The sequence below is a fragment of the Notamacropus eugenii genome, chromosome 1, assembly GCF_028372415.1.
Source record: "Notamacropus eugenii isolate mMacEug1 chromosome 1, mMacEug1.pri_v2, whole genome shotgun sequence".
Classification (NCBI taxonomy): Eukaryota; Metazoa; Chordata; class Mammalia; order Diprotodontia; family Macropodidae; genus Notamacropus; species Notamacropus eugenii.
In genome coordinates this window covers 741,597,192-741,717,191 of record NC_092872.1, presented here as the reverse complement: position 1 = coordinate 741,717,191, position 120,000 = coordinate 741,597,192, and the positions used below count along the sequence as shown (strand labels likewise).

The following is a 120,000-nucleotide window of genomic DNA, read 5'->3' as shown; positions in this document are numbered from 1 at the left end:
TGCATATGTGTGTAATATAACCTTCAAAGATTCCATGTATCCCAAACCCATACCTCTCGAATTAAGAAAAACTAAGTTCTTCTGCCAGAGAGCTTCTACTGTAGTTGTGGCACTGTATTTCCAACGTTCCTCTTAAATGTTCAATTCCTATCACCCAGTCTGTTATCAGATGATACTGCGGGCAAGAATAATGCATAGCTACACCTTTGTGGTTTTATGCTTGCTTTGGAACTATCACGGATGATTTCCAAGAAGAACTCAATCACCTTGTGTATACAATTCTTGCCCCAAAGATATAGAATTTCAGAATGCCAGCTCTGGAAGTGGACTCAGAGGTTATCTATTTCAACGAAGTCCTGACCAAGATGCTTTCTCCAACATCTACCAGAGACGCAGTCATCCAACTTTTCCTTGTAGAGCTTGGGTGAGGCTGAAACTTCTGTCTCCCAAGACAGCCTGTTATGATTGTTTGAGAAATTTTGCTCTCATTTGTCCCAAATCTTCCTCTCTGCCTTGCACCCAGTGTTCCTATTTTTGCCATCACCACCACCACCATCATCTTCATTGTGAATGAACGTTAAGTGCCAGCTATATTCTAGGCAATGCTTATAGTCTTTACCCTCAAAAGCTCATAATCTAACAAGAAAGAAAACATGCCAGTCAATCAACAAGCATTTACTAAGTGCCTATGACAGTTAACACTTCCATAGATGAGGGGCTAAGGGTACAACACAATCTGGAAAAACCCCATAAAATTTTGGCCCTTTTTTCATTTCAGAGAAGGTCTGAATTATTATGGTATTAAAAGATAAAATATATTGATATTATGAAATACTATACATATATTTTATGGATTTTTAAGTTTCTGCACTTTTTCTGTCATCTGATAGCCTTCATGCATCATTTGAGGCTTCCACAAAACTCCCTCAAAATACAAGTTTTCATGCTGACCCACAGTATATCAAAAATATGATGAGGAATGTCATGATGTTGAAGGGATACTATATATGTCGAGCACTGTGCTGAGCTTAACGATACAAGGAAAATCATGGACCCTACGCTTGAAGAGCTCACATCTGATGGATTACTTGCAATAGTCTCAAATAACTAGGAACATAGAAGATTTGTACAATATAAATTTGAGGCAAGCTGAGGGAATGGAGTGGGGAGAGCGCCAGGTAAAATATATGATCCTGAACAGTCCAAATGCACAGGCAAGAGGGAAACATTTGAAGTCTCTTAAGGACAATGACATGGTCACATCTGGATACCAAGAAAGGGTTTGCAAAGCAATTTAGTTTACAAAGAGTTTTACCCTCAATAATTCTCCAAGTGTTACTGTAAGTCCTGCTTTCTTTCCCTTTCAAAGAGAAAAAAACCTGCAAAAAAGGAAAATTAGAGTTGATTTGTTGTAATTGGAGGGGGAGGTCTTATGTCTCTGATGATGGCTTCTGTAACTTGGGAGAATATGTCCCCTGAAATTGGCCATCTTCCCATTTATGTTTTACAATGGTAGGTTACGGGCTTTATAACTGTAAGTAATAACAGTGGAAACAAAGTTAAGGACCTTTTATGTGCCTGTAGAGTTGGAATGAAAAGCACTAGTTATGTCATTTCTTAAGCTACTTTTTAAATTAAAGACTGTTCTATTAAACAGCTAAATCATGCCTTCAGTGCAAACTTATAAAACCACTTGATGATTCAAACCCAAGTATCTTGACTATGATTCTGGCCTCAAATGAGGGGCTGGGGCTAACAATTCTCTTCTGTTTATATGATCCAATGTCTCAGAGCCCAAATGTCTGCTCTCTGAAAGACCTTTCCCTTGCCCCCAAACAAAACCACATACCATTCCATCTTGCAGCCTTAGGGCGGCCCTCCTTCTAGAACTTCTTGACAAATAGGGTCTGGCTGTCATTCTTAACCCAGTCAGTGAAAGACATTCACCTCCAGAGAGGAATATGCACATTTCAATAACCTTTGTGCTTAGGAGCCCGAGATACTTCCTACCTACTTCTCCTTGGTAGAATGGAAACTCCTTGGCACAGGGACTATGTGTCCCCTGTGCATACAGGGGACTGTGTATATACATATACCTGCAGTTCATGCCACAGAGTAGGTGACTTCATAAATCCTTGCTGAATTAAATTGCTTTTTAGTGAAAATAGAAATTGTACAACATCATCATGAGGAACAATTCTCAGTGAGCAAAAGATGGAAGGAACAGAAGAGGAAGTGGTCTCAAGGAAAGGGAAGTCTGTTCATTATAGAGAAGTCTGGCACAGATGGTATAATGGAAGAGGAAGGAAAATCTGCAGTGGGTCTTTTTGAGAAGGATTAAGTGGATGGGAATGAGAGCATGGGCAGCAAATTTTTGAGAGTAAAAGGGAGTTGGAGTGTACTAACCTTTGGGGAATGAATCCAGGCACAGGAGGTCAACGGGGCAAAGAATGTGAGTCAAATATTCAAAAGACTTACCTGGGAGTGTTCCGTGGTGGTTTTGCCTCAGAGTTTCCATCAACCATTCAATCACCAAGTACATAAGTGCCTATTAGGTGCCAAGTACTGGAGACACAAATATAACAAATGAAACCATTCCTCCATGCCAGTACACTGCATTCTAAGGATTTATATTCCATTGTGAACTGTGAGGCAGGCAGAGACAAAGGAGAAAACTGAGGCTCCGGAAGGAAAAGTGACTTTCCTATATTCAAACAGCTAGTAACTACTAAAAAGAAAGCTATCTAGGGACTGTAATAACCCTGAGAATTGTGTTAAGATTAGTAGCAATTGGAACTTTTGGACTTTTTGTGGTAATAAATAACCAGAGACAAAGTAGGAACCTATTGATTGGCGAATGCTTAAACATATTTGTGGTATATCAATATATTGGAACATTATTATCATAATAAATAATTTACAAGGAATATAGAAAATTATGAGAAGACTTCCATGAATTGATGCAATGTGAAGCAACCTGAATCAGGAAAACGGGATGGACAATGACGACAAGACAAGTTACAAAGCCTTTAATACGAGTTTATTGTGTTCCAGGCATTATAAAAAGGTAAGATCAAAAACAAAGTGAATACTGGGTCATTATTATAATCAGGTGTGTCCCCAAATAAGCAATGCGTAAATAGACTAAGTTTGTGCATTGCTGGGGAGGAGGGCTTTGGGTGTGAAACATACCATATTCTACCAGACTCAGTTCATTTGTTAATTGATTTTGTTGAACTGCCATTTTCTTCCCCTTTATGACAAATGATGGCTTTGGGAGAAGGATATTAGGAAATGAAGATATTGAAAAAATTTATCAGTCTTGATCTTTAAAACATAGATATGAATAGTAGATTACTACAGGGAACCCAATGATCTCTGACATTAACAACTGGCTCTACAAGCATGTGCATTCTCCCACAGTTATTGTGAGAATCCAGTAAGACCCTGTATGCCAAGTAATTCTCTATCCTAAGGTAATCTATTATAACTGTGAGCTTTTACTCCCTGTGGTTCTGACCTAATTTTCCATTCAATTTTCAAGCTGAAAAGGACTTCAGAGGTCCTTCCATAACTCCACATACAATTAGAGGAACTAGCAATTGTCTGGTGGAATTTCATAGATGAGGAAATTAGGGCCCAGAGAGTGGCTGGTTCCTCTGTCAGTACTGCCTTTTATTGCAGAACAATAGACCAAGCCAGCTCATTTTCACCCTTAGGAGGAAGTATTAGGGACCTTAGAAGTAACCCAACCACCACGTTGCCCAAGCTTCGGTTACGTTCCCGTCTGACCACTTTGAAATCGTGATCTGAATCCCATGGGGAAGGTTCTCTCCATGTGTCTGAGTCAAGCTCAGAGGTACAGACAGCAGTTCATTCTGAAAAATTTGCTGTGAGAGTGAGATGCGAGGCAGCTCCCAGGAGGGAAAGACATTTGGCAGGGTGAAGGAATGGAAAAGCCAAATTTAGCCTATCTCCTTGTATCTGAAAAGACAAAGGAACAGCAAAGTATGAGAGGTGGGAAATGAATGACCACAGAGCCCAATCAAAATGCAGGATACAAAAAGACACGAAGTATCAAGTGTCAGCCTGAAAGAAAACTTTGAGCTGCATGTTTGGAGACTGAGTGCAGAGGGATTTGGAAAGCTTCCAAAGGGCTTGGATTTCTCACTGGAGCAGTGTGTCTCTGAATTATCTACAAGATGGAGTCCAAATTCCTTAGGGAGCATAGATGGGCAGAGCAATCAAAGTGCCGAACCTGGAATTGGGATGATAGATTTAGAATCCAGCAGTACTTTAGAGAGTTTCTGGTGCACTGATCTTGTTTTACAGAAAAGGAAACCAAGGCTTAGAGAAAAATGACTTGTCTAAAGTCAGCAAAAAATATGGCCCAGATTTGAATCATGATCTTCTGACTCCAAAATCAACATTCTTGTCATTTTATCACGCTGCTTTCAAACCGGGTTCCAATTCTGCCTCTTTCACATGCTACCTATGTGACTTTGGGTAAGTCACCTTATCTCTATGGCCTCCAATTCCATCTGGAAAATGAAAGGGTTGGACCAAAAAGCCTCTGAAGTTTTTTTTTTCTGTGTCCAGTTCTGTGAGACGGGATCATCTCTGAGTCTGTTTTCTGATCTATAAAATGAAAAGAGTGATATTTGCAGCAATTAGTTCTCAAAGCTGTGAGACTCTGACAACATGATCCATCTAAAGTGCTTTACAAATCATAGGGCTCAATAGAAATGCCACCTAATACTAATCTGGCATAGAGGTAGTTTAGTGTAAAAAAGAAAGATCTAATATGAGTTAGAAAGACAAAGGTTTGACTCCTGCCCCTGTGGGAAACAAGGACATTCTGTTTTATACAGTTCTAGGAGATAAGGATTGCAAACTAGCATGGACAGGTTAGAGGTCAGAAACTAATGTGCGGGCTCAAGGAGCTGTGTGAGAGGAGAGGAGAACATGGAGTTACGTGGTCAGGGAATGGTATCCAGGGAGATCCAAAGTTTGGAAAACAGAATAAGAAGCCTAATCTTTCTGAACGTGTTCTGTTCTGCAACCTTACTGGGGAGGTTACCTGTCCATTCAGAGGGATTGGACATAAAGATTAATAGAAAGCTTTCCTGATTTCACAACAGGCATTGTTCTTTGTTTAAGGTGAGCACTGTTAGCGGCTTGTTAGATGGGCTCACTTCTAACACCCCTGACACACACTGGCTGGGAGACCCACTGGAAACTACTATTCCTCTCAGAGACCCTAGACAAATAATTAAGAATGATTCAGGGGCTCACCTGCATTTGAGGGGGTAGTCTCTCCATCAGATGTTCCCTGGCCTGTACTAACGCCAATGGGCAGCTAGGTGGCCCCTAGTGCTGAGTCTAGAGTCAGGAAGACTTATTTTCCTGAGTTCACACTTCCTATCTGTGTCATTTTGGGCAAGTCATTCAATGCTGTTTGCCTCAGTTTCCTCATCTGTAAAACAGACTGGAGAAGGAAATGGCATTCCAGTGTCTTTGCCAAGAAATCACCCTCACCCCAAAATATTCAGTCCTGAAGAGTTGGACATGACTGAAGAACAACAAATACCAGTGACATTACGGCACAGTCTGGAGATAAATAAGTAAAACTAGAATGACTTTAGAAGCACTCCATAATCTGGTGTCCACCCACTGCTCCACCTAGCAAGTAGTTTCCTCACTGAAACCCTGCATGTGCTGTGAATTCCTGCCTCAAGCTGGGTGTTGTGGGAAAAACTCTGGATTTAGTGTCTGAGAACCTGGGTTCAAATCCAGCCTCTTCTACTCACTACCTGTGTGATCCAGAGCAACTCACTTCTTCACCGTGGGCCTCATTTGTAAAATGAAGGGATTGGTCAAGATGTTCCTTAAGATGACTTCTAATGCTAGATATAGGGTCTGATCCCATGAGCCTTGCCTACTTACTGCCCTCACCTGGAATGTTCTCTTTCATCCTCTCCACCTTTTCCAAAACTGCTCTTTAAGTCCCCATTTAAGTCCTATTTCTATCAGGAAGGCTTAGATCCCACCAGTGTACTCAGAAGAAACCCCATTCACTGATGTTATTCATGGAATCTGTTGGGAACAAAGAACATTCTCCCTAAAGGCTCTCAGCCCAGAGCTGGGGGGAATTCCAGCTGACTCTGTGGTGGTAGCAGTCACAGAGGAAGCCCATGTATTATCTCAGTTCTGGGTCCCCAAGGTCCATGCCCTGTTGGCTGATCTGGGTACCTGGAAAGATGGGTGGCCCTGTTCGTGCCTATGGGCTACTGAATGGGATGCTTTGCATCCCTGGGAGGCATCACTCTGAAAATCCTGACCCCCTCTGCGGAAGGGGAGAGGGCTGACAAGAGAAGTCATGAGAAAGGAGTGAAATGGACAGGATTGGACAGGGAGATCCCCAAGGAGATGAAGTGACTAGCCTTAACATTATACAGGTTGCAAAGTGCATGTTTGTGTAAGGAAATTGATACCTAGAGAGGCAAAACTGCCTTACCAAAGTCACATTGACTAAGCATCAAAGGCGGGATTTGAACCCTAGTTCTTGGAGTTCAGAGCCCTGGGCTCTTTTCACTCTTCCCAGTTGCCTTCCTAGTTTCCTGCTTTCTAAAACAGATAGCAACTAAGTACTGACATTATATTAGATGATTTCCTAAATGCTGGGACTAGGAAAATAAAATGAAATAAGCTTTGCCCTCAAGGAGCATCTATTCGGAGATGCAACAAGCTCACTGACAAGCAAATGAAACAGTGATAGGAGGGAGGCTGGAGCCACATTGTGAAGTATTCTGAATGCCATGGAGAATGAATCTCTGTTCTCTCTCTGAAGAAAGAGGGAGCTACAGAGGCTTCTAGAGCAGGGGAGTGTCATGATGAACACATAATGTACCATTTAGGTCTTCACACCATTTCTTGCTTTGTGCTGTTGTAGAGTTGTTTCAGTCATGTCCGATTCTCTGTGATGCCATTTGAGGTTTTCTTGGCAAAGATTACTGGAGTGATTTACCATGTCCTTCTGCAGCTTATTTTACAGATGAGGAAACTGAGGCAAAGAGGGCTAAGTGACAAGCCCAGGGTCACACAGCTAGAAAGTGTCCGAGGCTAAATTTGAACTCAAGCCTTCCTGACTCCACAACCAGAGCTCTATCCACTGCACCACCTTGCTGAATTTAAAATATCTCTTCTGCAGGCAAAGACAGACCAGTTCGTGCAAATGGTCCATATAGCACCTAGTAGAGCACTAGGCTGCCTAGGATAGCATAGCTTCATATAGAAGTAGAAGAGTTTACTTCATCTGAGGGCTGCAGAGGAGGCTTTGAAGAGTGAGTATTGTATTTAGAAGAGTATTATAGTTAGAATCAGGAAGATCTGGCCTCCCTTGAATTCCACCTTCTGCACTTATTAGCTGTGTGAACATGGACAAGTGATTTCATCCCTCTAGGACTCATTTTCCTAATCTGTAAAATAGAGACAAACTAGTCACTACTTTGAAGGACTATGCTCAGGAACAGTAATATAAGTGAAGTTCTTTGCCAATCTTAACATATCATTGAACTTACAGTATGACTTTGGTCAGTCACCTCGTCTCTCTAGGACTCAGTTTCCCTTAAATGGGAAGAATCTTAGTACATGGCAGGACTATTGTGAGGAACAAGAGGGATAATGAATGTCATAATGTGCTTCACAAACCTCACAACACTATGTAAATACTTGCACTTATTATCTACAAAATCCCAGCAGCCCTACCCCTACAAAAGACTTTAGAGACCAATGAGAGAAAGAACATCCCAGCCCTTGGTGAACTCCTGAGACCTTACTATTATTAGAGTCTCAGGTTGTTGTTCAAGACTGACAAAGGACTTCTGTTTTTATCATGGAGGGGGATTTCACCTCTTCCAAGAACACTCAGGATATGAGCTGTGACTAGCCGCATGGCCCTCCCATAAGTACATCAAACAAGGCAATAAGCTAAAGAAAACAGCCCCAGTCCTCGGGGCTGTGGCAAGTGAAGGCAATATCCTGTGAGCACTGATGATGCCACACTTTGGATGGCACCTTCAAGCCAATAAGGATGACTTCCTCCAGCTGGCAGGTGGGTCAGAGAGAGGAAGAAAGGGGGCCAGATGGAAGAACTCACCACCAGCAGGCCCCTCACTCCATTCCCACCCTCCCTTCCTGTTCTGGATACTTCCAACAGAAACCAAAGTAAGACCAGTGTCTGTCCCTTCACCCCCAGAGTGACACAGATGGTGTCAGCCACCCTTCATGTGGTCTGGCCCACATGTATGGAGGGAGAATTATAAAACAACAACAGCCTAATCTCAGCTTTTGCCACATCCTTGGACATGGTGGGAAGTCCATCCACCGCCCCACCCCCCAGGTGCCCCTCACCCTCAAGCCTCCTTAGTCAATTTCACCCAGGTGGCAACTTCAGAAATGAAGTCTTTTGAAAACCCAGCCAAGCAATCTCAGAGCTAGATCCGGGACCTCTGAGCCAAAGTCAAGTCAAGAAACTTAGCTCTATTAATGCTCTGAGCCAGCTTCTTCTACTCCCCCCGCTTGTGATCGCCGTGGGTGACTCATTGGGCCTCTATCAATGCTGGGCAAATACAAGAACACTGATTACTGAAAATCCCTTCATACAGTTGTGAAGGTAGGACGACTGATCTTTTGTATTCCTCTACCTCTTGAGTCTGCCAAACATTCAAATTCTGCTTCAGATAGTACCACTCGGATGGGCTGGCCATGTTGTTCAAATACAAAATGTATGCTTGCCAAAGAGATTGCTTTATGGAGAACTCACACAGGGCAAACGTTCACATGGTAGTCAGAAAAAATGATGCAAGGACACTTTCAAGGCATCTCTTAAGAACTTTGAATTGATTATGTGACATGGGAGACACTGTCACAGGACCACTCAGTTTAGAGTGTCTTCATCAGAGAAGATGCTGTGATCCATGAGCAAAGTTGAATTGAAACAGCTCAAAGAAAATACAGGATGCACAGGTTTAGAGTATCCACCCCAAACGTTTACAAGGACTATTTGTGCCCGACCTGTTGTAGAACATTCTGAACTCCTATTGGTCTGATCAGCCACAGTCAGACACATTGAAACTTGACTATAGCACAGTGATGTCATTTTGGTTCTCTTTCAGAACTGAGGACAAAAACCAACCAACCTCTTGAGTAAGAGTCTCTTTGCTCCTTCTCAGCTTCTTCCCATCTAGAACCTAATTTACCATCAAATTCCACTGGTCCACCCTGAACTCAATCTCAATCACCATCCTAAACTTCCTAACCTTGTCCCTACACAGTCCAATATGGCCCCTTCTCTCAAGATACAGCTGGGAGATGCTTAAGATTATAAATTTCTTGAGTGCAGGGAGTGGCATTATTAGTATTATTATATCCCCAGTCCTTAGCACAACATCCTGCACATAGGAGATATAACCAAACATTAACACACAACTAATGGATTAGGTTTATTGGATTATCCAAAACTGTACTAATACTTCGTATTTACACAGTGCTATAGAGGAACCATGGAACTGTGGGAAAGTACTGCGTATGACATCAGTAAAATCTGTGTTCAAATCCCCCATCTGATCCTGATATCATGTGTACTCTTAGAAAAGCCCCAGGAAGCTCCCTGAGGCTCAATGTCCTCTCAGGAAAGTGAGGGGGGTTGCACTCGATGGCCTCTAAGGTTTCTTCCAGCTCTAATTCTGCAATCATTTGCTCCCATGTGCCTGAGACAACTTCCTAGGACATATTATTTAAGTCAGGGTGGGTTTGAGATCTTCTCCAACACAAAGAATTCCCATGATGAATGAGTTCTACTCAGGACTGGTGAAACTTGTTATATGCACATATGAGTTTTAAAAGTTTCCAAAGTAATTTCTTTACAAAAACTCTCTGGCAAAGGGTGGTACAAGGACAAATATCACCCACATTTTACAGCAGAAGAAAAGGACCCTCAAAGAGATGAAGGGATGTGACAGAGGTCACACTTGTAGTGTGAAAGCTTCATTCAATCTGATGGATCTGGTATTTCCAATCTAATGTCCTTACTCCATGCTAGCTCTCAAGCCACCATGAAACTAGGAGATTTCAGAACCAACAGAGCACTGGGATGGGGTGGCCTTAGAATTTGGAGAAAGGAAGTGATGTGACCAATAGAGGGACAAATGGAAGGTTTGATTTCCACTTTCTGTGGTGATTAAGGTTGAGGGAGTGACAGTAAAAAGACAGAGGTAGGGAAAAAAAAAGGAAGAGTGATTTGAAATAATACCACTTACCTGGCCTTAAGGATTGATCACTTTGTTGTCTAAATTCCTTGAAATCTGCCATGATTTCTGAGTCTATTAATGAATTCTTGTGAAGGTGATCTATATCCCAAGGAGGATCTCAGAAGCAGGTTGTTAACAGCAATAACTAGCATTTATATGGCATTTTAAGTTCTACAAAGCATTAACTCACACAATTATCCTTCAAGATAGGTGCTATTGTTATTCCCATTTTACAGATAAGGAAATGAGTCTGGAAAAGATGAAGTGATTTTCCCAGGCTCACACAGCTGATATCTGAGACTGAATTTGAACTCAGGTTCCTGATTCTCAGCCCACCATTCCATATACTGCACTACCTAAATGCCTATTAGAATTAAATAGATCCATTTTTTTAAAGTAAGATAGAGTTTTGAATTTAGAACCAGGAAGAACTGGATGGGAATGTTCCCATGCATAATTACTGGCCATGTCACCCTGAAAAGACTTAACTTTTCCGGCCCTCAGTTTCTTCTACTTTAAAATGAGGGGGTTAGCCTCAGTGACTTCTGTGGTTCCCCTCAACTCTTAATCTATGATCTTCTGACCCCCAAGGCCTTTAGGGCAATGAGAGCTCACCCAAGATGGAATGGGGTGCCTCAGGAGGGGAGTTCTATCTCTGTGAGGGGTTTCAGGTAAAAGCAAGCTGACCTACTTGTTGGAGAAGATATTCTTCTTCAGGCATGAGGTGGCTTAGTAGCCTCTGACTCTCCTACCAAGGGGGAGACTTGGGTGTTCTCTATTCCCCAAAATCACCTTCTTGGATTGTGTCATAGCATAGTCCCTCCAGGACTCTTCTTTTGCACTTTTCAGATTCTCTCTCTTACCATGGATTTTCCATGCTTGCCCTTTTCCTAGGAGGCTGTGAGTTTCTGGAGAACAGGCAGTGGTTTCCTTGCATTTATTATATTCATAGCCTAGCACAGGCCTTTGAACACAGCAGATTTTTAATTCAGTAAATATTTATTTATGGCATATGCTGTTAGACTAGATTGACATGTTGGCTCATTTTGTTGTTTCTCTACTATTAATGATAATGGTGATGCCTATTGATGATAATGATGATAGCAGCTAAGTAGTTTAGCAGCTGGAGTGTTGGACCTGAGATCCAGAAGATCCAAGTTCAAATCCTGCCTTAGATATTTACCAAGGGTCATCAAGAGTCATACATGACTGATAAATGACTAAACAACAAACAACAAAAGATATATCTGTATACAAGTCACTTAAGCTTTTGCTCTCTGTTTTCTCTTCAGTAAAATTGAGATAATAATAGCTAGGCAAGTCAAAAATAGTGAATAAGTGTTAATTGTGTCTTTAGCACTATGTGAAGCACTGGGGATGTAAAAGTAAGCAAAAAGAAAACCGGTTTCTTCCCTTAAGAGGTAAACACCTGGAATGTCAGCCATCTAAACACAGAAAATGACACACAGAATGGAGCTGCAACGCAAAAGAGGCAGAGATGAAGGTACCTCCATGGGGGTATGGTACTGAAGGATTGCTGATCTGAGCTCCCCTAAAAAGTGGAGTCCCCAGAAGAAAGTCACCAATATGAAAAGAGAAAAGAGGGTTACCTTAACAGAGGGATGTTCCAGGGTGAGAAGACTGCAGAGACTGATGGATGGATGTCCCAGGCTAAAGAGGCCCCAAGAGCTAAGAGAAGGTTCAGCATGAGACTGTGGCAGAGACATGGTACTGAAGTCTAGAAAGTCTGGGTAATATAAAAACAACAAAAAAAGCGATATATATATTTTAACTGTATGTTAAATTGAATTGGCCTATGACCTTGCCTACAAACTTGGGTTACCTCTAATTAAATATCCATGATTCAAAGCTCATCAGATGACCAGATCTTCCTGTTTGATAGATTCCAGCCACTTTCTCTGAGTATCTTGACACAAACATATGCAGAAACTGTCCCATTTACGTTCAATTCACTGATTTTCTGCCTGCTACTGAACCCTCTCTAAACTTAGACCTCCAAAGACCATGTCTGGGAGAATCTAGATCCCTTAGCTCTTGGGCCTTGCTTCTCCATTTTTTCTCATCCTTGTCTTCCCCCTCCCCCCACCCTCTACGTGTGTGTGTGTGTGTGTGTGTGCATGTATGTGTGTGTGTGTGTATGTGTGTAGTTTCTGGAAAGGATGTGTCATTGGATTGCCCTATTATTTTTCCTTGTGATTTCCCAAACAGTAAGTCCCTTTCCTGAACACTTCCAATAATCTCTCCATATGTTATCTTTCCTTATTAGATTCTAACTTCCTTGAGTCCAGGATTCTCTTGGTTTTTTTTTTTTTTCATGCATATCCTTTATAACTAGAACAATGTCTGATTGTAGGCACTTAGTAAAATGATTTTTCATTCAATCAATCAATTAAATAATTCTTTGGAAGGGGCAAACCCATTACAGTCCTATCCCTGGTATCCATATACATCATCCATATCTCATTTAAACATATAAAACAGAGACCTCAAGAGACAGAATTTGTCTAACAAATCACCAATTTTAGCAAAGTCATAGCCATAACTACTATATTTTTTAATCAGGGAAATCAATTGAGGGGGTGGAGAATCACAAAGACCCTGAAAACCATAAGCATGCTGCCAGAAATGTCATAGATCAAGGAAAGGAAAAACCTATCGGGAAGTTTGATATACAAAGTGTTTCCTATGGGAACTTCCTGTTTGAATTAATTATTGCTGTAGGTGCTAGACTACTATTTTTACATGACAGGGGATGTGCAAGTATAGTCAGCATCATCTCTCTAAATGTTGCCATCCTAGGCCAAAGTTCCTATCACCCCACCCTGGTTCTGTATCTGCTTTCAGGCATCTCTGGGGGTGAGAGACAGCACTGGGAAACGAGATTCTTTTCACTGTTTTTATTAATCTGTTTCATTTTTGCCTTTGTATTCCCAGCAGTTGGCACAAGGTATGGCATATAGTAGGAGCTTCGTCAAAATGCTCAATTGATTAAACTAGAATAATAAGCTAACTTTATAAAATCAATCAGAAAAATCAGAGGGTTGGTGGCTTTACTTTGCATTAGCAACTCGACTTCCAAGATAAAACCAAACTGTTGGAACTTTCCACTGAAACTTCAAAAAGAAAATTTGAAACTTTATTTTGTTTTATTTTATTATTTTTTGGGCAAGTTTACAAAGCTGGAAGGAACTTTTGTGAAGGATCATGTTTCTCTCATTCTTGGCCCTGGGTCCTAGAGGAAGTGCCCAGATGCTCTGCTAAACGGCTATGTTCTCCCAGTGGTTCCAACCTCGTTACAGAGAGGGAGTGATTTCCTAGAACACCCTCGGTCATGAGTAAATGTTTCTTTTGATTAACTTTTTTATTAATACTACTAATAGCCATGTAATGAAATTACCCGGATCTCAGGAGTGAGCCTTACCTCATAAGATCTCTGGCCAAGGTCCCAGAGCTGCACTGTGGGCCTAAATATAGAATGCTTCACCCGCACACAACACACACACACACACACACACACACACACACACACACACGGAATATAAGAAACATATGATAGCAATAATGGTTAGAACTGATTTTTGTCCTGGATGGTTATACAATTAGGCAGATTACACAATTCCTCACTTATGTAGCGCCCTTCCTGACCTCCTTCTCCATTTGTACTTACATTCTACCAGGCTCCTGTCTCCTCCATCTGTCCAATCCACCCCAATCTCCCAAATGGCCACGTCTTCATCACCCCACAGAAATAATCATAAAAATAACTAACATTCATATAGTATTTCAAGGCTTCCAAAGTACTTTACAAACATCTCATTTGATCCTTACAACAACCCAGTGTGGCACGTGCTATTATCATCCACATTTTATAGATGGGGCAAATGAGATAGAAAAAAATTAAGTGATTTTCCCAGAGTCATAGAACTAGTAAGGGTCTGAGTTTAGTTTTGAACTTGGCCAGGTTTAGGGCTTTATCCATTGCGCCACTTGGCACGTAGTAGGTACTTAAATAAAAGCTTGTTGATTTCTTAGTCAATCTCAAATCTCCTTGTGTTAAAGGACCTCAGGGGTCATCTCATCTTCCAAAACATAAGCAAAAGTGGTCATCTAAACTTATCTTGAAGACTTCCAAAAGAAGGAAATCATAAATCCTGGTCTTCCTACCACTCAAAGCAGCCCCTCACTTAATGAAAGCTTAAATTGTTAAGATGCAGCCTTATAACCAGATAAAAAGTAGTATTCCTTTTCATCTCTTCTCACTCCCTCATTCCTGGTCCTACTCTCTAGGACCAAGTGACTTCCTCTGATTGCCTTCAAAAACCTGAAGACAATGAAGATGTCCTCTCCCACCCCACAAATCTCTTTCTAGGCTAATGATGTCTAGTTCCTAGGACAGATCATTCCCCCCCCCCCAACAAGAAGGTAATAGCCAGAACTTGAACTCAGATCCTCTGACCAATGCTCTTTCAGTTACTGTACCAAGTTACTTTTTGTTGATGGTCAACTAAAGGATGTGGTCAAGCCACTTCATACCCCAGTGATTTCTAGGAGTTGGCAAATGTGATTTGTCAAGGAAATTCTCCATTTCGGTCCTGTCCAACTCTTTGTGACCCCAGCTGGTTTTGTTTTGGCAGAGATGATGGAGCGGTTTGCTATTTCCTTCTCTAGATTATTTTACAAATGAAGAACTGAGGCAAATAGGGTTGACTTGCCCAGGCTCACAGGGCTACTAAGTATCTGAGACTAAATTTGAACTCATGAAGATGGATTTTCCTGATTCCAAGCCTAGTGCTCTAAACCACTGAGCCACCTAGCACCCAGGTCTCTCACAGGGAGCCACCTCCCATCCCCACCATGAGGAAGTGAATGTTCAGAAGTTTGGCATACCACTTTGAAGAAACCGCCAACCCCCTGTGTATGATTTCTGTTCATGTGAGTCAGGGCAGACTAATATTTAATCTCAGAAGAACAAACTGCAATCTAGGCTATCACCATCATTCACAAACCCACAGTTATTAGCGTTTGGAGTCCTCAGGCAAAACCTCTCCAAAGTCTGGTTAATGAATAAATCCAGACTCCTAAAACTATCTAGCAGTAAGGAATCTTAGTGAACACTGAACCCAAACCCTTCATTTTTTGCAGGTGTTGAAACTGAGGCTCAGACGTGGGAACTTACTTAAGAATGGACAGCTAGCAGCTTTTCTTGTTCTCGGTTTGTTTTTAGCAACTTTCCATCTCCATCTTGAAAGATGTAGTGTAGTGAACAGAGTAGACTTTGATCAAGAAGATGTGGGTTTGGGTCCCATTTCAGACACATCCTGGCTGAGTCACCCTAGACAAGCCTCTTAACCTCTCAGTGCTATAGGCCAGATGTGTCAAATATACTGTGGGGCCAGATGCATGTCGCCCCCAATATTTCCAAGTGAGGCTGAGTCAGATTAAACTGTAGCTGGGAAATATTTACTAAAATAAATTAATAAAAATAAATATATAAATACATGTGGTTTTCTGAGTCAGTACACGGCCCACACTGATTTTTTATATAAGTGTGGAGCTTCCTGTTTCTACTAGAAATGAATACTACTGCTTGAGATAGCTCTAAAACTCTAAGCGAACCAGCGTAGGGAGAGGGCCCTATGCTAGTGGAATCAGAGCAAAAACAAAGCAAAATAAGCCATGTGACTTTTGTCTATTATGTAAATCTACCCAAAGGATAGTTGAGGATATCCTTCAAGTCATCCAGGGCTCTTTTCACATGTGGGCAAATATCCAGAAAATAAGGAGTAAGGAAGGACTTTGTTGATCTGGTTAGGATAAATGCCTCACCCTACTGTTTCCTTCACTTGGCAGGCAGTAGTCATCCTTCCTGAAGCAATTTTCCTGTTTCTACACTTTGCCTCATTCTGTAGTGAGTTGCTTAATCATCTTTAGAAAGAAAATGACTAACTTCTGATAAATACTGTAATAAAGCTTTAAGCTTTTACAGGAAAGTAACCCACTGGAAATGGATAACTGAGTCTTAAAGACATCCATTCTTTAGTGAAGAAATGCTTGTAGTCTGGGTGGGAATTTAATTAAATACTAAATAGCTACACCATTCTTAATTTCTCCCCCCATTAAAATGAAGATTCTTTGTTCCCCAGGTTCTGTCTTAAGTACCTTTCTCGTACCTTTTCATTCTTTTAGTCTCCTAGTCTTTCTTTCAAATGAGATAATTTTGTAAAGGGCTTAGCACATTGCCTGGCACAATAGTGTTGAATAAAATGCTCCTTCCCTTCCCACTTCTGTGTGTCTACCTGCTTTGAGTAGGGGCACTTGGGCCATGACTTGTGTCAAGCAGCCAAGGCTTGTATTTCTGTCCCAGCTGAGGGGCTGTTAGCTGACTTCCAAGTGCAGACTGCTCTGGCTCCTGGGCTGGTAGTGCAGGGGCTGAGAGAATGTCTCTTCACATCCCAGGCTGCTGGGGATAAAGAAGAGCTCCTGAAGGAAACTGAAGGGAGCCTCCAGTGGGGAGTAAAGGAGACGCTCAATGATCACCAGTAAAGTAAAGAACAGAATGTTAAATGGAGGGAAAGAGGAAGGCAAAATAGACAGTAATAAATGAAATAAAAACAGAAGTTTGAAGTTCTTCCTGACTTGGAGAAAGCAGGGAAGGAGAGGGAAGTATACAGAGAAATAAAGTGAGGAACAGAGACAGGAAAAAAAGAGAGAGATGCAGAGACTCAGAGACAATGAGGCAGAGAGTCACAGAGATAGACATGAAGGTGTGGATCTTCTCCAGAAGGTGCAGCAGCTTGTCCTCCAAAGAACAAGACAGGTGGTCTCAGAAGGTGAGAGGTGACACGTGGAAGAAGGGGCGGAGGAAGAAGGGCAGGGCAGCCTCAGTTAGTGATCTTTAGCTAAGGGATACGGAGGCAGCTGTCTGTTGCCTTGATGACAATAACCAAGAATCTAGTATTATCTCAGATGAATCTAAGACACAACAAAGAACACACTTGACAACTAAGACAAACCTTCTTGAGGATGTGCCCTCATCGCACATGCCTGTCAAGCTCCATTCAGGCTCTGCCCCAGGGTCATGTCTAGTGCCTAATGTCATGGCAGACTTCTCCATTGGGACCTTGCCAAAGGCTAGGACCACCCTTCAAGGATAAGACTTCTCCCACCTCCCGCCACCCACTCCCAGCATCTTCACCAAGTCCGGCAAGGTACTCATGCCTCCTGACTGGGCTACATACCCGTGCCTGCTTCAACCTTCTGTGAGGTGGGCCTCCTAGGGCCTCACAGGACACATCACTAACTGTCATGAGGTTTTAACTTGGGGAAGGCATAGAACATTGGAAATACATGCCTCTGTCCAAGGATTCCCTTCCAACCACTTATACTCATGTTGGATCGCTTCTCATTGGTTAGTATTCTCCTGCCTCCATCCTCTGGCTATCCTATTGATTCTGACTCTCTGAACCTCCGGCTGAAGATACACAAACTGCATTCTTTTTATAACCATGCACCTCAGTCCTACTCCTCCAGTGCCTAACTCAAGATCTTCTTAATCGATGTGCCCTCTGGAATGCCTATTATACAATTAACACAACACCTTTCATCTAACATTTCTTCCTTCCACACTCATTTCATTTTGTGGTTCTCAATGAGACTTGGCTTCCTTCCTGGTGACACCCTTCCCATTACCACCATTTCCATCACTGTCCACACATTCTCTCCTATACCAGTGGTCATGGGATGGGACTCGGGATGCTCTGTGCTTTCCATTGCCACTTCCACATTTTCTTTCTACTATCTTCACTAAACAAACTCCCCTCTTGGGTTAGGGCAAGCTATCCACATTTATCACTCAATCCGGATCCTGGTGGTTGTTATTTGTCTATCTATAGGACATTTTCCTTCCTTCCTCAATAAATTCAGTGTCTGGTCCAGGAACCTGTGGCCTTGAGGCCACATGTGACCCTCATGGTCCTCAAGTGAGACCCTTTGACTGAATCCAAACTTCACAGAACAAATCCCCTCAATAAAAGGATTTGTTCTGTAAAACTTGGACTCAGAAGGCCACACTTGAGGACCTAGAAGGCCACATGTGACCTCTAGGCTGCAGGTTGCCCACCTTTGCCTCTGGCTTATAATCTTTTTCTATTCCCCATCTCTTTACTCAATGTGAAGGTTTCAAAATATCCATGTTCTCACACATGACCTAGCTTCCTTTATCATCTCAATTCCCATGACCTGCTCTTCCATTTCATCTCAGCTACATCTAGGTAAGTCATAACCTGGATTTTGCCATCACACACAAGGCTTCCATTTCCTTGTTCCCAAACTCTGAAATTTCTTTATTTGATTATTATTTATCATTCCATAATTCCTTATGCCTGGTGATATCTAATCCTGCTCTGTGTCCTGAATATAGCTGCCACTTCCTCCACCCCTCCATTTTGTCGTGGTCATCAGCCCTCCACCACTATACTATCCTCCTTTCTGTTTCTAAACCTCTTGGTAAACCAGCTCAATTCTGTTATATCTTACTATTATTCTAGAATCTCTTTTTCTCCTTATTCAATTTATCTCACCTTGTCCAACTCCAACTCTAGACTACTGTGACCATTTATGTTCTTCATTCTTGTTCAAATGCTTCTGAAGGAAGCTAAATATATGTGTGTGCGTGTGTGTGTGTGAGAGCGTGCACATGTGTGTGTGAGTGTGTGTGTGTATCATGAAATCATGCTGATTAGGTCCACTAAAAATTTATGTCAAATAACTCTTTAATGGGGTATCACTGCAACAAATAAAATATTCCTTTCCTTTTTAAACACTCACTCAAATCTGTGTCATCTGTGACCTCTCTCAACATCTCCATGTTCAATCAGTTGTCAAGTTCTGTCAAATTTAGCTTTTTAAAGCTCTCATATGTACTTCCTTTTCTCTTCTGGTACTACCCAAAGCCAGGCTTTCCCCTCACACTTGTACTATTGACACAGTCTTCTGATTGGTTTCCTCTGCCTCCAATCTCACCCCCTTCTAGTTCCTTATTCTCTACTCAGTTATCAAATTGATTTTTCTTAAGCACAGGTCCTCCCATGTCATACCACCATTCAGGGAACTCCAGTGGTTTCCTATTCTCCCCAAGATCAAATATAAATCTCCTCTGTTCAGCCTTGTATAATGGTAATTAGGAGAGTTAAAGATCTTCCCCACCCATTAATGGGCCTGCCCATTAAGGGAAGTTTGATTATGGGAGATTTATTTTGTAGGAAGGCCCACTTCTTTTGTTAATTTTTAATGAGGTACTGGTTCTCAAGGGATATGATGCCCTCTGGCTCTAAAAAGTGTGTACATACTCTGAGGTGAGTTTTTACTTTGATGTTTACTCATTGGAAGTGCTTGTTTGGCCAGATGAGACTCTGGGCAGATGCTAAGGAACCCCCCAGCTTTGAAAACCCAGATGTTGGTGCTTCTCTCTCTGGTAACTATGCATGTGTGGAATGGTTGGACAATTAGATCTAACAATTAAATCTATCTGTTGATCTGTGATGTATGTATTGCTTATGGTCACACAGTTGGAAGCCCTGACTATTGATTCATATTTCTCTACATTTTTTCTGAAGTTCAAGGAGCTGACTTTTTCCCCTGAACTAAGTGAATGATAAGTGTCCTTGATCAAACTGATTGTTGACCCCTCAAATGTTGCTTTCCTTTTAGAAAAGCACATCTAAGAACCTGTACTGCAGGCCCTCCTGTGTATGCTGGGGTCCTTGTTGTTACATCTTCTTAGACCTTAATCACCCCATGTACTCTCTGATTGAGGGACACTGGACAGCTAAGCATGTTCACTGGCTCTTCCCCATACTTGGTTCTCTCTCTCTCTCTCTCTCTCTCTCTCTCTCTCTCTCTCTCTCTCTCTCTCTCTCTCTCTCTCTTTCTCTCTCTCTCTCTCTTTCTATCTTTCTCTCTCTCTCTCTCTCTGTCTCTCTCTCTCCCCACATCTCTACTTCTTGCCTTCCCTGGCTTCCTTAAAGTCTCAGTCAAAGTCCCATGTTCTATAAGAAGCCTTTACCTGTGCTACCTTAATTTTTGACTTCCTTCTAAGATTTTCCCCAATTTATCATGTATTTATCTTGTATTTGCATAATTGTTTACATATTATCTCCCTAATTAGACTATGAATTCTTTGAAAGCAAGGACTGTTTTCTTCTTCCTTCATAGGCCCACAGTTTATAGTACCTGGCATACAGTAGGTGCTTAATAAATGCTTATTCACTGACATTCTAGTCTTAACTTTCTTGCTTCCTCTCAATCATCCCACAGCAGCACTTTCCCCACTCTCTCTGCTGAGCACTTTGTCTTTACTGGAAAAAAAATGAGGACATTTCCCAAGCATTTCCTCCTTCTTCCCTTCTCCTCATATCATACCATTTAAATATCTTCCCCCAAAGCCACATTCTTCATTACAGAAGAGGTGGCCATTCTCTTTGCCAAGGTCAACCATCAACATGCATTTATAACCGCATTTCATCCCATATACTCCAGCTGATTACACCCTCTTATCATCCATACTCTCTAGCTCCAATCTTTCATTATCTACAGACTCTTTCACTGCTACCCACAAGCATGTCTATCCTCTATCCTAATAAACAAACAACCAAACCAAAGCGAATTTGATCCAATACTCCCATCCCTTCTCCCAATTATCATCTCATGTCTCCTTTCCATCCTAAACTCCTTGAGAAAGCCATTTCATTTTGTGTCTTTGCTTTTCCCTCCTCTCACTTGATTCTAAAATCTTTGCAATCTTTCTTCCTCCCTCATCATTTTACCAAATCTGCTCTCTGCAAAGTTACTGGAGATCACCTGATTGCCAAGTCTAATGCTCTTTGCTCAGTCCTCGTTCCTCTTGACTTCGTGGCTCTTTTTGACACTGATGGTCACCATATCCTACATATTTTCTTCTCTCTAGATTTTTATGACTTTATTCTTTCCTACTCCTTCTCCCTATCTGATCATTCCTTCTCAGACTTTTAGGGGGATCTTCATTCACATTTTGCCCACTACTTGTGAGTATCCACCAAGGGTCTGTCTTGGATCACCCTTTTCTTCTTCTAGTCTGCACTGCCTCACTTGGTGATTTCATTAGCTTCTATGGGTCTGGTTATTATCTCAATGCAAAGGACTCCCAGATCTACATATCCAGCCCTAGTCTCTCTTCTGAGCTATCATCATGAATCACCAACTGCTTTTGGACTTCTTGAACTTAGGCATCCTATGCCCCTCTCAAGTTTAACATGTCCAAAATGGTGATCGTTATTTACTATTCAAACCTTCCCCCTTCCAAAATTCTCTACTATTGTTGAGGTCACCATTATCCTTCTAGTTGCTCAGCCTCATAAACTCAGTCATCCTGGACTCCTCATTCTTACTTACCACACATATCCAATATATTGCTAGATCTTCCCATTTCCACCTTCATATTCTCATATATGTCTTTTTCATTTCACTCACATAGCCACAACCCTAATTTAAGCTGTTATCTCTCTCCTGGACTATGATTTCATTAGCCTACTCTTTTTTATTGTTTTAATTGATTTATTTATTTTTAGTTTTTAACATTCACTTCCATAAGATTTTGAGTCCAAAATTTTCTTCCCATCTCTCCCCTCCACCAAGACAGCATGCATTCTGATTACCACTTCCCTCAATCTGCCCTCCCTTCTATCACATCCCTCCCTTCTCTTATCCCCTATGCCTCTAGTATCTTGTAAGGCAAGATAGAGTTCTACACCCCATTGCCCAGATGTCTTATTTCCCAGTTGCACGTAAAAACAATTTTTAACTTTCATTTTTAAAACTTTGAGTTCCAACTTCTCTCTCTTCCTCCCTCCCCACTCATCCACACTGAGCAGGCATCCAATTCAATATAGATTGTACATGTGTAGTCATTGTATTAGCCTTCTATCTGGTTCTCCTTCCTCAAGTCTCCTCTGCCCCTCAGATTCCAATACATTCTCCACTCAGGTGGCAATATCAAAGTGTAGTTCTTAAGGCCAATGCAGGAATTTGTTTTACATGATTTAACTGCGTGTTAAATTTTGTATTTCTTGATTTGTATATTCTTTCCACAGTGTAAAGGCAGGACAGAGGGAAGGAGAAAATCTGGAAAGGAAGATAAAATAAGATTGAATATTTTTAAATGTAGTTTTTACCATGTCAAACACACACACACACACACACACACACACACACACACACACAAACACACACACCTGTCCATGGAACTACCTATTACCTCCAGTATCTAATAAAAAGTTCTTTGTTTGTCATGTAAAGCTCTTTATAACCATAAGGTAGGACCTTTTCCAGTCTTACACTTCACACCCTTCTACATATTCTCTGGCTTCCTTCATCTCTAAGCTAAGGTTGAAAAATCACTTGTGGAATATTTTATAATGGAGATTCCTTTTATGTGTGGTCCCTTTCAATTCACAAAATAAGTAATTATGTGATTATGCAGTTCTATAAAATGTATTATACACTGAATTGAAATATTATTACAACACATAGGTATATAAAAATATGAATGTCCTGCACAATCAATGAATCTCATCGATTTCACGTAATTAACTGGTTTCAAAATACACAGTTCTTTTCCCGGTGGCCAGTAGATGGCGAACTTCGCAGTCTCCTGTTCTATTTAAGAACCAAGCCCAAAGTCCTCCCTCCAAAATGTGTGTGTGCGCGCGCGTGTATGTGAGATCTTGGTTCCACGGTATAGGTAAAGGCAGAGGATGAGTAATGGTTTTCTCAGGCATATTTTTATAGTAGTATCATTAAAAGAAAGCCACAAACTACAGCTAACAGTCTGCAAAAACGGCCTCAGAATGAACGAATTGTTCCCTTGCCAAGGCTCCAAGTGCCAACCCCAAGGCCATTCCACCTTGGCACCAAATGTGCTTGCCATATGTGTATTTATTGATAACTGAGGCACTGGCATATATTATTTTGTGAGGCTCTTTTAAAGTCCGCCTTCTCCCCTTGGCCCTTGGGACTTGCTAAAAATTTCACTTAGGAGGGATTCCAGCAGTTCAGGTATGTCTGTGGAGACCTCAATGCCCTGTACAGAGAAAGATGGGTGAGTTCTCTGGACTTCTCAACAAAATTGGAGGGTTTGGGCTGACTAATTTTTAAGTGTTCATTAACCTCTGCACACCTTTCACCCAACTCCTTGACTCTACTGGGGTCCATTGCTGGAATTTCATGGCATGTGTAGGGGATGAGGAAGGACAGGGACTGGACCTGTGATTTTACTGGCAATAAGAATACCTCACAATCACTAGCATTTGCTTGGTTGATTGCTTGCTGAACTACCTCTCAAAGACGACCAAAACAACTTCACTACATTCGAGTCAAGTTACAGTTTGCCCAGGGTTTGCAAAGTAATTTACATGTTAACTCATCTGTAAGAGGATCAGATGAGTTAACATGCAAAGTGCTTTACAAATCTTAACGCTACACAGAAACGCTAGTTACATGATCAGGATGAGCACTTATACAGTTTTTATAGTTTCACTTTAATGAACTCATAATCAGCATTTCTATAAGTCTTTAAGGTTTGCACAGTACCACCTGATGTGTTAATTCATCTGATCCTCTCACACAACTATATGTGGTAGATGGTATTATTAGCTCCATTTTATAGTTGAGGAAACTGAGGTTAAGTGACTTGTCCAGGTTCACACAGATAGCAAGTGTCTGAGGAAGGATTCAAACTCAGATCTTCCTGACTTCAGACACAGCTCTCTACCCACTGCCCTACTACAGACATCTCCCTTTACTAGTATAGAGGGAGTCTTGTCTGGCTGAGAGTCACACAGCCAATATGTATCAGAGGTGGACCTTGAACCCCAGCTTTCCTGACTCAGAGGTCAGGTCTCTAGCCACTATACCATTCTGACTCTGAGATCAGTAGGCCTTTTTATTTGGCCCTTGTAGAGAAAAAAAAATTAAAGGTTAGGATCCAAGATCTATGGCAGGAGGAGACCTCAGAGACTATTTCCTTTTTACAGACAAAATACTAAGTCCTAGAAATGGTGACTATAAAAAGACCTCAGATGTCATATACCCAGGACTCAGCATAGTACCTGGAACATTTTGTTCAGTCATGTCCAAATGTTCATGATCTCACGTATTGTGCTGTCCATGGAGTGGTTTGCCATTTCCTTCTCCAGTGGACTAAGGCAAACAAAGGTTGCCCAGAATCACACAGCTAGATTGGAACTCAGGATTTGAATTCAGTTATTCCTTACTCCAGTTTCAGTGCTCTAGCCACTGAACCATCTAGCAGCTCCAATGTTCCTGGTACATTGTAGGTGTTTAATAAATATTGATTGATTGATTTAGTTACTTCAATGTATATGTGTATATAACTGTGTGCTTATGCATATACATATATGCATGCACATGTATGTGTGTGTATGTAATTAAAGTTAGAAGCATTATTTTAGCCTTTGCAATCTGGTCCTATCTCTGTTTTAACTCTCCCCCATAAATTTGATGAACCTATATAACAGGAGGGGTCAGCTAAGTGGTGTCAGAGGGCCTGGCCTGAAGTCAGGAAGACTCATCTTCCTGAGTTCAAATCTGGCCTCAGACACTTACTGGCTGTATGATCCTGGGCAAGTCACTTTACTCTGTGTGCTTCGGTTTTCTCATCTGTAAAGTGAGCTGGAGAAGTAAAGGGCAAATCCCTCCAGCATCTTTGCCAAGAAATCCTCAGATGAGGTCAAGAAGAATCAGACATGACTGAAACTACTGAACAACATAAAGTATGAATGTAGAAAAGCTTGCATCATAAATGTAGAAGTGCAAGGACCTTGGAGGCCGACTAGTTTAATCCTTTTGTCCAAAGAGGATATAGGGGAGAAGTGACTTGCCCAGGGTCACACATCCAGTTTGTGTTATAGATACAATATGAATCTAAGCCTTCCTATTTCTATATATGATACATATTGCCTCCTGACATGCCCCCCTGATGTGTCCATTGGTACCCTATAGAGAGGTTAGAGACAGCCCCTGATTAAATTTCAGTGGCTGCGGTCTATTGAAAGAAGAACTGCTAGGTTCCTCTCCTCCTCCTCTCCCTCCCCCTTGTGCCTCTGACCCCTCATGGGTTGGACTTCAAAGATGGGGTTAGTTGATTTAGTGAGCTAACACTACCGGAAATATACTCCATTTCCCACCCCCATGCTTCTGGATAGTCTGGTCTCCATACCTGGTACACAGGTTGGCCTTTTAGAATTCCTTGTTTCCTTCAAACACTGAAATGTTGCTCCCTCCAAGAGGTTTTGTTAGCATTACCCCTTTAAATTCTAATTGGTTTGTTCCAGATTTATCTTGTTTTATTACAATGTGTACAAAGAACCACAGGCAGCTAGGTGGCACAGTAGATAAAGTATTCTCCTTGGAGTCAGGAAGACTTCTCTTCATCAGTTCAAATCTGGCCTCAGACACTTACTAGCTGTGTTACCCTAGACAAGTCACTCTACCCTGTTTGCCTCAGTGCTTCACCTGTAAAATGAGTTGAAGAAGGAAATGGCAAACCTCTGTAGTATCTTTGCCAAGAAAACCCTCAATGGGGTCATGAAGAGTTGGACACAACTAAAAAACAACTATACTTATGATATAGAACCATAGGATCATAGATTGAATGCTAGAAGACACCATCTAGCCCAATATTATTAACAGAAAATAAGATCCTTGATGACACAGATCAAATTTTGTCCTTGTATCACTAGAACCTATCATATTGCCCAGCACCTAGTAGATACTTAATGAATGCTTGATAACTGATTGATTACAAGTTTACTGGATAATCATTCATCTTATATATAAATGTGGGAAACAATGATATGGAAAAATATAACTGAATTCTTGAAGATTTTACAGATGGAAGAAAGTTGCCTGAAAGCTGTCAGAAAAAAAAGTCATTTAGTCAGACTCTACCAGCAATTTAGACGATGCTGTGAAATTCCACCTGTCAGATCCCAAAGATTACAGTCCTCAAAGATCAAATTTCCTGAGATACAAAAATGTACTTTTGAACCCTCCTTTGTGCATTCCTTGGATTTGCCTGGATCCTTGAGTTCTCTGAGATAGTAGTGCTGGTGCTGAGATAACAGCCCTTACTTTCTTCTGAAAACATGTGAATAAGGCTAATGGTTAGTCTATAAAACATTTCTTCCTGAGATCTGGAAGAACCTGAATTCAAATGTGTGACCTGGGCAAGATATCTTGGCCTCAGTCTTTTCAAGGAACTCTCTCAGGCTTTCAATAACAGAGCAGGTATAGTTTTGTGTTGGTAGAGGGAATTTCCTCATTGGGAGTTCCTTGTTTCAAGGAAATCACAGACACACTCTCTATCCTAAACTCAAGTATAAAACAATTCAAAGGAATCTTTTCAAAAAAAAACTTTTAAAAAAATATAGAATTGAGTCCTCTGAAATGCCTTTGAAAGTGGGAACAACATTAAGCCAATCTAGACTGCGAACCTCAAATAGTTGTTGTGAGGGTGAAAACATCTAAAAAATTACAAACCACTGAGAGGTGTGACAGGTTTAGTGAAGAATCTATGGCACTCATCAGGAAACCTGGATGTGGTTTTAGGTTCTATCACCACCTAGGCTTATATATTTGAGGTTGGAAGGGCCCTTAGAGTTTATCAAATAGAACCTCCTATTTTATAGATGAGAAAAAAGATACTCAGAGTAGATAATTGTCTAAAGTTATGGACATAGTAAGTGAAAGATCTGCTATTACTACCCTGATTCAGGATTTGACTCCAAATCCAGAATTCTTTTGACTGCATCATATCACTTAGGTAAATCAAGTCACTTGTCTGGGACTCAGTTTTCCCTTCTGTGAATTGGAATATTGAGAGACTTGCACTGCCTACCCAGAAAGATTGTTATAAGGAAAACCCAGTGAAATCTTAAATGACTATAACTGGTTCTTCTCATTAGGACTTACCCAGAGTCATACGTGAACTTAACTGGTGGGTCTGGAATTGAAACTTAGATCTCCTAACTCCTCATAAGATCATACATCCTTCCTATGAAAGTCAGCTCTGAGAAGCCTCTTCCTTCTTACCCAAGGGCAGGTCAGGTGTTCTAAGACTTTAGCTTGGTCTGGAAGGGCAGGAGCAGACGTATGGTATGGAATAGTGGGAGACAGCATGAGTCTTGGCCACAGGAGATCTGAAACTTCAAGCCGCTTCTAGCTCTGACTTTTGTTCACTGTGTGACCAGGATAGATGGATTACAACCTCTGGAAGGCTTCAGTTTTCTTCCTTGTCAACAGATGAGATGGATATTTGAGTCTCTCCCCACAGGATTGTTTAGTGAAAACTCTTTGTAAACACTAGGTGCACTGTGGAACTTCTTCATGTCTGCATTTCCTAATCTGCAAAAGGAAGAGGCTGGATCAGATGACTTTTGGCATGCCTTATAATTCTATGATCCAAACTTAAAATGTGACAGAAATGAGCAAGTTGCTAAGGCTTTCTTCTAGAGATGAGATGTAGCTGAATGGATGAAGGCAATTTACATGCCAAAAACCTTCCCTCTTCAGAAGAAATCATATCTACACCAAAAACAAGTAAGCAAAGATTTGTGGTTTTTCACAGACCCCAAATATCTTGGAATTGGGAGGAACCTGTTAGTGAGAGACTAATTAATTCAGATCAATTCCTGAAAAAGAATTTTCTTGTTAACTTACCATTCCAACTCAGACCATTGCCAGGTGTCTTGACTTTGTCTTGCCACAGGATTTCTGATGACCCTGAAGAGACAGTGAGGTTGGCAACTTTGCACAGCTCTGCCTTACTTAAATTCATCATCCCACAACCTCACTGGCCCTCTTTGAGAAGGGAAGATGAGAAGAAGAAGGAGAAGGAGAAGAAGGAGGAGGAGGAAAAAGAGAAGAAGGAGGAAAAGGAGGAGGAGGAGGAGAGAAACAGCAAGCCACTGAATATTCATATACTTCAAAGTTTCTTTTCATGTCTCTTTAAGGCAGAAGTTCTTAGTGTGTGTGTGTGTGTGTGTGTATCTGTGTCTGTGTCTGTGTGCATGAGCTGAACTCTTTTAACACATTGTTGAAGCCTTTAGATGCTTTCTCAGAATAACACTTTCTAAAAAATTGAAGGCAATGACAAATTTCAGTGAGAGGTTAGTGAAAATAAAGATTTCTTTTTCTTCATACAAATTCATGGATCCCTTTCCTGGATGCCAAGGTAATTCAAGGTCTGTTTCAACGAAACAGACTCCCCTTCTCACCACTAGTGACCACTGACTGTGGCATTACTGGGTGAAGTGATTTCTATGTTAAAGCTGTCACGCTGGATCAGAGAAATGGCTCCCCTTAGGGTGTGGCAAGAATGTGAGGACCTGGGAATTTCACCAAGGACAAAGTGAATTTCCTCCTCATTCCCCACCCACCCTGGCTGGATATCAGAAATGTACCTCAACCAAGAAATAGAAACTTAGAAAAAGGCCCCTGAGTTTCCAGTCAGAAACTGAAAGCAACAAGGGGATGTTGGCTTGTGGGAAGAAGCTCATGAGTGTCACAAGGCTGAGAAAAGGACCTGGGCTTCCCCCAAAGGCAGAGTTAGCCTCATAACAAGAAAGTTAATATTTCACACACAGAAAGATGAGAAGAGAAAAAAGTGAGGCAGAAAGAATGATCCCCATATCCTAGATTTAGTGCTGGAAGGCACTTCAAACATCAGCCAATTCCACCTCCTCATTTTCCAGATGCAAAACCTGAAGTTCAACTTGCCTAATAAGGGAGAAAAACAACAGAAGCATTCTGGTATCTCTGATTCTAAATTCATCAGGAATGCAATCCAATTTCATTTTTTAAAAAAATATGGAGTGGTACAGCAAAAAGGATATGTCTTTAGACTGAGAGGGCTTTGATTCAAATCTCCCCTTTGGCATTTAAGACTTGTGTGACCTTGGGCAAATCACTTCTCTGAGTCTCAGTTTCTCCATTTGTAAAATGAAGAAGTTGGAGTAGCTGACCTCTAAGCTCCCTCTAGCTCTAGGCTATGATTCAAACCTATGAACTTTCTACCCATGCATAGTTGCCTAGCAAGGTGCCTGGCATGTAATTGGTACTATTTCCTTGCACAAATGAAAAAATCATAGGCATATTTTGATCAGTGATGGCAAAGTGAAGTATTCCTTCCCTGCAAAGTTCCTTCCTGCTGCCAAAATCACAGGCTCACAGATTCGCACCTGGAGAGAATGTAAAAATTATGTAATCTAACTTCTTTAACTTTTAACTTTTTAATTTAAATTTTTATTTTACTTTTCAATTAACATTTTCTCCTCCCAATGTCAGTCAGTAAACATTTACTCAGCACTTACTACATCAGGCATTATGCTATGTGCTGGGGTCACAAAGAAAGTCAAAGGATATCATGGTGGGGAACCTGGCCTCCAGGCCACATGTGGCCTTCTAGGTTCTCAAGTGTAGCCCTTTGACTGAATTCAAACTTCTCAGGAAAAAAAAAATCCCCTTAATAAAAGGATTTGTTCTGTAAAACTTGGACTCAGTCAAAAGGCCATACCCCAGGATCTAGAAGGTCACATGTGACCTCCAGGCTGCAGGTTCCCCACCCTTGAGATAGTCCTTACCTCAAGGATCTCACAATCTAAGTGAGAAAACAGAAAAAAAAATACTTAAAAAGGGGAGGCTACCTGGCCTGGGGAGGAAGGAGAGAGGAGGGTCACAACAAAGTCCAGCCAGGTAGGAAATGAAAAGATGGCTGGCCTACTAATCCTCTTCAAGTGGAGAATCTGGGGGGAGCTCACCACTCTCCACCCTCCACCCTCTCTAAACAGACAGAAGTTAATGGGGCCTTGATGAAGTCCAAACAAGTATAGCCCGAAAACCAATACATTCAGAATCACTCTCCCTTATTTTGCAGATGAAGAAGCCTAGACAAGAGTAGTTAAGCCAATTGTCCCAAGAACACAGATAGAATTGGAACCCAAAGCATTTGACCCTATACAACCTTGAAATTCATGCAGTGAATTAGTGAGTTTTGGCTCTCAGCCTTTGCTGAGCCAAAATACTTTCCAAAAAAATCTTATTCTGCTAAACCTTCACTCCCTGCCCCCAAAACACACACACACACACACACACACACACACACACACACACACACATCCTTTGAATGTCAGAATATCTTCTTATCCCAGAGTACCACACATGGTAGGAAGAAGTGATAACAGAGGAGAACAAACATGGTAGGCTATGGTTTCTTGTATACATCTCATTTTACCATCAGATCTCTTCTGTTGTTCATCTTTATGTCTCCCCCCACCTTTCCTCCAAATTGGGCTGCTAGCACTCACCAGACACCCAGAATCAGGGGGACTTGTCAAGATTGGGTAAAGAATTGTGATTAATTGGCCTTCTTGTGAAGGAGAGTAAAAAGGATATTGATCTTGGAATTACTGAGATAAAATGGTTTTATTTGTATATGAACCAATGTTTGTACAAGTTGTTTGAGTCCATCTATCTGGGACTTGCCATTTCCGTACTCATGTCTAGATTCATTATCTCATGTCCTATTGTTTAAGAATAGGACAATGAGAGGCAAATTTGGTCAGAATTCGAGAGAGCAGATAAGAGGAGAAAACAGGGCTGAAGTAGTTGTGTGAGATCCTGAGCCTGACCAGTGAGGTTTTAACAATAGCTAACAGATTGATAGAGCAACTTGGTGGTGTAGTGGATAGAGTGCCAGACCTAGAGTCAGGGTAGACCTGAGTTCAAATCCAACCTCAGGAACTTAACTGCTATGTAGCCCTGAGCAAGACCTTAATGCTGTTTGCCTGTTTCCTCATCCGCAAAATGACCTGGAAAAGGAAATGTCAAACCATTCCAGTACTTTTGCTAAAAAACCTCAAATGGGGTCATGAAGAGTCAGAAATAACTGAATAACAACATAAGAGTGACATGGCTGACTCTTTAAATTTTGATCCTAAAGCAAAGGTTTAACTCTTCCTGACTGGGTGAAGCAACTTCACTGGGTTCAAATCCTTCCTCTGATATTTTCTACCTGAGTAATGCTGGGAATTTAATTTAACCTCTGTAGACCTCAGTTTCTTCTGCTATACAATGAAGAGAGTGGATTTCATGCCTCTAAAGTCCCTTCTAGCTCTCAATCTAGGACCACATAGCAGTCGGACTGGCTTTGTCTTTGTAGCCCAAGTATCTAGCACAGTATATAGCATGTAGAAGGTACTCAATAAATACTAGTTGAATTAAGTGTTCAAAATCATCGTTGAAAGATGTTCACACTGATCAGGAAGTTCTTGCTAATTTTTTAACCATCTAGAGTACCAATGATCTTAGAATCCAAATTGCAGAGAAGTGATTCCACTTCTTGATGTTGTCAGAAAGACGTATTATGTGGTGGAGCAGAGACGGGGTTGAAGAAAGGTAGAATAAGATGGCAGAATAGTTCATGTACTTCATTCGATACACACTATGTTAGGCAAACCAGAAGACAGCCTCCCAAGTCAAGGTAAAGTAGCAGGTATTTATTTGGTTGGATCTGCAGAGGTGGGATTTCTGAAAACATATCGATAAGAATTGCACAGGATGGATAGACAGGGATGATTTACCATTTCTGTTGCTGGAAGAAGTGCCCATATTGATGATATCACAGAACCAATCAAGTAACAACATACTGAAGGATGGCATCAGCCAACCATGCACCATACTTTTTGGATACTTAATTGTTCCATGGAGGTGACCCTCATTTCTTAGTCAATAAATCAATCAATCATATATTTTAGCAAATACACACATGTTATATGGGACAAGGGGGCCATATCCAGTTGTCCTGATATATATCTTGCCACTGGATCCAGATGGCTCTGAGGAGAAAGTAAAATGGGTCACTTTCCACATCCCTCTCTCACTTCAATCCAATTCACTTGCAAGTCATGGCATCATCTTCCTGATGCCATGATCCTCTTTGAGAATGAAGGACAAATAACAACAACAACCATGTAACAAGCACCATGCTAGGCTGTGGGTATGCAAGGACAGAAGGGAAATAGCCCCTGCCTTCAAGGTGTTTTCATTCCAACATGGAAACCATATGTGTATGTATATGTACAAAATGTTTGCAAAACATACATACCTCTGTGGATGTTTTTTATCCTTCATTTTCAAAGAAGACCAATGACATTCTGGCCGATGTTCTGACTTGCAAGTAAATTCGATTTAAGGGAGGCTTCACTGTCTCTTTCCAAGTAATCAAAGCCCAGTGGTAGGACACAAGTAAAGTTGAACAGCGATGATTCAGAATGCAGTAGATGACCTTGACATCTTGGATGTCTGACCAAGTTCTAGGAACTCCAGAATACCTGCTTCATCTGCCTTCATGGTCATTGGCACAAACTTTTCTCATCCACCCATTTGGTCAGAGGACAACTTCACAAGCTTGGGATAGACAGAGCACTAACTCACCAATGGGTTTGAGCTTTGTAGATTACATTGATACCACTAAAGTAAACTTAGAGGGATGGGTATTTGGAGCTAGGGGTAGGGGAGACCTCCTGAAGAAGGAACAATTTGGAGGGAACCCAAGAGTAGAGCACAAACTGTGACATGTCCTACCAACCTAGAAAGGCTTCATGGATAATACTGATGATGAATCATGTATCTATGATCCAAAGACATGGTGCATGGGGAGCATTTAATAAATTCTGACTGATTGACTAGCCTGGCTAGTTCATTATCAGTTTGACCATAGGATAATGCACTTGTTTCTGAACTTTATAGCGGATGTCTCTTTCCTTCCTACCCCACCCAGCTCACAGTGATGGTGGCATCCAACAAACTCAGCTTTGACCTTATTTGACTTTGCTTTCCCATCATGTATTAAATAATGGCTGGACTGTACTCAGTGCCAGTTGGGCTGAATTTGCAATGTTAGCCTCACTTTTGTTGACTTTGATTTGAACTTTGTTTTTATTGAGAAAAAGTGAATTCATTTAAGCTAGAGAAGTCCTTGAAAATATCCAGTAATTTTGGTCATCACTTCATTTCCTCTGGGGACAGGGAGCTCTATCATTTGGAGAACTCCAGGGTAATGAATTTTTTTTTAAGGAACCACCCACAGAGCCTATCTACAAAGGCAAAGAGAGGTTGTCTTTGGCAGAAGGGAAGAATCACACCTTTAAAACCAGAGATCCTTGCAGTATTGGAGAAAGAATTGGATCTGCACCTTATTAGACAGCTCTTCTCACAATAATTCTAAGCTTCTAGTGTCATATGCTTGATTTGGACTCAGAGGATATGTGTTCAAATCTTAGCTATGCTTCTCCCTGGTTGTGTAACCAAGGATAGATTGGCTTCCACTTTCTGTGCCTCGGTTTTTTTCGTTTGAAAAATTAAGCAGTTGATTGGTTTAGATGATCTCCAAGTTCACTCTTAGCTCTAGATACTGTCCTCTGGTTATCTGAATTGACTTCCAGATGCAAGGTATGATGCTCCGTGATTGAATCCCTCTTCCTTCTATCTATGGTATTCTTTGCTAGTCTCTTTGGTCCTCACAGTTTCTATTTGTCTGATGAGCAACCTGGTCCAGATGACTTTTATGCTTCCCTCTAGTGATGATGTAGCAAGAAGTTAGAACATTCTTTCTGATCACAAGTTTACCTCTATACTACTACTTCACCTTGGGTCATTCACTTTCTATTTCTGGACCTGTTTTCTCATTTATCTGGTGATAAGGGATTGATTTAGCTGTTCACTAAGATCTCTCCATTAGCTCTAATTCTATGATCAATCAATCAATAAGCAAGAATTTATTAGTCAATTCCTAAATGCCACATGTTGGGACAGCTAGATGATACAATAACTAGAGTGCCAAGTTTGGAATCAAGAGGACTCATCTTTCTGAGTTCAAATCTGGCCTCGTATACTTACTAACTGTGTGATCTTGGGCAAGTTACTTAACCTGTTTGCTTTAGTTTCCTCATCTGCAAAATGAACTGGAGAAGGAAATGCCAAACCCATCCATTGTCTTGCCAAGGAACCCCAAATGGGATCATGAAGACTCGGACATGACTGAAATGACTGAATGACAACAAATGCCATGTATTGTGCTAAGGGCTTGAGATGGAAATGTAATCCGTCTCTTGACTTCTCTGACTATCCCCCATGACTAGAACACTTCACTCCATATGTCTGCTTCCTAGCTTTCCTGGCTTCCTTCTAATGTCAGTAAAAAAGACTCACCTTCCTGAAGAATATTTTCCAAGAGCTCTTTAATCTTAGTGCCTTCCCTCTATGACTATACCTAACTTATATTATTATTTGGATATAGTTTTTATTTGCGTGTTCTATTAGACCATGAGCTACTTCAGAGGACAGGCTATTTTTTGCCTTTCTTTGTATCCACAGCACTTAGCACATTTGTTGGCATATAGCACTAAATCAATGCTAGTTGACTACCGACTGGCAAAAACTATTTATATACCATGTGTACAAATAGATATGTATAAAATAGATAACAATCATTTGTGGGTAGTGGGGCACTGGGTCTCAGGAAAGACTCCTTTTAGGATGTGGCCCATGAGTCAAGTCTGTTAGGGCTGTTAGGAGGCATAGGTGAGGAGGGAGAGCACTCTAGGTAGAGGAGACAGCATGAAGTATTGGAGTATGTCAGTCCATACTTTTCGTCTGAACAAACCCTAGGTTCCAGGTAATAGATTAGACTTCTACATGTTGGGCCCCATCACTCCAGACACTCACATCTCTTTCTTTATGCTTATGGCTACTTGAAATGTTCCCCTTACCCTCTTCTCATTTCCTTCTCAGTTTTCACAGTCCAGCTCACCTTCCCATTCCTCTGTCAAGTCTTCATTGACCACAGTAGTTCTTGCTTAATATCCTGACATCCTCATGGTCTCTATTTGGAATTTGGCATTTATCTATGAGACCTCTGGTTGTGGTATAGTGCCTGGTATGTAGTAGGTGCTTAATAAATGCTTGTTGACTAATATACTGTTGACTGACTAGACCTTGCCTTTCCAATTCATCATTTTGTCATTAACACATAGGGTTATCTTTACTACACTGATCCCAAACAGCAGAGCTAGGGACAAAGAGTGGAAGTTATAGGGAAGCAAATTTCAGTGGCATGCCAGGAATGACATCCCAACTAAAAGAGTATACAAAAGTCTTCTAGAAAATAGTTAGTTCTCCATCTCTGTATGTTTCTAAGCAGAGTAGATGAATACTGAGGGAGGCTGAGCAGATGGTTAAGCTGTAAAGTGGACTTGATGTCCCTCCTAACTCTGAGACCCTAGTGGTTCATATGTGCATTCACCATTCAAGTTCTTTGAGGACAGGAAAACAAGTATAAACTGCATGTCTGTTTATCCCCAAAACTTAGATCTGGGTAAGTACACAAAGAGTAATAATGGTGGTGGTGATGATCGCATGATTGCTGAGAACTTTAGAGCAATAATTCCTCTTTCTACTCAGGCCCTGTGTTTTACCAGTTTCTTTTATCCCATGGATCTCTATCCTGATCCATAAATAAATGCCAAGTGAGTAGGGTATACACTATTAGTGCTGTAGAATTCATTGGAGGAAAAGATATCTGCCAGATGGCATGGTCAGGGAAGACTTCCTGAAGAAGATGGCACTTAAACTAGGCATTGAAAAATAGTTAGTTTTAGGGATACATGAAGAGGAAGACTGAAAATATTTCAAATGACAGCTGTAATGAATACAGGATCATAGGATCCTCAATTTGGAGTAGGAAAAGACACCAGAGGTCCTCTAGTACAAATAGTTTATTTTGTAAATGAGGAAACCAAGGTCATGAGAGAGATGACTTGCCCAACGTCTTTCCAAAGATGTGTAGGGAACATAAATCCCCTGACTCTAAACCCAATTCTATATACACTGCCTGACCTTCAGACAATTTTCTCTACTTTCTCGGCCTCCAGGCAAAGGAGCGTAACCTATAACGTCTGGGCGGTCACTTGTTCATGGTTCTACAAGTTGTTTTTTTCTTTGTTTTTTGTTGTTTTCTATTTTGTTCTGAAAAAAGCCTCAGAAAAAGTTATCGTTTCCCTTTCTTGAATATCAGGTCCAAACCTCAGATAATTAATTAATAAAGTGTTATTATTCCAGGGAAACACTTGAAAGCTTTGATTTGTTGGAGGGAGGGTAAAAATTGTGGAAATTCCCAGACATGATGGTACACACTAGAAATGCATGCATTGAAGGTTAAGCTTGGTGAATACTTGAGGTCAAAAATTCTAAGTTGCATTGGGCTAAGTGGGTGTTCACACTAAGCCAATAAAATGAGCTTCCAGGAATTGAGGACTTGCCAGTGTAGCTTGGGAGGGGCTAAAGTGGCCTAAGTTAGGAAAAAAATAATGGAGAAAGTCAAAGTGCCTATGATGATCAGAGTGGAAGCAGGTGATGAGTACTGGCTATGCTTTTAGTCTGGGAAGGATAGGAAGACCCAGCCTCAAAAAAAAAAAAAAAAAAAAAAAAAAGGTTTTCCCTGGCATGACCACTAATCATGGGAGTCCCCGAAGACTCTGTCCTGGGGCTCTTCCTTCTCTCTCTCTCTGTACTCTTTCACTTAGTAGCCTCATCAACTCACATTCTTTATTTTTTTTAAGGAGATGATTTTGAGATCTATTTATCCAACCCCATTCTCTCCCCTGAGCTCCAGAACCATATGACTCTATACTTATGGATATTTCTAACTAGATTACTTAACTATTGGTAATTTAAACTTAACATATTCAAAATAGGGCTCATTTTCTTTCCTTCAAATATAGGTCACTTTCAATTTTCCTATTGCTGTTGAAGATAGCCCCATCCTTCAAGGATAAGACAATTTTGATAGGTTAGAAACCTAGGCTGAATGTAATAGGGTGAGGTTCCGTTGGAGTGAATGCAAAGTACACACACACACACACACACACACACACACACACACACACACCTCACAAGTATAAAATGAAGGAAGTATGGATAGGAAGTAGCTGCTCTGAAAATGATCTGGGAGTTTTAGTGAAATGCAAACTCCATTTGAGCTAGCAGTGTGCCAGATGTGCCCTGGGCCTGCATTAAGGTATTAAGCAAGGCACAGCTCCTAGGAGCTGGGAAATAAGAGGTCCATTGTACCCAGACTTCATCAGACGGCATCTGGAACATTGTGTTCAGTAATGGGCATGATGTTTTATGAAGGACACGGAGAAGCTGGAGATAATGGCTGTCATGTAAAAGAGAGAGTACCTTTTTCTGCTTGTCCCAGAGAACAGAACTAGAAGCATTGGGAGGAAGTTGGCAAAAAGGAAAATTTCTGTTTGAAGTCAGCAAAATTTCCTAATAATGAAAACTCTCCTAGTGTGGGATGGACTGTCTCAAGATGAGCCCTCTCTTATAGGAGAGACTATCAAGCAGGAAGTGGATGGTCACTTGTCAGATTTGCTTCAGTGCGATTCTTGCTGTGGCCATGCTGAACTCAATGGCCAGTGAAATCCCTCCCAACTCTCAATTTCTGAGTGAGTGTTTGAATATGGTGAGAAACTTGAGAAAGGGTCCCTTCCATAATTAGACATCTCTGACTCACAAAGAGGTTCTCTTTATTTTAAGATAAAATATATATGCCCATAACTCTTGTCAATTAAGATTGGTTCAGTCTTTCAGAATGCTAAGGACTTAAGAAAAAAAAAAAGAAACAACCCTCAAATGTATTCATTCAAAACAGTTCTTAATTACTTAATAACAAGATATTATAACAAGTCTTGGGTACAGAGGGGGGAAAAGTGAAAGAAATTTCTTTAGAAATGATAAACCTTTAAACCTTCAGATATTTGAAAGTCACTAGCATAGCCCCACAGAATTTTCTCACCCCACCTTTTCCAGTCTTGCCTCTTATAACATGTTACAAAAAGACAAAAATCCAAGCAAGTTAACTCCAGAAGCCTTCTTCAATGTGTTTGCTGCCATCTAGTGACCACCCATTCCTGAGTCAAGTCAAATACACGTTCAAAGACTCCCAGTACTCTGTAGTGAGCTTAAGAGAAACGACAGCTGAAGGAACTTTCGAGTTCACCCAGGTATACTCCACCAGTCAGACAAGAAAACTGAGGCCTGAGATGGTTAATGGACTTGTTCAAGGTCACATAGCCAGTTTGTGTCAACGAAGGATGATGACAATAACCATAACATTTCTATATGTAGGGCTTTGAGGTTACAAAGCACTGTACAGACATTATTCAGTCTAGTTTTCATAAGCCTTTGTTCTGGACACTTGTCCTTTGAAGGGTTATCATATGGAAAAATGCTTAGATTTGTGTCCTTTTGCCCAAAAGTAACGTGTCCATTGTAAGTGGGTTGAAATTATAGGTGACAATTTCAGCTAAATACAACAACCACAAAAACCTCCTGAAAAATTGGAGCTGTCCAAAAGTCAAATGGGTTAGCTTTAATGGTCTCTATCACCGAAAGGCTTCAAGTGCATTGTGGGTAACTATCATACATATCATATCAATCCATTGTAAACATTTGTTCAGGGCCAACTATGTACCAGGAACTGTGCTATGTACTAGGAATAGAAAAGCTCTAAAAATTCCTGCACTGAAGGAGCTCACAATCTAAAAGGGGAGAGAACATGCAAAGATACTCTGTTCAAATGAGCTATAGACAGGATCTACTGGAGGGAAGGAGAGGAAAGATATTAGAATAAAAAGGATCAAGAAAAGTTTCTGGTAGAAGCTAGGACTTGGAGGAAGCCAGGGAGGCTGAGGTGGAGGTGAGGAGGGAGAGCACTCCTGAAATGGAAAGGATCCTGGGAAAATGTCCTAAGCCAGGAGCTGGAGGATCTTGTGTGAGGAATTGTAAGAAGGTTGGTCACTGGTTCATAGAGTGTGAGGCAGGTGTAACGTGTAAGAAAACTTAAAAGGTGTAGTGGAGGAGGGAAAGGTTATGAAGGGCTTGGAATGCCGAGTAGAGATTTAATATTTTATCTGGAGGTGATAGGGAGCCACTGGAAGTTATTAAGTATGCATGGGGGAGGGGGTCAGAATTGTGCTTTGGAAAAATCCCTTTGACAGTAAAATGGAGAATGAATTGAAGTGGGGAGAGACCTGATCTGAGAGAGGCAGATCTCCTGGCAGTTACAGAAGTAATCCAAGTGTGAGGTGACGAGACCTGCACCAGAGGGGTGGCAGTGTCAGAGGAGAGAAAGGAGAGAAATATCCAAAAAAATATTACACAGGTCAGATTGGCAGGCATTGTCAACAGATTAGATAGAGAGTGGTACTGGTGAGCCTGGGTGACTGGCAGGATGATGGGGTTTTCTACAAGAATAGGAAAGTTTGGAAAGAAAAGAAAGATGGTTCAGTCTTGGACATGTTGAATTCAAGATGTCCGTTGGCCATCCAGTATGAGTTGCCAGAAAAGCGGTTGGATATATGAGACTAGAGGTCAACAGAGGTTAGGACTGGTTAAGCAGATCTAAGATATCAAGAGATTCATATTTTGGCTTGAGTGCCTTTGAAGTACCTTCCATCTTTGAGATAATAGTTGATAGGGAGTCAATAAGGTTCTTGAGAAGGAGAATGGGCTTGATCAGAGCTATGTATTAGAAAGACTGAGCTGGGGGCAAGAGGAGTAGAACTGAGAGTGAGTGGTCTCACGAAGGACCAGGAAGAAGTCTAGAACAAGGAAGAACATGTGGGGGTCCGGGAGGTCCCTCACTCTCAGTATTTTCAGAGATGCCTTTCTGAAAATTCATCCTGGATGTCTAGAAGACCTCTTAAATTCACTTGTCTTAGAAGGGGTACTGGGAGTGGAGGGAGGGGCTGGTAATACAACCCATCTGATAGGGCAAGGCTTTTATTAACTATTCACCATGTGCCAGGCTCTGTGATAATCACTGGAAAGTTTAACATTTTCTTATTCCCAACAAATACACATCTTGAGCTGATTGTCCTGAGTTACAGAACCAGGCACCCGTTTTCCTTCTGATTGTATTTCCAATGAGACCAAATTTCATTTGGTTACCGCTAAAGTGAGGGCATCAGAAAACATGGCATCTAATTCCTTTTCTAACATTAAATCTCAGTCTCTATTTCCTCATCATTAAAATGAGGCATTTACACAAAGTGGTTAGGCAAAGTGTCCTTGAGATTTGTTTGTTGCAAGCTAGACTCAGGCTAAATTTCAGGAGCAGTTGAATGTGACAGGTCTTCTTTGATGACCTTGGACAAGTTACTTTCCAGGTTTGAAAGTTCAAATCACTCTGTAAAATCATGGTGTTGGACAAGTCAATCTTTCTGATCCTTTCCAGCTCTAACAGCTGTCATGATTTTTGAGGATTTTCCTTTAAGCCCTCTTTTAGGACCCTCACTCAAAATACCTGTCAATTTGGCCCAAATCAACTCTTAAACTAGGATCCATTAACTTAAGCTTTTGAATATGTTGATAACTGTCTTCTAGTGTAATTTTTTTCTTTGTGATCCTACATATTCTATTTTTTTTAAAAAATTAACATTCTAAAAGAGTTCAAGTGTTTCAGCACATAGCCAATAGGCTATTACAAAAAAAAAAAAAAGAACTTCTCCTTTAAGGGTGGTTATTCCACATCTCCTCCCCTTCCCCTTCCCAGATTTCCCAGATGGGAAAATTCACTCTATCTTCAGAACCTTCTATACAACTCCTAAGCTCAGAGAGTTTCCGCCAGAACCGTGCCAGGAAACTGAATCACTTCCATTTCAACTGTCTTAGGAAGATTCTGAACATCACCTGGCAGGATAAGGTACCAGACATTGTGGTCCTTTCTCTACCTAAACAGTCAAGCATTCAAACTCTCCTTCAGAGGGTGCAACTGCAATGGACTGGCCATATTATGTGAATGCAAAATGTATGCTTGCCAAACAGACTTTTATAGAGAATTCACAAAGAAGGTGCTATGCTCTGAGCATAGCAGAATTCCAGTAGCTCAAAAGAAACATGACATGTTCCAATTGAGAGACATCTCTAAATGCTCATGTGGACTATTTGTTCTGGACTTATAGTAGAGCATTCTGAGCTGGTATCAATCTGATTAGCCACAGGCAGACACACTGTACCTTTACTCCAACATAGTGATGTGATTGTGGTCCTCTTTGAGAATGAAAGACAACATCCAAGTGTCTTGTCCAGGGTTACAGAATACGTGACAGAGATAGAATTCAGACAAGTCTTCCTGACTTCAAGTTTGGCTATCCACTACCCTATATTGCCTCTAGTTGACAATAATTATATGATATACATCAAACTCAATATTTTGAAATTATAACGATCAGACTTGGGTCCAAAGAAGAGACATGAGAAGATATTCACCACCACCACCACCTCACATTCTCCGTGTTCACAGAAGCAAACATCTAGGAATATGGAATGTTACATATAATATTGGAGTTTTCATCTATTTGTTCATTTTATTTAACTATCCCTTCCCTTCTTTAGATGGAATGGTTCTTTGTAAGGAGTACATAGAATAGACTTAAAAAAATAAAAAAATACAGGTGACATAAAAACGAACATATATTGTATGTAAGGAGGATTTTGTTATCCTTTTTAGAGTTCGGTTTCTCAGGATCCATGGCCATAGCAATGTCTAGTTTCCAGGTGTTTGATAAGAACTCCTACAATAGCCTCAAGGATCCTAGATAATAATTCCTAGAATCATAAGTGATAAACAGTCCTACTGAGGCTGCACGGTGGGATAAGAGGTGACATAATGTAGTGTTTACTATGCTCATGCACAATGACGACATTGCTAAAGTTAACTTATGAGCTTAAAGTTGTCAAGATGCTTTCTTTGTCTGTTGCCCTATAAAGCAGGTGGGCACTGATCAGTGAGGGGGGAAATCATGGGTAGTGCATAGAGGAATGCATATACTTGCCTCAACTGGCCCCCACTGTGGATTGAGGGAGTTTAGGGGAGTGGGCAAGCTGTGCCTGCCTCCACTGACCCTATCGAGAAGTAGGGGTAGTTGCCCCTCTTTCTTGTCAGCTCCTACAAGAAGGGTGATTAGAGAATGCTGTATGAGTTAGTGCTTACATTATCAGCAACTCTTCTGGGATGACTAGACTAGAATAAAGCTGATTATTAACCCCTCTGAATGTGTCAGTTTTCTGACCAGATCAAGAGTGAACCTGTTAGAGGCTGGAGTTCAAAAACTCCAGTGCCTCCTCTGTGTCATCTGTGAAACACATATTTATGTACATAAATAAATATACATGTACATACATATGCATATATGCATGGTGTATACATATACATACTTGCACACACGTGTATATGCATGCATATATATTATGCAAACATGCATGTACACATAGTCCTGACATGGCAGTTGGGGACAGGAATCCTAGCAGCAGTCTTGGACATAGTTTATTTTTCTCTCTTCTGGTATAATTAATCTTAGTAAGAATTAAGGTTTAACTCCCCTGGGCCTCGATTTCCTCACCTGTAAAAGTGGAGGGAAATGGTATATTCACTCTTTAATATTCTTTCCAGCTTGAAATCTCATTCCCCTCTAGCTTCATATTAACTCTCATTGATTTGCTCACATCTAAACCAGCGTGTTAAAGGCAAACCGATACGACCTTGGGGAATCTCCCTTGCTTTCCACTGCAGCATCATTTCAGCCTCCATCTTTACAAGGTCACCCTGAAACCTCCGAGTTGTCATAAGAATAATTCTAGTTCTCCAGTTCTCATAAAGACAGACTGCGTCAATGCGTTGCTCATTTTTACTGTACTTCTTTCATTTTTATGTTTGTTATAAAAAGTCATTCCTTGTGTGGGGCAAGAGGGAGGGACATAGTTGGAAGGAAAGAATGTGTTACTGTTTTCTTTAAAGACAGCAATAAGATATATTAAATAATAATACCATTTGACAAATACATGGCAGTAATACTGACCCCTTCAGCAAAGTTCTTCTTTGATAATTCACTGTAACCAAGACATAGCTTCTATTACTCCAAAGACAGTTAGCACAGCTAACATCCTGAATGATCTGGACATATCAATAGGTATGCAAGTCCAGGGCCAGTCAAAAAGACTGAGTGTCTTCAGTTTGAAAGTTGGTCTAGCCAAAGTCAGAGAGGCTGATCCCCAGAGTGGACTACAGGATAATGGCAAGATACAGAAATTTTTTTTTCTTGTAGATTTTTTTTTATTTTAAACTTAAATATAAAATTAGAAAAGAAAAAATATGCCATGTACAAAAAATACCATAAGACAGGAATCAATATAAAACAACAAATTTCCATTTCAAGAAAACCTACATAATAAATACTATACATTTTTTCAAAATTGTTTAGTTTTTCTTTGCTTCTTTATAGGATTTCTTTTATTCTCTTCTGTGAAGTTTTTACTTTATTTTCTCCTCCTTCTCCTCACCCTGAAGAAGGCTGCAATTGCACATGGATACACCACACACACACACACACACACACACACGCGCGCACACACACACACACATACACACATACATAGATATCTATGAACATATATGCCATACACATACATACTCATGTAAATATATATAATCGTGTAACCCTTATTCCCACTTGTCATCTGTTTTTCTGGAGGTAGCTAGCATCTTCCTTGGTATATCCAGGTCTTTCCATGTTTTTCTAAATCAATCACCTCATTATTTCCTATATGATAGAAATATTGAGACCTAACAATATCCTGTCTGAGAGATTGTCTATGAAATTCCCCCCCCACCAATATTCTGCATTGCTCCTATTCTTGGCTACATAGATTTTATTCACGCAAGAAAATTTTAATTTAAAATAAATGAATTTATCCTTTTTATACTTCAACAATATTTTCCTTTATAATATAGTTTGAGGTTTGATACTACTGAATCCAATTCTTTTACATGTTTTTCTCTGGTTTCTTTGAAGTTCCTGACCTTTTGACCTTTCAAATCAACTTTGTCATTAATTTTTTTCTAACTCAATAAATAATTTTAGTAATTTAATTGGGATGACATTTGATGAATAGATGGATTAGGTAAAGTTGTCATTTTTTAAAAAAATTACATTGACTTTTATCTACCCTGGACACAAAAGTTTACAAAGACTGCAATAGGGGGTTCAGAATTCTCATTGGTAAAGGGCTTACCTAAACCTACTTCAGAATTACTGAATGATCTGAATTACTGAAGTACTTATATTTGCAGGGTAGTGTTGAAGACATTGTATAAGCAGAAAAAAAGAGATGGTTTGGTTATGGAGACAACCAATGGGCATAACCCATTAGTTTTCACTTAAAATTAAGTGTACTAGTAGCAATCAGAGGAATCTCAGCTGATTTTGATTCTACCTAGAAAATTTATTATAAGAGGAAGCGGGGTAATACAGTGTATAAACACTGGGCTTGGAATCAGGAATATTCACAAGTTCAAATCTGACCTCATATACTTACTAGCTGTGTGACTCTGGGCAAAACCCTGTTTGCCTCTGTTTCCTCATCTTGAAAATGAACTAGAGAAGGAATGGCAAACCATTTGCCAAGAAACCCCCAAAATGGGGTCCTAGAGAGTTGGACATGATTGAAACAACTGAGCGATATCAGCAAAGTGCAAATCATGAAGTATGTCTAAAGATTTTGGCTCTTTCAAACGTGTGGCACATATATGTACAGTTCTTCACATTCTCGTACTAGCAAAAAATATGGTTTCATTCTATAGAGCTTTTGATGAAAGAAAAGGATCATAGTTTTTAAGCATATTATCAATTTTGTTATATGGTAATACCATATCCTATAAAACACTAATGAACAGTATCACATAAAGAACAATGATGAAATGAGAAGCATATACCAGGAAGAAAAGGTGGGAGATTCATATGATTAGATCAAGATATGACAGAGACAGGCAGAATCCTTCACTGGTACCTTGAGATGTTGGAAAGAAATCAAGTGTTAGAAGGACTCCTTGCGGTGAATTTTTGGGAGATCATGGACAAGCATGGCATCCAAGAGGCAGATATGGTTGGGTCACAGTCTGTCTCACTTCAGATCATTGGAAGGAAGTGCCAAACTCATGGAATTACAGACCCACTGTAGTGTTGCAGTTGAACAACGCAAGATACAAGAGCAAGAGATTCCTGAATCACAGAAAGCTTCAGTTGTGCTTAAGGAGACGGTTGGTTGCACACACTTGGACAGGGTCTCTGAAGTTTCCTGAACAGTTTAAACAACTCAGCTGAGCACAGGTTTGAGAGTACTTCCAGTATAAGTACAAAAAAGAGTTATATATCCCCAGTCCTTTGCTGCTCGGTGATATTGGCAGAAACTTTGCGTGAGAACCTCCCACAGCAGACCTTTGGAGTCAGCCAACTGATAACCTGTTTGGAGATGACATTGGTAAATTTTCTTAGCACTCTTTGTTTGTTGTTGTTTTTTGGTTTTGTTTTAACCAAAATTCGTGAAAATGAATTTAATTCCATAAATAAGTCTTTCCTAGCTCTCATAGGCTCAGAGTAGCAATGCATTCATTTGGAGTCAGCAGTGGACAGTTGTGAAAACAAAACTTCTCCCCTATGTTGATAACAGAAAGACACCAGAGCTGAGCTAAGCCATCCAGAGAGGACTTTTCATGAAGGACCCTGAACAAAACATTGAACTTCCTTTTTGTAAAATGAGGAAGTTGAAAATGATCTCTAAGCAGAACCCAACCCCTTCAATACTGGATGCTAATCTTATTATCAGAGAATTTGGGAAACTTTGAAATCAGAAGGTCTGGGTTCAAATACCAGCTCCACTCTTTCCTCTCTCTGTGACTTAGGCAGCCACTTCATATCTCTTGGCTTCCTTGATTCCTTATATAATAAACTCATTGATATGATATGATATGATATGATATGATATGATATGATGAATGTAATATATGATGTAATATGATGTAACCTAATATAATGTGATGCAATATGGTATAATGTGATATGATATATGATATGATATGATATAATATGATATGATATAATATATCAAAGATATGATAAACCCACAGATGTTGAGTTGGAAAGGCACTCAGAGGCCATATGGCCCAGCCTTGACACTTTACAGGTGAGGAAACTGAGGCCTGGAAAGGAGAACCGATCTGCCCAAAGTCACACAGCCAGTAAGCATCAGAGGTGGGATGCTGATCAGGTCCTCTGACTCCAAAGGGAGATGCTTTTTCTGCTCTACCACACCACCTCCCCCAGACAGGACTTCTCTAATCTGATTATATCTGCAGCAGAAAATGACATGAGAGATAAACTAAGGAACCAGCATGGATTAATGAATGGATCACTGAATTGAGATTTTAAAATCCTGGGTGCAAATCCTGTCTCACATATTTACTTGCTATCAACCTGTTGAAGTCATTTAAGTTCTGTGTGCCTCCACTTCCAATTCTGTATAATGTACATAAAGTACTTTGTAAACTTTATAGTGCATAAAACGTTACTTTTATCCTCTCATCAATGTCTCATTTGCAACTCCGTCAATTGTTCCTTGTGCTTGAGTTCCCTCCATGGATCTTAGTAAGTGAATTAGCTTTGAAACCCTCTAGCATACTTACCATACAATAACAGCTACTTATTTGTATGGTATTATCCTCCAGTGAGGCCAGGGATCATGGCTTATCATAATAGCTGAAATTCTCACAGCATGGTAACTGCACAATGCAGTTGGTAACATGCGTTACCTCACTTTAACACAAGATTGTGTTTGCTTTAAAATATGAAATTTTCTTTGATCAATTGCATATTGATCATATCAAAATATGGTCAATCAATATGTTGAAAATATGAGAAAACAAAATGGGAAGAAAGCATTATTATTATGCCCATTTTACAGATTAGAATAACTTGCCCAGAGTCATGTGGCTATTTGGTGTCTGAGGTGGGATCAGAATCCAAGTCTTCACAACTCCAAGAACTACTTTCACTCCTTGAAGCTTCCAGCCCTTTCCATGATATTTTACATTACCCATCCACCACCACCCCCAAACAGATATACTGGCTATGATGTACACAAAGCAGCACTTTGGGTGGAAAATTTTCATATTTACCAAGACTGGAGTTTCGCCTACTTGGGAGGTGCTCATTTTTTGTTTCCGTAAACAGCAATAAGAAAGTCCCAGAAAAGAGGCAGCGATGCTCACAGAAAGGAAGCAGATAAGGGAGTTCTTATGATCAACTGCAAGACAAAATCATCAGGAGGTGAGGCTACATGGGTTAGGGCACTTCGTATAGTTTCTGGCAAGTAGTAGGAGTTTAATAATGCCCACTGACTGACTGACTACATGGCACAGGATCATAGAAGGAAATGTTACCTCTAGAGCTCGAAGGGACATAAGAAGTCACCTGGTCTGACACTTCCCCCCATTTTACAGGAGAGAAAATTGAGGGCTAGAGAAAGAGATATGGGATCATAGATTATCTAATACAATCTCTTCATTTTACAGATGAGGAAACTGTTCTCAGATAGATGTAGAGGATCACAGATCTAGATCGTAAGGGTCCACAGATCTAGCCATCTAATCTCTCTTGCTTCTTTAACAGATGGTTTAACTGACACCCAGACAGTTGTGAAGGATCTTGTCCAAAATCACACAAGTTGTTAGAAGTGAGATTTGAACTCAGGTGCTCTAATCCAAATTCACTAAATGTTCCACTACACCACAATGTAGGAGCTAGATTCTACTTGGTATCAATATAATTAATAGAAATAAAAATATTTAGAATATTTAATACAGTTAACAGAAAAAGTGAGGGAAGATAGTAAGACCAAAAGCTAGAAGAGATCACCTACTCCCTGTGTCCTGCACCCTCCCCTTATCGATTCAATAGAACCTGGGGCCCAGGAACGTAAAGTGACCTTGTTCAGTCACAGAATTAGTAGGCAGCAAAGTCATGATTAAAAAATCTAGGTTTCTGACTTCAAATCCAGGTCTTTTCCATTTCACTAGACTGTGTGCTATGGCTTTTGGGAGAAAAGAGGTTGGAAGTACTGTGAAATGGAGTGAAAAGACCTGGGATTTTAATCCCAGCTGTCTCTTATACCTATGTCAATTTGAGCAAATCATAACTTCCCTGGACTTTAATTCTTTATCTGTGAAATGACAGGGCTGAACTAGAGGACCTCTGAGGTATCTTTCAGCTCTGTAGCTATGATCCTATGTACTTTCCTAAGCCTCAGTTTCCCCACCTGAAAAATTAGGAAGCTGGACTCAATGGCTTCTGAGGCCTCTTCTGGCTCTCTCATTCTATGATCTCTGACTTGGAGTCCTCTTCTACCCTCCATGTAACCTAGTGTTCTCATGTGCACTTCACCTCTCTGGGGTTCAGTTTCCTTATCTGCAAAATGATGACAATGATTCCTAGAGAATTATGATGAGAGAACTCTGTACCCATTACTGCCTTATAAAATGGAAGGAGACAGCCAATTATAAAATTGTTTCAAAGAAATTTTGCTGAGGGATCCTACTTTAATTCTTTTCCAATAAAAACATGTTTCTCTCTTTTGGTGAACAGAGCTTGGGAGAGTCCTATAGATACCACAGGGTTAATAAACCTAAGTCAAATTAGGTTTTTGTTTCAGGTCATGATGAAAATAGAATGATTAGGTTAAATAAAGAGAAGTCATGGTTAAATAAAGAGAAGTCATGGTTAAATAAAGAGAAGTCAAGACATGCGGTTGTGTTGACACTGAGGCTAACTGGAAGGTCAGAGTGTTAAAAAAAGCAAAAAAATTCAGAGTTGGAAGGGACCTCATTATCTACTGAGTTACTGTGGTATAACTCATACCGAGAAAAAAAATTCCTTCTACAAGTACCATACTCTTGGTAATACCTTGGTACAGCCTATTCCAGTCCTGGTTAGCTCTAATTTTTGGATTGTCCACTGTCCATCCAGCATTCATTCCTCTCTTTTCAATCTAATATTCCTGGCCATCTGGGACCAGGTGAAACACAATCTAATCTTCCCTTCCCTCAACCTGAGAGCACTTACAGAATCTGAGAAAATGTTTCATGCTCTCCTTTCTCATTGCCCCTCATCAATATTCATAAAGCATCGTCCCAAGATCTAAGCAAGTGAGTGTGGAACAATAGAAAGAGCCAAAAGATCTGAATTCAAATTCTCCTTCTGGGCCTCATTTTCCTCATCAGTAAAATTAGAAAGTTGGAATACTTCTACACTTATTAATGTCCATAAACCTGGCACTCAGAAGTGATCAATCATCATACTTCTGATGTGTTCTGACCAGATCAGAGCGCAGTGGAACTATCACTGCACACACACTCCCATCCTTAACCATGGAGGTCTCCATTCCTTTAATGAAAACCAAGAATAGTTTAACTTGGGTGAGGTTGTTAGAATTGGCACCACCTTACACCTTACACTGAACTTGTTGTCTGTTTAAATCCCTAGGTCAAACCAATAGTGACAACAGAGTTCAAGGAGTGAAGCAGAAAGAGGTTTTCAATACAGTTTAAGCTAGACAAGGGCTCTTAGTAGGAGATTTCTACTACTAATAGGGAATATTTTGTGGAAATGGAGATAATGAATTACTATTTGTTTTCAAACATCCTTCTTTGCAAGTACATGTTGACTCTGGGAAGGTAGAGACTGATTCATTTATATCATCATATGCCCAGTGCCTAGCATGGGGACTGATCAATAATAGATACTTAATACTGTTTCCTGTGATAAAGTATAAGCTCTTGAAGGTAGGGAATGATTTTATTTTTGTCATTGTCTTTTCGGAACCTACCTTAGTATCTGGGACAAGGAAGGTATGTAATGAGTATTTGTTGATGGTTTATGAGGATCAGTGTATGGTCTGGGATGTTAACATCGTGTGATGGAAAGATATTATCACCAGGATGGTATCCAAAGATTTGTATTCAAATCCTGACACAATTTCTTATTACCTCTAGGACTTTGCCCAACTCCCTCCTTTTTTTTCCTTCAGTTACCTCATCTCTAAAATGAGGGTGCTGGAATAGTCAATTTCCGATACTCTTTCTAGCTCAAAATCCATTTTTTCTTTCCTATATAACAAACAACCTCTCCCTTTGCCCCCTCTTCCACTGGAGGTATTTCTATGTCCTCCTCCCCCTCCACCAGTAACCCCCACCTACCAGTAGGTTCATGGAATGGATACTTCAGTTCAATCTCTGTGTTGAGGAGTGGGTGCTGAATTATACATATTATTGGTGATTCCTGTGAGAGCTGGGTAGGGACGTAGGTGATGTTGCTGATGACAGTCACGGTCTGGTTAGGGTACCAAATATGTGATAGTTCTGGCGTCACTACCAAGCCCTCTGGCTGGTCCCAGGTGATCTTAGGGGCTGGTTTTCCTGTCACGCGGCAGCTTAAGGCCAGTACTTTCCCCTCTTCACTGCTCAAGAGCTGGGCATCCACCTCTGGTTTTGATATAGCTGTTGGTACAACAGGAAAGCCCCTAGTTAAAAGTCCTGGAAAACCAAGGTGAAGGGACTGAAGTCCCAGTCTCACCCTACCCCATTCTACTAGCACTGTGACTCAAGCATCGTAGTGAAACCTTGAATTCATGCCACATAAGGATCAGCTGAAAAATGCAGAATTTTCAGCCTAGAGAAAAGGTTTGATGTGGGAGGAAGTATGAAAATCAGGTTCAACTATTTGAAGGGTGATCATGCGGAAGAAATAGACTTTTTCTGTTTGGCCCCAGAAGACGGGTGGGTGGGGGAAAGGCAGTTAGTTGTTAAAGGACAAATCTGGGTTTGAAATCAGAAAACAGAGACAGAAAACTCCCAAATAATTAGAGATGTCTAAAATAAGAGGGGCTTCCTTGGGAGGTGGGGGAAAGCGGCTCCCCCTTACTGGAGGCCTCTGAGCAAAGACTGGATAATCACTTGTTGACCTTGTTCCTGGGGACTTTAGTTCATATGTAGGTTAGAATAAATGGCCTCTGTGCCCATCCTACTGCCCTCTTTCCCCAGGACCTTTTATCACATATGCCCAGAAGCAAACACAGGCCAAGCTTCCATAGGCTTTTTGGCAATGTCAACTGAGTATGTCCTATGAGAAAGAAAGGGGCCACTGCATCTAAAATTATAGTCTTCTATGGTCATAAAGGAGTAGATTTTTATTTATCAGTGAGAAATGGAGGAGAACCCCATTCCCTAATATTCCCACACAGATTTTTGGTGTTTCCTTGAAATGAAAACCAATTTGCCAAGTGTGGTTCAGTGAACAGAATGTTAAAGCTGAAGTCAGGAAGATCTTGATTTGAGTCCTTCCCCTGGCACTTACTAGCTGTGGGACCATGGAAAGCTTCTTCATCCCCTAAGCCTACAGTTCCATCATCTGTCAAATGGTGGAGGGGATGAGGGCTCAGAACTTGACTTGTTTCTGCCTTCCCAGTCTTCTTACACTTTCCTCCCCTTACCACACTCTACCATCCAATAATCTACTAACCCTAGCCTTCTTGCAGTTCCACAGACTCAACAAGTCATCTCCCACCTCTGAGTCTTAGTGTTGGCGTTTTTCTATGTCTAGAAAGCTGTTTCTTAGCTTTCTCTTACCTTCCCTGACTCGATCAACATTCAGGAAACCTTTCCTGGTCCTGCCTCTGCTTGACTTTCCCTCTCTCAAATTACCTTCCATCCATTCTATAAACATCTGTATTTTTCCCTTGTAATTTCTATTTTAACTCTGCTATTAGAATGTGAGTTCCTTCATGGCAGAGGCCATGTTTTGACTTTCTTTTGTATCTACAGTATTCAGCTCATAGAAAGCACTTAAAAATGCTTGTTTCCTGATGGCTAGATGAGAAGGTCTCTGAGGCCCCTTGTGTCTACTTGAATGCCCCTAGTCTGAGACACATCCTTTCTGGTGAGCTTCTGGGACACTGGCTGGCTGCCCCAGCAATAGGATACTAGTGAAAATCAGCTTCATGTTTATTCTTTGTGAAGTATTCATGTACAAGATGCTTTCTTACTGTAAGTAGGCTAGAAGTTCTATGACTGTTAGGAGTGAGAGCTATCCTCTTCACCTTTACCTTGGAGCCAAACACAATGTAACTGTTCTCATAGGCACCAAGTTCTCTAAGGAAAGATTGGAAGAGACTTTGGTTTAGATGGGTTTTCTGTCATACCAAAGGCAAGATGGAAAGGATAACCTCCAAAGGGTTCTTCCTCTTCTAGGACATTTTGTCTTAATGACCTTAGAAGAAATTGTCTAGGACTCCCTCTCCTTCCAACAAGCTGGAAGACAATGAATCCAAGCTATCCCCTAAGTTTAACCAACGATGGCACCAAAGGGATGACCAGGACAGAGCTATGTGTTCCCTTTGAGAATCCATTAGCCTATATATTAGAATAAGGATACAGGAAGATTTCATTAATATATGACTCCTTGAAAGTAGAGATTGTTCAAATATTTCTATTTATTTGTATGCCCAGCCTAAAACCACACCAGGTACATACTAGGTATTCAGTAAATACTGATTCCTTGATTGGCCATTGACTCCCATTGCTAGTAAGGGCCTTGGAGACCATTGGAACAAGAATCCTCTCTACAATTCTGCTTGGTGATGCTGAACTTGAGGGAATTTAGCTACTTCCCACAGCAGCCTGCTCCACTGTGGGACTATTCTAATTGGTAAATCCTTAGTTACATCTAGACAAGCATATCCCTTTATAACATGCATCACTGATCCCCAGTTCTGCCCTTTGGGTCCTAGTAGTTCAAGTCCCTTTTTCCATGGACAACCAAGCAAATACTTGAAGAAAATAATTGAGCTTGATCTCCTTATCCCCTTTTCACCTCCAGGAAGAACATCCCCTTGGTGCATAAAACCCTCAACTCCTGGTACTCTTAGGAACTCCCCGTAACCCCTAGATGACACTTGGGATTTCCCTTTCTGGTCTAAACCAGAAGGAATCATTGTTTACCAGCTCCTACCCCTATTTACTCCTCACTTCTTTGGGAGGGAGGAGGAATCTACTGATTATTCTGGATGGGAATTGGGAAAGGAAAAAAGCAAGAGCAAATCCTCAAACTTCCCCTTCCCTCTTTGACCCCAAACTATAGCTAGTTGATACAGCCCAGGCCTCATGTCATGTTAATAATAGCTAACATTCCGACCAGACTTAAAATGTACTTTCCCTCCAACAACCATATCAGACAGATAATATTGGTAATATTATCCCCATTTTACAGAGAATCCTGAGGTTCTGAAAAATAATTCACCCAGGATCACATAGTTATTTAAGTATCTGAATTGAATTTCTGACAAAAGGCTCCTCACTTCAAGTTTAGCTGTATTTTGCATATATTTTTATATGAGTACATGTTGCCTCTCCCACAGAATGGGAGGTACCTGTGGATATCAGCACTTGGAACAGCTCCTCAAATTTTATGATTTTATCCCCTCAAGTAGGGCCATAGATCTGATGAATTAGAAGTGACCTAGAATCTCAGGTCTTGCCATCCTGACCCACCCACTCTTTCTCTTTTGTAGGAGGTCTAATGAATAGAATGCTGGACCTGGTTTCAGAAAGACCTGAGTTCAAGTTCTTTCTCAGATAATCACTAACTGGGTGACCTAGGGCAAGTCATTGGATTTCTTCAAGGCTCATTTTCCTTATCTGTAAAATGAGTGCAATAATAAAAATATTTCCCAAAGTTGCTATGTGGAGATGACAATATAATTGTAAAGGGTTTATCTTAGTGCCTTGCATACAGTAAGTGCTATATGAAAGTTGTTGTTAATTACAGAAATTAACGTTCAGAGCTGTATAGTGACCTATCCGTGGGCACCCAGTTAATTAACAGTATAACCCAAACTAGAAGGCAGCTCTTTTCACTCTTACCCAGTGCTCTTTCTATATCATAATGCTTCCTAGTAGTGACTTCCTTTCCTAAGATCTTGTCCCTCTTGACCTTCACCTTCCCTCTTCTTCTTCACTTGGTCAGCATCTTTCCTCTGTAGCAATTTAATGACTTCCCAGCACAACATATACTAGGTCAGCTGTTTGAAGTACAAACAGTCATTTACTATAATGTGTGGATATCTCAGGGTCCCAATTATAAAGTCAAGGGAAGTGACTAGTATAAGGTCAAGCAACTGGTTGATGGCAACACCAGAATTAGAATCCAGCTTTGCTGACTCTTCGGCCAAGTGCTTAAAAATATCCTTCCTATGCCTTCAACTTCCTAATTGTTTCTTATCTCTCAAATGGCAGCTTACATGGCCTATTTGGCAAGAGCACGAATGTAGAGCTAAAAAGCATCCTAGTGTTCATAGACAGACCTAGACAGGACCTCAGAAACCATTTGGTTCAACTCTACTCCCTTTGTATAGACAAGGAAACTAAAGCCAGAAGAAGTGAATAGACTTAGGTGATCTCAAAGGTGGTATTTGAACACTTGTTCCCTGAATCAGAGCACATTCTTCTATAGTATGTTCATTATCTAGTCCAAGCCCCACATTTTACAGATGAGGAAACTGAGATCCAGAAGGTTTAAGGGACATTTTTAAGGAGTTCTTAGCCAGATCAGGATTTGAGCCCAGTGTTTTGACTGTCATAATGATAAAATCCCAGCAATGGAATAACAGGAACCTCAGAGGTTAGCCTATCTTTTTCAACCTTATCTTTTTTTTAACAAGGAGGAAAGATGATTTGCCTAAGGTAACAGATAAGGAAAATGAAGCACCATGAGGCTTCAGGATGTGCCCAGGATCTCAGGATCAGAGGTGCCTAAATAATCTATGCAGCCAATAAGTTCAATTTCTTATTTTGTGGATGAGGAAACTGAGGCCCACACAGCTTAAGTAATTGGCCCAAGGTAACACAGACAGTAAGTGTCAGGAGCAAGACTTGAATCCAGGTCTTCCTGACATCAAGTCCAGGACCCTTTTCCCTTAAATTTTACTTTGAGGAATGTTAAACTTCTAGGAGATCTTGCGCATCTGAACCATTTTATAAATGAGGAAGCTGAGCCTTAGGGAGACTAAATCAATCCCCCATAATTGCAGATAGGAGGTATCAAGAGGAAGGACTTTTAAACCATAGTCAGTCCCTCTGACTGTCTCACTGGCATGTCCATCCTAATCAGAGAAGTACAATGGGGAATTAGGACAGTAAATGAGGACAGGGTGAAGAAAAATGTACCCTTTACTTTCCCACTCAGAAGATCACTTCCTTTTCTACTTAGAAGATATTACTAGTGCTAATAGTATCCATTTCTTTAGTATTTTAATTAAGATTTGCCCTGCCCTTTATTCCTAACACCCCTATCAGGATTATGGTGTGATTATCTTTATCCCCATCTTATAGATGAGAACACTGAGCTTGACTTGTCCAAGGTCTCCTACTGAGGAAAAGTTGGAGCCAAGAATTGAGCTGTGGTCTCTTGACCACAAGTCTAACACATGACATCTAAACTCCCACTTCATCCCCTACCAACTGTGATTGGGTAAAACTGATTTCCTTTCCCTTTCCTGTATGTTTACTTCCTAGAAGACAATTTTTCCACCCTCTACCTTAGGGATGTGACATCCTATCCCTCTACTTCTCTTTTGAACATTGGTCTTGGCTACATTTAAAATGCTGACAGATGCCTGTTCAGAGCCCCTGATCTTGATATGGTTCCCGGAGAGGACAGTTACCTTTTACTGATTCACTGGGCTTGATAGTCCATCTTATCCACTCCCCACCACCATCAGACTCAACTGACTACTAGATGTTGCAGTCTGGATGTCCCAGAGTCACATAAAGTTCAACGTGCCTAAAACCGAATGCATTGTGTTTGCACCTAGTTCTGAACATGCTCATTTTTGTTAAGGGTGGGCACCACCATCCTCCTAGTTATGAAGGGAAGGGAGGAAAGGGAAAGGATTGGATATTCATATAGTGCTTTCTTACAGAGCCTCATATGAGTCTCACAAGAACCTGTGAGGTAGGTACTACTGGTATTATTATTCCCACTTTACAGATATGTTAGCTAACACTCAGGGCCTGGGTCCCAAAGTTCGTCAATCTCAGAGGCAGTCAAGGATCCCAGATCTCCCCAGCTCTATCTTTCCATGTGACCTTGCCAAAGAAATTTTATTTTCAAAGGTGGAATAATTATGGAGACTTGATAAAAAAAATAGTCCCCATATTTTTGTGAGTGTTACCCTCTTATTCATGCTAAATCTAAATGCTAAATCTGTACAATTTTTAAAAGTAATTTCCTTTCCTTGCCAGGAAACCATATTTCCTTGATATCACAGAATTTGAGATGCAGGAGAGACTTTAGAAGCCATCGAGTTAAATTCATATACGGAAAGAATACTTGCTATAGCCATACCCATAATGCTGTCTCTGTCATATTAGTCAATGGTGAAACTTGCTAACCCCTGTGCATCTCTGCAAGGCACACATTGGAAGTTAGTTCCATCACAAATACACTCAAAGTTCAAAACCTTAGTTAAATGACCATGAAAAGCAAACTAGAGAAAGGAAATGGAAACTCTTTTCAGTCCTTCTGGACCCAAGCTAATTTTTTTTTCCAAAGCCAGGGAAGAACCAAATAATTCTGGTGACAGATAAGTTTAAAATAATCTGCCCTTGAGGAGTTTGCATTTTCTAAGAGGTATAATGTGAATGAAGGTCTGGGAAGAAGAGAGGGGCTAAAACCTCCAAAAGTAGAAGGAATATGGCACAATGGGAAGAGATCTTAACCTTCAGCCTGAGAAGTTGAACTCAAATTGGGGAGCTGCCACTTTTTCTATTTTTGTGAACTTGAGTTCACAAGACTTTCTCTTACAAGGGTAAGGGAAACAAAGGTAACTCCCAACCCAGCTCTAATCAGAATCCTGACAAATTCCAAGTCTAGAGAATGAGGTGTAAAGAGAAAGGGAGTCTGTTTTGTAGGGCAGGATAGGTGGGAGGTGGTAAGATTGATGTGTTCTGATTTGGGGAAATCCCATGTTTACCTGTCCTACATTTTATTATTGTCATTTGATAAAATCAGTTTCCTCATCTGTAAAATGAGGAGTTGGATTATAGGACCCCTCAGCTCCTTTTCAGCTTTAGAGCTATGAACCTGACATCCTAGGATTAGATGACCTAAGCTCCTCTCCACAATAAAAATCACCTATAATCACCACTGATTCCATTGCAAGAAGTCTTAACCTGAGGAAAAATGCAGTGACTCATCACCCCCCAGGACCCTGGACACATGCCTGTTTGTCCTCTAGGATCATGAGACATTGTTCATGTGGCTACGTGTATGGTGGAAAGACCATGAGTCACTCAACTGTTGGGCAATGTACCCCAAGGCATGAGGTTAGAAAATTTCATATAAATATTACCAAGAGGAACAGGATTTAAATGTGACCATGGGTCATTCTTCATCTCCTCAGTTAGAGTGCTTCATCTCACAAAATGATCTTCTGAGAATTATAGATATAGATATTGACATAGATATAGATAAAAATCTAAATCTATAGAATTATATAGATATAGACATAGATACACAGATGATTCATATAGATATGAATATGTGTAGGTGTATGAAATATGTAAAATAAATAAAAGATAATTTACAAAGATATAGATATACACACTTATGTATATAAGTATATTTATATATATATACATATATATGTATGTATATAGCCATGAATGTAGGTGGATACATTTGAGTATCTTAAAAGTATTAGTACAGTCTTAAGCAAATAAAACTTTTAAAAACTATCAGGCTTTAAAAGATTAACACTTCCCTGATTCCAAAAACACCATGTAAATATATTTATATATGCATCTATCTATCTATCTATCTATCTATCTATCTATCTATCTATCTATGTATCTGTCTGTCTGTCTGTCTCTGTCTATCTCTCTATCTACCTATCTACCTACCTATCTATCCATCCATTTATCCTTCTGTCTCTTTCTGCCTCCCTATTTCTATCAGTCTATCTATCTAATCTATCTGTATGTCTGTCAGTCTTTCTATCAATTAATGCGTCCATCTATATCTCCCTATCAATTTATCTATCCATCTATCTATCTCTCTATCTATCCCTCTGTCTATATATCCATCTATCTATAGATCTGTCTGTCTTTCTGTTTATCTTGCTTTTCTAATAGAATGTCAAGTCCTTGAGAGTATGGACTGGTTTTTTTGTTTATTTTTTTGTCTGTTTGTTTTTTAATATATATGCCCAGCACCTGGTACTTAGGAGGGTCAATAGATACATATTGATTAGTTGGTTAACCCATGTTAGAGTTCAATCCTGACTTGTTCTGAGGTAGATTCAAATTCTCCCTCCGATACTCAGTGGCTGTGTGAACCCAGACAAATAACTTAACCTCTCTGTGCCTCATTTTCTGTCATCACTAAAACGAGAATAGTATTTGAAAGGAGCACTACATAAAAGTAAGCTGTGATTTGCTACCTAGAGGGAATGAACCTGTTTTTCCCCCATGAAGGAGAAGTCCCCCTTAGAGGTTCTGATCCCCACTAGCTTATTCTCGCATCTAATAACAAAGTTTCACATGTGTAGGCTAAATTGAAAGGGAAGAACCCCTTTGTAAAATAATGCCAACTGAAATTTGTAAAATGTTTTACATATTACCAAATGCTTTCTGTAAAATTATTTCATTTCAGGCTCAGACCAACTGTAGAGTTGCAGGGATGGAGGAAGTAAGTATAACTATTCCCACTTAACAGGTGAGGAAACTGAGTGTCAGAGAAGTTAACTGAGAAGAGGGATTTGAGCCTGAGTATAGGTCTGGCACTATAGTTTGCACTATACTGATCCTGTCTTAGTCCAGCCCTTGGCTTCTCCTTTCTTCTTCCATCACTTGAAGCCTTCCAAACCCTTGACAGTATCTCCCCTATCTGGAATCCCCACCCACTGAACATTTCCCTCTAACTTATGGTCACCAGGTTTCTTGTTACTGGAAAGAAATCATCTGGACTTCCCTTTCCCTCTTGGCCCCAGTAGTGCCTTCTCCCTTCTTAGTTCAGCTTTCAACTCAAGCCCACACATATAAAGGAAGCTGACTGGGTACCAAGTTTAAAAAATCTATTTTCAGTTTGAAGTACCAAAGAAACTAAAATGACAATGCAGTATCTTTTCTCTCAAGAAATTTCCCTAATTCTCTTCCCCAATAGTTATGGTGGCAAGATCTACACAGAGAAAGGTCACCACTGAATCAGCTTCTTTGGATCCTGATACTAGTCACCATGTTTAATGCCATTATTTGTTGGTACAACTTAGTACCCTGAGAATGGAAAACTTAGATTAAAGAATTATGAGAAGTGACTCTGCAGCTCAGCTTGATTTGCTTCAATTGTCACAGGATCACAGATCAAAGAAATATATGGGACCTCAGAAGCCACTTTGCCCAGTTCCCACATTTTATAATTAAGAAAACAATCTCACACAGGTTAGTTGACTTGCCCAAGGTCAAACAAGTAATCAGCAACAGAGGCTTTTTTGTTACTCAAAAGTCAGTGTTCTTTTAACCATGGCACTTTCTCTATGCCTCAGTTTCCCTGAGCTATGAAACAGACTGCTAAGACATATATTTGAAGTATATTTTAGTAGTGTGTTCCTTTATACATCCCCAAGTCTTCCCTACGTGAATTTCTTGATTCTCACATCTGTCATAGGCTGGTCTTGTAAACCAAATCTGTGGCTTCCTTACAACTCTTAGGAGGGGAGAATTCATATAGATTGTTTCTTTCACATTATTCCTTCTGGAGTCATGCATTCTACAATCAAGAAGGTCACTATAAACAATTTTGCCTGATATAGTGTTATAAGGTTTGCAAACTTTGTATTTGTTGATCAGTTGATTCATTTGTATCTGTCTCTTTGTGAACCCACTGGAATTGTCTAGCAAAGATACTGAAGTGGTTTGCCATTTCCTTATCCAGTTCATTTTTACAGATGAGGAAACTAAGGCAAATGGGCTTTATTTGTGTCATACAGTTAGTAAACATTTGAGTCCAAAACTCAACTCAGGCCTTCCTAATGATACTGTATCCACTACACCAACGACCTGCCTTGCAGCTCCCAAAGAAAATCCAGGTCTTCTTGAGTCATTCAATGCTATATCCATTGCCGTGTACTACCTCCCATATTTTGGACATGAAGCAATGAATATCATAAGAAAAACAAAGGGTAAGGGAAACAAAGGTAACTCCCAACCCAGCTCTAGTCAGAATCCTGACGAATTCCAAGTCTGGAGAATGCAAGTCAATGAGGTGGAAAGAGAAAGGGAGTCTGTTTTGTAGGGCAGGATAGGTGGGAGGTGGTAAGATTGATGTGTTCTGATTTGGGGAAATCCCATGTTTACCTGTCCTACATTTTATTATTGTCATTTGATAAAATCAAGGGACCTGGTTAATAGAATATCTTCATAGAGTTTTTGGCTAAGCATCTCATGTCCCTCAGGGACCAAGCGGGAGCTTTCTGATAGGTTGAGATGATGTGTAGAACAAGCTAATCTGCTTCTTGCCTGCCTGGAGTCACAGATTAAAAAGGGGGACAGTCTTCAACGGTGATGATGTCATTTTCATCTAGGAAGAGACTCTTTCATAGGTCCCTTTTTGTAATCTATACAGCTACCTGCCTAGTTCAGACCCTCAGTGATGCTCACCTAGGCTATTTTTACAACATATACATGGTGCTTTATGTGTGCCAGGCACTGTACTAAATGCTTTCCAATTATCATCACATCTGATTCTCAATCCTGGAAGGGAGGTGTTCTTATTACATCCCTATTTTACAGATAAGTACCATAGAAAAGAAGTAGGAAGAAGACAACTCCACCAGTCTTCTGGTTGATCTGTCTTGCTTAGTCTCCCTACTGCCTTGCATTTGAGAATCCTCAGCTTCCACCAAGTTAGAGATCAAGTGTCTCTCCATCAAATATACCAGTTATTAGTATTCATTCAAATTATTTTGCATTTATTGTGCTCATGTGTGTATATATGTGCATTTGTGTGTCTGTGTCTGTATATGCATGCATGTAGAAAATATTTGTCTGTGAACATATTGCATCTCCCTGCCCCTCTCCCCAATCCTCACTCCAAGAGGAGGGGAACTCCTTAAGTGACGGTACTATTTTGGTCTTGTTTTCTATCGTCTGAATCCTAGCACAAGGTTCACTATATTGTAGGTGTTTAATAAATACATGCTGAACCTAATACATTAATTGACTCCCTATACAGATGATAACATAATATTCCTATAAAGTGCAATTCTGATCATGTTACTCTTTGACTTAAAAAGCTTCTGTGACTCTCCATTGCCTTGAGGAGAAAGAGAAATTCTGCTGCCTAACATTTAAAAAGAATACTGAGTTTCAAAGCTGAAAACCTGGGTTCAGATCCTAATTTTGCTCCTTACTTCTTATGTGGTACTGGTCAAGGAACTTTGGCTGTCTGGGTTTCAATTTCCTCCTCTGTAAAATGAGAAGAGTAGATCTAGAAGACCTTGAATGTCACTTCCAAATATCAGGAATATACCAAGTAGCAAAATGACTAAAGAAACATACAAATAAGTAAATAACAAAGAAATAAAAATGATTAAAATATAAAAATAGTAATAAGTAAGAGAACAAAATACAAAATAACAAATTAGCAAGTAAATTAAAAGCAATAAAATTAACGAGTAAATGAATAAATATATAGATAAATGAAAAAATGAATATGAAAGAATGAATGAATAAATGGATAGATACACAGATAAATGATGGATAAATAGATAATAGATGGATAGATAGATGAGATATGAATAGAAAGGTACGTAGGTGGGTATAGATAGATAATGGATGGATAGGTAGATAGATGATAAATGGACAACAAAAACTGAGGACATGGAAAAGCATGTAAACTGGATGGTTATCTTGCTTCAAATTGAGGGCACTGTCTGGTCTAATTCTCTAAGAGGGATGAAAACATCAAATTTATACTTCTCTGTCCATGAGTAAGTCTTTAGTTATTTAAATCTTTCTGCAATTTGGAATTTGTGGGAACTGACTTCTTAGGTACAATGTGCCACTATCCTGCCTTGGACTTACTAGCTGTAGGACCCAAGTCAAGGCACTCAAACCCTGTAAGATTCAGTTTCCTTAACTATAAAATGAGGTTGTTGAACTTGACTGCTGAGGCTCCATCTCACTGATCCTATTGCGCCTACTGGGAGTTGGGATGGTGTAATGGAGAGAAGGTTATTCCTAGAAGCATCAGGACCTAAAGCTGAATGACCCCTCAGTAACTCACTTTGTGTGATCCTAACAAACCACTTCAACTCCGTGCACCTGGGTTTCCTATTCTATAAAATGAAGGAGTCAAACTAGGAGAACCCATAATATTCTTCTACTTCTAAACTGAAGATCTTATGATCCAATGATTCCAACCAGGTGAGGGATTTCACTCTGCCATGAATATTCTAAGTTGATTCCTACACCTGTTACTTTAGCTAGTAGCAATCTCCCTACTTGGATTCTATCAAAATCATCGAATTTTCAACATACAAGAAGCTTAAGTTGCCATCTAGTTCAACTCATACAGTATGAATAAGTACAATAACATGCCCAACAAAAGTTGTCCAATCATTCCCTGCTTCAAGACTTCCAGTGATGGGGAACTGCCTCCTCCCATAGAAGCTCATTCCACTTTTGGATAGTTCTCATTATTTGGTTGAATTTCCTACTCCTTTTCTCCAAGCCCATCCCAAACTCTTTCAAGCCTGAATTAGACACTGCAATTTCTGTTCTTGGTTCTACCCGATGGAGGCAAACACAGCAAGTCAAATCCTTCCTCCATATGTCAGTCTTTCAGGCTACTGCAGCCCCACCTCCTTCATAAACAGTTCCTTTTTTCCCCTTTTGGGCTAAACATCTGCATTTCTTTCAACCAATCCTCATATGGCAACAACAAGAGTTATACTTCACCCCTCTAATTGTTCTTTTCCAGGCATCCTTCAACATCTCGATGTATTTCTTAAAATTTTGCACCTGAAGCTGAGCACAATTCTCCTGATGAGGTCTGACCAGGGCAAAGTACAGCAGAGTTGTGCCTAACACTTTAGCACAGTATCTGGCACAGAGTAGACATTTAACAAAAATTTATTGACTTGAATCTTAATTTCCAGAAACAATGACTTTCTCAAGCCAACCCAAGGTTGAATTATTTTTTTTTCTTAATGGTTGCTATTGAGTCTATCATGAAGTGATTTTTCCATGGTTACATAACTGGCAGGTGACACAAGTCAGATGTGAAACTCCTAGTTCAGTTCTATATCTACTACATCACGTTTCATGATGAAATAGTGGTAGAGGTGGTATAAATGGTAGTAACTGAGTCCTGGAAGCATTACATGAAAGAATAACTCTATATGTTCCAGAGTCCTCAAGAGGGAAGGCAGAGTCCTCACCTAACCTTATGTTTATCCTACTTTCAGTATGTCCAGAATCAGAGAATACCATAGCTAGAAGCTCAATCCATAATCAAAATTGTAGTCTTACTATGTGACTTGCCTGATGAATGTTCAGCTAGTCTATACTGAGAAACTGTCAAGGGGAATCAAAATCTCTCTACTGTATCTAGCCAATTCTACCATTTAGAAAGCTGTTATTTCTTTGTATGAATTGAAATACCCTCTTGGTCATCAGCCCCCATATATCACATACTCTGAGGAATAATGACTTTACCCTCAGGGAGAACAAGTCTTATGCTGTGAGAAGAATCCATCCCTCAGTGGTCCCAACTCAATGACTTACCATAAACACTCAAACACATCCTGCCCTGGACAGGCCCTATGGGAAAGATGTTGAAAATGCATCTGTAGCATCCTTCATCTTTTAAAGAAACAAATTCAAGGGTGATGGCTGAAGAATTCAAATCACTTTGGGTCACCAGGACATGGTCATGGTAAGGTCCAAGTAATCTGGGGCCATGGTTAGGACTGTATGTGGCTATATTATCTGTTGTTTGACCTTCTTTCTGCCATGTGACTTGGAGGACCTCCTTCTCTGCAGACAGCTGGCAGGACAAGGTCACATTCTCCCCCACAGTGCTGGTCATTTCTGTCTTGTGAATCACCCTTGGCATGCCTGAGGACAAAAGGAGAACAAAAAAGAGCTCACAATCACATTGTATTCTACAAAGTCCTTCTTCACAACATGCGTGTCAGGTGGTTAGTGTCAGAATTAGCCTGCCCATTTCACAGATGGAGAACTAAGAGAGGTGTGGGGCTCTGCAAAGAGGGCTAGATTTGGGGAGCTTGAGACTCTGGACTCAAATCCTGCTTCTCTCATTTATTATCTCATGATCTTCTGCAAAATTGCTTTATCTCTCTGATCCTCAGTTTCCTCATATGTAAAATGAATAGATTGAACTCAATGACCCTGTAAGTAACCTTCCAGTTCTAACTGTGTGAACAGCCTCTAAGAAATTTAATTTTTTTGACTAAGATCACTTTGTTGTTGTGTCATAAATAGAAGTCAGTCATCTTCCAACTCCAGTTCTAGTAGGATTTTTTTCCTATTACAGCACAAAGTTTCTGATACATATCAGCATCCCCTTTCCTCTTATTTCTATTACCCAAACTCTTCCCTTTCCCACGTAGCTCCATGTTCCTCAAACCCCCTTCCCCAACCAGTCACAAATCATCAATGCCTTCTCAAGGCATTTCTTAGAATTCCTTTGAAAAGCCTTCAGTCACTCAGTGATGAGAAGAATGGACTGAGGGCTGAATCCCTAATTCATTTTGTCATTTCTAATAACAACCTGTTATTAATGAATAATAATGATTTCATTATTATAACATTTATCAGCTTATTAGTCAATCGATTACTATTCATTAAGCACACGCTAACCATCAGGCACTGTGCTGGGTGCTAGGATATAAAAAGAACAAAATAAAACTAACCCTACCTTTGAGGAATTTACATTCTAGGAGAGATGGCAGATAAACATATAAGCACATAGAAAATATGTATTGACAAAATGTACACCCAATAAATACAAGGCAGAATCTGATCCTTCACAACCACCACCCATCAAAAGAAGGTTTGTCCCAGGTTCAACTCCTAGGGCACTTAAACAATTTATGAACTAAAAGATCAGAACAGTACCTAAACAATGTGAACCAGTGCTAATCTCCACCCTCCCTCCCTCACCTGCTGCCAGTTTCCCTTCCAGCATTTGACCGTACCAGCAAACATGCTCCCAAAGACAGAAAACACCATACACACTACCAGAAGCAGCATGGTTATGAACCCACAAAAATTCTCAGATGAATCAAGTCTGTTTCAAAACTTCCTTTTATACTCTCCATGTGATTGGGTCATGAACAGGGGCGTTTCAGAACTCACGTGGCATAACATTTGAACAATCTTCAGTGTTTTTCGGTCTTTACTTTCTGTGGCTGAAGATAAATTAATTCAGTTCCTTTAACTTTAGTTTCTCTAGCTATAAAATGAAAGAATCTCTAAGGTCCCTCTAAGCTGTAGATCTATGATTCCATGATGGCATAAGAGCCTCTCATCATTCCAGCTCCAGTCAGAAATTTAGAAGACAATGAACGTAAGGAACCAAAACAGATTGCTCCAAAAATCCTTACCTTTGAAACCAAAGTATTCAGGAAGTAATATTCTATCAATAAAGAATGTAAGCTTGGAAAATCAGATGCAGAAGTAGGGGTGGGAGGACTATGAAGGAAGAGGAGTCCTCATAAGACATGTTAAATCAGACATTAAAATCTCTTTCCCACTAGAAAAGTGGGTTTATGTAGTCTTTCCATGACATGGAAATGCTTGTAATATGGTTTGAAATCTGGCACTACTAGGCTCCCTTCCTTCACATTTTTTTCATTGTTTCACTTGATATTCTTAACCTTTTGTTCTTGAGATGAATGTTATTATTTTTTCTAACTTGACAAATTTTTGGAAGGGATATTTTAATTAAGTTTAGTTACAATTGTCTGTTTTATTATATTGGCTCAGCCTACGCATGAGCAATTAATATTTCTCCAACTACTTAGATGTGTCACATGAGATAGTCAAAGTAGTACTTAGAAGAAATTGTGTAGCTGAAAATGCTTACATCAATAAATTACAGAAAGAATAAATCAATGAATTGGGCCTACAACTAAAAAAATAGACAACAAATTAAAAATACTCAATGAAAAAACAAAATAAAAATCCTGAAATTCAAAGAAGAGATGAATAAAATTAAATGTTAAAATAATCCATGGAACTAATAAATAAAACTAGGATGTTATTTTATGAAAAAACAATTAAATGGATGAACCATTGGTTGATTTGATTTTTAAAAGAAAGAAGAAATTACTGGTATCAAAAATGAAGAGGGTGAATATACCACCAATGAGAATGAAATTAAAGCAATTATTAAGAGTTATTATGGACCAATTATATGACAGTAAAACTGACAACCTAAATGAAATGGATGAGTATTTACAAAGATATAAACTGTTCAGATTAACAGATGAGGAAATACAATGTTTAAATAACCATGTCTTAGAAAGAACATAGGCAAGCTATCAATGAGCTCCTTAAGAAAAAATCCCCAGGACCAGATAGATTTCCAAGTGGATTCTACTAAACATTTAAGGAACAATTAACTCTAATATGAAAAAACTTCATGTAATTTTAATTCAATTCAATAAGCTTTATCAAGTACCTACTATGTGTCAGTCACTATGTTACATGGTGGGGTTATCGAAATAAGAATGAAATAGTCTCTACTTTCCCAGAGTTTACATTCTACTGAGGAGAAATGGCCTCTACCCAGATGAGGAAATACACGATATCTAAAATGATTACCAACAATGGAGGGAGTAGACTAGAAAGATGAAGTGCTCCTATGTGCCTGAAGTAGCACTTGAGCTAACGAGATTAAGGCAGAAAGCAGGCATGGGGGACAGCCAATGCAAAGACATGAAGGCAAGAGATGGAACAGATGAGTTCATTGACCTACAACATAGGAAGCATGGGAGGAAGGTCGTGTGAAACCTAAGGTAAGACAGGCTGAAGACAAATCGCAAAGAGCTTCAAAGGCCAAATAGAGGAGTTCGCGTTCTATCCTAGAGATACTGAAAAGTAATAGTGTGTAATGTTACTTAGATCTTCCCCACCCATTAATAGACCACTAATACCTTTTGTTAATTTTTATTGGGTCAGGGGATCCTGCCTTCCAGCTCTGAAAAGTGTATAAATACTCTGAGGTGAGATTTTACTTTGGGGCTTATTCATTAGAAGTGTTTATTTGGCCAAATGAGGCTCTGGACAGCTGCTAAGGAGCCCCTAGCTTTGAAAATCCAGATGTTGGTGCTTCTCTCTCTGGTAACTATATATGTATGGTCAGACAATTAGATCTGTCTGTTGATCTATGATGTACGTATTGCTTATGATCAGACATCTGGAAGCCCTGTCTGTTGGTTGATCTTTCTTTCTCTATTTGTATTTTTTCTGAAGTTCAATGTACTGACTTTTTCCCATAAACTAAGTGAATAATATACATGCTTGATTAAAGTGATAGTTGACACCTCAAAAGTTGCTTTTCTTTTAGAATTACAGATATAAGAACATGTACAGCAGGCCCTCCTGTGTATGTTGGGACCCTTACTGTTACATAGTGTTAAAGGCAAAAATCTTTAACAGGAGAGAGAACTAAGACAAAGGGACTGAGTCTGAGGGTTGGGCCTTGTAAGTCCTGGCACATAGCATGATCTGCATTATCCAGGAATCTCTCCTCCTACCCTCAGAGCACCAGTCAATTCCCGCAAGGGCAGAGCATTTTATCAATGGCATCAAACTAAAATAGAAGCAGGTCAATAAGCCAGACATAAGAATGCCTACAGGTGGAATATTGACTTAGAAAACCACAGATCGATATTATCTATGTTGTATTGTATTTTAAATTTGTTATATTAAAATTCCTCATAAATCTAAACAACTTTTTACCTGCCCTTTTGATCTATTCCTTCACTCCCCTAAAGATCCCTCTCTTATTCTCTCCCCCCTCACTACCCCCTTTGTATTTTATTTCTTTCTAAATTTAGAAAACTTTCATAGATGTATATGTATTGTTCCCCTCATAATTATTTCCAATAAAAGGAGGTTTCCAAAACTACCAGCCCTCCTTCTCCATTTAATTCCACTGGATTGGTTCTTCCTCTTGCACCTCATTTGTATAAGATAATTATTTTTTTTAGCTGTTGTTGAATGATTTTACTTTTTAAAGTCATATCATGCTCAGGTCTACCTCAATCTTTCTTAAAAACTACCCAATCACTAATAACAATCTTAGACACATGGTTTACATTTTTATACGTAAAAGGTAAACAATTTATCCTTATCTGAGACCTTGTAATTGGTCTTTGGCATGCACCTTATGTTTCTCTTGGCTCTTGTATGTCAAATCTTCCATTAAGTGTTTTAATCAATCTTTTCTTGGGTCCATCTAATTTCCCATTATCCTTCAGCTGCTATTGCTCATACAGTTGAGTCACAGGGATTTCCAGTTGTTTCAGAGAAGCTTCTGGAGAAGCAATCTAACCCATATGACCACCAGAAAAGATGCCAAGACCATCTCAATGTATCAAGTATCATGTCTTTTCACTCTAAGCATGTTACCCTCTCCTATGTGTTCAGGTCTTGAATTGGGTAGATTATGTGTTATCCCTCAAATTAACAGAGGAAAACAACAATAGAAGAGAAGAAACTAGTTAAAAGAAGGAAACTGGTGCAATTGTATCATTCAGATGGTCCCTGGGAATTTTCGTACAGCATTACTGGAAACAACTTTTTGGCAGCTGAGCAAAACGTATGAGTTTAAAGAAACAAACAATTTTCACTTTCATTTTTACTGCTGGCTCATAGTGACTTTGTCACATTTAGATTTGCAATTTGTCACTAGGATATTCTTGAAAATATCTTAGAAGCACTCGGGTGAAAGAGACTTCAATGTTCATTGAGTCCAATCCAAGCCTGAATGAGAATCTTCTCCAAACATTCCAAGTAAATGATCACTGAGCCTCTCTTTGAAAACCTCCTGCATAGGGGTTTGAATAATGGACTAGAACCAGGAAGACCAGGGCTTTCTGACTCTTACTAGCTGTATGACCTTGGTCAAGTCATTTAACCTATATGAGCTTCAGCTTCCTCAACTGCAAATGGGGAGAATAGTATCTGTAACCCCTACCTGGTAGAGTTGTTGGGAACTTCAAGTGAGATAATGGATGCCCAGTGATTCACAGACTGTAAAGAGTTTTGTAAATGTCATTTCTGAACATCTCTGAAAGCAGCAAGTTCCATTTTGGGCAGCTCTCAGTATGAAGATGATTTTCCTGCCATGAAGCTTAAATCTGCTTGGCCACAGCTTCCACCTATTGTTCCTAATTCTGACCTCTAGGACAAGGTGGACAAGTTTGATGATACTTCCACAAGACAGCCTCTCAGATAGAAGACAAAGATTAGTTCCTCTCGCTTTTTCCTTATACGCTAAACATGCTCAGGGTTAGCCATTCATCCCCTTGCCATCTGCTATCATTCTCCTTGTCCTGCAGTTATCAACAACTGTCCTACAATGAGACATCCAGCTTAGAACACAATATTCCAAAGTAAATGGAATCTTTCATTTATTTGGAACTTAACGGAGTTCAAAAGGCTTTATATAACTTCTCTCATTAAATCCTCAGTGATCCTTTGAGATGAAATGGGCAGAATAGGTAGTTACCCACAATTTTTTAAATGAAGACACTGAAGTTTGTGGTAGTTATATAACTTTATGAACCTGACCCCTGGGGAAAAAAACAACCACAGATTCTCAGACTCAGAAAGGACCTCAGACATCGACTCTATGCCTGAAGAAAATTCTTGCTAAAATATTTCAGACAATGGTCATTTCTCCTCCATTTTAAAATCTCTAAGTGAAGGTAACAAGAGTCATTCAATTACATGTTTGGGTAGTTCCAATGCTTTCTTTAAGGAAGTGGTTCAAAAACAAAGAAACAGCTGTCAAAAGAGGAATTGCAAATGATTAACAGTCATATGAAAAAGTCAACTCAATATTACTCTGTGCTAAGGGCCCTGTTGCACATTTGACACAGTGACAAATATAAGGAAAGATGGGAATAGTGAGTGTTGGAAGGTGGTGGAAAAAATAGGTGAACTGATGCTCTCACTGTTGGTGAAGCTTTGAATTGTTCCCACCATTTTCAAACAACTTGGAATTAGGTGAAGAGTTAATCATTCATTATTATTATTAATAAATTTTTATTTTTATTAATTTTAATCATATATAAAATAGAAATAAAGTATATATAATATACATTACTTAAAATATAAAAATATATTATATAAAATAATAATACAAGACATTATTAGTTAATTTTAATAATTATTATTAAATTAATAAAAATAATAAATCCCATACCTTTGGATGCAGAAGAGACCAATAATAAAAAAGGAAGACCATACATACTCTCAAATACTTCGAGAAGCACATTTTATAGGAGTAAAGAACTTGACACATAGTAGGTGCTTATCAATAGAGAATGACTAAAACAAATTGTGATACATAGGGATCATAATTTTTGAGCTGGAAGGTAAACTAGGGGTCAATGAGTCAATTTCCTCATTTTACAAATGAGGAAACTGAGGCAACTGAGCCTAAATTATTTACCCTGAAAAAGGAGTAGAATCCAGGTCTTCCTGGGTTCAAGCCAACTTCTCTTTCCACTGTATTACAAGTGAAAGTAATGGAATATTACTGAAGCAATCGATATAACCAAAGGAGAAAAGACTACTTATATCAACAGAAGCAAAGTTAGTAGAATCAACAAAGCAATACACACCATGACAATTGAAATGCAAAGACCCACCACAGCAAAATACTTTAAATAATGGCCAAGCCAGGTTCCAAAGAAGAGATAGGTTAAGACACCTCCTCCCGTCCCTTAATGGAGGGAGGGGACAAAGGGTATTCCATACTGCATATAATGTCAGACTTTTTCAATATCCTTATTCGTTTTGCTGCATTGTTTATTTTTTTCTCTCTTTATTTTTGGTTAAAAGAAAGTTTCCTGAAAAGAGAAAGGGGGATCCTTCAGAAAATATGTATTATATAAAATCTAAAGTTGTCAATAAATGTTTAAATCATCTGAGCAATATTCACTTTTTCCTAGTTCTTTCTCCTATCTTGAACATAATGTACCACTAATTGTTAATTTACTACTTCAAATGGTCCTTGTCTTATTGCTGTGGGATTTCTACCACATGGAACTAACTTGTAGATTCAGTGTGGTATGAAGAAAAAAAAACACTGATTCTAAAGTCTGAAGAGGGGCTCGCATTATAATTCTGATGTTTCCCATCTTTTTTGGCCTTGGAAGTAAGTTACATTACTTTAGGGGCCTTTCTTTATTCATCTGTAAAATGATAGACTTGGATAGACGCAGCTGAGTTATACAGTGGATAGTGTCAGGCTTAGAGTCAGGAAGACTTAAGTTCAAATCTGGCTTCAGGAACTTGCCAGCCTAGTGACCTTGGGCAAATCACTTTACCCGATTTGTCTCAGTTTCCTTGTTTGTATAATGATCTGGAGAAGCAAATGGTAAACCATTCCAATATCTTTTCCAAGAAAACTCCAAATGGAGTCATGAAGAGTTATACATGACTGAAATGACTGAACAAATAAGGTCAAATATTAATCCCTGAGGAATGTCTCTACTGACTGCCCTTCCTTCAATTTCACCTCTAGCATTTCCGAATCCAATTATTCCCATCTAGTCCACATTTTGTCCGCAGACAGAGGATCATGACTCATTCTTGAAATCTAAGTATGCAATGTCAATAGCATCCATCTGATGGATGCAGAATTTCTCAACAGCGTGGAGGACTCCCAGCCAATGACATAGTACTTGGTATCTATGTCCTCAGGAGTTGCCTGAAGCACTGACAGGTTAAAAGGTTGGCAAAACATCCTGAACTCAAAGAAATATAGCTGGACATCTGGAATAGACTTGAGCAGCTATCCAATGCTAACTCCTCATTTAATCCAAAGAGCTTAGATGCTTTGCCCAGGATGACAGTAAGTCAGTGAGTAAGCCTTAGTAAACACTTGCTACATATGCTAGACACTGTACCAAGGGCTGGGAATGCAAAGAAAGACAAAAAACAGTCTTTGTTCTCAAAGTGTTTACATTCTAATAAGTGAGGAAACTTACAAATGACTAAGTATATACTTGAACGAATGAATAATATGTATTACGTGCCTATGTAGCACTGTACTCTAGAGATACCCCTAAAGATGCCCTCATGCTACTGTGCTGTGAGCTTCATGAAAATAGGGAGCATCTTGTCCTCTAGGACTCTAAGCCTTTAGCATAGAGCCTGGGATATAGTAAGTGATTAATAAATGCTCTGTCTGTTGGTCTGTCTGCCTACCTTCAAAAGAAAAGTAAGACAGCCCTTGCTCTGAAGGACAACATGCAATGAAAGGGAGGGCAGCTAGGTGGTGCAGTGGATAGAGCACTAGTGCAGGAGTCAGGAGGACCTGAGTTCAAATCTCACCTCAGACACTTGACACTCACTAGCTGTGTGACCTTGGGCAAGTCACTTAACCTTAATTGTCTCATCCTGGGTCATCTCCAGTCATCCTGATAAATGTCTGGTCACTGGATTCAGATGGCCCTGGAGAAGAAGTGAGGCTGATGACCTGCACAGCCCTCCCTCACTCAAAAACAAAGTCAAGTGCAAGTCACGTCATCACTTCTGTGATGGCATGGTCTTCTTCGGCAAAAAGGATGAACACGCACACAATGAAAGGGACAATGCATTCCACCTGTGATTGAGAAGGCAAGGCCTCACTACCCTTAAAGGACAACTCCAAGAAAATGAAAATGCTTTCTCTCATTCTTTCACAAAATTTCTCCTGATGAACATAGTGATAGGAGTGAGAAAGGAAAACTTTTAAGATGAAAGCAAGTTTGTTCTCTTTCCAGCAAGCATCCCAGAAAGCAAAGCAGGAGTGATCATGAGAAAAGAGTGTGGGGATGTGCTAGATGACAGGAAACAAGAGCAACCTCACTTCGGACCAAATGATGCTGGACACCATCTAAAAGTTTTATAGTATCCCCTATTGTTCAATCAGTGATGGCGTAATAAACACTTAAAGCAGATGAAATCCAATGACCAAGTTTCAGTTTAAAGATTTCTAGTTACATGTCACTCTGTAGGCAGGAAGACCAGTTAAAAACTGGTCAGAACCAAGTGTTCTGGGAAGAAGAAAGAATGGACACTTATAAGAACTGGAGCCCTTCAAGATTTCCCATCAAACAAGTAATAGAAATTCCCTTCCAAAGAAGCAAAACTACCCTCCAAATACTTCAATTGAAAAAAATTTCAAAACCTCTCAACTGTATGAGCAAGGCAAAGGATAGCTGGTATAATTACACATTTTGAAATATGGAATCAAAGAAGAAAGGGTCAAAATTCCAGAAGAAAACCATACTGCAACCTTCTTCAAAGAGCCTTGGCGAGCAAGAGATGGAGAACTGAGAGCAGTATTGAAAGACATCTCTGAGAGCAAACTCTTTAAAAGACAGTGATCTTGTCACTTTAGGGAGTGTCCCAAGAGTTTTAGCATAGTTTTTAGTTATGAAAGCTTAAAGCAATATAACCTTAAGCTACACTAAGATTTTGGGGACACTCTTATTTTACTGAGAGGCTGCCTACGACAAAGAACAAAGCTGAAGGAAGGACTTTGATGTCTGAATCTGACCAGCCAGCCTAGAATTCTGATCAAGAGTTGGGAAGCTGTGGTTCTTACACGAAGATTCAGAATTAAGAATTATTAAGAATAATTAGAAAGAATGGTTCAGTTCAATCTTTAAGAGGAGATACAAGAATAAGCTGTTATGTTAAGGCCTAGTGAAAAAGCTAAACATTATGCCTGAGGTGGTAAGTTTGGGGCTATTTAATCTTGTTCTATTTTCCTGTCTTTATTAAAAGAGCCAGAAAATAACTTTGTTAAAATTACTATGTTTATCTCTCACATTGACTTGGGATCTCCTAATCAACTCAATGATGTTGTCTGGGGGAGAGCTATCCCTTGTGATTTGATCCTCTCCTTAAAGACAGTGTGGACACGTCCATGGACATGTATAGACCTATTGATGCCTTATTGAAAATGATGAATAACTCTTAGTTGAACAGGATGACTCAGGCCCTTACAGGACAGAGGTTGTTTTTTTTCTGTTCCAATAAAAAGGAGTTAGATTGAAACATCAACCCTTTCTCAGTTTCACCTTGGCCGTACAGCTGCTAATCCTTCTTCTCAGAGAGATTCAGATGGATGTCAATACAGGTCAAAGAGTAGGGTCTAGAGGTCATCAAGAAAATGTATGAAAGCAAAAAGTGAAGGCAAACAGATGGACATTCCAGGTGCTGATATCCACTCACCTTTGTAATTCTGTGCATTTAATTATAAGTATTTAAAAATATCCTTCTACAAAGGAATCCATAAGCTCACCAGACCACTAAAGGGGTCCATGAGAGAAATTTTAAGTGTATGTGTATGTGTGTGTGTATGTAAACATATACATAATATAGATTTTATACATTTTATAGATACATTATATACGGTATATTATATTTTATATTTTATATTATATATGTACATACATATCTTGAACTAGATAATTTGCAAGAGGAGAGACTAAGCATTTACATAGCACCTACTAGGTGCCAGTTATCACGCCAACTGCTTACAAATATTACCTCATCTGACCCTCACAACAACTCTGGGTATATGCTGTTATGATCTCCACTTTACAGTTGAGGAAACTGAAGCAAACAGAGGTTAAGTGACTTTCTCAAGGTCACACAACTGATAAGAATCTGAGGTTGGATTGAATTTAGTTCTTCCTGACTCCAGGGTCACTGTTCTATTTACTACTCAACTTTGATGCCTCTAAGTGCTTACAAGTATTATCTTGTTTTATTCTCACAACAACCCTAAAAGGCAGAGGCTTTTATTGCCACCATTTTACAGATGAGGAAACTGAGGTAGAAAGAGATGAAGTGACTTGTCCAGGATCACACAGCTGGTGTGTGTATGAGGCTAGATTTGAACTCAGGTCTTCCTGATTCCAGGCCAAGTTGAGTATTCACTCTTCCACATCAATAAAGTTCCCTTGAATTATCTTAGTAATTTAGACGATGCTGAAAGGCTAGTAGCCCAAATTGAAGCATAATCAAAACCAAAATTGACACAAGTAAGGCATCTGAAACCCCATTGTCTTCTGGGAAATGTTAATTATATTAAACTCTGCTCAGTAGAATTTCTCATGAACTTGGTGCCAATCAATAGCTAGACATAGAAAATAATGTAATAATAACATTATTACCACAGTGATATAATAAAAATATAATATGGGTGTCTGAGTCATATGATTAATGCATTGCTAGTGGCTGAATATAACTGAATATTGGGAAGTGAGAATCAGGAAGTCATCTTGCCCCCCTCTCTGTTTTGCTGTCTCTAACTTGCCTCATCCTGGGTCATCCCCAGTCATCCTGATGAACATCTGGTCACTGGATTCAGGTGACTCTGGAGGAGAAGTGAGGCTGGTGACCTGTACAGCCCTCCCTCACTCAAAACAAAGTCAAGTGCAAGTCATGTCATCATTTCTCTGATGGCATGGTCTTCTTCAGCAACGAAGGATGAACACACACACACACACACACACACACATACACACAGAGACAGAGAGAGAGAGAGAGAGAGAGAGAGAGAGAGAGAGAGAGAGAGAGAGAGAGAGAGAGAGAACTGACTTCTCCCTCTTAAATGAGACCTGATATCCCAGATTGGCTTTTCAACTCTCTTTGGCAGCCGTACTAGCTTGCAGCAAGTGGGCATGAAGGAAATTCACACTCCACTACCCACAGTAGCAGAAAATGTTGACTCGAGAAAGAAATATACTTGCTTGCTGTTGATACTTGCCAGGTGGTTTGGGAGGAGAGTTCATGTTAATTTAAGCTTTTCTGTTTCCTTTCCTGACAGAACTGAGACTAGAGTTTGAAACAACAAAATTTGTTGTTTTTTGTAAAATGTTTGCTTTTATTTAATTTTTTATTCTAAGTTTAACTAACATGAAAAAACAAAAAAAGTATTTCCATTTACAGGGTAGAACACACACACACACACACACACACACAAGAATGATATAAGAAGTTGTGAGTCTCTATTCCTTAACATTTGCTTTAAAAGAAAACATATAATAAACTCTACACATTACTTTCACAACCATTTCAATAGTCGGTTCCTTCTTCCTTGTCTTCTCCTTTCTATATTTGTTAAATTGTTTCAGTGACTCCTCGTTTGCTGTTTCTTTTGTATCAGAATCCCTGTTTCCTCTTTTATACACCCAATCTCAATTATTTTCTTTTAAAAAGTATAACGAAATATCATAATCAAGTAAAGCAAATTCACATGCACGTCTGCTTCCCAACCTTGAAATGAGCTAGAGAAGGAACACCTTTCCCAAAATAAACCCAAAGGGGGTCACAAAGAGTCAGACATGACTGAAACAATGGGATGACAACAATATCAGCAGATGAGAAAAGCAATTCCTTCTTTGCTGCTTTAATATGTTTACGATCTAGCCCTTTACATTTAGGTCATGGAGCTATTTGGAGTTTCTCTTCGTATGTGGTGTAAAGTGCTGGTCTAAAATATCTAATTTCCACCAGATTGCTTTCCAGTGATCCTGATGGGGTTGTATTTTATTTGTTTGTTTGTTTTTGGTCAAATAGTAAGACCTTAGACCAATAGCTGGGGTCTTTGGGTTTATTAAATATTAGACCGCTAGTTTCAGTTACTTCTTCATGTTATGTACCTAATCTGTTCCACTGATTCTTTATATTTTTAACTAATAGCAGATTGTTTGAATGATTGCTGCTTCATATTATAGTTTGAGATTTGCTACTTCTAGATCCTTCTCCCTCCCACTTTTTTCCCAATATTTCCTTTAATGTTCTTACCCCTCTGTAGCTCCACATCAATCCTGTTATAATTTTTTTTCCATCATGAAATAATCTTTTGATATCTTGATGTATGTGACACTAAGTAATGGGTAAGTAATTGATGTAGTTTGGGAGTTTTTTGTTATTATTTTGACTTGCTCTGCCCATGAGCAAGCAACAATTCTTCAGTTGATTAGGTTTGTTTTTATTTTTGTAAACAGTGTTTTGTAATTGTCTTCATGTAGTTCCAGTGTCTATTTTGGTAGGTAGAATCCAAGTATTTTATTCTTTCTGTTAATTATTTTAAATGATATTTCTTTTTCTATATATTCTTGCTAGTTTTGTGGCAATTTACCAAAATGCTAATAACTTACATGGATTTATTTTCTTTCCTCTGGATTTACTTGTTATTATTCTAATTAAATTTTAATTGACTCTTGAGGATTTCTAATTGATCTTATTGATCTAATTTGGTCTGAAGACGCTAATTTTCTTCTCCTTCTCCTCTTCTCAATCCCATTAGTTCTTTATCATGTCATAATTTTAAACGTTATACCAAATAATGATGGCAACAATGGACAAATTTGCTTTACCCTTGACTTTATTAGAAAGAATACTTGAAAATCCACATCAGAAACAATGCTGACTCTTGATTTTTGTCTTACATACTATTTACCAAGTTAAGGAAAGGTTCTTTCTTTCTTTTCTTCTGTTCATTTATGCTTTCATTTTCTGATGTTTTTAATAGAAATGGATGCTATATCTTGTTCAAAGCTTTTTTTCTGTATCTGTTGATAAAATCTTATGATTTTTACTATTCTTGGTATAAGTATGCTGGATTACATTCAAAGTTTTCCTAATATTGAACCAACTTTGTATTTTTGTATAAATATACCTTTGTCATGGTGTATATACTTTCTGTTATCTTACCATAGGCTCTTCATTTATATTTTACTCATAATTTATGCATCAATATTTATTAGGGCTGGATGAGTTCAGAAAAACTTTTGAAGACTTATATGAACTGATGCAGAATGAGTGAGCAGAGGCAAGAGATCATTTTACACATTAACAGCAATAATGTAATGATGATCAACTGTACTCTAAATCACTATTGATTAGAGAAATCAAATTAAAGCTATCAGATTGGCTAATATGACAAAAAAAAAGAAAAATGACAAATGTTGAGGGGATGTGGGAAAACTGAGACACTAATGCACAGTTGATGAAGTTGTAAACTGATCCAACCATTCTGGAGAGTAATTTGGAACTATGTCCAATGAACTATAAAACTGTGCCTACCCTTTCATTTAAAAATATCACTACTAGGTCTATATCCCAAAGAGATGAAAAGAGAGAAAGAACATACTTGTACAAGAAATATTAATAGCAGCTCTTTTCCTGAAGGCTAAGAATTGGAAATCAAGGTGTCCATCAGTTTTAGAATGGCTGAAAGAATTGTGGTATATGATTGTGATGGAATGTTATTGTCCCATAAGGAATAACAAGTGGAATGGTTTCAGAAAAAAATCTGGGAAGATTTGCACTAACTAATGCAAAATGAAGTGAGTAGAACTAGGAGAACATTGTACACAGTAATAGCAATATTGTGTGATGAAGAGCTGTGAATGACAGCCATTCTTAGCAATACAATGAGCCAAGACAATTCCAAAGGACTCGTGATGAAACATGCTATCTGCTGATGTTTAAATACACACTGAAACATACTATTTTTCACCCTCTTACTTTCTTCCAATTTTTTTGTTCAAGTATAAAATTATTAATATGGAAGTGTTTTGCGTGATTTTAGATGTATAGCCTGCTGTCTCAGAGCAAGAGAAAGGGAACGACAGAATTTGAAACTTCAAACTTAAAAAAAAAATACAAATGTTAAGATTTGTTTTAACATGTAATAGAGGATTAAATATTATTTTTAAAAAGTCTAGGGTTCTTTGATAAAAATAATGATTCAAGAAATTCTGAAGGATTCATGATAAAAAATATTTCCAGAGAGAAAACTGATGAATTCTGAGTGTAAATTGAGATATGTTTTATTTTTTTTTTTTACTTTCTTTTTCTTGCCTTGTTTTTTGTAGCATAGCCAATAGGGAAATATGTTTTACATGATTTCATGTGTATAATTGATATCATATTGCTTGCCTTCCCAATGGGTGGGAGGGAGAAAATTTGGAACTCAATTTTTACAAAGTCCTAAAAATAAAAATATTTTTAAAAATATAATTGGCAAAAAAAAAATTATTACAGACATTGGACTATACTTTTCTTTTTCCATTTTGAATTTCTATGGCTCCATCAAGACTATATTAATGTCATAAAAGAAATTTGGTAGTAGACTTTTCTTTGTTCTTTTTAAAAAAAAATTGTGTAAAATTGGAATTTTTTCCTTGAATGGAAATCCATCTGGTCCCATTTAAAAAATACTTGAGAGGTCATTTGGAGCTCATTTGATTTCTATTCTTAAGATTGGATTGTTGAAATTCTCTATTTTTTCCTCTTGAACTGACTTTTACTTCCCTGATATTTATTTTTTTCTAAATATTCATATATTTCACTTCATTGTTAGTTTTCCATCTCCTTGTTTTAAACAAAATTACCTAATAATTTGTCTATTTCACTGCTCTAAAAAAAAACAACTTGAAGTTTATTAATTCAGTATTTTTACTTTAAATTTTATCAGCTTCTTTGTCAAGATTTCCTTTTTGTTGTATAATTTTCTATTGTTCTTAGTGATTTTTGAATGACTTATTAATCTTTTCTTCCTCACCTTTGTTGAAAAAAGTGCTTAAAGATATAAATGTTCCCCTAAAGGCTATTTTGGCTTCATACAAAAAGTTTTGTCTTTTTTTTATTGTTTTCATTATTTTTAATTATATTTCTTTGATTTGTTATTGGATCTACTAAATGTTTGTCTTTAAGTTGTTTAATCTCCAGATAATTTTTAATTTTTTCTAATGGCCCTATATTTAATATGATTTTCCTTGCATTGTTTACTATTACTGCATTTCTGTGTGACTTTGTAATGACTTAACATGTAGTCCTTTGCTGTAAAGGTGCCTTATACACCTAAAAAAATACAAATACTTCTATCCATTCCCATTCAATAACCATAAAACATCTATCATATCTAACTTTTCCAGAATTATATTCAGGTTCTTAACATCTTCTTTCTTTTTTTATAATTTTAATTAAATTTGATTATCTCTGAAAAAGAGATTTGATTATCTCTGAAAATGAGTGAGCTTCTTGCTCCCTCTTTATAAAGAAAAGCATGGTGATTAAGAAGCCCTCTCTGTTTGATGTAATCTCTTTCTTTTTCTTTACCCCTCATTACTTTCGCTCACCCAAAATCCAATCACAGGTTCTTACTCATTCTTTCATTCATCTTAAAAATTTCCTCCTAATTTCCCCATTACTTTATATCATCATTCTCCCAGTCATCCAGCCTCAAAACCTAGTCATCCTCAACGCTAATTCTGTTACCAAGTTCTGTCACTTCTACCTTCATAAAATCTTTTACATACCCCTACTTCTCTCTTAAGGTATGGTTATTACCTTATCATCTTTCAGTGTTGCTCAGTCATTTTTCAGTTGTGTCTGACTCTTCATGACCCCATTGGTGTTTGCTTGGCAAAGACACTGGAATGGTTTGCCATTTCCTTCTCCAGTTCATTTCACAGATGAGGAAACTGAAGCAAACAAGGTGAAGTAGCTTGCTCAGGGTCACACAGCTAGTAAGGGTCTGAGGCCAGATTTGAACTAAAGAAGATGTCTTCCTGATTCTAAGCCCAGCATTCTGTCCACTGTGCCACCTAGCTGCCCAATCCTTATCATTTTATGCCTGGTTATTACAATAACCTGGTGTCTCTGCCTCAATTCTCCCCCCACTACAGAAGATCTTCTTACTAAGCTGCCAAAATTGATCTTCATTAAGTGCAAGTCTGACTACATAATTTTTATCCCTCCCCTCGCATTTTCATAAACTACAGAGAATTCTCTGTTAACTCCAGTACCTTATACAAATTTTCTATTGGGTTTGAAATCCATTTATTTTCTGCTCCTTTTCACCTTTCTGGTCTTATTATACCTTACTTGATTCACCCACCATCACCGTGTACTCTGTGATTCAGTGACCTCATTGCTGTTCCTCCAATATTGTGCTCAATCTCCCTATTTCATTCATTTTTATTCTCCATGTCCCATCGCTCCCCTTCTCTACCTCCTGGCTTCCCTTAAAATCTCAAATAAAATCTCACTTCTGACATCAAGTTTTTCCCTATACTCCTTAAACTTACCTTCTTCCTTTCAAAATTATTTTAACATATTTTGTGTATATCATGTTTGTACATAGTTGTATATCTCTCCAATTAGACTACGACCTGACTCTTTGAAAGTAGGAACTATTGTTGTTGATGATGACGATGGTGGTGGGTCGGTGTGTTGAATCTTTTTTCCTATTCCTAATGATTAGTAAGGTGTCTGGAACTTAGTAGATGCTTAATAAATGCTTATTGACTGACCTCTTTGCAATCCACCCTCTGAAGTGTTTTTTGCTCATGTTGCATCTCTCCCTGAATTTACCCTATCTCTCATTCCTTCTTCCCTTTTTCCTGTTCCTTTCTGTTTCCTGTTGAGTTGAAAACATTTCTATAAGAAATTGTGTGTGTGTGTGTGTGTGTGTGTGTGTGTACGTGCTCTACATGCTTTGCCCAGTTCAGATCAGATGAAAGTGAAATTCAAGTGACATTGGACATTCTTCCTCATTTGTAAAAACTTCTACTTGTTTACTCTAATTATGAGATAGTGAACATTCCCAACTTTCCTTCAGTTTTCTTCCCTAGTGAATCTTTTCTCCCTCTTTTTCCTTTCTTCTTTTAAATCATCAAAACATAACAAAATATTCCCAGGCTCTCTTTCTCGTTTTGTTTCCTTCAAGATTTCCAATGACATTGGGGTTCTGAAGGGAACACATAGCATAATCTCCCCGTTACGATTAAACCCTTCATCCCTATAAATATAATAATATGTATTATATATTATCATAATATAAATTATAAATATATATTTTATATATAAATATACATTATAATAATATAAATTATAGTTGTCTTTTTGTTTCTCTTGATCCCATGTTCACATTTGAAAAGTTTTTATTCAGCTGTGGTCTTTTCATCAGGAATTCTTGAAATGTTCTATTTCATTAAAGATGATTTTCTCTTCACAAGATTACACTAAATTTTGTTAGACACAATATTTTTTATTGCAAGCCTATATGATTTTTTCCCTTTTGCCATTACTCTATGTTATTATTATAAATAACCCCATGTTCTCCTCCCTCCCACCCATTGACTGGGTTGATTCTGTGATTCTGATTTGGAGCTGAAGCAAAAGACCTGTTGGCTCATTGCTATTCAGCCATTCTTGCTCCAGTAACTTATCTGTCTGGTGATCCATTATTTTGGGCTAAAAAATTAGTCATTCTCGCTTAGTTGACCCAGTCGATAGAGAGTTGGACCTGGAGTCATGGAGGACTGAATTCAGATGTGATTTCAGATATTCAATAGCTGTGCGACCCCAAGAAAGACACTTTAACCTCTGTTTGCCTCACTTGCCCTACTTGTCAAATGGGGATAATTGCAACACCTACTTCTCCAGGTTTTTGGTAAGGATAAAATGAGATATTTGTAAAGCGTTTTGCAAATCTTAAAATACTATGTAAATGCTGGCTATTCTGTAGTCATTCCTCCTCACTTTATTTGTAATAATATCACATAACAACGCATTATATTGCTTAAATAATATATATAATATATTGTCTAAATAAATAATACTTAATATAATAATTAAATAATAATATTTAAATAATATACTAAAATATGCATTATGTTATATAAAAATAATATAGTGACCTAGACTTAGTCAGGGCATGGTTGCTGCCTCAATCAGATTGAGATCTGTTAAAAACTTTAGCTTACAAAGGCCAAGGTCCTCCACTGCATCAGGGCCATCGCTGGTCATCCTGATCTAGATCTGACACTGGACCAAGAGAGAGCTGGAAGAGAAAGTGAGGCTGATGACTGTGCACAGCCTTGGTTCACTTACATGTCATAGCATCACCCCCCTGAGGTCATGGTCCTCTTCAAGAATAACGGACTGCTGTAATATGATATGATATGTGATGTAATATAATATTGCATTATTTAATCTGCCCCCTGCAACTTCTACTTCTTGTTGTACCCACTTGACCTGCAGCCTCAGGTGAGAAGAGGAATTAGAATTTCCTCTGACCATAATCACGTCCATCTCCTGCTGTTCCTGTCCCCTGAGGGAAGAGGAGGAGGTTAATCAGTGCAGAGCAGGGCTTCCGTCTGCTGCTGCGCATCACCTACCTAATCTCCAGCCTCCTCTGGGAAGAGGAGTGGCACCTTCCACTCATCAAGGAACATTCTCATCCCTGGTCACATCCCCACACATCTCAGTGATTCTGAATCCCTGGAGGTCACCACTCAAAGCCCATTCTCCATCAGCCTTTCTCCTAATTTCTTATTCATACCCCCAAACTCTCCTACTCCGAAGTTCCAACTCAGTGTTATCTATCCCTTCCAGTGTGCCTTCTGGAATGCCTATTCCATAGGCAACAAACTTCCCTTCATTCTTATGTTTCTCCTTTCCCTTTCTTCTGTCTTCTGGTAATCACTGAAACCTGGTTCCCCCTGGTGGTCCAGCCTCCTTAGCCACCCTTTCAAGTATGGGCTGCACTTTTATTCATTTCTCTTGGATCACCAGTCAAGTGGGCACCTGGGAATCCTCCTTGCTCCTCCTTGTTATTTCAAAGCTTTCACTCTACCTCCTTCACTCGGTAACGTCTCCTCTTTAAAGGTTCATGCAACTAATATCATCCAACCTGTTATGCTCAAACCTCCAGGATACTCTCCTTCCTTCCTCATTGAGTTTCATTCCTGTCCCACTATTTCTTCTCACCTCAACTCCTGCCCTCATACTATTAGATTTCAACATACATACAAAAACTCTCCCTCAAACACACTAACTACTCATTCCCTCACCCTATCACTTCCCATGACTTATTCCTCCACCTCACTTCAGCCATACACAAAGGTGATCATGCATTTGTTCTTACTATTACCCACAAATATGCTACCCCCATGTATAAGAATTCTGGAATCCTTGAATATCAGGCCATAATCTATTAAATTTCTCCCTCTCCCCCTCCCTTCTCTTACAAAATCGTATTCTTCATCCATACTTCAACCCATTCTTCAGTTCCTTGTTTCCCTCCCAGGCCATCTCCCATGCACTAGACCGTCTCTCTTCTTTTCTTCATTTTAACCCCTTGGTGAACCACTTCAACACTACTCTGTCGTCTTCTATTGAATCTCTGCTTCCTTTATTATATTGCCCATCTGACCTGTCAAACCTTAGCCTTGGATCATTCCCACCCAATACTACCATTGCTCCTTCACATGTGCCACTGGACAAAGGTGGAGAGAATCATGGAACACTTCTGATTGGGTTCACTACAAATTTACATGACACAACCTCAGCTGGATGTTCATGGCTTCTAACCAGCCCTATTGCCTCTCCTTTATGAATGCACTCTCCACAAGGGCTCTTTCAAACGTTTTCATCCACACTCAAACTTCTTATGACTCCCCACATCTTCCTCCTGAGGCTGAGGAGTTTACATCCTATTTTACAGTAAGAAAATTGAGACCATTTGCCATGAAATCTCTATAACAGCAAGGACCCTGACATACCCAGGATGACATACTGGTACAAGTTTTTAGATCAAATTTCTAAAAGGAAAGCAATTTTTGAGGAGTAAACAATCACTTTAATCAAATACATATATTATTCACTTAGTTCAAGGAAAAAAGTCAGCATTCTGAACTTCAGAGAAAATACAAACAGAAATTACAAACAGAGAGACCAATAGACAGGGCTTCCAACTGTCTGACCATAGCAATACATGCATGGTTACCAGAGAAAGAAGCACTAACATCTGGGTTTTCAAAGCCTGGACAGGGGGAGAGGTGCTTCCAACAGTTATCCAGAGTCTCATCTGGCACACCAATCTTCTCCCAAAAACTAAGTCCCACAGCAAAACAGAGGATAGATAGATAGATACCTCTTAGAGCCAGAGGGCATGACCCCTTCCCGATCCAGAGTCTGCCTTCATACAAAACAAGCCTCCCCTAATCAAATCTCCCTCAATAGCCCCACAAAGGCCTATTAATGTGTGGGGAAGATTTTTAACTCCCATTGCACTCCCTCTTCTCCCCTTTTCCTCATCTTCTATAACTCAAATATCTTCTGTCACTATCTTCTCCTTCATCCCTGTCTCACATGAGGAGATGGCCTTACTCCTTTCCAAGGTTAAACCCTCTACTTGTTTAAGCAATGTCATTCTTACCTTTCTTCTCAAACATATAATCCCCATTGTCATCCTCATTCTTCACTTATCTTCTTTTTTTAATCATTTTTATTTCATTAAATATTTCTTAATTACCTGTAAAAAAATTTAAAGTCATGTTTTTTTTTTTAATTTTGAGTTCCAAATTCTCTCCCTTCTTCTTGTCCCTCCCTCTACCTTGAGAAGACAAGCAATTTTATTTTGATTATACATGCTGTCATTTATCTTTAATCTCTGCCTGAGTCCTGGCTCATTTCCTACTGCTTGAAAACTTCCCCATCATCACTCCTGAAAAAAAAAATAAAACATTCACTGAATCCTTCCATCTTTGCTAACTCTTCCTACCTTGACCCCAACATAGGTATGCCATTTTGATCCTCTTTTAGAATGAAGAACAACAACCAGTTATTCCCAAAGTTTCCACTTCCCTTTTTAAATGCTGACCAGTCATCCCTAGATGCATTCTAGAATCACAGATACACACACACACACACACACACACACACACACACACACACACCAGGAATGGAAGAAAAAATATACTGAATGATAGCTTAAAGGTTGCTTCTAAGACTCCGGAAATTGGATTTTTTTCTGTATCCAGTCCTATATCTTTTCTGTCTTTGTGGCTAAACTCAAAAAACCTGTGAACAGTGGATGCCTTCACTTTCTCTCCTCTCATTCACTTTTTAATCCCTTCCATTGTTGCTTCTGACTTTACCATTTCACTAAAAATTGCTTTTTCCAAAGTAATTGATGATCTCTTAATTTTCAAGTCCAGTGGACTTTTCTCGGTCCTCATTCTTCTCTGTACCCTTTGAGACTATTGATCACCATCTTCTCCTTTAGGTATTCAGAACAACACTACTGGTTCTCCTCCTACCTATCAGACCACTCCTCAGTCTCCTTTGCTTCTCATCCAGGTCATGCCCTCTAAACATAATTGTTCCATAGGGTTCTCTAATGGCCCCTGTTCCTGCCTCCCTCTATAATATTTCACTTGGTGATCTCATCTGCTCTCATAAATTTAATTATTAGGGGGTAGAGCCAAGATGGTGGAGTAAAAACATGGACTTGCTTGAGCTATTCCCCCAAGCCCAGCCAAATACTTGTAAGAAATGACTCTAAACAAATTCTGGAGCTGCAAAACCCACAGAATGGTGGAGTGAAACAAATCTCTAGCTCAAGACAGCTAGGAAGGTCACTGGGAAGCATCTATCATGCACTCTGGGAGCAGAGTACAGTTCAGTGTGGGTCATGCTGGCACAGATGAGACCTGAGCAGGCCTTGGGGGGACTGAATCTCGGGCACCTGAGGAGGTTTCCAGATTTCATGACCCCAAAACACTGATGAAAAATTAGAAGGTCAGTGGAAAAAATCTGTGGTACCTGTGTAAGTACAGTGGTTGGGCCCCAGTCCCAGGGCAGTAGAGGGTGTGGAGGAGCCCAAAGAGAAGCTTGTGGCAGCAGCAGAGACTGTTTCTGGAACTGTAGGCCCACAGACTGTGGAGGGATCAAGTGGCTGAAAATACACCCCCCCCACACACACACACACACTCTCACTGGAAGCAGAGCACTACCTTGACAAAGAGCTCAAAAGTCAAGTAAATGGCTGGGGAAATGAGCAAAAAGTAGAAAAGAATCAGACTATAGAATCTTACTTTGGTGATAAGGAAGACCAAAACATACAAACAGAAGACAACAATGTCAAAGTTCTTCCATCCAAAGCATCTAAGAAAAATATGAATTGATCTCAGGTCATGGAAGAGCTCAAAAAGGATTTTGAAAAGCAAGCAAGAGGAATAGAGGAAAAATTGGGAAGAGAAATGAGTGATACAAGAAAATCATGAAAAATGAGTCAATTGCTTGCTAAAGGAGACCCCAAAAAATGCTGAAGAAAATAACACTTTAAAAAATAGATTAACACAAATGACAAAAGAGATCCAAAAATCCAATGAGCAGAAGAATGCCTTAGAAAGCAGAACTGGCCAGATAGAAAGGGAGTTCCAAAATCTCACTGAAGAAAATAATTCCTTAAAGATTAGAAAAGACAAATCATTCTCCAGTTGATAAACAGTCAAAGGATATGAACAGGCAGTTTTCAGAGGAATAAATCAAAGATATCTATAGTCATATGAAAAAATGCTCTAAATCTCTACTGATTAAAGAGATGCAAATGAAAACAACTTTGAGGTATCACATCACACCTATCAGACTGGCAGACATGAGAGAACAGAAAGATGATAAATATTGGAGAGTATGTGGGAGAGTTGGAACACTAATTCATTGTTGGTGGAGTTGTAAGCTGATCCAACCATTCTGGAGAGCACTTTTGAACTTTGCCCAAAGGGCTACAAAAATATGCATACCTTTTGACCCAGCAAAATCACTTCTAGGACTGTATCCCCAAGAGACCAGAAAAATGGGAAAGGGTCCCACATGTACAAAACTATTTATAGCAGCACTCTTTGTGGTGGCCAAAAACTGGAAATCAAGAGGATGCCTATCAATCGGGGAATGACTGAATAAATTATGGTATATGAATGTAATAGAATACTATTGTGCTATTAGAAATGATGAACAAGAAGACTTTAGAGAGGCATGGAAAGACTTATATGATCTGATCCTGAGCAAAAGGAGCAGAACCACGAGAACTTTGTGCATAGCAACTACAGTGTGCAAGAGCTTCTTCTGGTTGACTTGGAACGTCAGTGCAATGCAAAGACTTAAAAAAAATTCCCAATGATCTTTTAAGGCAAAATGCCTTTCACATCCAGAGAAAGAACTGTGGAATTCAATCAAAGAATGTAGCAGACCTGTGTGTGTGTGTGTGTGTGTGTGTGTGTGTGTGTGTGTGTGTGTGTGTGCGTGTGTGTGTGTGTATGTGTGTGTGTTACATTTTAGTTTGTTATATGATTTCTCCCATTAACTTTAATTCTTCTGCACAGCATGACTACTGTGAAAATGTATTTAATAGGAATGTGTGTGTAGAATCAATATAGAATTGTATGCCATCTTAGGGATGGAGAAGAGAGAGAGAGGGAAGGGAAGGGAAAAATCTAAGTTATATGGTAGTATAGTGTAGAACTTTCAATGTAGAACTTTCAGTGTTTTGGTGTAGAACACTGAAAATAAATAAAATTTAAAAAAAGAAAACTGGAAGAGAGAAGAAATAAGAAAGGGACACAGAAAGGGACAAAGGAAAACAGGAGTCTTAGAACTACCATGTTAAATTTGAATGATAAAAACTATGTATTAGAGGTTTCATAGGGAATCTTTATTTCCTATTTTTCTATAGAAAACATTCATTTTTGTTAATGTTTATCAAGTTCACAATAAGAAAAATAAAATATTTTTAAAGGGAAAAAAAGATTAGAAGTGAGCACATGGAAGCTAATAACTTTATGGAAAATCAAGAAACTGTAAAACAAAACCAAAGGAATGAAAAAAAATAGCAGACAATGTGAAATCTCCCTGAAAAAACAACTGACCCAGAAAACAGACTCAGGAGAGAGAATTTAAAAATTATTGGACTATCTGAAAGTCATGATCAAAAAAAGAGCCTAGACATCATCTCTGAAGAAATTATCAAGGAAAACTTCCCTGAGATTCTAGAACCAGAGGGTAAAATAGATATTGAATGAATCCACTGATCACCTCCTGAAAGAGATCCCAAAAAGGAAAACTCTTAGGAATATAATAATAATTAGCCAAATTCAGCCAGAAAGAAATCATTGGAGTATTGTGGAAATACAATCAGGATAACACAGGATCTGACAGCTTCTACATTAAGGGATTGAAGGGCATGAAATATGATATTGCAGAGATCTAAGGAGCTAGGATTAAAGACAAGAATTACCTACCCAGCAAAACTGAGTATAATACTTCCGGGGAACAAATGGTCATTCAATGAAATAGAGGACTTTGAAGCATTCTTGAGGAAAAGACCAGAACTGAATAGAAAATTTGACTTTCAAACACAAGAATCAAGAGAATCATAAAAAGGTAAACAGGAAAGAGAATCACAAGGAACCTACTAAAGCTGAACTGTTTACATTCCTATATGGAAAGTTAACATTTGTAATTCTTGAAATATTTCTCAGTATTAGGGTAGTTGGAGGGATTATATACATATAGACATAGACTAATTAGGAGTAAATACTTGTGAGGAGGGACAGGGTCAAAAGAGATAATACAATGAATGGGGAACAGGATAGGCTGGAGGGAAATATAGTTATTCTTTCACAACATAACCGTCATGGAAGTATTTTACATAACAACACATGTATAACCTATATCAAATTGTTTGCCTTCTCAGTGTGGATGGGTGGAGAGGGAGTGAGGGAGAGAACCTGGAATTCAAAAGTTTTAAAAAATGAATGTTAAAAAATTGTTTTTACATGCAACTGAGAAATAAGATGTGTGTTTGTCCTTTGTTGCCAAAGAAGACCATGCCATCAGAGAAATAATGACATGACTTGCACTTGATTTTGTTATGTGTGAAGGAGGACTGTGCAAGTCACCAGCCTCACTTCTCCTCCAGAGCCATCCGAGTCCTGTGACCAGATATTCATCAGGATGACTGGAGATGACCCAGGATGAGGCAGTTGGGGTTAAGTGACTTTCCCAAGGTCATACAGCTAGTGAATGTCAAGGGTCTGAGGTGAGATTTGAATTCAGGTCCTCCTGACTCCTTCACTGGTGCTCTAAACACTGCACCACCTAGCTGTCACCAAGAAATAAGATATACAGGCAATGGAATATAGAAATGGAATATAGAAATCTCTCTTACCCTACAAGAAAACAGAGGGGATTGGGATAAGAGAAGGGCTGGGGGCTGTGATAGAAGAGAGAGCAGATTGGGGAAAGGGGTAATCAGAATGCATGCTATCTTGGAGTGGGCAGAGCGGAGAGATGCAGAGAAAATTTGGAACTCAAAATCTCGTGGAAATGAATGTTGAAAACTAAAAGTAAGTAAATAATTTTAAAAAACAAGTGAAATGTGGTAACTAAAAAAATAAATTTAATTGTTATCTCTACACTGAAGATTCTCATACGTACTTGCCCTGTCCTAATCTCTCTGCTGACATCTAATCTCAAATCTTTCAGCCATTTCAAAAGGAATGTCCAGTAGACATCTTAAACTCAACATGTCAAAAACTGAACTCCATCTTTTCCCATAAATCCTCCCCTCCTCCAACTTTCTCTTTTATCACTTAAAGCAGCACTATGCTCCCCGTCTTTAGACTTACACACTAGGTATCATCATTGACTACTTACTTAGACTATTGCAATAGCCTGCTAGAGGGTCTGTCTACCTCAAGTCTCCCTGCTCACTCCAATACATCTTACATTTGGTCATTAGATCCCAAAGCTTAGATCTGATCATGCCACCCTTCTTTCTACTCAATAAACTCCAATGGTTTTCCATGCCTCGGGATCAGACGCAAAGTCTTCTGTTGAGTATTCAAAGCCCTTTATAACCTAATCCCTTCCTACTTTTTCAGTCTTACATCTTACTTCCTGACATGAACTCTTCAATCTAATGACAGTAGATTCTTTGTTTCTCCATGAACAAGACACTCCACCTCTCAAAGCTGGAAAGTCTTTCCAGCTATTCGCCCCCATGCCCAGAAACCTAAAAACAAGTCATAACTAAGTCAAGAGTGTAATAGACACAAAAACTGACAGCAAAGGGAGTCATACTACTATTGTGGGACATGGAACCAAGAGAGATGTAGGTTCACCTTTCACATTCTAAGATCACTAAGGACTATGGGTCACTGTAGGACTATGTGTGAGTCAATCCAATGGGTCATTGGTCACATGGCTTAAATAAGAACAAACCATAGCAGTAGTGTCAAACTGCAAGAGAAAAGAGGGTCACTAAATTGTACATAAGAATCCAAGAGGGAACATATTGACTTAGAAAATCACAGATTGACATTATCTATGTTTTATTATATGTTTATTTTGTTAAATATTTCCCAATTACTTTTTAACCTAGCTGAATAAATACTCACTGGGGAGAGTTTTTGTTTGTTTTGTTTTTGTTTTTGTTTTTGTTTGTTTTCTGCTAGATGCCAAGCAGGTGGTAAAAGAGGAGAAAAAACCCGCAAAAGGGAAAGTCCCTGCTCTCAAGGAGTTTCCATTCTAATGGATTTAGGGCCCTTTGGATCTTTAAAGATTCATTTGTTAAGGATTCCTCCCCAATCTGTGCTTCTCTTCCCTTCAATTTTACAAGCATTTATTTAGGGCCTATGCACTAGGCATGGAGGATGCATTGATGGAAGAGAAGGAAGCTTCCCTCAAATGGCTTAAGCTCTAATGTTGAAGGCTGTGTTGTGTGTTAGACATCTCTGGATTAGAATACTTTGTAAAATTGTACGTGTTGTATACATTTCAAATATTCTTATCATTCCTAATTCATTCAAGTCTCTTCTTTCACGTTCCTCCCTACCCCTCACCCTCCTTACCCTCACCCCTCCACTATACCAATATGTTGTTGAGGGATTTCACAGGATCATAGACTTAGAGCTGAAAGGAACCTTTGAGGTCAATTAGTGCAACCTCCCATGCTGCATAGATGAGGAGACTGAGGTCTAGAGTGATTATTAAGTGACTTATTCAAGGTCTTAATGGTAGTAACAACAGAACCACAATTTGAACCCAGATTCTTTGGCTCTGTAGTCATTGGTTTTTTCCAGTGCACTACATTGCCTCTCTGTAGGCCTCCTTGGCTTAAATCTGGGCACATTCTCGGCCTATCCAATAGCACTTGATTAGCCACATCCCTTTGGCCCAAGGATTCAGGCACTGCATTCACTATTAGGGTAATTCCAGGAAATGACTAAAATCCAGAGCAGGAGGGTCCAGCATTTCCTCCAGATTGACCCAGTGGGAAACAGAAGAGGAGATGTTATATGTTCCTTTTCCCTTTTGCCTCAATGTCTTGACCTAAAGCCCAAGAACAGGGGGTGTGAGATGAGAACCAGTAACTAAAACTTCTTAAGATGGAAAAAGGAAGCAAAACAAACTTTCTCTAGTGAGGGTGGATTTGGAATTGGTTCATGAAATGAGATAGGTGCGGATCTTAATGCATTTGCTGCTCCCACCCTCAGCCTTATCTATCTGCCTTTGTTTTCTAAGAAGAAAGTTGTTACCTAAGGAGCCAAGGGAAAGTCTTACTTCAGAGCCAACTCTAACAGGGACTTTATAGGTCATCTGACCCAATTCCTTCATTTTACTGAGGAGATAACAGGCTCATTAGGGTAAACAGATCTACCTAACCGTCACATAGCTATTCTGGGGCAGAGACAGAATTTGAATATGTAACTCCCAGCCAGGGCTTCTTCTACTGACTTTCTATCCTTCTCTTTCCCTTTGAAAAGGTTCATGGGGCATTACAGAATGATAAAGAAAGAACCCGGCACAGTTCTGTTTCCTGCTCCCCAAGATGACTTTTGGCATTTGAGAGTGCGACTGGCCCTTTTATTAAAATGCTGACATTATTAATAACATGATTCAATTACACGGAGATTATGCCTCTCAAACTCATTAAACATCACATTGAAATGTCTGTGGGACATGCATGAGGTGTTTGCATCAAATGGAATTTTAAGTTCAAAACCAATGCTGTAGTTTACAAAAGAGAACAAATGAGCTTTCTCCTGAGCTGTGGCATGAAGTGAGCCCCCAGTATATTTCCAAATTTTAATGGAACACTGCCATCATCTTGTTTGTGTTCTTCAGATTGGTTGATAGCTAAGTTTTCCAACCTAAAAACATTGATCTCCACAGCATCTCTCCTATCCATCCCCTTACATCCACTTCTAGGGCCACTACCCTTACAGGTTAGGCCCATATCACCTGGAGTATTTACTGCCTCTAAATTGGACTCCCAGCTTCCAGTCTGTCCATCCAATCCAAAATGATCATCCCAATCTACAAGTCTGACTGGTCACTCTCTTGCTCAGAAAGTGCAGGTGACTTCTTCTTGCTTCTAGAATGAAATAAAAGATTCTCACCTTCCATTTAAAGTCCCCCAAGGTCTAGCTCTAGACTACTTTTGCAAGATCATGTCGTTTTCCTGCCCTCCATGATCTCTACATTCCAGCCAAATTGGTCTCCTTTCCATTCCCTAGCTTCAGGACTGCATTGCCTTTGTACAGACTGTATCCCATCCCTGGAAGGCACTCCTTCCTCAACTATCCCTCAACTAAGACTTGGGCCAGGTGCCACTCTGCTCGGCTCTGTAGAAGAAATGCCCTGTTCTATACTCAACTCATATCATTCATTTGGCAAATCTATACTTCTCCCCTCTCCTCTTTTTGGGGAACTCATTAAACTTTGGAGTTATAACCATTGTGTGTGTGTGTGTGTGTGTGTGTGTGTGTGTGTATATATATGTGTGTGTGTGTGTGTGTGTATGTGTGTATGTGTGTCTATATATGCATATATATACATATACATATATACATGCAAAAAATAATATAATGCTTTAATATATATGCAACTTTCTCTGGTACATCAGGGTGTAAAAAGGAGTAAAAAGCCAGCAAGGGTGAGAATGGGAAACCTACTTCTCCTTAGAGAAAACTTTCCATATAGACAAACCCAGGCAAACCACAGTGGCTGGGTAAAGGATAAGGGAGGTATAGGCTGCCAATCCTGTGGCTTTGGTCAAGTGGTGCCTCTAAGCTCTACGCTCCATAACTACCTATCTACATATGCATCTATCTATATTTGTACAAACCTACTTATCATGTATTCATAAATATATAGATAGTATAGTGTATATGAGTATGACTAGATTGTGCAACAGATAGTGATATAGTTCCAGACATGATTATACCAAGAGACAGGTTTATGCAAACTGTTCTATCTCTCATATAAGAATCCAAGCTCTTTAATGTCAGAATTTTTTCTTCATTTTTTTCAATGTATTTCTATCTCCTAGGACACAGGAGACAATAAATCAATCTTGAATTGCATTGGATCACATTGGATAAGATTGAGTTGGATTGGATAGGATTGAACTGGATTGAGAGCAGTGGAATGGAGTGGATCCGATTATGTTGGATAGGATTCCATTAGATTCAATTGAATTGAGCTGATTGAACCATAGGGGAGAATAAATAAGTACAGAATTTAAAATTAGAAGGAACCTCAAAATTGGTTTGATCTGACTTCATTTTAGAGGAGGAAGCCTATAGAGGTTTTGTAACTTCTGAAGCCTTCACAGTAATCAGCAAATACCCAATTCAAACCAAGAGCTTTTTAATCCTGGACCCACTTCAAAACATTCCTGATGGAGCCCCCAAGTACCATTCCTGGGAAGAACTACAGAAGACACACCTGGAACAGATTCCATACAGTTGAAGTCCACAAGAGGGCACCAGAGGCATGGTTCTGGGTTTTGCAGCTCACTAGGATGGCGCGCGGCTGGCCACTCTTTTCCATCAGACTCTAACATCAGAGGAAATGGGTGGACAACCCCAAGGCCTGGGAAAACGACCGTAGCAATAGTCACTTGTGTTTACAGAGCACCTTTCTCCAATGAGCTCAGAGAACTGAGAGATTGTTATTCAGCTGGGGACTCCTAGATGTGGGAAATGAGAGACCATGTGTTTTTTGCATAATCTAACCCTCCTCACGTGGCGGACCAGCGGCCCCACTTCCACAGGCTCCTGGAATCTCCCCATTTCAAATCCCCATCCAATTAGCCTCCCTGATAAGCTGATGCTTGACCTTTCCAGACTATTTCCTTAGGAAACAGCAGCTGAGCAAGCCAGAGATCCTCACTCACATGTGTCCAGGGAGAAGGAATCAGAGTTCTGAGGATTTCTTATTTATTTATATGAAGAGTCAGAAACCACAGAACTGAGGAGAGGGCCCATTCTTGACTGTCATGCACCAGACTCATAACCAGCGTGTGGTGAGCAGGGCCTAGCCCCAGGGCACCAACATTTAGAGCCCCACCAAAAGGTAATACATACACTTTTGGGAGTTTAGGGGACCCTGCATAATGATTTAAAGCTAGAAGAAAACTTAGAAGTCATCTAATTCAAACTTGTCATTTTACAGATAAAGAAACTGAGGCCCAGAGAGATGACAAGACTTGAAAGTGCAGACACTCCTTGCTATCTGCAATCTACCCCTTCATCACCACCCTCTCAAATTCCTTTGTCTTTCAAAATTTAGATCAAGTAGCTCCAAGGACACAAAGTAGTTCCTCTCCTGCAGGTTGCATATTGACAATTCTAAAATATAACATTACCTATATTTTATTATATTTTTATGTACTCTTCTCAATATTTCCCAGTTACATTTTAATCTGACCACTTCATTCAGGAGTGTTGTCGTCCATGTGGCCGTTGTTTTTGACATTTATGCTGTAGGCAACTCCTTAAGATGAGAAGTTGCAGGGGAGGTGCTCCCTGCATTAGGGGAGCTCCCTAACCTGGGAATTCCCTAGAGATCCAACTGCTATGTCTTTAAATACCTACACGTTGACTTCCCTGACAGAATGGAAGCTTTCTGAAGGCAGGAGTCTTTTCAGTTTTTTCCTTTATTTCTCCCTGTCACATGATTCCTGGCCCTAACTCAGATCTGAATTATGCAATAGGAATTGTGAAATGTCCCTGTCCTGCCATCCCCAAATAAAGAAATAAAGGAAAACGAGGATCAGAAACTGTTGAATTCAAAGAATTCTTGCGTCTTTGTCTTAATGGAGTCCATACTTCTATAAGAGGAGGGGTCTAATTAACAAAACTAGGAGACACATTTAGTTGAGCAGGAAAAAATGGCAATTGATTTAACTAATTTTTGAACAGAACATTAACTCTCTCGTGGAGCAAAGGGGATGGCAGCAAAGGCTCGTAATTCGGAATTTGTAAGTATCCATGCTTTGCAAATATGACTCTTATTAAACTGAACGATTAAAATGATCAAATCTTCTGCAGATGTTCAGGACTGGGTTTGCAGTGTATGTCCTAGTTTGGCTGCTTACTAGCTCTGTAATTTAGAGACGCCCACTCCCTAGGTCTCAACATCTTCGTCTTTGAAATGAACCAACTAAGATCTAAGACGGCGGCTAGGTGGCGCTGCAGTGGATAGAGTACCCTAGCCTGGAGTCAAGAAGGCTCATCTTCCTGAGTTCAAATCCAGTCTCAGACACTTAGTAGATGCCTGACTGTGGCCAGGTCACTTAACCTTATTTGTCTCAGTTTCCTCATCTGTAAAATGAGCTGGAGAAGGAAATGTTCAACCATTCCCAGTATCTTTGCCAAGAAAACTCCAAATGAGGTCAAGAAGAGTCAGACACAACTGAAAAATAACAAAACAACAAAAAAAATGATCTAAGGTGCCTCTAGGACAAAATCCTAAAATCCATTGTAAGTGTGCATAAATACGGAATGATGGGGGGCTTACTACCTGTTAGGGCAGTCCACTTTATTATGAGACACCTCAAACTGCTAGCAAGTTTTCTTTTATTGTTAGAATCAGAACTCTCTGCAATTTACTTTCATTGTTGCCAGATCTGAACTCTAGGACCAAGCAGAAAAATCAGGAACTTTTTCCATATAAAAGTCATTCAGACACTTGAAGGGAAGCATTATGAACCCTCCTCATGTCTGCTCTTCTCAGATTTAAACATTCTGAGTTATTCCAACCTATGTTTGAGTTTCTCTACAATGCTAAGACACTCTTAATACACTACATAGCAACTGATAGAGTTACCAGTGGAGGCAGAGAGAGATCATTTGTTTATTAAATACATATATATAATATATGCATATATATGTGTGTGTGCTTTATTTATAGAGTATGTATAAATTATACATTTATAACATACAAATATTATATATAAATGTACATTAATTATAGAAATGTAGAATTTTTAAGATAGATGATAGAATATACAATATATAAATTTGTTTTTAATTTATATATTTATAACTTATAATGAATATATAATTTATTTATAATAATATATAAATTATATATCACATTTATAAATATATATTAAATATACATATATCTCAAACCTTAAAGCTATAAAATGTATATATGTATATGTACATATGCATACATATATATGAACGTATCTATAAAAGGTATCATCATTATTATTGTTGCTGTGATATTCTGTCAAATAGGTGTTCTGGGATTATGATTTGGAGGATGGATAGAGGACACTGTCCTATAACCTGATGGGCCATCTCTTTTTGCAATAATATAGTTCCTGGTTGATATCCCTTCAAGGTCAGGCATTACACTGGGAAATGCCAGAGCCCAGCCCTGCTTTTATACCCACCATGTGGCATCTCCATCCTTGTCTCTTTGTGCTTTTGAGTCTAACTAGATCATAAGGAACAGACTCCTTCCCAGCTGCTCTTTGTTCTTGGATTCCAGTTTTCTAAAGGGCAGAAAAGAACTATGTGTTAATTTCTGGATTCTCAAGCTTTCCAGTGGTCATCCATGCTTTTCAAGCAGCTACTTCCCATTCCAGAGCACTGAGGTGCAGAGGAGAGTCAGAGTTTGCCATTGCTACATCAGGTGGCCAGTGGAGTCCCAGGTCCAGGAGCTTAGGCAATCCCAGTGACCCAATAGGTTGTTGGTGAGTGAACTGTTGCATCTGAAGCTTTTTATCTAAGTGTGGACTGGTCCATTGATCTTCCTTAATTGAATAAGCATTTCTTAAGTACCTACTACGTACCAAGCTAGACCCAGGGGATGTAGACAAAAATGAAACTATCCAAATCCTTAAAGAGCTTACATTTTAGTTGGCTGGAGGGAGGAGAGAGGAAAACAACATGTACACTAAGAGGATGATAAGAAATTTACACAAAATCAATGCAAGGTAATAAGAAAGACACTAACAATGAGAGGCATCAGAAAAGGACCTTTTAGGAGATGGCACTGGAATTAAGCCTTGAATGCAGGGAGGGATTCCATGAAGAAGAGGGAAAAGGTGGGAGGATTCTAGTCACAAGGGACACCCTCTTGTGCAAAGGCATACAGAAGGAATGAATGATCAGATGAGCAAATGAGTGAATAAATGAACAGGAAGCATTTATTAAGTTCTAACTACGTATAAGGTGCTGTGCTAAGGCTGGGGCTACTTACCCAAGTTCTTTTGTTAATCCATCTTTGAGCCCCAACTTGCTACTGTGTCTCTTACAACCGCTTTGGTGTATACATGGTGCATGGTGCATGAATGAGGTCTCTTCTGTTTCCAGTTCTTCTCAGACTCTGTTCACAGTATGGCTTTGCATAGACATGTTCTTTGAATAGGGGTCTTTCTGGACTCTGTTTCAACTTCCTCCTTGCCCAGACCACCTTGCCTAGCCCTCCCAGTAAGGTGCCCTATGGGCTTTGGCCCCATCACCCCTCAGATGCCTACCCTTGGGCCATTTCAGGGACAGGTCCAACAGGATGTGGATGAGGAAATAACTTGATCGGACACTAAAAAATTATATAATTCCCTTTGAAATGAGTTTCTGTATTAAGGACCACTTGAGCCTCCCTCGAGAGTACCTGCATGGTGATCTTTATTCATCCATCAAACAAGTATTATTTTTTTTACAACAGCTCACCAAAGAGGCAGCAGAGAGGGATGGGGAGGAGATTGAAAGACGCTGGTTCAGATCTCACCACTAATATGGTTGCATGACCTGAGGCAAAACATTCAATTTTCTTGTGTCCCAGTCAATTCCCTAAAATGGTAAGTCAAAGACAGGTCACATATCTATACCAATGAAAACTTTCCACACTAAGAGTTTTTTATGTTGATAAAAATCACAGGTCTAAATATATACACACATATACATGTATGTGTGCATATGTATGTTTATATGTATACATGTATGTGCACACCCCTATGCATATGTGTGTTATATGTACATATATGTACATGTATACCTGTATTTGTGTGCATGTATGTATATACATGTGCATATGTCTATTTGTATGTGTATATATATTGTTCTATACCTTATGTATAAACATACTATGCATTTCCCTAGTACTTTAATATTTATAATTAATTTTGAATGATCCTATGAGACTATACAGTGTACATCAATTATACTGATGGGGAAATAGATCACACTGTAGGTTCAAAGGATCACAGATTTCAGCTAAATCATAAATTTCAGCTTATTGAGGGTCCAGACCAAAAAGTAGGTGAGCCAAAATTTCAGCCCAGGCTCTTGACTCTATTATGTTCCATTATACCATCCTCTCCCTAATTACAGGAGATAGCATGGTATAGTGGAGAAGTTGCTGGATTTGGAGTCAATCAAACAATAATTTATTTAGCACGTGATACATGCTGCATGTTAGGCACTCTCCTAGGCATTGGGGGACAAAAAAAGTAAAAGAATGTCTGCGCTCAAAAAGTTTATGTTCTGTGAAGGGAGAGGAGATAGCATGTAAACATATGAATAGGTAAGAAAAAGTTATTCAAAGTAAATAGAAGAACCCAAGAACCTGTGCTTGAATTCTACTTCTCCTGCTTACTTACCTGTGTTATCTTGGGTAAGTATTTTAACCTCTCTGGGCCTTAGTTTATGTATCTGTAAAGTAAAGGGATTGAAAGTGATATTTCTTCTAAAGTCTTGCAGTTTTAAATCCTCTGACCTCATTTCCCTTACAGTGTTTTCTTCCCCAAGTTAAATGCCCTATTGCACCAGCTGATAACCTAGAAACATGACCTCTGTCTCCTCTTCACCCTGGTTCATCCAAAGAGCTGGACTACAAGTTGAGGATGCAGGCTGCCTACATCCTCCAGTTCTATTTGATTCAGCCAGTGCATGAAGAAAACATGGCCCAAAGACCCTTTCTATTCCCTTGGGGTTCTTTCCTAGAGCTCCCTGCAGAATTCTGATATTTTAAATCATCCTATATATGTCTTCCAGGAAGCTTACTTAAAAAGATATTCCAGAACTTCAAGCTCTCTGCCGCCTGTAGAACCTCAGAGGTCAAGGTCAATTACCTATTAAAGGACATTAACTATAACCCAAAGCAGTCAGATGACCCGGAGCAATCCTCCAGGCACTGTTGACTGGATATCTCTCTCTATGTGTGTGCATGTCATGGGCAATCTCTGCCAGCTGAACAGCAGAAGTAGGTGTCCTGGTTCCATGGTTAATGACTCCTTGCTTTATTATGCTAGGGGCAACCAATAAACTATCAGGGATTTGCTGAATATTTGACCAATTCAGGGAATTATAACATAGTGAGATAGAACACACTAACTGTGTGACTGGAAAAATCAACTCAATTTCATCATCTGTAAAGCGGAGAGATGAATTTCCTTATCTTCACAGGGTTGGTGTTGAAACTCAAGTGAGATTATTTTTTATGTGCATGTGTGGATTATCTATAAATAACTCATACAACAAACATACGTATACGTAGTGCTTTGCAAACCTGAAATCTTCATATAAATGTGATGTCAGTCAAAAAACATTTATTAAACACCTACTATGTGCCAGGTACTGTTCTAAGTGCTAGCTATATAAAAAGAGACAGAAGATAATCCCTGCCTTCAAAAATACCCACAGTATACTGGGAGAGACAACAAGTCAACAAATACAAACAAACAAGCTATAAAAAGAATTAGGAAATGATTAAAAGAGAGAAGGTGTTAGTCTTAAATGGCATTAGCAAATACTCCTTATAGAAGATAAGGTTTTACTTGGGACTTAAAGGAAGCTGGGAAGTCAGTAGGTAGAGATGAAGAGGGAGAGTAGAATGGGAGGATAGCCAAAGAGAATGCCTGGAGGTGAGATACGGAGGGTCTTGTTCTTGGAGCAGGAGCCATTGGAACAAAGAGTACACAGAGGGGAGTAAAATACAAGAAGACTGGAAATGTCAGAGGAATGTGGGTTATAGTTTTGGAGGCCAAACAGAGCATTTTGCATTTGATCCTGGAGGTAATAGGGAGTCACTGAAGTCTACTGAGTAGGAGAGTGTTATAAGAGGCCCTGCATTTATTATTAAACTGAAAAGAAAAACATCTGGTTATTATTTCTCATGTGATCTAGAATAAGTCACTTAATTTTCAGGCTCAGTTTCCTCATCTGTAAAATGAAGGATTTGAACCAATTGATCTCTAAAGTCTTCTCCAGCTGGAATTCAATGATGTTTCCTAACAAGCACAATAATAGCAGGCAATTATACAAAGCTTTGAGGTTCACCAAGACCTTCACAGTCAGTTCAGATGATCCTGACAATAAACTTAGGAGGCAGGTGGGATTATTATTAAATTTCAAATTACAAAATGAGGTGGAGATCACTCCATTCAATTCCACAAGCATTTATTAAATACCCGTTGAATGCAAGATGTTACAAATATGTATAAGGGCTAAGTGTTAGAGATATAAAGATGTGTGTTCATCCTTCATTGCCAAAGACGACCTTGCCATCAGAGAAATGATGACACGACTTGTATCTGCCTTTATTTTGAGTGAGGGGGGGCTGTGCAGGTCACCAGCCTCACTTCTTCTCCAGAGTCATCTGAATCCAGTGACCAGATATTCATCAGGATGACTGGAGATGACCCAGGATGAGGCAATTGGGATTAAGTGACTTGCCCAAGGTCACACAGCTAGTGAGTGTCAAGTGTCTGAGGTGAGATTTGAACTCAGGTCTTCCTGACTCCTGCTCTATCCACTGAACCACCTAGCTGCCCCCTCAAATAGCTAATATTTTAGAAGGGACAATCAGCCTGCACACAGATAAGAAAATGTAATGACTTGACCAGGATCGCACAGATATAAAGTGCCTGAGACAGGATTCACACCTTGGTCTTCCAGACTTGAGCTTTAGCTGTCTGCACACTCTGCCATACAAGCTATGTAGGCTGCTTTCAGGGCTCAACTCAAGTCCCATCTTAGGCAGGATTCTGTTCATGGTTCATCCTCCCTTCTCCCTTTCTATCTTCTCTTCTTCTCACTGACAATGCCTTTCTTTCTCAGATTAATTCCCCTCTACTCTATAGTATGGATGTAGCATGTCCATTATGAGTTCCTTTAAAGCAGAGCCTTGTTTTCTCTTTCTCTGTATCCCTCACACTGAGCACAGTGCCTGGCACATGGTAAGCATAATTTCCTCACAATTTGTGTCCCAGGTCTCTATCCTTAGGCTTCTTCACTTCTCAGTCTATTCTTTCTCTCCTTGTGATCTCATCAACTCCCATGGATTCCATTATCACCTCTACCCAAATAAGTCTTGTAGTTAGATAACCAGCCCTAAGGTAACTGCATTCCACTCCCCCAATGGCAGTTTTCAACTTACTAACTGCTAAGTACCTTAAATTCAGAATGTTCAAAACAGAACTCATTATCTTTTACCCCAAACCCTCTCTTTCTAACTTAATTATTCCTGTCTAGTATACCATTAGCCTTCCAACCATTATGTTCATGAACTCAGAGTCCTTATCAGGTCTTCTCATTCTCTCCTCATACCCAATAAATTGTTTTCTTTTCAGATCAGAAACTTTGAAGGTGTTGTCTTCTCAGATTGATATCTTTGTGATGATAATTTGGGCCCTATGTATGCTATTTGCTATCTAGCCTTTAACTAGGGTATTATTTCAGACAAACTGAGGTCTAGGAAAGATATTAATTTAGAAATGCAAAGGTCATCCACTGTATCCCAGGCCATCTGGACTTTAGTCTTGACTCTGGACTTTGATGACTGGAGGAGAGAGTGAGGTTGATATAATTCATGCATATGTTAAGATATCACCCTCATGATGTCATCAGTCCTCTTCGAGAATGAAGGTTGAACAACAGCATGGCCTGTCAGTGGCTCAGTTTTGTCAATTTGACCCTCAGAACACTTGGCACATCCATCCCTTGTCTCCACTCAAGCTAAGAAAAAGAACTGAAATAAGTATAGTGAATAACCCAAGTCTCTTGGATAAAGTGGATTCCTCCAAACACATTTATCAGATGGCATGAACTGGAAAAGCTCAATTTGCAGATGAGGAGACTGAGGGTTCTAGTTTCCATAGATCCTTCCTGAAGGGCAACCTGGAAGTCAGGAATCCCTTGGTTCAAGCTTCTAACCCATGTGGGTCATGTAACATTAGACACAACTTCTCAGCAACCTAGATAATGCTCTCAAACTAGAAATTACGGAGCAATGCTGGGGAGAGGAGATGATTACTGAGAGCTTCCTGAATTATGGAGATCACAAATCTGTTCAAATTTAAAACAAAGTTATGGCAAAATCTATATAGAGCACTTGAGTTTGGAGTTGACCATGATCTTATGGGTTGTGTACATGGCACAGATGGTGACATGAATGTGGAAGGCAGCTGTGGAAATGCCACCCCCCATGGGATGACTACACAGGGGAGTCTCCTTATTCCTGGTCCACCTGTGTGATTCATTAACTTGTGGATCAGTCACAATGGCACATCAGTGGGAAAAGTTACTCAGATATTATTGGCAGAAGATGTTGGAAAGATTAAGCAAATGCTATGTGATACAATTATTTGACAAATGTTATGAAAATGAGAAATCAGAAACTGATGGATTTAAAGGATGAAAACCCAAGAGTCATATTCCAGTAGAAAGATAATAATGTATAACAGCTACCAGATTCTAGGGAGGTGAGGATGGAACACTTGGAGAGGAAATGTAGAATATTTTCTCTGACAATTTTTTAGCTTTTTTCTTATTATTTAATCTTTCCAAGTATTCATTCTTAATCCAACTAGTTTTTTCTAGTTAAACACGTAAATTCACTGGAACAAAGAATTTTGGGAAAAAAACATCCATCCTTCTTAGGAATTTGTTTTTCTTTTATTTCTCTGATAATTTCAATAGGTAATATAGTATTGTTGAAAGAGCCTTGGGATAAGAGTAAAAGAAGACAGAACAATATAATAGAAAGAGCCCTTTTTATGCAATTTGAAGACGAGTTCAAATTCTGCCTCAGTTACTTACTGCTTAGCACCATGGAAGTTACTTTCTCTCTCTGGGTCTCAGCTCCCCACTCTGTACAATGTAAGAGAGCAGATGTTTTCTTAGGTCCCTTCCAAGTCTAAAGCTATGATCCTCTCTAGGCCTCAGTTTTCCTTTCTGTAAAATGAGGGGCTTGAGTCCTTCCCTCTCTAAATCCTGTAATTCAGGATGAATTGTGACAAGAATAAACTCTGGGGACTTTATATTACTTCAGAGATCAAGCCCTTTACAACGTGGCATCAGCCCTCCTTTCAAGGTTTACCCCACATGAATTATTCTCCTTCATGTCCACCACAGTCCATCCAAGGTGGTTCTTATTGTTCCTTATACATAACACTCAATCTTCCATCTCCGTGTTTTTGTACTGACCAGTCCCATGCCTTCTCCCCTCCCCTCCCCTCTGCTTATTTGAAGCCCTAGATTCCTTCAAAGTTCTGCTGCATGGAGCCTTTCCCAATTCCATCAACTGCTGGCGTCTTTTCCCCAAATTACGTTAGGTTTCTTTTGTATCTATAGCACATTTTGCATTTAGGGTTATTGCTTCCCCTGCTTAGACTGTGAGGGGAAGGACTACGTGAGACTCTTAGCTCTCCTGGCATTCTTCAAACTCCTCAATCCCCTGGACTCTGTCCAGATGCCATGAATCACGAAAGAGTGCAGGGCATCTTTATCTCCTAACACAGGGTTCAGTACACAGCAGGAGCTTAAGAAATATTTGGTGCTAGATGTTTAATATGGATCCTGGGACTCAGAGCTGGAAAGGTCTACACCCTTCATGTTACAAAGAGTGCAACTGAGGCCAATGCAGATTGAAGACATTAACCAGGGTATGTATATAGGACTTTAAGGTTTGCAAAACACTTTACCAGTTTTATCTCATTTAATCCTTGTTTGACCACCTGGCTGGTAAGTATGCTTATTATCCTCATTATACAAATGCCGAGAGAAGTTAAGGAGCTTGCTAAAGGTCATACAGTTAGTAAATACCCAAAGGTAGGACCTGAACTCAAGTCTTCCTCTATGATTTAGGATCAATTTAATTTGGAGAGCTTGCGTATGGCTCTTGGAATTTAGAGACAAGAGGAACATTTGAGACAGCTGCACAGGGGATAGATAGAGCACTGGGCCTGGAATCAGAAGATCTGAGTTCAAATCCAGCCTCAGACATTTACTAGCTGTGTGATGTTGGTCAAGTCACTTAACCTGTTTGCCTCAGTTTCCTCAATTGAAAGATGGGGATAATAACAACACCTACCTTCCAGGATCATTGTGAGTTTCCAATGAGTACTTAACATAGTATCTGGCACATAGAAAGCACTATGTAACTGTTTTTACTATTATTTTTATTATTATTCACTTAGTTCAGCTCCCATATTTTGCAGAAATAAGAGTAGAAGGTGACATGATTTGCTTAGGTGACATAATTTGATTTCCCCACAGGTGGCAGGACAGAGATTCATGCCCATGGCCTAATCCTAAATCCTGGCCCTAAAGTCAAGGCTCTTTCCAATATGGCACCTATGAAGGCTTTTTCAGGATTGTAGTTCGGTTTTCAAGTTTCTGGGACTTGGCAGTTACAACCAGAAAAAGGTTATTTAAAATGAGAATATTTTAACAGGCCAGTGACCGTCCCCTCTGGGAATCACCCCAGATGCCCTGCAGCCTTCAATATTTAGCAGGACTGGTATCTAGTCCTGTGAACTATGTGAACTTACAGCTTTGAATACTCAGACGACCCCAGTGCCCGACACATAGTAGGTGCCTAATAGACATTAACTGAATACAGCAGTTACCAGCCATGGAGAGGAGAAAATTTCCAAAGCTGGGGCCTCATCTTCAGCTCTTTCAATTCTCCTTGGTGGTACATGGTTGACTTCGTGTCATTTTCATAATCTGTGAGGAGGAAACGCATTCGGATTTACATCTGCTTTCTTACAAGACTAAATTTAGCCTCATGTCAACAGTTTACTTTGGCCCCAGACCATTTCCTCTTGTTGCATACCTTCTGCTTTCCAGCTCACATCATTGGCATGGATGGGTAGTAAATGAAATGGAAGATGCATGAGTTTGAGAGAAAGTTGGACTCCTTCAAAACAGCCCTTGACATTCAGGACCTGAAGGGTGCTTACCCATTGACAGAGTAGATGGTCACCTGGATAGCCTAATTTGAATCAGTCCAAGAATGTCCACTTCCCCTACCCAAACCTAAATCTCCCAGCCTTCTGTGCTGCCTAAAATTCTAGCATTGAGCAGCCTCCTAAGAGGAGAGTCCAATCCAATAAATAGATCATTAACACCATAATAAGAATTAGCTTGACGGCAGACATAGGAGTTTTGAAGGAATAGGTTTGATAGGTAGGGGTGCATCCAGTAAAGAAGATAAAAACTGGAGAATGAATCTAAGGCCCAAGGAGGAAAGACTTGGGTGGATGCTACAGAGGGAATTATTAGGGTTGTTTTCATCATTTCAGTCATGTCTAACTCTTTGTTACCCCTTTTTGGGTTTTCATGGTAAAGATATTAGAATGGCTTGCCATTTCCTTCTCCAGCTCATTTTATAGATGAGGAAACTGAGGTAAAGAAGGTTAAGTGACTTGCCCATGGTCACACAGCTAGTAAATATCTGAGGCACATTTGAACTCAGGTCTTCCTGATTCCAGGCTTAGCACTCTATTCACTGAACCATCTAGCTGCCCCCATGGGGATACCAATGGGGAAAATGTCCAAAGGGTAGGAAATATGTCTTCTATTTAAAGTGAATTCAAAAATGCCAATGGTAAAGAGTTTTTAGAGATAATCTAGTCTAGTTCCCTTTCCAATGGGCTTAGAGGTGGAACTAATACAAATGGGGAAGCAGATTTTAAGGAAGGGTAAGTGACTTGCCCATAGTCATGCAATCAGTCAGGGGAAGAACTAGTTCTCAAATACAGTTCTCATTCCTTTCAGTCCAGAGTCCCTTTCCCTGTATCAAAACAACTGTCTCCAGCAAAGGTTGAGGTTAGCATGAATGATTTGTATGGTTTCTTTGTTCCTCAAGCTTTGAAATTCCACTTCTTTACCCACTCCCTATCCCCCAGAGAGCAGGGCACAAAGGAAGTGTTAAATAAATGTCTGTTGATGATGCTTACTGGGAAGCTGGTAGCACATATCCGATTATGCCACTCTCATACTCAAGAAACTTCAACAGAACCCTACTGCCTGGCCCCAACCTATCTTTCAAAGTTGATTGGATATTATCCCTCTCCTGAGCTTAGCACAATTCATGGCACATAATAGGTACTTAACAAATACTGAGTGACTCATGCACTGTGTACTCCAGTCAAAGGAACTGACCATACTTCGCCTATCTACAACATTCTATCCCCTGTCTCTGCACCTTTCAAATTCTTATTTAGAATTTTTAGTGTCTTCAAAGTTTAGCTCATTTTCTGCCCTCCACTTGAGACCTTTCATTATTCCTCCCATTACTGAAATAACTTCGTATTATTTTAACAGAGAGATAGTTCTGGGTAGTGGATAGAACTTGGACATGGGTTCGAGTATCACTACTGGTACACACAAGTTGTGTAACTCTGGGCAAATCATTTCACCTCTGGCTGCCTCAGTTTACTCTTCTGTAAAACATAAATAATAGCATCACCTACCTCCCAGGGTTGCTGTGAGGATCAAATGAGACAATTGTAAAGTGCCAAACACAGTGCTTGACCCACAGTAGGTATTTAATAATTGTCTGTTTCCCTCTTTTTCTCTCAGTAAAACCTTAGCTCCTTGAGGGCAAGTAATGTTTCATTTTTGTCTTTTTATCTTTACACCAGGGACACAAAATGGGTGTTTAATGAATGATTGTTGAATGGAGCTGGGAAAAGAGAAGGAAGATGGACAGCGCAGAGGGAAGGCCAGTGAAGACACACTTTCCTCTCCACAATCACAACTAGCATCGAATGACTTGGGCTGTGCCCCAGGGTGCCACAAAATCTTGTGTAGTTGCCGTTCATTCCTCCTTACAGAGCCCTGCATGGTCCCTGATCCTGGTGGGATGATTCTTCTCTCTCTCCATATTTTTTCCCCTGCGGCTCAGTCCTGCACGGAAGCCCAGAGGAGACCAGTCCAAAGAGCCCAGGACAGAACATCCCCTTTCTCCTCTGGATGAAAGGACCGCGCAGAGTCCCTGATCCTGGCAGCAGAATCTCACTTGCTGCAATCGGAGGATGTTTACTTGAGTGGCTCTCCCCCTGCAAAGCTATTTTTTTGTTCATTCCAAGATGAAAAGCAAACATTTATGGATCAAACAGCCTTGTTTTTGTGGGTTCTCTTCCAGAATCCATAAACGCGGAGGCCGATCCTCCAAAGGCACACACGCTTTGGAGAAATTAAAGCAAAGCCGTTGGAGTTCTGCCCGGAGCGTTGTCAGAGACAGAGGCAGCGCGCTCTGGCAGAAAAGCATTTGTCAGAGTCTGCTCTGGGTGGCTCAGAATTGCCCCCTGGATGGCTTTCCTTTCTCCATTCATTTAACAATCATTCATTTATGCATTCATTCATCCATCCATCCCTAGTCCAAGCTACCATCTTCAGCATGTGGCAAGAACTATGAAATGACAGTAAGCATTCAGAATGTCTTACTTTTGGGATGACATGTTTTACTCCTCAAATCAATTAAACCCATGCTTAGTCTAATCCTAGCAACAATCCTGTGAATTAAAAAGGAGATAGAATATTATTTTTCCCATTTTAGGGATGTGAACCAGCTGAGTCCTAGAAAAACAAGACAACTTGCCAAAGGTTCTCCAATTCATGGTGTCTCAATAACCAGGTCTCTCTATATGTCTAGTCCAGCCTATGTTTTGGCACACTAGAAAACTTCCCTAGCCCCTCTTCCATTTTTCTTCTCTGGGAAATGGAAGTAAGGATGCTGAATCCCAGAAAAGAAGTGTCATCCGGTGATGAAGCAATTTACAAGGTGTAGTTCAATACAGCTGACAAAACAGTGCTCTTTGAAAATGGTCAGTCCATTAGCTGAGGTTGTTTTAATTCATGTTAACCAATCAACTCTGAGCTCATAGCTGGAAGGAACCTCAAACTTCATCTGATTCAGTGCTTTTATTTTATATAGAGAGAAACTGAGTCATCAGGAAGTAAAAGCACCATGCTCTAAGTCTCAAAGATCAGAGATAGAATTTGAAACCAGGTTCTCTGATTTTTCGATTTTGTATCTATATACCCAGTTATTAGCACAGTGCAGCAAGTGATGAATATTATATTGTCACAGGACAATCCTGTCCTGCGACAATCACAGGGGAATCTCTCTCTTAGTCATTGCTGGCAAAATTCTTGCTAGATTCCTCCTTAATAGACCTTCACATGGAAGATGAGCATGTACCTGAGAGCCAGTGTGGCTTCAGAAAAGGCTGAGGAACAGTCGATATGGTGTTTGCTGCCTGACAACTCCAGGAGAAATGCCAGGAGCAGAACAGAGGTCTGTACATAGCGTATGTGGATCTGACCAAGGCCTTTGACACTGCTAGTCATGAGGGCTTATGGAAAATTATGTCAAAATTTGTTTGCCTGGAGAAGTTCATCAATATTGTACATTAATTTCATGATCGCATATTTGCCCAGGTTCTGGATAATGGACAAAGCTCTCGTGCCTTCCCAGTCACCAATGGAGTGAAACAGGGCTATATGCTTGCTCCCATGCCTTTTATCATGATGTTTTCAGCCATGTTGACAAATGCTTTCAGTGGGGATGAACATGGCATCAAGGTCAACTACCATACTGATGGTAAGTTCTTTGCTCTGAAAAGGTTACAAGCCAAGAACAAAATGAAGGGAGTGTTGGTCCATGATTTTCTGTTTATAGATGATTGTGCACTCAATGCAGCCTCTGAAGCTGATATACAACAAAGTATGGATCAATTCTCTGCTGCCTGTGCTACTTTTAACCTAATAGTTAACAACAACAAAAAAAAAACCAGGTGCTCCGTCAGTCACCACCACACCATCCATACATGGAATCATCGTTTTCAACAAATGGAGAAGTTTTGCATGCTGTGGATAAGTTCACTTACCTTGGTAGTGTACTTTCCAGGAATGTACACATTGACAATGAGGTTGATGTAGCCATTGCCAGAGCTAGCTCAGTGTTTGGGAGGCTCCAAAGAAAAGTATGGGAGAGAAGAGGTATTAGACTGACTACCAAACTGAAGGTCTACAGAGGCATTGTGCTGACCTCATTGTTGCATGCTTGTGAAACATGAACCGTCTACCAGTGCCATGCCAGGAAACTGAATTGCTTCTATTTGAACTGTCTTAGATTCTGAGCATCACCTGGCAGGATAAGGTACCAGACACTCAAGTCCTTGCTCAAGCTGAACTGTAAAGTATTCAAACTATGCTTTAGAGAGTGCAACTCCAATGGGCTGGCCATGTTGTACACTTGCCAAAAAGACTATTTTATGGAGAATTTGCATGGGGTAGGCGATCATATGGTGACCAGAAGAAATGATACAAGGACACTCTCAAGGTCTCTCTCAAGAACTTTGGATTTGACTATGCAACATGAGAGACACTGGCACAGGACTGCTCAGCATGGTGTGCCCACATCAGAAAGGGTGCTGTGCTCTTTGAGCAAAGCAGGATTGAGACAGCACAAAGTAATGGCAGGATGCGCAAATTTGGGATATCCACCCCAAATATTCAAATGGACTGTCTCTGCCCAACCTGTGGTAGAGCATTCCGAGCTCATATTGGTCTGATCAGCCACAGTCGGACACACTGAAATTTCACTTTACAATGGTGATGTCATTTTGGTCCTCCTCCAACAGGAAGGACGACAACCAACCAAATGCTATATAATTTATTTTTTTCTCCATTCACAAGACTCCATCTCCTGTGTCTGGGTCTTCCTACTGGTTGTCCCCACGTATTCAGATTTCACTCCCTCCTTATGTTCACCTCAGAGTCCATCTATTCATTTAAGATGTCCCTCAGACACTATTTTCTACAGGAAGCTCTTGCCTTCTCTCTCACACTACCTTGGATTTAACTACTTTGTGTATATTTATATTTTTTTCACTTTATATTTATGCTACATACATTTTCATACGTATTTGTTATCTCTTCTCATTAGAAGATAAATTTCTTGTAAGCAGAGATTATTTCATTCTTTGTCTTTCTCTCCCCAACACCTAGCAGAGTAACTAGTGCTTCAGAAGTATAGATAGGTGCTCAAGTTGATGCTTAATAAATATTCAGTTCTTTTGTTCTTTCTTCCTTTTTTCTCTTTCTTTTCTTTTCTCTTTTTTCTTGCTTCCTTTCTCTCATTCATACCATCTCTTTTTTCTTTTTCTTTTCTTCCTTTCTTCCTTGTTTCTTCCTTCCTCTCCATCTCCCTTTTCTTTCTCTTTCTACTTTTCTTACTTTCTTTCCTTCCTTCTCTCTTCTTTCTTTTTTCTTGATTTCTTCCTCCCTTACTCCTTCCTTTCTTCCTTCCTTCCTTCCTTTTTCTTTCTTTCTTTTTCATGACATTATTTCAGTCTTTCCAGATCTCAGGACAGACGACCTCAGCTATGCCATTTAAGAGGGCCAAAATTTGGGGGAAATGCTCAGTTCTGTGGCTGTCTATAGAATGACACTGGGGTTTATTCTATCCCTTACTAGATCTATAACCATAGGCAAACCATTCAAAGACCTTTCTATGGCTCAGTTTACTCATCTGTTAAGTGGGGAATTTGAAATAGATAGTTTTAAGGTTTCTTCTAACACTGAATCTTATGACTTGGTCAAAAAAGGAACACTAGATTGTGTTCTTTAGCTAGAAATGGCATTAAGGATTACTATGAGACAGGGTTTTACTTACCCTGGGAAAGCTCTTGGGGGCATGTTATGTAATAACAATCCCTTAAGGTAGAATGTTTGGGACCTGGGATATCATTCACCCTCTTAAGTTAATAGAGCTGGACAAAACCTTATCAGTCAACTAAGCCAAGTCCTTCCCTTATATATGAAAAAACTGAGGCCACAGCACCTTTCCCTTTCAGAAATTTTGTCCAGACCTGTCTTATAGAGTGGCCTGAGACACTCAAAGGGTAAATGGCACAGCCAATGTGTGTCAGCAGCAAAACTTGAACCAAGATATTCTAGTCTCCAAAGCTAACCCTCTGTCCACCAACTACATCACACAGACTTTGAGGGCAATAGATACCATGGAGAGAACATAACCTCCTTAAGGGCAAAGATTGTTTCATTCTTCCTTTTGTTTCCTCAGCACCTAATCCAGTGCCCTTATACAGTTAGCACTTAATAAGTGTTTGTAGATTGATTTTTTTATGCATTTAGCAACCAACAGTGTCTGGCATATAATGGGTATTTAATAAATGCTTATAGATTGATAGATTACAAATGTCCCCATTTTCAAGATGAAGAAACTAGGTCTTGGAGTTTGAGTGATCAGCTCAAAATCACAAAACCATTGTGAGTCCAGAGTCGGGATTTGAGCTCAGGTCTTCCTAGCACCTCACATCAGCCCTCTCCTATACTATATTACTTCTTGTCTTGTATCTAATAGGTAATTAATAGACATTTGCTGAATTAAATTGAAGGGACTTGCTCTAAATCTATGTTGTTGTGAATGTGGCTTGCTGTTCAATCATGTCTGACTCTTTATGATTCTGTTTGCTGCTTTCTTGGCAGAGATACTGGAATGGCTGCCATTTCCTGCTCCTCATTTTACAGATGAGGAAACAGGCAAACAGTAGTAAGTGACTTGCCCAGGGTCACACAGCTAATAATTGTCTGAGGCCAGATTTAAATTCACCTAGATGAGTCTTCCTGACTCCAGGACTATCCACTATGCTGCCTAACTGTTCACCTTTCTAGGCACACATATAAATATTTACAAGATACATCTCAAATAAACCAACTGGAATTCCAGGGGGTTGTGATAGCAGTTTTTAATGGTAGTGAAAACCCTATTGTAGGCAGTAGGATTTCAAATGAGTTTTTGAAGGGAACTAGAAATTCTAAGAGGCAAAGCTAAGGAGACAGTACATTCCACATATGGGGATCAGCCTACTCTGGAACTCCCTAACTGCCCTCCTTTTCCTTATCTGTCTTCAAAGGGAGGACATTGGAATGGATGGCTTTGAGTTCCCTTTCAGCCCAAGAGCTATGCTGAAATATGTAGCCTTCAGCAAGTCAGTTCCTTTTTTGGAACTAGGTTTCCTTATCTCCAAAATGGAAGCATTGGACTAGACCACGACTTCTTAAACTTTTCCCCCTCACAATCCCTTTTTGCAATTGGGTAACATTCTTGGCAGTGCAAAATGTGTTCAGAACCAAAGCTGAAATGAAGTTCCCCAGTGCATCATGGGCAAGTGCTGCCAGAAACACCTCGGATTCATTATGTGTGTGAATTTGGATTAATTTTTGGCCTTCACATGTTCATAAACTTTGATCATAACCCACAGTTTAAGAAGCACTGGATTAGATGGCCTTTAAGGTATCTACCCACTCTAAATATTGAAAACTACTTTGCAAATTACAAAAAACTATGGATTTTAGGTATTATGTTTTTCCTTCCCTCTCAATGTATTATATGTATTTATGTATGTTTGTGTGCATATGTGTGTGTATGTGTATGTGTCAACAAGCATTTGCTAAACGTGTGCTATGTACTATGCATGATGCTAAGCTTAGGGGAGACAAAGAAAGACAAAACCAGTCCCTGGTCTCACGGCTCTAATAGGCTAATGGAGGTATAACATTTAAGCAAAGATTCCCAGGTAATCCATGGTGTCCTGGGCCACGAGCAGTAATCTTGACTTTTGTCCTATCTATGGACTTCAGTGGTTCAGGGAGAGTGAGGCTGACAACTTTGTGAAACTCTGCCTCACTTTAACCCAATTCCCACAAGTCAATACACTACCCAGGATATCATTGGTCCTCTTCAAAAATGAACATAACTCAGACAAGCTGGACACAGGACAAATTAGGGGTGATGAACAGAGAGAAGGCTCTAGAATTAAATGGGAATTGGGAAAGGCATCCTATAGAAAACAGAACTTAAATTGAGACCTGAAGAAAAACAGAGAAAATAGGAGGAAGAGATAAGAAAAAAAAATAATATCAGGTACAGGGAACAGCCTGTGAAAGTGCTCCCAATCAGGAGATGGAGGACAGTATGTGAGGAGCAACAAGGAGGCCAGTGTCACTGGATCCAAGAGTACCGAACGTGGAACAAGGTATAAGAAGACTGGAAATGCAGGGACAGGCCAAGGTATGAAGGGCTTTAAAAGCCAAACATAGGAGGCAATAGGGAGAGACAGGAGTTTATTGAGTAGGGGGATGACATGATCAGACCTGTGCTTTAGGAAAATTACTTTAGTGGCTGAAAGGAGGATAGATTGGAGTGAGGAGACACTTAGGGAGTACAGACCCACCAGCAGGTATAAGGTGATGAGTGGCTGCACCAAAGTGATGGCAATGTCAGAGGAGAGAAGGGGGTATATAGGAAAACTGTTAGGACTCAGAGTTCCTTACAGCCTCCAAATTTCTATGGCTTCAGTCCTGGTTTTTTCCTTTTCTGATCCTTAGTTTCTCTGACTAAAAATGAGTGGATTGGACTAAATGATCCACCAAGTTCCTCTTTTATTTTTTTTTTCAGTTTTTAAGCCAGTGAGACCTGGAGGAAGATCCGCAAATGATACTAAAAAGAGAAAAGAAAAAAAAGAGATAAGTAGGGAGAGAAGCAATATCCTGAAAACCTGGAGAGAAAAGAGCAGTTGACAGCATCAAAGGCTGCACAGAAGCCAAGAAAGATGAATGACCTGGCAATAAAGAGATGATTAGGAACTTTGGAGAGAGCACTTCTCTTTAGAAAACGAAGATTCCACCAGTGAATGAGGAGACAGAGTGGAAGTACCTGTTGTAGACCCAGATGAGTCAGGGTGAAATAGTGGATGCAAACTGAAGACCCAGTGACACCCACCTTGGCACTTGGGACCCTGGATGAGTCCCATAATTTCTGACTGCTCCCAGGCAATTCTCTAGGACTCTAAAGAATTGATTCTTTCCTTTGGGAGCTCTCTACACCAAATAAACTACAGGTCTAGTTCAAACACTAAACACACCCAGAAGTATACTAGAATATGCATAATAATTTTATAAATGTTATTTTATGCAAAGTAGGAAACTTTGCAAGAACCAATGTGGGATAATGGAAGGAAAACTATCCAGAAGACCCAGGATCGAGCTTTGTCTCTAAAGTGTAAGGTTATATAGATCTTGAAGAGATCTTTGAGGTCATGGACTTGTCCAGGGTCACACAGCTGGTCATCACTCCATGAGACCAGATTCTGGCCTCAAAATATTTATATTATAGGTAAAGAAGGTAGAAATGGACAATTAAACTCTTCCCACAGAGCTCTAATTACTACCTTGCTTTATATCACATGGTCCCCAATGTCCTTGAGGTAAAAATGGCCTTCCTGTTTCGACTTCAACAACTTGGCACAGTTAATTCTAGCTCCAGGCCTTAGTGGGCAGTGGGAGGTGGTTTCCTTTCCTCCCCCCCTTCCCTCCTCCCTCGGTGCCACTTCATTCTTCTGAAAATTTGGCAATTTTAGGGAACGTTAAGGTAGAATTTTTGCCATAATTTAACTTATAATCAAATATAAGTAGGAGGAAACCCCTTTCAAGAGACCAAGGCTAATTTTGATGATACCATCATATTAGTATAGTTAAATTGTCCACATGTTCAATGGAATGAATTTTTCTTTCTCACTTTAAACCTCTGAAAGTTGCTTCTTAAATTCTGGGGCCTCCCTTAAACACTCAATGAAAATGCCCAGACTGGAAACTGGAGTTCTTTGTTTGAGAAACGTTAAGGATTCTGGTATCACTGGGTCAGAAAGGGTGAAGGAGTAAGGGATAAGAATGTGAAGGGGTGGGGATAGGCTGTGCCAAACAGAAGATTGTATATTTTATCCTAGAGGTGATTGGGGGCCACTGGAGTCTACTGAATATTAGGGCAACAAGGCCAGACCTGCACTTTAGATGGAAGGAGAGTGGACTGGAATACAGATTTTAGGCAGAAACATTAAACCAAAGGCTCCTCTAATATCTATTGTATGTGCTGGAAGTGATGAGGGTTGGTAATCTTGTCAGGGGAGAGGACAGACCACATAGTAAAGATGTTAAAAAGGGAAAATCAATAGAACTTGACAACAAATTGTATATAGGTGGTAAGAGTGAATGAGGGGTTGAGGATGACACCTAGATTCTGAGGCTGGGTGACTGAGAGACCCTCATCAGTAATAAAGGAATTAGGAATGGAGAAGGATTTCAGAGGAACTTTGCTTTGGAGTTCTGCTTTAGAGATGTTGAGTTTAAGGTGTCTACAAGTCATGTGGTTCAAGACATTCAGTAGGTAGCTGGAGATGTGAATCAGGAGGTTAGGAGAAAGAGTAGAGCTGGATAAGGGGATTTGAGAATCATCAGCATGGAAAATATATGGCATACAGAACTCTACACTAGCTATAGTGAGTTGTAACTTGACCAAGGAATTGACCAAGAATCATGCCGGATGTGACAGTGTGGCTGGTTCTGCCCTGCATGTATAAGAAACAGATATTCAGTAAAGACTGAAACAACGTTCAAGTAGAAGAGAATGGAAGAAGACCCCAAAGGAGTCAAGGTCTGAGGTAGGAGAAGGAGCAGGGCGGGAGGGGGAAGTCATTTCCAACCAGGCAGATCAAGGGAGGTTTCTGGAGGAGAAGACATTAGAGCTGGGCCTAAGCAAAGGCCTAGCAAACCACTCAATTATCTTGGACAAGAAAACCCAAATGGGGTCATGAAGAGAAAAACACAGCTAAAAACAACCAAACAACAATAAATGAAATAGACATGTAGATGGCATGGTAGGTAAAGTTCTGAAATGGACTTTTAGTGAGGAAGACTTGATTTCGCATCCTCTCTCAGATACTTAATAGCTGAATAACCTTGGGCAAGTTACTTCATCTCCTTCTGCTTCAGGTGTCTCATCTTCAGAATGGGGATAATAGCACCATTTGTTGCTTGGATAGTACAGGATAATATTTGCAAAGCTCTTCCCATGGTACCTGGCACAGAGTGGACAATTAATCAATGCTTGTTTCCTTCCTTCCTCTTTAAATAGAATAAGGGAAAAGGACTGGGTGTGGAACTTCATTTGTTTGGAGATCCTGGTGAAAAATCTCTACTAAAGGAGATTATCTCTCTCTACAGTTTTTGCCTCAAAAATCCCCATGTTGTGACTTGCCCAGGGTCATACATTCTGCATATGTTGGAAACAGGGCTCAGTCTCAGATTTTACCGGCTCCTGGACCAGCTCTCTAACTAATGCTTTATACTGCTTCTCATGCTAAGAAGATGACCTTTATAAGGGGTGGATCTAAAGTCTTACACTCAGGATCAAACTTTCTGAGCCTGACATGAGCAAGGCCTGACTAGACAACAATTTATCTTAAAAAAAAATCTGGGGGTCTTACTGGGCAGCAAGCTTAATATGAGATATTAGTATGATTATGGAGCCAACAAAATGAATGCAATCTTAGACTGCTTTAAGAGAGACAGAATGTCCTGGACTAGGAGGTGAAGCTAGCCCTGATCTCTACCCTGGTCAGATCACATATAGGGGATTGTATTCAGTTTGGGATATGTCCTTTCAGAAAGGATATGGATAAGCTAGAGAATGCTGGGGCAGGGCCTGGGGGGGTGGAAGGTCAAAGGATCTTGGATCTAGACCTGGACCTCGGACATCATCTTAGTCCTACCTTATTTTACAGATGAAGAAATTAGAAGGCAGGAACATCATGTGATTTGTGCTAGGACATGGCATGGTAGGGATTAGAGGCAGGATTTAAACCCCAGTCCTCCATCACTCTGACTCACAGCTTCTAACCCCAGCCTGTGAGCTCTCCCTCTGATTGGTCCATTCCTCCCCAAACCTCCATTTTAAGAGAAATGCCCAGGCCATCTACAGTCAGTCTTCCACTCCTCTCTGGCCAGCTCTCTAGACTTTTTCCTCCGCCATGTTCCCGACCTGGTGCCTTCTCCCTCTACCCCATCCCCCTTTCTCCTTTTCAAGTCCCTTTTATGCCTTCTTTTCTCTCACTGAAATGTAAACTTCTCAAGGGCAAGAACTCTTTGGTTGTTGGTTGCATTTGTATTTTCAGAGTTTAACACAACGCCTGGCACATAGTCGGTGCTAACTGCTTTTTTTATTTCACTCTGACTCTAGAGCTGGAGTCCTTCCCATTGTATCCTTCCCAGGATAGACTCCTTGTATGCTGTATGAGTGTCTGGTGTAGCTGGCCATGTAGACCCGAAGAACAGAAGGCATAGGGAAGCTATATTAGGGATGACTCCATACTTGATAGGGTGCTCCATAGAAGAAAATATAATCTGTCACGAGAGTGGAGAACTGGAAATAACACATGGGAATGGGAATTGCAGGGGAGCAGGCATGATGTGAGGGGGAACATCCTAATAATTCAAGCTCTCTCCAAGTTGAGTGGACAGCTCAGCAAGATGGGAGGTTTCCCCTCACTGAAGGATTACCATAGAAGTTGACTGACCACTACTTGGGGATACTGTCAAAGGGTTTATTTTTTAGGTACAAATTGGACTCGATAGCCCATGAGGTCTCTTCTAACCCTGAAACCCTGTGCTTCTTTTAATTGAACCATTATAGTCTCCTGCCTGATAATTTATTTCCTTCTGCCACGTTAGAAATACTTATACTATATCTTACTTTGAGAGCAGGAAACCTAATGCTCAGGAACCTAATGCAGTCCTCTAACTGCAAGGGTCCTAGAGGTCTTGGAGTCCATTTTTTTTATTTTTACAGATGAGGATCTGAGGTCCAGAGAGGTGACTTTCGTAGAGTCACACAACTAGGAAATTCCCAAGGTGGGGTTTGAACAATCCTAGGTGGTAGAAGTTATTATTATCCCAATTTTACATACAAAGAAATTGAAGTAGGTGGAGAATAAATGACTTGCCTAAGGCTGAGCAGATAATAAGT

General features: G+C 39.6%; 1 protein-coding gene and 1 long non-coding RNA gene across 5 annotated transcripts; both read right to left on the bottom strand.

Moving 5' to 3' along the window:
• Positions 1-2,805: 2,805 nt before the first annotated feature.
• LOC140521048 (uncharacterized) lies at positions 2,806-28,191 on the bottom strand. 3 transcript variants are annotated; one of them, XR_011972775.1, is made up of 4 exons: positions 28,104-28,191; positions 27,357-27,788; positions 11,921-12,057; positions 2,806-4,638 (listed from the first exon to the last, which is right to left on the bottom strand). It is a non-coding gene; the product is annotated as an uncharacterized lncRNA (long non-coding RNA). The 3 variants fall into 3 exon arrangements; XR_011972781.1 differs by having other exon boundaries at positions 2,807-3,984; XR_011972795.1 differs by lacking the exons at positions 2,806-4,638; positions 11,921-12,057 and adding an exon at positions 17,539-22,487.
• Positions 28,192-42,923: 14,732 nt separating this feature from the next.
• Positions 42,924-65,736, bottom strand: LOC140520965 (OX-2 membrane glycoprotein-like). Of its 2 annotated transcripts, none has more exons than XM_072635500.1 (5): positions 65,670-65,736; positions 64,234-64,566; positions 50,593-50,892; positions 47,518-47,645; positions 42,924-45,805 (listed from the first exon to the last, which is right to left on the bottom strand). In XM_072635500.1, exons 1-5 carry the CDS (start codon positions 65,722-65,724, stop codon positions 45,710-45,712), a joined length of 912 nt encoding a protein of 303 aa, XP_072491601.1. In that variant the 5' UTR covers positions 65,725-65,736; the 3' UTR covers positions 42,924-45,709. The 2 variants fall into 2 exon arrangements, with proteins under 2 accessions (XP_072491601.1, XP_072491685.1); XM_072635584.1 differs by having other exon boundaries at positions 65,635-65,732.
• Between the last annotated feature and the right edge of the window lie 54,264 nt (positions 65,737-120,000).

Bases quoted from the DNA above. Each gene is read 5' to 3' on its own strand.
- LOC140520965 (XM_072635500.1), bottom strand. From the start codon at position 65,724: ATGCTGCTTCTGGTAGTGTGTATGGTGTTTTCTGTCTTTGGGAGCATG. The intron at 64,567-65,669 runs GTACGGTCAAAT...TTTTGTCCTCAG, and splicing joins CTTTGGGAGCATGTTTGCTG to GCATGCCAAGGGTGATTCAC. The intron at 50,893-64,233 runs GTAAGTCATTGA...TTGTACCAACAG, and splicing joins GATGTGTTTGAGTGTTTATG to CTATATCAAAACCAGAGGTG.